Source organism: Cnephaeus nilssonii (assembly GCF_951640355.1).
Source record: "Cnephaeus nilssonii genome assembly, chromosome: 3".
Taxonomy (NCBI): Eukaryota; Metazoa; Chordata; class Mammalia; order Chiroptera; family Vespertilionidae; genus Cnephaeus; species Cnephaeus nilssonii.
Window position 1 is genome coordinate 100383055 of NC_137074.1, and position 144179 is coordinate 100527233.

General features: G+C 39.0%; 1 protein-coding gene and 1 pseudogene across 2 annotated transcripts; both read right to left on the reverse strand.

Annotated features, from left to right (window-relative positions):
- Nucleotides 1–5157: 5157 nt before the first annotated feature.
- NRIP1 (nuclear receptor interacting protein 1) lies at nucleotides 5158–120215 on the reverse strand. The gene is made up of 3 exons (XM_079766942.1): nucleotides 120015–120215; nucleotides 99151–99232; nucleotides 5158–12561 (listed from the first exon to the last, which is right to left on the reverse strand). Exon 3 carries the CDS (start codon nucleotides 12215–12217, stop codon nucleotides 8765–8767), a length of 3453 nt encoding a protein of 1150 aa, XP_079623068.1. The 5' UTR covers nucleotides 12218–12561; nucleotides 99151–99232; nucleotides 120015–120215; the 3' UTR covers nucleotides 5158–8764.
- On the reverse strand, nucleotides 33021–35314 carry LOC307094318 (large ribosomal subunit protein eL18-like; annotated as a pseudogene). Its single transcript has one exon. The product of its transcript is annotated as a large ribosomal subunit protein eL18-like (transcript).
- Nucleotides 120216–144179: the final 23964 nt, after the last annotated feature.

Consider the following 144179-nt stretch of genomic DNA (forward strand, 5'->3'; position numbering starts at 1 on the left):
ATCTATTACATGGAGAGAGGGAGAGAGGGAGGTTGGGAGGGAGGAAGGTAGCACCCTAATAGGTAGGATGCTCTGGCCTGTGTTCCCGATTAAGATTTTACTTGCTAATGATCAGAAGGAGCCTGTAAGTACTATATGTTCCTATTCACTTAGCAGCATGGATGCCACCGGTATCTTACAAGTTGCACTTTGATTAGTCAAAGACCTTAACTTCTGGAAACCTTCCTCACATCACTATCAGTTACAATTTGGAGCCAAAGAGAGTCCTGGAGTAGAATTTGAGTGTGATCCCCTCTCCCTTAATACATCAGTTCTACAATTCTACAAACTTCTTTGTAAGGATGAAGAGATGCTGAGAAAAGGCTGATTTTAAATGTCCGGACTTACACTAAGCTTTTTTTAAAATGAAAGTATGAGTATGATTATCCTTTATTAAAATAGTTAAGATTAGTAGCCTTCTTGGTTTGCTTCAGCTAGAAAGGAGCTTATAGGAAGAGAAGAGATTAGGGTCCCCTCTTTCTTAGCAAAAGTAGGGACACTGTGCTTCAAACTTCTCCATCCTTCCTCTAAATACCCTCTAATTACATATATACCCACATGAAAATCTCTCCTTTATTTGAGAAAGACTCTCTTGAAACCAGAGGTTGCCATATGTTTCTTCCCCATGGCCTTATGTTGGGCAGAAATCATGAATCGTGTTTTCAGTTCTACTTGGTTAGGGAAAAGAACTAGCCCATCATCACTGCAAATCAATCTCCTTCTGAATCTGTTCTATGTTTGGATTTTTCACTTCCTTTTGGACACATAACAAGCAGGATTTAAATCAAGACCTTAATTCTTCTCTTGGAGATTAGGAACAAGAAATGTGTTTTTTTCTAGATAAAATGCAATAGTTAAAAATGTTTATTACATTAATTTTATATCAGAGCACCAGTGTTGGGAATGGCAAGAACAGCACTAGGTGTTAGACCAGAGAGGTCAGACCAAACCTGGGTTAAGCAACCTCGGTACTTGGGTTCTGACTAGGAAAGAATTCACAGCCAAGATCCAAACTGTAAGAGAACATTTATTTGGAAAATCACAGAGGTAGAAGAAGTAATTCCTAGAAGAAATGGGCTTAGGAAACAAGTTTAGAGGTAAAGGAAGGGCTCTAGGAACTTAGAAGTGAGGAAGGTAAAGGTACTGCCTGGGAGATGAGGTGGGAGAGGAGGAAGGAAAAGACACAGGCGTGCTCTGGGGAGCTTGAGCTGGGTCCTCCTCCTAAGGGTTTTACGGGTGGAGATTTTAAGGAGGCTCCAGGGGAGATCTCAATAGAATATTCAGCAGCTCTGATGTGTCCAGGTGTGTCCTTTCGGAGTCTAGGTCTCCACTGATTGATTGGTCAGTGCCAGCTGATCCTGAGGATAACATGGCATCGCTTGTCTGGTTTTGCTGCTTTTCTGGGCCTGGAGTTGAGATATAACTGAGGCCTAGATATTATCTCTAGGGAGGAAAGGTCAGGGGGTCCAAACCGCATGATCAGCAGTATGTTAGGGGAGGAAAGGTCACCTGGGGGGAGGGGAGCAGTCGCACCCTACAGTTGTCTTTTGCTGGGCACACAGGGCTTTCTGCCCCAGTGACCTTCGGTATCTGGCCCATAGTCCTTGTGCTGCTCAGATCTGTCTAACTGCCTACCACAAAGGGATATCACATCTACCAGCCCAGTTCCACACAAATTAGAGATGAGTGTCTTTCATGGCAATTTAGCACACCTTTATTACAGACCTACTGATGGTCCCTATTCAGTAGAACATGTTTGACTTTTTTACTCTTTAAAACCTGATTTGGTCTGATGGCTAAGTAGCCGTTGTCAAAGCCCTCTAGTGACTGAATATTCAAGTTAGTGGACTAGTTAAATGTGGCACTGGTTTCTTGCATTTCCATACCCCAAGGACCCAAATTTCCTTGAGGATCTGAAATAGCCCAAAGCTAATTCCAGCTCCTACCCTGGTTTCTTATCAAGGAGTTAGTTGAACCACATTCACCAAGAGATTTTCTGCCTAAGTTTGATTCTGGATAGGCCAGGAGAGTGTAGTCCTTCGGAGCATGAACGATTTCATGATTGGCAGGAGAGGCGATGCTCTCTCATCTCAGGCCTGTCTCAGCACAGACATGTTTGAAAGTGTTGATAGCTTCCCTGCTAAAGGCAAAACTTCTAAGGTGCTCCCTGCTGTTAGTAGGAAGATATGGTACAACAGGTAATTAGTACTTAATTGAAAAACCCTTGAAGTTTCCATTCTCCTTTCAAGAACCAGCACTTCTTGTCAGGAATTTCCAGCAGATAGCATTTATACAGGTTAGCAGAGACAGAGGAAAAAGGTCTGGGTTGGGCCACATAGATCATGAACCCTAGGGCTAGGGATGACTGGGAGGCTTGGCGTTACTTCAGGGAAATAGATGTGTTCCTATTTTATAAATTACTTTGTTGGCTTCAGAGTCCAGGAAGGGAAAGGCAGTCTTTTATTTGTGTGTGTGTGTGTGTGGCCAGAGGTCTTTTATTCTCCAACTAGGCATTCATTTATTGAATAACTTCTATGTGTCAAGATTTGGATTCAGTACTAAATGTAAGATTAAGAACACACACACACTACTTGCCTTTAGAAGAAATACAAGTATGTTAACCACTCTAATGAATGCAGTAAGGGAGGTCTATATAACATTATGGGATTGCGGAGAGCTGAACAACACACTTTGACTAGAAAAATCAGACAGCGGGTTACTTTGAGATGATCTTTGTTAAAATTTTAAAGACAAACAGAAGTTTGCAAGGAATAGAGAGCAAAGGAGGGAGGTATTTTAGACAGACAATGTTACAGGACTGAAGGTACTGATGCCAAGAAGGTAGATGTGTTCAGGAAACAGTGAAGGAAAGGTTTAAACACTGAAATGATTGATGATCTGCAGTAAGGTGTTAGATGGTGGGAGAATGAGCTGAAAGTGTAAAAATGCAAGCAAGACCATAAGTCGCTAGCTGGCACATTCAGTGGGGTGCTAAAAGTCTTGTAAGGATTTGCAGTTTGCTTACGAAAATATTAGCTACAATGGCAGCCAGAGGCAATCCTTCCAGTCTTTGGAGAAAATGATAGTTTTCTAATCATAAGAAAATCATCTCACTGTTCTCTCCTTACCATTTCATATCCATTAGCTAAGGGAAAATACAATCTCAGAAAAACTTGCCTGTACTGTGGCTCCACACTGTGCTGTTGGTGTAGCTGTCAAAAGACACAGGCTGTAACACTCATACAGTACTTGGTCATGTTCTTTCCAGAGATGATCTCAGAGGTGAATGTTTATTAGCAAAAAAGGGACATTCCAAAAGGACTGAAAACTTTTCTCAAAGTTTAGAGTACCTTCCAATGAGGTCTGATAAAAGCGAAGTCTGGAAAATAGAAGCTTGTCTACGTGTTCATGTCAATAAAAAGGCTATAAAAAGACCAGAATGGCTAAAAAATCTTGATTCTACTGCAGGAGCAGAAGCACACTATTTGAAAATCTGGGTTATTGTTGGAGAGGTTTATATATTTACTTTTAGACACTTAAAAAGAGGGTATTATAAGTGCAGTAGCATTTCCTCAGAACTGTAATGGGATTTGAATTGTATTTCTAATTATTCTCTACCCAACAGACGAGAACATTCTGTTTTTTTCAGAGCAGGGGTCTTTAAGTTACCTATAAAGATGGCATCTTTAAAATGTTGTAAATATTACTGTACCAACCATTTAAAGAAACAAAACAATAAATTAATGCTAAATGATGCCAATAGAATCCTCCACCAACCAACCTTTACAAGGTGCTAGTGTTAGATCCTTCCCTGTTTTACGGACTAAATGAAAAAATGGCATGGCTAGTAACAAAGATTTAAAACCTATTTTCTGTAACCAAACAGGTCAAGTTTAGTGATATCAGTGGTAGGACAAAATTTTCAAAGTTATTTATTGAGATTTCTACACTAACTAGCTTGAAATACAACTTTGCACAGCATGGGTGATCATAATCTGATTTGATTGTTAAATACCCCCCATATTAAAGTCATGTGAGAATAAGTAAGTCATCTTTTCTGTCAAAGAACAGTTTAGACAGTTGCTATGTTGGCCACATGGTTTGCAGCTCCCCTGGGGGCCGCCATCTTGAAATGGCAAAGGCCAACCCCTCCCTTTGAATGAGCCAATCCCAAAAGACTGTGTGCCTGAGCTCCAATCAAGAGTGAGGGACAGGTCCTGAGTGTCAGGATTAAAAAGCCAAGCAGACCGTCTGCTCGGTGTGCACGTGCTTCCAGATCATGTGCGTGCACACCCTTCTAAGTAGAAGTAAAAATGTTTGCCCTGCTGCCTGGCTCCTGAGTATGTTTTGTGTTCTACCAGGACCCTTGAATTTGGGGGCTTGCCTTATTTCTTAGTCATCAGCACTACCCTATAGTCAAGAATTACTAACTGGTGGTTCTCTTAAAAAAATCCCTCTCAGATACTGTATTACTTGATGCAATTGTTATGCTTTTTAACCATATAAATCAATAAACAAAGCATGGTTGTAGAGCTCTGTCAGGGTCTACACATACAGCAGGGTCTAACTTTTCAACATTTTAATAATGTAGAAAAGCTGGATGTATTCCTATTGCTTGGATTTTTTTTTTTTTAGACAATATTTATATACTTGTTGGGAAGAGGCTGCAAATGTTCACTGTTAGATATTAATAGCCCTATTTTAGTGCCAGACACCTTTCTCCTGAACTAAATTGTCATTAATAAATATTTATAAAATAAAAATTCCCAGTTCGTTTTTCCTTTTTAAAAAATAAATTGGTCTCTATTTATTACATATGCATATTGCTCATCATTCTCAAGTACTCATTGATATACACACAGTATATATTTGCATATGTATGTGTGCACACACATTCATTTTTGAAAAATGATGAAAACCTTATTTCTTTTATTTAAAAATAACACCCACTGAAACTTGGATAAAAACCTTCTAATAAAATCTTATCTTAAAACAAGTATATATCAAATGATTTTATCCAGGACACTATACAAAACTCCCACTTTAAAACTCTACAGTGATCATTCCAGTTACATGCCAAGTAACACAATTAAAGCTAGGTAGCACAGACAATAGGCTGATTGTGTTTTTGAGCTATGCACTTCAATTGCTCTAAGAACTAACTCGCAGGCTGAATGCGTCTTTATTTTTTCTGAGAAGGGCAAACCATCCTTGAAGACTTATTGCTATTTTCACAACCACAGATTTTCTTTTCTTTATGGAAAATTAAAATTCAGAGAAAACCCACAAAATAAACAATCATTTCAAACCAGAAATAATGCATTTTTCCTCATTTATTCAAATTCACTGCAGGAAGTAAACACTAAAAGATTAAAAAACAAAACAAAACAAAATTCACACTGCAGTATGTACATCACATGAAGAAATTAAGTTTCTAATAAAAATGACAAATTATATAATGAGATCGCATCAAAATTGGTTGTGTAAACCCCAGAATTCACACCATGAATGGTAATGTGCCTGTATTCCAGTATACTGGAATACTCCTGGCATAATATTGGTTTCCAATGGGATTAAAAAATTCATGAAAGTAGTTGTGTGAACTCTATGTTGAAAAGTGGTTGACTTGATTTTAAAAAGTTTTAAGACCCTTGGATTCAAAGCACATTCTTTCACAAAGCTGAAACCACAGAATTCATGTCCAGAAATGGAATACTGCCATGTTGGGATGAACATCTGATTTGACTTAAGACATTTTGCCAAATACAGAGATGCACAGGGTCCCCCATGCACTTTTCATGCAGCAGGTAATCACAACTTAAATAAAAGGTTTATTCTATACATGTATTCAGACTTGCAACTGTATACATACATGCACAAATTTTAAACCTGTCAGATTATATTTACACTTATACATGGAATATACAGAAACCAAAGAGATTAAAAGGCTTTTCTGTTGCATTAGAACAATACAAAATATGTATTTTTCATTAAGGAAATTATTATTTACATCACCTTTAAAAACTGATTTTAACATCTTCATGTAACAAGTCTATATATATATATGTATATATATATATACATATTATATATATATATAAAATATATACTCTCACCAGTTTACTCTTCTGTAAGATGCAGCAGGGAATAAACAGGTAATACTACCTTACTGATGTCAATGAGAGCTGTAGTACCCTTTCAATTAGGAAGAAACTGTCTAGATATTTAATAGTTCTTGAATGTGTATATTTGTGTACCTTGTATCTACATTTGCATAAGCAAAGTGAATTTATGGATGTATGCCCTTTCTCACTGCTGTTCTTTAAAATTATCTTAAACTCAAATTGGGGACATTCTTTAGTAAATCAGAACAGCATTCTGTGTGGTCATGTTTATTTATGTATTACATATCCTTATTCCTTCAACTGTTAACAACAAAAACAACCAACCAACCAAAGAAACACACAAAAAATAGTTATGCTTAATGCTGGCCCTTGATGTTCTTCTCCCTGACCTAAATTTACCGCTCTTGTAAAAGCCCATTTTTTTTCCTACCATGCCTCCAAGGTTCTAGATATTTCATAATGGCAGAAAAAAAATGACTTGTTTAAAAGCTTCTTTATATAGTGTAGACAATACAATTGCCACAGAGCAAATATGGGATGGAGTAGAATATATGCACTGGCCAGTGGAATTTTCATTTCAGAAAAAGCATATGACTTCCTCTCTCCAGGATGTAGCATAATATTCACTCCTGATTATTATTTATAATATACTCAGTAACTATTTACAAATCATTCCGAGAAAAAAATAATCATTTACGGGGTTTGATCATATTAGGAAATAACGCCCATATTTAATATAAAAATCTTAGAAACAACTTCAAATAGATTTCCTTCTAATTAATAGTTGATTATATAACAATTTTTGATACATCAGTTAGCTAATCTGGTTCACAATAAAAAAAAAAATCTGGTGAGTGTATTGTGGATTGTAAAAAGTGAACTTAAAAACATGACTTGTTTCAAGATCAAAACCCCAGGTGGCTCAATAATGTATTAAGTTCTTCCGAGACAGTATCGATGTTCACTTTTAACCACTATTTTAAAATAGATCAATGGAGTGACTGTGTAGAATTCTACTCTGTCATGTATATGTGCCCTTTGTACTTTTCTGTTTAGTCGATCTGAGTTTAGGGCCTTTCTTGGTTTGAAATAAATGTTTCCATCTTTGTCAATACTGTTCTTAGGACAATGATTTTAACAGAAGTTAAGGATGTATTCAGGAGAAGTTTCTAAACCATCCTAGAATCACCTGAGTTTGGTAAGTGGCCCTGTTATTCCAACCCTAAGGCTAATTAAGTAGATGTTACTCATTAGAACACATAATCACAGATTTTCCTGAGATGTTCAGCCAGATAGGAAAGTTGTCCCCTCCACCCATTTTTTTTTTTGTCATAAAAAGTGTTCTGAACCTGATTTCCAAAGATATAACAGTAATATATGAACTACAATATTGCAAATATTTCATTGATGTGTGACTATTGGGGAAAATATAGGCATCCAGTAGTTTTGTTTTGTTTGTTTTTTACAGTCCTGTGTTCTGAGAAAGTTATTAGCAATGGTTCTCAAACTTCAATGTACAGAAGAAACACCTAGGTGGTTTCCTCTTAAATGTGTTCAGAGGCAGACAGAAGACTCCCAGGTGCACTGAGCAGAGATTCTTGTTCTGTAGATCTGAGGTGCTGCCTAGGAATATGCATTTAAAAACAAGTACTCCAGAATGGTTTTAATGCAGGTGGTCTGAGTGCAGCTTTAAGAAATCCTGGTCATAAGACTCACAGGTACCATAGTAATGGTAAGAAGTAACTTTTACTAGACATGGTGAAATCTGTCCAAAGAAAAGCCATTTTGCTTCTGTTAAAAATAACTTGTTAAATATTCAGCTATTCAGGAAACCACCTGAAGATAAATGTTAACTTTCCTAATTATGTAAAAGGAGGAATAGTAATACAGTAGTTAAAATATAAAAATGGAAACCTGCCTTTTTTTTTTTTTTTAAGGATCTATCAAACTTTCATCAACTGTAATCAATTTTTACTAATTAGTACAAGGTTTAAAGAAATATATATTGAAAAGGACTGGGGTGGGGGACACATACTGGAAACCACAAAACCCTTTCCAAGAGTTAAAAATAAATGTTGTGTTTTTTTTTAGCAAAAGTGAAAAATGTAAGCACATTTTTTTCTAATTTATTTTTGAATTGGATAATGAAAAGTGAATCAGCATTAAGTTTTTTATTCAATAATTATCCTTAAAAGAGTTATTTAACAATTTGGACTTTAAAAAAATGTTATGTAAGCTGACTTCTGAAATAAAAATAGAGTACCCTCATAAAGACAGCAAAATGCATTTATCCACCATGGATGGAAATTTACATTTTAATTTATGCCTATTATCTGTGATCATAAAGATTTCATTCATAGGCTACTCACAGTTATCTGATGCATACAGAAGTGTTAAACAACCAATAGTTCAGTTTCCTCATGAACTCTAATGTAAAGCAAAAAGCAGTGTGCATATTTAAACATTACCAGTAACCAATACTCTTCAAAATGAAGTTTCAATTATACCATGCTTTTCTCAAATCATGCTCTTATTTATACAGATCTCAAGTTCAACTAATTAGTTTTAAAAAGATCCAAAGCTGAATAGCAGGTTAAATTTTATTCTGATTCTTTTTTTATCGTTAGCACATTTCCCAGAAGTCCATAAACTTCTCCATTTGCATTGTGTGGGTAAGAAGCATTGTTTCCCATATGGCTATTATAAGGGCTTCTTAAATTGAAGAAAGAAGCTTTAGTTTCTGCAGCAGGAAGTAACTCTTCTTTGATTGTAACCTGTGAGACATTTTCAGCAGTTGAAGGCTCCCTCCAAATGTCCTTGTCCTGTGTTTCTCGACTGGTAACAGAATTGCCTCCTTTCTGGAGCATGTAATACAGTATTGGGTTAGTTTTGGTCAGTCTCGGAGAGTCTTTTTCATACTCATTCTTATCCATGTCTGTGATAACCCACTTAATGGGTCCCTTGTCACTGGTCATGGAACACCCAGATTCTGGTCTAGACCCCACACAGCCCAAGTGGTCAGGAAAAGGAGGACTCATGGGAGTTTTTACTACTCCTGGGTATGAAAATGTCCTGTTATCCATGGGACTGTTGGGCTGAGAAGAACTGTACATCAGTCCATTTAAAGAAGAAATGCTGAATTCAGGTTTGCTATTGGTCACATTATTTTTGTGTCCTTTCTTTTTACTCTCAACGACAGAGTTACTCCTGTGCTGGGACAAATCTCTCATGCAGTTTTCTGAGAGAAGCAGCTGTTTCAGAACATTGAAGCTTTTGCTCTCTCTCGCCCAACTCCTATGTTCACTTTCACTGGCTGAACCATGACTGGCAGGATATTTAAATTCAAGATCATTTCTGCTAAATTTCAGCTCTTGTTGGTTAATCAAGGACCCATACAGCACCTCTGGGGCACCGTGACTGTTGGCAGCATCGAGGATGCTATTTTTCATCTTTTTAAATGGATTTTCTAATGACTCAGTATAAAGTTTCCTTTTTTTAGGGACCATGCAAAGATTCTTTGACTCTAGAAGTGTCAGTTCACTATGTCGGTGACTGTTGTCCAGATCATCTGGCAGGTAACTCTCTTGATTTTGTCTCAGCAGTCGACTTAAGAGACCATTCTTTGAGAAAGAAAAATCCTGAGGTGAAAGGGGCTCCGATTTCAAGTCCTCGGAAGCTGGTAAGGCAGCTGCACTTCTCTGTATGGGGGGAGCCATACCTAAGAATGGGGCACACTCAGCATCATGGCTCAAGTGCATATCTGTATTGTGAATATGTAAGTCATCGCAAGGCTCAGATTTTATTTTTACCATCAGTATTTGTTCACTTAAAGCTCTATCTGTATGTTCCTGAGTACTTTCCTCTCTCAAAGGAATCTTCTCTTTCTTTTCACTCTTCCCTTTGTTGGGGTTTCCCAGGAGCAACTGGAGAACAGTGCGCCTTTCAAGCAGATTTTCTATTTCAGAACCAGAAAGTCTTGGTTCAGAACCTGTTGCCTGACTATTGAAGGCTTTACTTTCTTCAGCTGCATTTGTTTTATTTGAGAGCAGAGGGCTACTTAGTCTATCGATCATAGCTATGGGTTTATCTGTATTTACACTCAGCTGTTTACTGGGTCTCTGCTCTTCCCCTGAAGTGGAAGACTGCATTCCGCACTGCGCTAAATTCTGTAACAGTTTACTGGCACTGAAAGTCGCGGAGCTCTGTGTACCTTCATTCTGAACGGGTTTCTCTCCTTGCGACTCTTTGCTCTTTGTAAGGTCCATCAAGTGGTTAGATGCGGTGTTTGTTGGTTTTTCAGACTGAGTGCTGCAGGCGTATGGTGGGGAGTTCCATTTGATAACCAGAGAGTGCTGGGAGAGATTGATGGGAGACTCTGCTTTGGTAGATGCAAGTAACGGAGGAGTGCTCACAGGAGTAGTCCTGTGTGTGCTGGGGCTTTCTATTACAGAAGTCCTCGCATACATCTGTTTATTGAATTTTGTTACATCACTCTGCACTTCCTGAGGGCTGTTGTTTCTTTCCACATTTTCTTCATTCTTATGGCCGAGTAGCAATTGAAGAAGTGTTACTTTCTGGTGTGAATTTAGCTTAGAATTCTTTGAGGTATCCTGATCTTCTTTAATATCTACATTGGGGACTTTTGGATCCCAAGTGTTCAGCAAGGATTGTGTTAAGTTATCCAGAGAAATAGGTTGGTCGGGTTCTTGTTTTTCAACTCTGTGTTTGCAAGACAAGTCTATGGGAACACAGTTGGAATAAGAACTTTCATCACCACTGCTATCATCTGTAAAACTAGGGTTGTTATCCGAGTATTCATCGATAGTTGTAGGTGTACTACTATCCTCAAAAATGCTTCCTCTCTCACTATGATTGTGTCCATTCATAGGTGCAGTTATGGTCTGGCTTTTAAGAAGATGTAAAAGCAAACTATTACTTGCAGCTTGTTTTATGTTGTTTCTTTCCTGTGAGTTCTTATAGCCTGCATTTTTGAGGGAAGAAGGAACAATACCCATTGGATTTTGAAATGTCGTACTTTTGCTAGTCATTAGTCTGCTCGATGATGTTCTTGCTTGACCATTAAGATGGCTTGACATTCCTTTTGAGAGATGGAAACTGCTGACATCTTTCTGGCCATTTTCTTGTAATCTGGCCATAGCAGCAAGCCTTTCACTCGCCACTTGATTTGCATTTTGTGTTTTTAAAGCATGTTCCCGAGAATACTGCTGTAAATGGGCTTCACTTGAAAGGAGTAATGCTAACTGACTACAAGCAACACTAGGTTTGGGTGAAGTGGCAGGACTAGCCCTTTTTTCCACCATGCTTGCAACAGCCTGCAATCTCGCAGCACATGACAAGGGTTCACTCATGACCTTTGTTCCACTTTGTCCAATGCGATGAGGTGACTCTACAAACCTGTCTCGGATGAGGTTTTTAGTTACGTCAGGAAGATTGGTATCAGGCTTTTGATCCTTAGCTTTACTCTTTTTCAACAAAGTTTTTAAGTGACTTGATGCAACACCATAGCACCTTAAATCTTTCTCTACTTTTAAAGAATCATGACTGAGGGCATATCCTTGCTCCTTGAGGCTCTGCCTAATTTGTTGTGACAGAGCAACAGTCTGCAGCCTAGAGCTGAAGGACTGAAGCAAAGAGGCCAGTAATGTGCTATCCTGTTTGCCTTTAGGCACACTGTCAACCACGCCAGCCAGCAAAGCTTCCTTCTTTACGTTTAAATTTACGATGGAATCAGACAGCCTCTTCCGCTTCGCTGCATTCCAGTCCTCAGAAGACTGCAACAGTCTGGCTTTTTTGAGATGCAGCATGCCAGATCCCTGATATGTGTGTGTATTGAGAACTGGACCATTACTCTGACAGGTAGGAAATGCATGACCAGAAATGTTAAAGTTCTGATCTTCATTATGCCCAGCAGACTTTTTGTCAACGGCAGTACTTGATCCCTCTGCTGCCTGATGCATTAGTAATCCTTCTAGGTAAGTTAAAACAACAGAATCCTGGTGCACATCGGAGACAAGCTCTTCTCCATGAGTCATGTTCAATAGAAGTGTCACAAGGGCTAGGTTTCTGTTCACTTTAAAGAATGGTTTTCTGTGGGTGAGTGAGATATAGCTTTAATAAGTGAGTGTCAGTTTATCACCTTCCATAGCAATTAGACAGTGATGTACTGTTACATACTGAACAGGATTTCTTCTGGCAATGACAAGATAAGAGGCAAGCAAACTCCAATGCAGTCTGACACAGAGCTGATCAACTCCTAAGCAAGAAAAAGCAGAATTCCTTAATACATAGGTCTTCAGCAGCAAGCAGATATAATCCTTAGTGAATATCTTGAGTCTCCTTTTTCGTCTTTTGTTCATTAAATGCATATATCAGTGTTCTAAAAAATATAAACACAGAAAATAGTTAAGGAGGTGCAGAATTAGAATTGTACTATGATACCTATAAGCAAAAAAAAAATGTACTTGTACTTTACATAAATACTATTATACATAAATATGCATTATAGTCACTTCTTTAGTAGTTATTGCCATTCCTATTATATTAGAAATCTCTGTTGGAAATGCTATGAATTAAATTTCATAAATATGATCAAATCAATTAAATACTTTAATATTATTTAACTATTTTCCAAAGCCCACCAAGTTTTTGAATTTTCATAGGCACACTTCTGCCAAGTAATGTGAATGCTTAGTCAACTTTATAGCAATATAGCTCTATAAGGGAGCTGGAATTAGTTCCTTATATTACAGGGAGCGTAGGGAAAACAGGCAGAAGTGCAGAAGGAGGGACAGAGATGCACATGGCATGGACCCATCTGATGAGTCTCATGTGGGTGAGGCCTACAGAACAGATTCACTTCTGGCATCCTCTTCCAAACACCAGATATTCCATTAACTAATTTTTAGAATTTCTGTTTTCAAAGAAACGAAAGCACTAACAAGGATAAGATTATTTTGTAGGCCTGTGAAAAGTATTGACAGTCTTAGTCATATTCATAAACATTTAAATATTAATAACAAGCTTATTTATCCCTAACTTTTACCATGACTTTAAAAACAGCAGAGAATGGTTCTTTATGTGCTCATTCATATCTATCAATGTTTTAATGTGTCAATTTTTATTTTCGATTTAAAAAAAATTTTTTTTTCAATTACCATTTATCCCATCGACTTTCAAAATTTTTACTTATGTGCTCTATGTAGAAATTTTAATGTGAGGTCCATTCTTATCAGATGCAGAAGACAGGTTACTGGTAAATGTGTAACCCTATTTTTGTAAGACATTCCTAATATAAAATAGTCTTCTTCTCACCCATGCTATTTCTTTTTTGTGAATTTATATCAATAAGTATAACTAAATTAAAGTAAAATCTATGATTTGAAAAATCTTTTAAAAATATTTAAAAATAAAAAACCATTTAAAAAATGTGTTAGGATACTTGCACCAATTTTTAGTTTAGAAAATATGGTTGCTATAGTACATATACATATAACTATGTGTATACACTAAGCTAAGCACATCAACATGTAAAAAAGTGGAAAAGAAAGAAATTTAGAATAGATTTGAAAGATGAGTAATTGCTTCCAGAAAAGTCTATCTAAATCAAGGTGATTATTTGTCATTAATCTTTTAGAGAAGAAATTCTATAAACAGCACCAATACATACAGCAGAGAGAAGAAAAATAATTTCTCATAGAAACCTGTTTTTTAATAAGAAAATCTGCAAATCAAAGATTGTATTTCCTGACAGACTGCTTCAGGTGCCACTCAGTAGCAACACCTACCACCATTCCAGCAGATAATGAAATGCCTATGAAAGTAGGAATTCTGAGACTACTTAAGGCCTAAATTCACTCAGACCCTACAATTTAAAAACTCTAGGAAACCGAGTGAACCAAATTTCTTTAGATAACTTCCTTTTCTATCCCTTAAACAACTAAAGTGGGAGAAATCCTTCTTACATCTTATCTAAATCTTAACTTTTCATTCCTATAGTATAAACTGAGAAATTCAGGAAAAAAAGAAAAGGAGGTATAATACTTGGATACAATACAGCTCATTGAGACCTATGGATATTATAGTATTATGAATGTAAAATATTACTAATGCCTAACACATATACTTCTTAATGCTAAAATTGCTTAATTTCAAGTTAGAATTAGCTAGACTCATTTTCTTTTAGTAAAAACACAACTACACTATTTTTAACCACCAAAATAACACTTCACTTGCTTGGTTTTATAAGCATACTACTTCAGAATGTCACCAAGTGTTTAACACTATTGTGTATATTCAGTTAAAAATATTTAACTGTTAACACACATTTAAGGATTTGGCTTCTTCTATACCCAATCTATATGCATGCCCCTATTAATTACAGCATTAACAATAGTCAAGATATGGAAACAACCCAAATGCCTATCAACAGGTGAACATATTAAAAAGATGTTATATATACACTAGAGGCCTGGTGCATGAAATTTGTGCACGTGGGGTGGGGGGCATCCCTCAGCCCAGCCTGCACCCTCTCCAATCTGGGACCACTCGGGGCATGTCTGACTGCCAGTTTAGGCCCAATCCCTGCGGCAGTCGGACATCCCTCTCACAATCTGGGACTGCTGGCTCCTAACCACTTGCCTGCCTGCCTGCCTGATTGCCCCTAATCGCTTCAGCCTGCCAGCCTGATCACCCCCTAACTACTGCCCTGCCAGCCTGATTGACACCTGGGACAAAGTGGGGGCAGCCATCTTGGGATGGCACGGGGGCGGCCATCTAGGTGGCCCTCCCATCAGCGGTGGGGTCTAATGCTGGAAGATACAGCTTTCCACCAGCTGGATTTAATTATACTTTAAGGATGGCCAAAAGAAAACTCACAACAGAACTGTTTTGCATTTCACGTGCCATGAGCTGAAATTGTTTATGTGTTGTTTGCAAACATATATCAAGATAGATAATGGCACTTTAATGATTTTTGCATTCTTCCCGGGGCTCTGCGCTCAGTTTCCCAATATGATTTTCATGTCTGTATATTTAAGTTTTTCTGTTTTTCAATGTGCCTACCCTTCGCTGTTGCTCCTGGCAGCCTGGGGGTCCTCTTCGCTGCCCCTTCAAAGAGAGATTGAAAGCTCACCTAATCTGCAAGGCACTGCAATTTCACAAAATCCCCACCTAGCCTCTCTACATTCCTCAGCAAAGGGCCGCCATCCCGTTAATGCTGAGGTCACCTTTTTGGCTAACATGGAAGGTCTCTTGGGGCTGTGTGCCGTGAAGGGAGAATTCCACACCTTGGCTGCAGTATTAGCAGAGCCCTTTGGAGACTCTGGGTGGGAACAGAAGGGACTGATCATTATTTTCTTGTGCTTTCACTAAATGTACATGCACCAGGGAGCCAGGCAGTGATTTAGAGGTGTTGGGGGCCGCCTGGGGGCGGGACTGGCTGGGGTGAGGGGCCACGGTCATTCTGGTCATTCCACCGTTTAGTCATTGGGCTTTCATTATATAGGATGTCACCCCAATAAAGTTAATAAAAAAGAAGAAGCCATAGAAATCTATTGCACAGTATAATGAATATACCCAATAATATTGTATTACAATGATGTATTGTGATAAATATTGCTTCAATGGCAATCATGCCACAATATATAAATGTTTAAAAATAACAGGCTACACACTTTAAATTTACAAAATGTAACATGTCAAATTTAACACCAAATAAAATAAAAAGAATTAGGCAACTTTAGATTTGCAAGCAATATATTTTATTTTATTTTATTGATTTTCGACAGAGGAAGGGGGGAAGGTGGAGAAGGGGGAGGGAGAGGGAGAAGACATTGAAAACATTGATGGGACTGCCTTCTGAAACCACCCCAACTGGGGATTGAACTGGAAACCTGGGTATGTGCCCTGACTGGGAATTGAACCCGCCACCTTTTGGTGTATGGGATGATGCTCTAACCAAATGAGCCACACTGGCCAGGGCACAAGCAATATATTTTAAAACTAAAATACTTACAAAATAATGTGATTTACTGGCTTGTCAGTGGATTCACTGCCTTGTCCCTAACTTGAACAATAATTTTATTAGAGTTTGTGTACATGTCTATTTAAAGATTCTCAACATTCTCTTTATTATCTTAAATAGAGCCTTAAGAAACTCCATTTGTATGGCATACACTTGTTAAATGACTTCTGTGTAAAAGGAAAAGTATTATTCCAAACATTTGGTTTATGGAGGGTTAAGAGTGACTAAACAGAGTAAACTTGAGGGGGCAGAAAAAAAGAGAAAAAATAAATATGTTTCTGATTTTGCAACTCTCATGAGGTTGTAGAAGAAAAAACTTAATTTAGAAACTAAATTAGATTATATTAATATCCCATCTTTAAATATTAAGTTGGTGCATATGGCAAAAAGTAAAGGTATATTTCTTTATTGAATATTAAAAATACACTTCTTGAAAAAGGATACAGCATTAACAGGCTATGCAATAATGAAACTGATAATGATAACTTATTTCACTATTGCATCATCCTTCTGGGCACTTCCACATTTTCCTGCTGACTTATTATTTTAGTCTTTATTTGGCACAGCTGGAAATAATTGATCAATTCATTCCCAAGATAAAATGACAAAATGGCCCCGGCCACTGTAGCTCAGTTGGTTGGAGCAGCATCCCCTGCACTGAAGGGATGCAGGTTTGATTTCCAGTCAGGGAACATACCCAGGTTTCAGGGTCAATCCTTGATGGGGGTGTGCAGGAGGCAACTAATCGATTCTCTCTCTCTCTCTCTCTCTCTCATCCTTTCCCTTCCTTTCTCTCTAAAATCATTAAAAACATCCTCAGGTAATGATTAAAAAGAAAAAAAAAGCAAAATATTTACTAGTAAGATCACTAAGATTCCATAATGTATCTTTGATTTATAAAAGGTTTCTATAAATACAATGATAATAGCAAGACACAATATTTTTTCCATTAAAAAACATTAATTAAAACTTTAAAAAAGAATAAAAATCATGTAATATAGTCCTTCCTACTAGTTAAAAATATATATTTTTTAAAAAAACACCTCAAAATCTAAAACTGGGTCCAAAGGACCCAGATAGTGTATCAAGGGTTAAAGCATTTCATGATTAACCCTTTGCACTCGCTTGCTTTTTTCTCGAGCTGCTACTGATGCTAACCGTGTCGAGTCACACTCGACATCTGAGTGCAAAAGGTTAATTTGATAAAGTTTCATGACAATATGAAATTCATGTTCAAGTTCTTCACAGTGTTAAAATTAGAAACTAATCTTCCATCCTTATTAATTTAAAATTGTTTATAAGCATAAAAATACTTCTTAAATTTTAGAAAATTGAGATTTTACTGGTCCACTAGCATGCAGTGAAAAAAATTACTGTAATGGCAAGGCAGAATCTATACTAATAAAAGGGTAATATGCTAATTAGACCGGATAGACCAGATGTCCTTCTGGACAAAGCCACGGTGGTGGGGGCTGAGGCAGAGGCAGTTAGGGGCGATCAGGCAGGCAGGCAGAGACGGTTAGGGGCAATCAGGAAGGCAGGGGAGCAGTTAGGGGCGATCAGGCAGGCAGGCAGAGTGTTTAGGGGCTATCAGGCAGGCAGATGGGTGAGCAGTTAGGAGTCAGCGTTCCTGGATTGAGAGAGAGATGTCCAACTGCCAGTTTAGGCCCGATCAGGCCTAAACCGGCAGTCGGACATCCCCTGAGGGGTCCCGGATTGGAAAGGGTGCAGGGTGGGCTGAGGTCCGCCCCCCCCCCGTGCACTAATTTCGTGCACCGGGCCTCTAGTTATTATTATAGTAAAGAATATGTTTTTATTGATTTTGGAGAGAGAGGAAGGTAGAGGGGCAGAGAGAGAAACATCAATGAGAAATACTGATCAGCTGCCTCCTAAACACACCTCTACTGGGGATCAAACCCGAAACCCTGGCATGTGCCCAAACCAGCAACCTCTTGGTGCATGGGATGATGCCCAGCCAACTTTGCCACACCAGTCAGGGCTAAGGCGGAATTATTTTTAAAATGATAAAATCAAATTAAACCATAAAATAATTCCAAAGAATCTTGACTATACACTTGACAGATTTTGGGAAAAATCAAAGTTTCAACACAAATACTAGTTTAATGAAATAACTAGCAAAATGCTTGAATTCATAGTGTAGTTTTTTAAAAGCTACATTTTTCTCTTTTAAAAATACTTAAAAATATGAAATTATGTTGTAGTTGGAACTTTTTTTTAGAGCTTTAATAAAAGACAGTTGTAAATAAATTTACATCAGAACAGTTCCCAAGTGTTATAGTGATTCCTTTGCAATGTATTTTGCACTTCCTAGGAAAAGGTTTATTCAGCAAAGGGAAAGTTTGCTGAATTTTTAAACACTTTTAAAATGGTAAAGTCCAAGTAATAAGATTTTACTTGGGTAAATGAAGGATACATATAATAGGATTCTTATATGTTAGACTACTTTTGATTGAGAGATAAATAATGAGAAATGTCTTTCTCCAGCTATTTTTAAGGAAAGGATTCAGTATCTTATTCATAATCAAATTCTCCATTAAAACACTTTCTATGAAGTGACTTTGTATGCTATTTAAATTATGTCTAATGAATACCTCAAGTTTTGTGATTGCTTCCATGAAATCTACTCCAACTTCTTCTGCATTACCAAATAATACCTATGTGAGTAGTGAATTTCAAGGTATTTCTGCAGTGCTGCTTTAATGATTATTTGGAATCTTTAACGATTATTTTGATTCCTCAAAATAAGAAGTAATTGAAAGGCTACTTAATTGTGGTATTCAAGAATAATTCCTACTGTACAATATTATCTAAATTCCAGTATGGCCCAGCTGGGTGTGGCTCAGCAGTTGAGCATAGACCCAGGAACCAAGAGGTCACCAATTCGATTTCCGATCAGGGCATATGCCCTGGTTGTGGGCTCAATCCCCAGTGTGGGATGTGCAGAAGGCAGCCGATCAATGATTCTCTCTCATCATTGATGTTTCTATCTCTCTCTCCATCTCCCTTCCTCTCTGAAATCAATAAAAATATATTAAAATAAACTTCAGTGTGGATTATTTAGTGGGTATTTTTGATACAAAGGGGGAAAATTAAGATGTTTTATTAAGGATTAGAAGAACCATATCTATATATATAAAAACCTAAGTGACCGTTACAACTAGTTAACCTAATGACCAGTCGACCAGTTGCTATGTCGATACACTGACCACCAGGGGGCAGACGCTCAATGCAGGAGTTGCCCCCTGGTGGTCAGTGCGCTCCCACAGCCAACCTCCTGTGGCCAGCCCTGATCGGCCCCAATTGCTGGCCAGGCCGAGGAACCTCACCCATGCACAAATTCGTGCACCAGGCCTCTAGACTTAGTATTAGGTCCTAATTATTGATCTTTTTATTTAAGCAATACAAATCCAGAGAAATAATTAAGAGAATTCTTGGTGTTCTCTATGGTAAGACTTTGAAAATAAGTTTTAAAGTTGAATAGGAAACAAAAAACCAAGAACAATTTATCAAGAGGATATAACACTAATAATTTTATCCAAACAGATTAAGATTAGCTTTCCAAACCAAAGACCACAGAGTTAAATTACATAAATCCAATACTCAATTTCATAGAGTGAGGAAGGAAAACATTTCAGATAAGGGTTCTGGAAAAGTAAAAACTATAGTGAATTCTCTTTATAAATTAAAAGTTAGTTTTTGGGGAAAAAAACTAAGAAAAAGAATAAAAGTAACAACTGTCATTTCACAGCAGAGAATAATAAGGACACAGCAAAGAAGTAGCCTGAAATTTCATTTGTCAGAGAATATTTCTATTCTTGAAAAAAAAATATTTCTATTCAAAATATTTTATGCCTTTTGATATAATTTAAATTCCAATATAATAACTTACTTTGTAGTATTATCTTTATCAAAAGAGAGATGTATGGTTGTACAATCTGATAGGTGCCAAGAAAGTAAATTTATCTAAAAAGTTGTTCAAGTGAGGGTCTCAACATTTGCAATTAGGCTGTATGAGCGTCTTGCCCTCTCCTAGTGGTTCTCATTTTAGATGTGAATAGTCTTCAGGGATTAAAACAGCTGTCCAGATTGCTCTCCTGAGAGACTTACATATTTTTGCCCAAAGCCAAATTTGGTCCTAATTTCGAGGTCTAGCCTATCAGCTTTAACTTGCAGTTAGCTGCTTTCATAGGAGTAAAATACCGTCACTCACATTTCCTACTAAAAGAAACTCACTAGGACACACTAGTGCTTGACTGACTCAAGTGCTCAACTCAAGGACATGTGTATCTGAGGATCTCTTCAACTCTAAAATTTTATTCCAAGTAATTTGCCAAACTGTAGTTGATAAAAATGACATGCATTTTAACCAAAAAGATATGTTGTCAAAAAGTTGTAGAAATAGCTGTGACCAATATGCTTCAGAACCTTTTTATCATTTCCTTCCATACTCTTTACCCACCCATCCAATTCCCCAAAGTTCTTTATCTTTACTACTTTCTTTAATGGAATCATCAAATTTCAAACAGATGCTCATTTATAAGCTAAACTAGAGGCCCGGTGCATGAAAATTCATGCACTGGACGGGGGGTGGTCCCTCAGCCCTGCCTGCCCCCTCTCGCAGTCCGGGAGCCCTCAGGGGCAGGTGACCTGGTGATCAGGGGAAGGCGATGCCCCATCACACCTCTGCTGCTGCCACTGCCGGCAGCGCAAGCCTTGGGCAGCCCTGGGCAGCTGGGCAGCCAACATCCGAGGCTTGCCTGTGCCTCGGGCCGGCCCTGGACGGCTGCGGGGCTGAGGGGACTGGGGGACTCCGGAGGAAGGTGCGTGGAGTAGCAGCCCCATCTGGGCTGTGCCGTGCGCCTGCTGCCCCAGTGGGACTGAGGGTTCTGGGCGCCACCATCTTTGAGGGCATGGCAGTCAATTAGCATATTCCCTCTTTATTAGATAGGATATGAGCTTATATTCAAACTGAATCTTTTTCTTATCTCACAATGGCTACATAGTGAATAAAATGCAATTAGGATCCCTAATGACAGAGAACTTCATGGGAGAGGTGGAATGATTGTTCTGGCAACAGAAACAAGTATCCCCCATAATTGATACAGTGAATTGATAAGAGCTTCTTTGTTCTAATTATCATCAGAGGCTTAGCTACATGAATCATATTCAATAAAATCCACCTTCTATTTAATTCTGCCTCTAAGATTTATTAAAAAATAATTTTAAATCAAAATTACAACAAATTATTATTATTTTTTTTGTTAATCCTCACCCGAGGATATTTTTCCATTGATTTTTAGGGAGAGTAGAAGAGACAGGGAAAGACAGAGAGTGAAACATCAATGTGAGAGAAACATATCGATTGGTTGCTTCCTGCACGAACCCGGACCAGGGCCCGGGCCAGGGAGGAGCCTGCAACCAAGGTACTGTCCTTGATCAGAATTGAACCTGGGACTCTTTGGTCTGTAGGCTGATGCTCTATCCACTGAGCCAAACTGGCTAGGGCTTAACAAATTATTTTGGTAGCACATCAACTATGGTCTCCCCCCACCCCCCGCCTCCCTAAAACAGATTTGATATACAGATACAGCACAAGGTCAAGGTCACACATCAGGAAGAAAAATTACCAACAGAACTGATGTAACAGCAGGCATTTGATCAAAACTCCTGGGGTTTTAGTATACATACCAGACACTTTATATTTACTCACAGGGTACACTCTATTCTAAAAATGTTCTCCATCTTTAAAGACAAGATCTTCATGTAATTTTTGTTACAAAGCATATATTCTGCTACAAATGTTACACTGGATCACAGAATAAGAGAAGAATCTGGGAGTGTGTTTCAGAATCATGAGTTTTTATGTGTGTATCTATGTTTGCATATTCATTTATTTTATGGTTTGTTTGTTATAACTAATCACTGCCATGTGACAATTTTGAAATTAATTTAACTTGCAGGTCGCTGAATTGACCAAGCTCCCCACACCTCCAAACTTTTGTATTAGTTGAAATGGAAACTGTATATTCTTCAATATCTTGGGCCACTTCTTCCCAAATTCAACTGCTAAAAATTGACTGAACCACCAAAGTTTTATTATGTATCCATAGTCTTGTATGAGACTTTCCAAAGTATGCATATAGGAAGAAACTTTGGTCATCAACAGCAGCAATAAGAGTGATTCTTAAGGGAATATATTACTAAACCAACATAATTATCCAACAAAACTATAACTCATGCTTCAGCTACTCAAATAAGATATTAAATTTACCTTAAATTACATTTATGAAACTAAGAATTATGTAATGAATGATTGAAGCAGTTTGATAAAAAAAAATCACTAAGTATTCATAATGCTGTTGAAGTAAATTTATAATATAAAAGCTTTCCTTGTTAACTCATGTATCACCTACTATAGCTTTCTTCATATAATTTGCAAATTCTGATACATGTACACATGTAAATGTTCTGAATGATCAGTTTTTCATTTTGCAAAAATGTTTTTTCATGAATTAAATGGGTTTGAATAAAAATATCAGAACTCATATATCCTAGAAAGACTACTCATTTCTCAATAACAAAGTAAAAAGGAAAAAATATATCAAATTAAATACCACTGAAAATGGAATTTCTTTTACCAGGCAGAAATAGTGTTGGTATACAAAATACTAGTAATGGACACTAATTTATACATCAACCCTTGATCACAGGATCTATGGTTATATTTCCTTTTAAAATAAATAAAATTCTTTATAAAATATACTATTAAGGTATATTTAAGGAATCATTTATCAATTAGTAAATATGTCTTCTTTATATGCTGTCTGGAAAGTACTGCCTTGTTGTGAATGAACCATGAACTCTGACGTTACTCTTGCCCATAATGGCCCAAACACAAGCTTTCTAGATTGAAGGTTTTGGTCAGTCTGTGACTGAGAACTACCACTATAGACCCAATTCTTAGACAGATATAGTGCTATCTGTCAATATGAATTCAATAAACCAGAAAGAGGATTAATAAAGAATAAGAAAATACGCAATGTACCTGGATAATTTCCGCCTTTAAAACATTCATAGGTGACTCTAAAATACATACTCCAAATAGAAAAATAAAGTTACTGGCATACCATTAGCAGACTATTTATTTTAAACATAAAGTTTTATTTTTATTGAAGAAATTGCCACCCATATTGTCCCCAGACCTTTCTTTTGCCCCTCTGTACACATAAGCAACTGCCTGCAGTAATCATCTCAGTAACTGTAGCCAGTAACTGCCAATCTGAGACCCAGGTTTGCTGCTATCCAGGTCTCAGGGATATTTAGTTGTACAGCAGGGACCGCTTATAAGTGGCCTTTGCCAGGACACCTGACACTCAGACACAGACTCAGAATGAAAGGGGGTGGTAGTAAGGAGGCTTTAGAAGAAGTTGGTATGAGCTGCACAAGAAAAGCAGTCTAGGTGACTAGGTTAGGGATCTTCTGACTTTACTTATTAGACAGACACCTCCCCCCCAAAAACTTTAGCAATTAAAATAATTTAAAAAAACTATTATCTACTATTAGCATTATTAATAAAGTTAAACATTTTAACACTGAAACATAAAATACTTTAGCCTTTGAGAATCTCAATTTCTTATTACACACATTGTTTTTGTGTCTTTTTGTAGGTTTGAGATAGAATGATACGTAAAATGGCAAATGTATATTATACTTCTCACTTCTGTTTAGTAGTTTGTTCAGCTCTAGTATCAATTACTTAAATTTTTATATCAATATTTCCTATTGTTTATATATTGCTTTGTTGTTTTGGTTTTTACCATGCTTTTAAATTGTAGCATTTCTATACAATAAAGAATTTGTTTTATATTCCTGTCATTACACATGAGGATAAAAACATAACTGTGAGAAATAATGTGGTACAGAATAAAGAGTGACCTTTCTGCTTAGTGCCCCTCTATCCATTCACCACACAGCCCTACCCCATCACCAGTAAGTTTGAAATATATCAAACTTAAAAAATACATCATGTAATGTATTTCTGAATCATGTAACAAACCCCATCTGCCTAAAATCTAGCTAAAAGAATGAGGTATCTTTTTTTATTCTGTGAGTCTCAGGTGAGCACTCACAGCTACTTGGGTAGCCCTCCAAGAACTCCACAGGCCAAGGATAGTTGTTCATCTCTGGGACCCACAGTACTCAGCAGATCCTGCTATGACCTCATTAAAAATGTTTTATTTTGGTTTGTTTATGCCTGGCCCTTACCTAGAGTGTAAATTCTTTATGGGCAAGGATTATGTATTTGTCATCTTTACATCCCAGCACCTGGCAGAGATAGCACTCCCCATAGCACATGCAACAAGTCAACCTCCTGAAGCCACTGAGTATGTAAAATGAGAGGTGGGATGTCATAATTCCAAGGTATCTTAAGATTTAAAATGATATGATGTTATTTATAATGTTTCATTTTAAATTCAAGATATCTACCCCGTACTGAATATAAACAAAAAAAAAATCACAAAATTAAAAAATACTAAAGTATTTTATCATACACAGGAAGATCTGTGGGTTTGGAAAACATGTGTGACTAGTATTCTGTTAGAAAAGATGAATAAAGTCTATTTAACATTTTAATATTATTTTGTTAAATTATTTTTATGATGGAGAGGCATTAAGAAATGAGGTATCACATCAAAATATTTATTCCCCCAAATCAGACAAATCCAACTCATTGTAAGAAATAGTTATGAAAAAACGGGGAAAGAAAGCCTTTATGAATTAACTTTGTACTATGTCAACCACAGTGGAGAAACTGCTTCTCTATGCCCATTTTAAAAACGCAATTACTGAGGCAAATAATAATGCCATACTAAAGAACCTGTACCATTTACATTATGTGTGACAGATTAAATCAAGTTGGTCAAAGCTATTCTTCAGATGAACTTTCTCATTTAAACGTGTATTTGTTGAAAAGCTTCAAGTATGAGCTTTCACTGTGTTAGACTAAATAAAAACAATATCCTACCATAAAAAGACCCAATTAGAATATGTAAAAGTAGTAAAATTACCTTTTAAAGACTTTAAAGCTGAAAAACTAAAAACCAATTCAACAAAAAGAAACATTAGCCAAGTAACTCTTGAATACGGACGCAGGATGAGTTAACGTGTCATTGCTGTGCCCTGTCTACTTCTTATCCTGTCTGCATGTTGCTGTTAGCAGCAATATGAAAATCAAGGATGCTCACTCCTCTGATCTATGTTGAAGAGGCAAGTTTCAGATTGCCTCTTGCTTTGTGGCATGGCATTAAACCTAAATAATGTTTCTTAAGTTGGAGGAGACCAAGAAGTCATATGGGTCTAGAAGATATCTAACTTTTATGTAGATGAATAAGATTGTGAAAACCCAGTTTTCTAAAATGTATAGTAAGATACTTAATCTTATTATATACAAAAAGCTATTATTTAGGTATTTGTTTAAAGATATTACATCATTCAAATCAAATCTCTTAGTCTATCATTATTAAAAAACATTTTTTGGGGCAGATACTGTATTTACTTGGACTAATGACTTCTTTTAAAAGCTAAACTAACATCCTAGCCTCAATAATACTGGTGGGGTTTGGGGGGGGGGGGGCGATCGGGGGCTGGGCCGGCTGGGGGGAGGGGCTGCAGGAGGTTGGTGGGAGGGGCGATCAGGGCTCTAATCAGGCCGCTTGGCTTTTATATATATATATTTGTTTACTCTAGTTGTATTATTTATTTCTGGACACGTCTACTGACCATAGGCTATCATCCAAGGTGGTATCTTTTGTAATCATATGGCTATGGATTCAACTTCTGGCTCTTCCACTTATCAATTGTTTGACCTTGGGCAAGTTAACTATTCACAAAAGTTTCATTTATAAATGTGCAAAAACCAATACCTATTTCATGGAGCCATGAGGAATAAATATGACCATGTTCATATAATGCTCAGTATAGTGCCTGCACACCAAGGAGGTGCTCAACAGCTCTATCCATTACTCCAAGAACTTGTTTCATACTTGCAAAACTGCAATAGTATAAAATTCTTCCCTGTACTAGGCTAAAATCTGTCTCCTATTAGTCTGATCCCTGGTCCTTTTGGGGATACAGAAAACAAACCTAATCCTTCAGTTATTCTTCAAACCCTAGAAATAGCTGCTATATTCCACTGACTAAGTCCATCACCTTGTTAAGGTTTAGATAAGGTAGTTAAATTCCACTGTTGACAGAAGTCTAGTGAAGGCCAAATAAAGACAATGAACTTGCCTGGATGCCAATGTGAGGTGGGTGCTGCAAAGATGTAATTCTTTATAAATTCTTGACTGGTCAGAGTGGTGTAAAAAAGCTCCTGGGAGCAAGCTCTCTGCCACAGACTGCTGACTCTGATGGATTTCACTTGACATGAAAAAGCCCTGCTTTAATTTACCCCAAGTGCTTGAAGCCATGCTTCCTCCTCAAATGAAGCACCAAGGTATATTTTCTTCATTTCTCCTCAAGGGGTTGGTGAATATTATATTATCCTCATTTACATTTAACAAACAAGAATACTAATGTTCAGAGCAATGGAGTGATTGGTTCATTTGGTGAGTAAGAGGCTCATCCAAAAACCCTATTAGGGTCTTCTGAATTCTAGGCTTTCCTCTTATAGTAAACTAGAGGCCTGGTGCACGATATTCATGCACTGGGGGGGGGGGGGGGAGGAGGGTGTCCCTCAGCCCAGCCTGTACCCTCTCCAATCTGCCTCTCGAAATCTGGGACTGCTGGCTCCTAACCACTCGCCTGCCTGCCTGATCGCCCCTAACCACCTCTGCCTGCCTGATTGCTCCTAACTGCTCCCCTACTGGCCTGATCACCCCTAACCGCCTCTGCCTCGCCCCACACCCAGGACCCAGGATTCCCTCCCTCTGGCTGGCCGCAGGCACCAGGACCTGGGCTGGCCTCAGCCGCAGAGGACCATGGGCGGGCGGCTTTGCCTGGGCCGCAGCTGCAAGTGCCGGGACCGTGGGGCAGTGGCTTGTCCCTCTCCCGGGCCGCAGCCTGGCTGGTCCCCATTCCTCTCTCCCCAGTGTTGAGTGTCAGAGCTGTGACAGTGTGATGACCATTTGCATATTAGCTCTTTATTACATAGGATTATATAGGATTGCCACAGACTATGACAAAAGTGAATTTGGAAACATTTGATAAGGCAAATGTTTTTGCAGCACTTTGAGAATTTTGGATTACTTTCCCTACTTCTCTATTGTTTTAAGTCTCTTGTGTTTTTTTTTTATTAGAAAAGTCACAAAGCTCAGTGGTTAAAAGAACAAAACAGTCTTTGGATTCCTGACTCTGCAATTCATCAGTGGGTGATTTGGTCAAATTACCTATCCGCCTGAAACTCAGTTTCTTTAGCTGTAAAATAGGGATCAAATAGTATCTAGCTCACAAAGCTGTTGTAGTAAATGTAGTATGTGTATAAAACAGCATAACACCTGGCATTTTCCAAGTGTACATTTAATGTTAACTGTGCTATTACTAGTGGATAAAGTACCAGACCAAAGGATTTTAGGATTTTTTCTCAAAAAAAAGGAAAAAGGAAAAAAAATCCCTTCTCTTGCCAGTCACTTCACATGAAGTTCCTTGAGAGGTGGGACTGTCTTTTGCATTTGTATCTCCATCCCTGAGAGCTAAGAGGCATTCAAAATTATCTGTTGAATGCTTTAACCTTTTGCACTCGGATGTCGAGTGTGACTCGACACGGTTAGCATTAGAATAAAGGAATCGAGAAAAAAGCAAGCGAGTGCAAAGGGTTAATATATTCTCTATATATCCTAAACATCTAAATACTTCGGATCTGCAAAATAACTCAATAACCTAGCTATTAATTTTTTAATTTTGTAAAACATGTTTACTTAAACCAAAGAATAATTTCATGTACAAAGGACACCTATCATTTTTCTTCCTCCCTACAACTCTTTCTTAAAGAACCTGTTCCCAGTCCATAGCCACAGGGGAATGGACCAACTCTTGAGAACCGGACTACAATGGACCAAATTCATTTCCTCTCTTAGGATTTGAAATTCAAAGAAACTGAAAGTCTTCATTTTTGGGCTGCTTTAACGAGGCTACATCTCACAGATAAGTATACAGAAGAGTCAGTATGTTGAAAGAATGAAGTAGTCACATACAGAGAAGCAGAGATGGAGAAGGAAAAGGGAAGAGAGAGAAGAGACAGCAAAGATTTGCTAAATAGTTTTCCAGTTTCAAGGAAATGCAATGCACTCCTATCATTGGATTCCCAAAGAGCCTACTGTATGTCTCTAGTAAACACCCCCCTGCTTGAGCTTTGTTGAGTGGGCTTCTGTTCTGTGCAATTATAGCATCCTGTTTAATCCACAATCCTAAAGACTCTACAAATATCAATATGCCTCCTACATAATCTCTACCTCATGTATCTCCAATTTTCAAATAGGGAAAGCTAATGACACAAAGAAGTAAGAAAGATGTCCATGGTCATACTTAGAGTTTGTAGGTGCAGAGCTGATAACAGCATTTCAGGTTTCTTATTCCCAGGAGCCTAAATTAACCAATAAACCAGCTGCCTCCCTTGATGGAACTAGAGTATGCCAATTATCCAAACTGTGTAGAAAACATTGACCAAAACAGGAGTTAATTGGACATTGGTTGTTTTAATTTCATAATCAGCTCTTTCCCTGAAATACCCTGGGAGTGAATAACATATCTTTTGCAGGAATGGGAAGGAGGCCAGGACAGGCCATCTGGATGAACATATCTTTTTGTCAAGTTATCCCTGCAGCTGCGTGAAACTTACTGATGTTGAAGAACTTCACAGTTAAGTTTTATCATTTCCTTCTACTGTATTAAAAGTATTTATTTATTTACTTTTATTCTATTAAATTTAGAAGTATGTAAATTTTTATCTTCGTATTAGCCAAACAATTTAACTGATTCTGAAATTACTCACGAACTTTTATATTCTATATGTGTGCACATGGGCAGAGGAAACTGAAATTCTCTGATATTAAAAATGATTTCTCATATTAAAAAAAGAAATTAATATAGACAATAGCCACTAGAAAGGAAATAAAGGCTCATTATTCTTTTCACATAAAAAGAAAACAAAATATTGGTTTTCCTCTCAATCAAGGAAAAAAGGAACCATGAAAAAGCACAGGTGGCCTATTTTCTTGTCCACTCCTGACTTCTCTAACATTATAAATTTGCTAAGATGACAACAAATCTAGACTATTAAGTTCAAGAGCACTTCCTAAGACCTCAGTGTCAGATTCACACCCATCAAATAGGTTCAAATCATGACTCTAATCACACCACTAGCCCAAGGCAATAAATAGTCAAGAGCTGCTCTGATACTTAAGCATGCATTCCCCCTCACCATTCCTTCTCTCTTCTGCCTTGCCTCACCTTTCCTCTCTCAAATGATTTACTCTCTCCTCTTTCTCTCCACCTTTTAATTCTCAAGTCATAAATTAATTCTACTCACGAATCTGCTGGAATTCAGAACTACAAAGGCTCCTGATGCTGATATAAAGGCCGCATGTCCTATGTTGCGAATTGTGTAAAGGGTGGATTATGAATACTTAATAATGCAAGAATTAACGCTCAATTGTAGTTCAAACTAGAGTTGTCCAAGCCTTAGATTACAAGCCTTGAACAAGGTTGAAGACCGTGAAAATGAATAGATGGAACAAAGTCCAGCTTAGTAGGAATGCTTTGACCTAATACATAAGCAAGGTATTATGCCTATTAATTTGAAGAGGATGAAGGTCCATAAAGGGAACTACAGCAGGAATCAGACAAGAGGGAATGAAATTTTAAGGGAGGGCTTCCAGTCAAGACGGCAGCTTAGGTAAACACGGTACTCGCTGCCTCCCACAACCACATCAAAATTTATAACTAGAAGACAGAGCAACCATCATTCAGAACACCTGAAATCTAGCTTAACGGAAGTCCTACAATTAGGTAATTAAAAAAGAAGCTGGTAGAAGGGGCAGAGAGGTAGGGTAGAATCAAGAAACCTGCTGGTCCCACACCCACGTGCGGCAGTTTAAACTCAGGAGAAATACCTTGGCTGTGGAGGTTTCCCTGAGGAGTGAGACATCCCTGCCCCACACTAGGGGCCCCAGCCCAGGGATCCAGTGCCAGGAAGAGAAGTCCTCACAACTTCTGGATGTAAAAACCAGTAGGAATTGTGGCTATCTGCAGACTGCGTTGTAGCTCATGCTGGGTGGCACCAGGCAGGGCAAAAGCGGAAGCTGACTTTGCACCTCCTGAGAGGCCACAGAGCCAGTGTACCTGGTGGTCAGCTTTACAACCCTATCACTTTCATGAGAGGTGGACTCAGTGAACACCAAAGGCCCACTGAAGCAAGTCCTGCTGCATAGGTTGGCTCTTGCACAGCAGCTCTTCTACTGTAGTCGCAGTTTAATCTTGCAACTGATTGGCCTGGGGGGTTAATCCCTCCTAGTGATGCCAACATCAATCAAGGCTCAACTACAATAGGAGAGTGCACACAGTTCACACAGGGGTGCACCTGGAATGCCCAGTTCAGGTGACTGGGGAGGCTGAGCCACTGGGCCCTACAAGACACCTACTATACAAGGCCACTCTATCAATTCCAGGAAACATAGCAGATCTACCTAATTCATATAAACACATACAGGGAAGCAGCCAACATGCAGACACAATCAAATATGTCACAAATAAAAGAACAGGAGAAATCTCCAGAAAAAGAACTAAATGAAATGGAAGCAAGCAAACTACTAGATACAGAGTTCAAAACAATGGTTTAAAGGATGCTCAAAGAACTTAGTGAGAACTTCAAGAAACTTAATGAGAACATCAACAACATAAAAAAAGACCAGCCAGAAATGAGTGATACACTAACTGAAATAAAGAATAATTTGCAGAGGATCAACAGTAGACTAGAGGATGCCAAGAATCAAATCAAGAATTTGGAATATAAGAATGCAAAACGCACCCAATCCGAACAGCAAAAAGAAGAAGAAGAAAAAAAAAAGAATCCAAAAATATGAAGATAACTTTGTAAACAGCCTCTTTGATAACTTTAAGTGTACCAAAATTTGCATCATGGGGATGCCGGAAGTAGAAGAGAAGGAGCAAGAACTTGAAAACTTATTTGAAAAAACTAATGACAGAAAACTTCCCTTACCTGGTGAAAGAAATAGAAATACAAATCCAGAAAGCAGAGTACCAAAAAAGATTAACACAAAGAGGCCCACACCAAGACACATCATAATTAAAACGCCAAAGGGGCCCTAGCCAGTTTGGCTCAGTGAGCGTCAGCCTGCAGACTGAAGGGTCCCAGGTTCAATTCCAGTCAAGGGCACATGCCTGGGTTGTGGGATCGATCCCCAGTAGGGGGCGTGCAGGAGGTAGCTGGTCAATGATTCTCTCATCATTGATGTTTGTATCTCTCCCTTTCTCTCTGAAACCAATCCTATCTAATAAAAGAGTAATATGCAAATTGACTGTAACTGCACTACACCCACCAGCCAATCAGGAGCGAGTATGCAAATTAACCCAACCAAGATGGCTACAGCCACGGAGAGAGCAGGAGGCTTGAGTTGACCCCAGCAATGGAGGAAGCCAAGCTTTCTGCCCGCTCTGGCCTGCCTTGGCCTCCGCTCAAGGCTACAAAGTTTCAATTATAGAAGATAAATAAATCCAAAAAAAATGGCAGCAGCCACAGAGCTGGAGAGAGCAGGAGGATAGGGTTGCCCCTGGCGATGGAGGAAGCCAAGTATCCACAGCCCTGGCCTGCCTTGGCCTCCGCTTAAGGCTACAAAGTTTCAATTATAGAAGATAAATAAATCCCAGATACCAGGGCCTCCGCTTGGGTCGCCGGGGGGCATAGCCGGCCTGCAAACCACCACAGGCCCCTCGACCAGGCCATCCCACGCCCCAAGGGAACCCCCACCCTGATCCGGGACACCCTTCAGGGCAAACCAGCTGGCCCCCACCCGTACATCAGGCCTCTATCCTATCTAATAAACGAATAATATGCAAATTGACCATCACTCCAACACACAAGATGGCTGCCTCCATGTGGTCAAAGATGACTGCCCCCATGTGGACACAAGATGGCCGCCACAAGATGGCCAGCAGGGGAGGGTAGTTGGGAGGGACCAGGTATGCAAGGGAGGGCAGTTGTGGGCGATCAGGCCAGCAGGGGAGGGCAGTTGGGAGGGACCAGGCCTGCAAGGGAGGGCAGTTAGGGGTGATCAAGCCTGCAGGGGCGGGAAGTTAGGGTGATCAGGTTGGCAGAGGAGGGAAGTTGGGAGCGACCGGGCCTGCAGGGAAGGGCAGTTAGGGAGGACCCAGGCCTGCAAGGAAGAGCAGTTGGGGGGGGACCAGGCCTGCAGGGGAGGGCAGTTAGGGGTGACCAGGCCTGCAGGGGAGGGCAGTTAGGGGCAAACAGGCTGGCAGGGGAGCAGTTAGGCATCAATCAGGCTGGCAGGGGAGTGGTTAGGAGGTGATCAGGCTGGCAGGCAGAAGCGGAGGCCCTGGTATCTGGGATTTATCTTCTATAATTGAAACTTTGTAGCCTTGAGCAGAGGCTAAGGCAGGCCAGAACGGGGGGGAAAGCTTGGCTTCCTCCAGGCAGGGAGCAGTTGGGAGCCAGCAGTCCTTGATTGTGAGAGGGATGTCTGACTGCCCGTTTAGGCCCAATCCTACCTGACCGGGCCTAAACGGGCAGTCGGACATTCCTTGAGGGGTCCCAGATTGGAGAGGGTGCAGGCTGGGCTGAGGGACACCCCTTGCCCCCGTGCACGAATTTCGTGCACTGGGCCTCTAGTGTATGTGTGTGTGTGTGTGTGTGTGTGTGTGTGTGTGTGTGTGTATCTAGATAGATAGATAGATAGATAGATAGATGCTAAAGGTTAAAGACAAAGAGAGAAAAGCAGTTAGTTACCTACAAGGGAGCACCCATACAACTGTCAGATGATTTCTAAACAGAAACTTTGCAGGCCATAAAAGAGTGGCAATAAATATTCAAAGTGATGAAAAGCAAAGACCTACAACAAAGATTATCCAGAAAAGTTATCATTTAGAATTGAAGGTCAGAGAAAGAACTTCAGAAAAGGAATTCACCACCACCAAACTGGAATTACATGAAATGTTAAAGGGTTTTTTTTAAGAAGAAAAAAAAAGGTAAAAAACATATAAACAATACAACGGCAATAAATACACATCTATCAATAATTGAATCTAGAAATCAAAATAAACGAACAAGCAGAACAGAAACAGACTCATAGATACAGAGAACATTTGGATGGTTGCCTGATGGGAGGGCGGTTGGGAGGATGGGTAAAAAAGGTGAAGGGATTCAGAAGCACGAATTAGTAGTTATAGTCATTGGGGTATAAAGTACAGCATAGGGAATATAGTCAATAATATTCTAGTTACTATGCATGGGGTCAGAAGGGTATAAGATTTTTGGGGATGATAACTTAATAAGTTTCATAATGTCTAATCACTGGGGTATACATCTGAAACTAATATAATATTGTATGTCAACTGCAATTGTAAAAATAAAAAGTAATGATAAAAAAATTTCAGGGAGACACTGGTATTCAAGCTATATGTGTAAATAATTCTGAAAAATGCATTTCCTAGCACAAAGTATGGATGGGTTATACTGAAGTTGGCAAGCAAATAAAGACCAAATAGTTCTTGCTCAGAGGGCTAGATAGCAAAATATTAGATCAGAAGATTGTGATTCCACTACCTCTATCATCTCTAGCAAAATATGCCCCTAATTCCAATGGCAAATGGGCATGGCATCTAACAGTGAGCAGCATCACACTATTACACTGCTTGTAGTCAAAGTTCATTAGTGAAGCTGAGTGGGGCTACCCTGGGTCAGTTAAGGCCAGGTTATACCTAAGATCTCCAAGTGCTTCTTTTGTTTCCTTTGCTGCTGTAAACTATTTGGTTTCTATCTGTCTCCAATTCTTCTGAAATAAACTATAGCAGCTCCTGATTCTAGATTATAGCCTTGGCCCAAAATGTTTTGATAATAATTGTCCAAAGGAAGGAGTCAGGAGTAACAATTAGTCCATGGTGGAATAAGTAAGACAAAATAGGCACAAGGTTGCACTGCTACAGTTCTACAATTGCGTCTCTCTCAAATCCTTTCCAACTATCACGTAAAATGCCTCTTTCTATTAAGAGGACCTGGGTGGCATCAACAGCAGTAAGATGATTAATCTACCCATGTGGACCAACTCCTGGAACTCTTGGACTATGAGATATATTGAAGAAAGAAAAAAGTGACCATGTGTTATTATCTTTTTGTGCCTCAATTCACTCATTTAAAAGCAGAAGTTTCAACATGATCTATTGTAATTCCCCAGGCTCTAATTATTTTAGCTCCTTATTTTAAAGTTCTTTTTCTTTCTTTCTTTCTTTTCAGTATCCAAAACCTTTTTAATAACATGATAGGATTTAGGGTTAGTTTTTGTAGCCGAGGCTGGCCCGGCGGCCTCTTGCATGCTCAAACTTCCGGCCTTAGGATCGCACGTAGGGTTTGGGAGGGGGGGGGGGGGGGGGCTCCCGGGGCCTTGCCGAAATGCCTGCACACCTCTCCGCCCTTGCGAGGACCAGAAAGCACGACAGTGCCACAGCCCTTGGGGGGAGTCCAGGGCCAGCTGGTCGAAGGTGAGAATCTGGCCCCGAGCCTTGAGGATATGGCTCCAGGCACGGCTGCTCACACGAAGGGCACACACCTTCAGTTTGGGCACCTCCTGGATTCTCACGTCATCAGTTAGTCCCTATAACCAGGGCGGTTTTGGCCTCCCGGCCAGGAAGCTTCACCTTTCGGATTATCCGGGAAAGGGACAGAGGCGGCCGGTTGGTGCGACTCAGGAACAACCTCTGCAGCACCCCTTGGGTGAAAGTGGAGCTGGTCGCTCCGGCCAGAAACCTGTACAGCTGGACCAGCAGCCTTAGGTGATGTCCTGGCTCTTGGGCTCCTTGGGCCGAACCTTTCGGTCTCTGTCGTGCGGATGTCGACTCCCATGATGGGCCTTCCGCTCCACCAGGTCCGGAAAGAGAGAACCTTTAAAGTCCTTCTTGAGAATCTTAGTGCAGCTAAGCCTAATCATTGTTTTCTTTCTCTTCTTGATCTTTCAGGACTGATGCTCCTTTCTGGGGGTAAGAATGTATTCTCACTCTAGAAATAAAATGCCTGTTTTTCATCTTCCTTTTTACCTCAAAAGGGAGACTTTTATAAGTGTCACTCCAATTTCTTGCAGTTAAAAGATAATTATCATGGATATCAAAAGGAAATAAAAATATAGTTCATCTTTGAACAACATGGGTTTGAAATGCATGCATCCACTTACAGGCAGAGTTTTTTTAATAAATATTAGTGTGGAACCTCTGCATTCCTGGATTTTGCATCTGCAGATTCCAATCACTGAGGATGGAAAACAGTATTTTTGATCCCTGGAATTCACAGATGCGGAGGGCTGACTATGCCTTGATCTATGTTATTTTATAAAAGGGATGTGAGCATCTATGGATTTTGGTATATGCAGGGCTTAAGGGGGGGGGGGGTGTGTGTCCTGAAATGAATCCCTCATAGATACTGAGGGACTATAGATACATTTTTGAATAGTTAAAAGTTATACTCAGATTTTCAACAACATGGGGGTACCCCTAACCCTCACATTGTTCAAGGGTCAAATATACCTGCATAAATGATACCACATTTTTGAAAAGTGAATAGAATAAATTAATATACTCTTCTAAGAGAAAGAAGAAATCAGAGAAAACATGGTGCTCATTATTCCATTTACTTTTTCCACAACATTCTTACAGTCCACATAAGGTGACAAAGATTTGACAAACTACTCCCAATATTAAAGTGGAAGATTACTAAGAATTTTGTCTGTTTACAGTTGAGATGGTAAAAAGCCTCATCCAGGATTAAAAAAAGTCTTTTATGTAAGATTTTTTTTTCTTCTTCTCTACTTCTCTGGTCAATGTTTTCTATTCTGAATATGTTGTCACAGTACCTAAAGGAACTCAGCTATTTGAATATATATATATATATATATATATATATATATATATATATATATATATATATATATATTAGAGAGGAAAAGGAAGGGAGTGAATCACTGATTGGCTGCCTCCTATACCACCCGCCCCCCAGTGGGTACTGAGCCCACAACCTGAAATAAATCATGGCTGCTTCTGATTCTAGATTACAGCACACAACCTGGACATGTGCCCTGACTGAGAATCCAAACATGATCTCCTGGTTCATAGGTAGACGTTCAACCACTGACTTACACTGGCCAGAGAGAATTCAGCCAATTTTGGAAATAAATTACAGAGCCAAGGATATCACTTAAACAATTTAACCTACAAATTCAGCTTGAGTGAGTTTTGTGGTTTATAGATACATTTGTAGAAATAGTTGATAAGTTTCTATAATCCATTTATATAAAAATACCAAAGTTTCAAAATCAAAAACAGCATTTCCCAGAAAAAGTCTTAACTGTAAACATGGATTTACTAAAACATAAGTATCAAAGTTGATTTTCCATATGTCTGCCCCATTCCAAAAATGTTTGTACACTACAGACATAGTCTCAGAAGAGTGACACAAAGGACAAAACTTGAATATACTAAAAAATCTTAAATGCATTAAGCAAAGCCCCCAAATTTGACAACATTTTTGTTAGTAGCATAAACACTATGAAGCAGTTCTGTCTAACAATCAAATGGAAGAAAACAATTATATACTAAAACTTGCATATTGAAACAAAACTAAGTAAATATATACTTTGAGTCTCTAATTTTAAATATAATAAAGAAAAGGGTCATCAGATATTATTCAAATTTTATTAATAAAATTATGAATGAGAAGGGATAATAATGCCTGTTTTTCATCTTCCTTTCCCTTCCTACATCTGTTCAATAATCAGTTTTTAGTTATTAAAAAAAATTCCAGCAGAACAAAACACTTGTTCAACTGCAGAGGGTTATCTCTGTATTTTGCAGTGTCAACTGCTTACACATCTGTGATAGTGGTGATGTGTCTGGGACAAAAGATGATTGGTGAAGTAACCAAATAAAATAGACCAGAGAAGAAGATTAAAAATGGCAGTGGAGTAAGTGGATGCTGCACAGACATGCTCCCAGGACCAAACTGGAACAACAATTAAAATACCAAAAACAAACAAACATCCTGAATAATCAACTGAAGATGAGCTGGAAAGAACCCTGATAACCAAGGATGGAAAGTGGAAACCCCATAGAGACTGACAGGAAGGGTGGAGGTGCGAAAGGGCTGGCTGTGCTCAGACAGCAGCTGAAGTTCCGGAGAGATATCTCAGCTCTGGGGGATTGCCACAGAGAACTCTGGGGTCTAAAACCCTAAATGGGGCACCCCAGCAGAGAACACCAGAACTGACAAAGGTGACCACATAACATCTGGCTGTGAAAAGCAGCTAAAGAGCCAACACACAAAATTTTGTATGCAGCCATTCACCTTGGGCTCTGGTAGGGGTAAGACAGAGTGGACTGGAGCTGTGAGAGCAAAGGCAAGAGTTGGGGGGTCTGGGGTGGGAGTTCAGAAAGCAGACACCCCAGTTTCTGGTGCTGAGTCATTCCTTCAGGCTGCAGAGGACATCTTTATCAGGCAGACCTTTGCTATCAAGGCGGTTTTTGCCTAGGAAGAAGACGATTACCCCACCTTATTGGAAAACACAGTGCCCCACTCTGTGGAGTTTCTGAGGCCCATTAAGAGACTGAGAATGACAATTAGCCTCCAGGGAAAAGCAACTGCCCCACCCTGTTGGAAAACCTATTGCCCCACCAGTGGACAATTGCCTGAGGCTACACAAGACTGAATCTAATCAATCTGCAGGCAGAAGCAGTTTCTAGAGGCTTTGAGTCTTTACCTGATCTGATTAGTCAGAAACAGCATTTGACACTATTCTGCACTAGAAATTGTGAGCTTAGCAGGTCTACTATGCAGTCACAAACCGAAACAGGCAGCCAAAATGGGGAGCCAAAAAACAACAACCACAAATGAAAGAAAAAAGAGAAAATAAATGAAATGGAGATAAGAAATTTGCTCAGAATAATGATAGCAAAGATGCTCAACAGCATGAGAAAAGATATAACAACTATGAAGAATGACAGAGCACTAATGAAGAACACAGCTGAAGGAATACACAGCAGATTAGGGGAAGTCAAGGATCACATCAGTGAGTTAGAAGACTGGATAGAAAAAAATCATACAATCACAGTTCCAAAAAGAAAAAACAATTAAAAAACAGGAGCACAGCTTAAGTAATCTGTGGGACAACATGAAAGGTAACAATCCTACATAATAAAATGGTAATATATCAATTACCATCACTCCGCTACGCCCACGATTGGGCCAGCAGGAGGCGCAGGGGGCGGGACTCAGGGTGGCCGGGGTAGCTGATTGGGCCAGCAGGACGCTGAGCTCGGGCGCCACTGGCGCCGCGAGCTCAGCGTCTGTACCATGGCTGCCAGAGGCTTTCGGAAGGCCTGGGGCACCGGAGGACAGCCGGCCAGCTCCCCCGTGATCAAAGGCCAAAGCGGGGGACCTGGCCGGCTGTCTGCTCCGGCGCAAGGCCTTTCGAAAGCCTCCGCAGCGCCGGAGGCTTTCGGAAGGCCTGGGGCACCGGAGGACAGCCAGCCCGCTGGTGCACCAGGTGCATGATTAAATCATGCACTGGGCCTCTAGTAATCACATAATAGGAGAGCCAGAAGTAGAAGAAAGTGATCAAGGAGTAGAGAATGTGTTTGAAGAAATAATGGCAAAAATTTCCCCAAACCTGGTGAAGGAAAAAGTCACATAAGTATAGGAGGCATAGAGTCTCAAGCAAAAAGAACCCAAATAGGCCCATGCCCAGACACATCATAATTAAAATGCCAAAAATTAAGAGAAATAAAGAATCTTAAAGGTAGCAAGAGAAAAGGAACGTGTTACCTACAAAGGAACCCCAATAACTCTATAGGCCATAAGTGAATGGCATGAAGCATTCAAGGGAATGGGAAGCAAGGATCTGAAACCAAAATTACTATATCCAGTAAGGCTATCATTTAAAATAAATGGTGCAAAAGAAAAGTCTAAAGGAGTTTATCACTACCAAACCAGCAATGCAAGAAATGCTAAAGGGCCTGCTGTAATGAGAAAAAGTAGAGAAACATAGGCATACAGAATTAAAATGGCAATAAATAAGTACCTATCAATAATATCCTTAAATGTAAATGGATTAAATGTTCCATTAAAAAAAACATAGGGTAGTTGAATGAATATAAAAACATGACACAAATAAATAATGTCCACAAGAGACCCACCTCAGAACAAACGATTCACACAGGATGAGAGTGAAGGAATGCAAAAATTTTTTCCATGCAAATGGAAAAGAAAAAACAAACAAACTGGGATAGCAATACTCAAATCTGACAAAATAGACTTCAAAATAAAGGCCATCACAAGAGATAAGGAAAGTCACTACATAATACTAACGGACTTGATCCAACAAGAGGATATAACCCTGGTAAACATATATGTACCCAATACAGGAGATGGATTTAGTTGACATTTATAGAAAATTACAACTCAAAGCTTCAGAATATACATTCTTCTCATGTGCACATGGGTCATTCATAAAGATAGACCACATGTTAGGACAGAAAAAAGGCTCTACAAGTTCAAGAATATTGAAACTTTATCAAGCATCTACTCAGAACACAATGGAATAAAATTAGAAGTCAACTACAGTAAAAACACCCCAAAACATTCAAACCCATGGAGGTTAAATAGTGTGTTATTAAACAATGAATGGGATACCAATGAGAACAAGAAAGAAGTAAAAAACATCCTGGACACAAATGGAAATGAACACACACCAACCCAAAATCTGGGACACAGCAAAAGCAGTCCTGAGAGGGAAGTTCATAGCACTACAGGCCTACCTCAAAAAACAAGAAAATTAATAATAAATTATTTAGCCCTACAATTTAAGAATTAGAAAGAGTACAACAATAAAAGTCCAGAGGAAGCAGAAGAAGGATATAATAAAGATGGGAGCAGAAATAAATGATAGAGACTAAAAAAAAAAAAAAAATCAATGAAACCAAGAGTTGGTTCTTTGAAAAGATACACAAGATTGATGAACTGTTAGCCAGACTCTTGAAGAAAAAAAGAGAGGAACCAAATAAATAAAGTCAGAAACAAAAGTGGTGAAGTAACCACAGAAATACAAAGGATTGTAAGAAAATACTATGAACAACTATATGCCAACAAGCTGGACAATGTGAATGAAATGGACAAATTCAATCTCTCAAATCTGAATCAGGAAGAATTAGAAAACCTGAATAGGTCAATAACAACTGATGAAATTGAAACAGTAATAAAAAACCTCCCAGCAAACAAAAGCCCTGGTCCGAATGGCTTCACAGAGGTGTTTTACCAAACATTCAAAGAACTAACACCTAGTCTCCACAAACTAGTCCAAAAATTCCAAGAGGAAGGAACACTTCCAAGCTCTTTGTATGAGACCAGCAATATCCAAATTCCAAAAACCAGATAAAGACACTAAAAAGAAAGAAAATTATAGGCCAATATCCCTGATGAACACAGATGCTAAAATCCTTAACAAAATATTAGCAAATCGGATCCAGCAATATATTAAATAGGTTATACACCATGATCAAGTGGGATTTATTCCAGGGTTGCAAGGCTGATACAATATTCACAAATCAAATAATGCGATAAATCACATTAACAAATTGAAAGACAAAAATCACATAATCATATCAACAGAAATAGAAAAAGCATTTGACCAAATCCAACCCCCTTTTTTAGTAAGAACTCTCAGCAAAGGTGGAATAGAGGGATCATATCTCAACATAATAAAGGCCATATATGACAAACCCACAAGGATCATCATATACAATAGGCAAAAGTTAAAACCATTTCCCCTAAGAACAGGAACAAGAGAGGGATGTCTGCTTTAATCATTCTTTTTCAACATAGTACTGGATTGTACAGCAATCAGACAAGAAAGAGAAATAAAAGGAATCCAAATTAGAAAGGAGGAAGTAAAACTCTCATTCTTTGCAGATGACACAATGTACATAGAAAACCCTAAAGACGCCACCAAAAAAACCACTAGATTTAATAAATGAATTTGGCAATGTAGCAGGATACAAAATCAACACCCAAAAATTGATGGCTCTTTTGTACACCAATAATGAATTCTCAGAAAGAGAAACTAAACAAACAACCCAATTTACTATTGCAACAAAAATTAAGATACTTAGGAATAAACTTAACCAAGGAGGAAAAAGACTTGTACTCAGAAAACTACAGGATGTAAACCAGTTAACTGCCATGCATCTAAAACGGAAATGCTGCTTGTGTCTACAGATACTTATGGTGTAAAAGGGTTAAAAAGAGGTAGAGGAAGAGTTAAACAAGTGGAAAAATATTCCATGTTCATGGATTGGTAGAATTAACATAATTAAAATGTCCCTACTACCCAAAGCAATCTACAGATCCAATGCAATCCCTATAAAATACCAATGGCATATTTCACAGATCTAGAACAAATACTCCAAAAATTTATATGGAACCAAAAAAGAGCCCAAATAGCCACAGCAATCTTGAGAAAGAAGAACAAAGTTGGAGGAATAACAATACCAGATATCAAGTTATCCTACAAAGCCACTGTATTCAAAACAGCCTGGTACTGGCATAAGAACAGGCATATAGATCAATGGAACAGAACAGAGAACCCAGATATTGACCCAAGCCATCATGCTCAATTAATATTTGACAAAGAAGATAGAGCATACAATGCAGTCAAGACAATCTCTTCAATAAATGATGTTGGGAAAACTGGACAGATACCTGAAAAAAAATGATACTAGACCACAAACTTACACAACACACAATTGAATAAAGTCAAAATGGATAAAATGTAGTCATGAAACCATAAAAATCCTAGAAGAAACTAGAAGATTATAAAATCTCAGACAACTCACATAGCAGTAGGTTTACAGATACATTTCCTAGGGCAAAGGAAACTAAGGAGAAAATAAACAAATTGGACTACATCAAAATAAAAGCTTATGCACAGCAAAAGAAAACACCATCAAAATGAAAAGCTAGCCCACCCTATGGGAGAACAAATTAGTCAATGATACATCTGATAAAGGGTTAATATCCAAAATATATAAGGAATTCATACAACTTAATAAAAGGAAGACGAACAATCCAAGTAAAAAATGGGCAAAGCACCTAAACAGACACTTCTCCAAACTGAACATATACTAGTAGATGGCCAAGACACATGAAAAAATGCCCAGTGTCTCATCATTAGAGAGATGCAAATTAAAACAACAAGGAGTATCATCTCACACCTGTCAGAATGGCTACCAACAACAAATCAACAAATGTCAAGTGCTGGTGAGGACGTGGAGAAAAGGGAAACTTTGGTACACTGCTGGTGGGAATGCAGACTGGTGCAGCCATTATGGACAACAGTATGGAGTTTCCTCTAAAAATTAAATATGGAACTGCCATTTGACCTAGTGATCCCACTTCTAGGAACATATCCTAAGAATCCCAAAATACAAATCAGAAAGAATGTATGCACCTCTATGTTTATAGCAGTGCAATTTATTTTTATGAAAGGCAATTATATTTACTTCTACAGAAGGGTACGCATGCACATGGTCTGGGAACACTAGCACACTGAGCAGGCAGTCTGCTCGGGCTTTTATTCCTGATGCAGGTGATCTGTCCCTCACTTTTTTTTTTTTTTTTTTTTGTACCTCACTCTGGATTGGAAGAGCTTAGGCTCACAATCCTGGGCGATTGGCAATTTTACAGGAAAGGGTTGACCTTTGCTATTTCAAAATGGCGGCTCGCAGGGGAGCTGCAAGTTATGTGGGCCAAAATGGCAGCTGCCTAACCTCCCTTCTTTGACAGAAAATATTGTTATTTAACTCTTTTCTTCAAACTCAGCTAATATTTGTTGACTTTCACGCTCTGCAGTGTCTAGCAGAAAATTATTTTGCTGTTTGGTCAATGTAGTTTCAATTAACCTTTGGATAGACCTGTCATACCTGGGATGGTATAATATCCCATTACTTTAACTCTTAACCCAATTATCAAAGAGGTGAATGTGGATACCACCATTCCATTCCGTTCTCCGAACCACCGCTCTAGTGAATTGGTGAAAGGATCTTCAATTTCAGGATTCGCAGCTGACTCATTAGCTAGAGTTGTTAATCTCTATAGGTCCTTAGTGATGGTTCATCTGGAGCTGTGATATCAGGAATGAAGGTACAACACTGGCCCCCAACATTACATATACTCCTCCTTTTCTGCCAGAATCATATCCAAGGCCAATCAGTTCTCCCAGGTCATTCTGCTCGTTGCATCTAATTGCTCAGTTATTCCCTTGATAGCATCTTTAGTGTAACTGACAAACCTTTGCTGATTATAATAAGTAGTTTATTCAATCTACATTCTTATTAATAGTTGACCACCAGAACAGGACAGACTCAAATCCTGGTGCTATTTGATTCCCAGTATTAAACTCATTTGGCACTTCTTCTGGAACCCCAATGGGATCTGTGTAAATACAGGGATCAAAGGAACCCCCTGGATTCTCTTCTTCCTAGTCTGTCTGTCCATTGAAAAGGTTTACAATATGCAAAAGTGGAAGGGATAGCCAATTGTATCAGAGCACAAGTTCTGCTCCAACTGCTGGGTAAGGGCGCAAAGTAATGGTCCTCCAAAATATCACCAGACATCAGCACAGGGTATCGATAGTACAGTCTCTGAGGATATTCTGCCATTTATGCATCCAGATAAATTTCCCATGAACTCCGAGTACTGTTCCCCCTCTACTTTGAGAGGCAGGAGGTATAGTTTACATTGGAGGACGGGGCCGGATCGTTTTGGGGGGGGGGGGGGTCCTTGCTCTTTACCTCTGTTGAATGGGAACAGCAGGGAGAGAGTCTTACAGGAAGTGTTTTCCTAGGTGATTTCCTCCTGGTACAAGGCAAGCACACATTCCATCCCGTTACTGTCTGAGGTCCATCCGAATAGAAACGGGACCACTTGGGCCTCTAGCCTTCCTGCCAGGCAAGCGTAACAGTTGCTTTTATTTAGGGCGCGTACAGAATATTTAATCCATTCCACCCAGGCTTTGTTTCCTTATATCCATCTTCTATGTGCATGGTGGTAGCAGTGGCCTAGGGCAGTGGTCGGCAAACTCATTAGTTAATAGAGCCACATATCAAGAGTACAACGATTGAAATTTCTTTTGAGAGCCAAATTTTTTAAACTTAAACTTCTTCTAACGCCACTTCTTCAAAATAGACTCACCCAGGCCATGGTATTTTGTGGAAGAGCCACACTCAAGGGGCCAAAGAGCCGCATGTGGCTCGCGAGCCGCAGTTTGCCGACCACGGGCCTAGGGGATCTTATCCTATGACATCTACTCCTAGATTTAGTCCTAGCCAATCTTTTGGCCTAAAGGTTGATATCCAAGTCATTCAAGTTATCTATAACCAATAACTTAACTGGGTAAGCATGATCCAGATTGTAGACATTTCCCCAGCCCATACTGTAAGCTCCTGCAATTTTCCAGATCCCTAAAGCAAATAGAACCCAGTACATGATAGTTATTAAGACAGCTCACAGTTTATAGAGCCCTAAAGTTATTTTCAACAAGTCAAAACGTTTTTAAGAGACAAAAAAACAAATGTGTTAAGTGGACATTTTTTGTACCCTAATTCAAACAAACCAATAATATGAAGAAGTTCAATTGCTGGGTGGACAAAAAATTGATAAACACACAACCCAGAGGTTTCCTGCAAACATCTGGTAAGAAGAATTCAATAAGTAATCATAGGTTTATACAGCTATGGATAATTATGCAACGTGGTCACATGAATGGTCTTCAGGATCTTTCTGCATTAATTGTCTCCATTAATAAAAATAAAAAATAAAATCAAACAAACAAATAAATAAAATTGAGTCCAGTATCAACAACAAAATCAGAAATGAAGAACTGGACTTCATAAACTATTTCCCTGCACTGGCTACTCAAAGAACTTGTCACCCCTCCAATTCACCATCCGCCAATCTCAGAAATTTAAAATGAAGAAAGTCCAAGAGTCTGATTTTCCATGGTTCACTTAAAAAAAATAAACTTCTTTACACCTTCCAACTAGCTGTATAATAAAAAATTTAATCCAGTTTTCATTTCTCAAAGATACCATGAGCTTCAAAAGTAATAACAATCTGTCTGTCTCATCTATTAGCTCTGTGACTCTGGGTCAATCTGCCTGAACTCAGTTTAACACATATGATACCATCTTATCTAATGGGACAGTTATGATGATTAAACAATGCATACAGAATACCCAACAGAGCAAGTCAAGAAATGTTAATATACTTTCCCCTTTGTGTGCTGCTTATATCTCTAGTAAACACTGATGATAATTACATAATTGTTTTAATAGTTTTATATTAATTAGGCAAAATCTACTATTTCCAAAATCAAATAGTATAATGAAAACTAAAATAAGTAGTATAATGTTTTGCATACACAAATATTTTAAACAATTTTTAAAATAATACCATATACCAAGTATCTGGTATTTTTAATTCCTAACAGAAGTTGAAATCTCAAGCAGAACCATATGTTACATATTTTACAATAACCTGATATGTCAAGTTACATGATTCTGCTTAGTCGCAGCAGGCCTTTTGATTCCATTGCTCCACTGTCCCACTGTTTATACGATCATCCATTAAAAGCAAACTACTACATTTTTATGCTATACAACAAGAGCTTCCTTGAGTACTACCTGACTTTTTAAATTTTCATTTAACTAGAAGAAATAAAACAGTTAGTTTATCAAAAGGTATCAGCCTTATTAGTGATAAGACAGGAATCAACTTTAATATCACTATATAAGTATGATTTTTTTTAAAAACCCGAAAATTCAAATTTTAAAAGTATTTTCAAATGATCTTTGCTTTTTATAGTGAAAATATTGTTGACAGTATGAATGCTCCATAACAAGGTACTATGAAGAAAATAATTTAGAAGATACCTAAAAAGTGGATAATATATTGCAGCTAAGAGTTTGAGCTTTGAATCTTACTTTGGATATTAATTTTTCTGAGATTCTGAGGATATTATCTATTTAATAGGGCTCTCCAAAAGATCTAAAAAAATAAAATAAAACATGCAAAACACAAAGCATTGTGGCTGGTATCCTCTAAGTACTCATAAGTGGAAGCAGAATCTATAGCAAATAAATTGTATTTTTCCCTCCAAAGGGAAAAAAAACAACCAAAAACAATAAAAAACAAACACTAAACTACAATAAGTCCTCACTTAACTTTGTCAATGGGTTCTTGAAAATTGTGACTTCAGGCAAAAATGACATAGAATGAAGCCAATTTGACCATAGGCTAACTGATACAAACAAGAGTTAAGTTCCTACAGTATATTTCTGGTCACAAAAACATCACCAAACTTCTAAATAAAGACCTAAAACACTTCAAATATTAGACATCAAAATAAATGTGTTATACATACATTTAACAAATATGAATAAAATAACCATGAGAATTATTTATTCAGAGTGGTGGGTGGCCGAAGCAACTCAGGACAGCAGGCAGAAACCCACCCTGGACAGGATGCCATTCCATTCAAGGGTGCATTCACACCCACACCACACTCACTCAGATGGGACAATGTAGATGCTCATTCACCTCATGTAAACAGCTTTGGGGCGTGAGAGGAAACCAGTCCCCAGAGAAAACCCAGGCAGACAGGGGGAGAACATGCAAACTCCACAGAGACAATGGCCCCAAATGATAATAATCAGTTTTGTTACCCTCATTAACACTATAATAAAATGATGAACTAAATGACACTATTTAAGGACCTGCTACATGTTTTGTATTTTTTTAGTACTATGAAAAATAACCCAAAACTGTACCAACACAGAGTAGTACAAGTAACAATAAAAAGCCAAGGGTTAAGATTACTCCAATTTTATATAAATTAAACAGTAGTACTACACACATAGCTTCTTAGACAAACAAATAGCAAGTCTAAATCACATTCATGCAAACAAATCCTATATAATAAAAGCCTAATATGCTAAATGTCTGGTGGTCCATTCAACCAATCAAAGCGTAATATGCTAATGATATGCTAAGGCCGCTCAACCACCTGCTATGACATGCACTGACCACCAGGGGGCAGAAGCTCCAACAGGTTAGCTTGCTGCTGGGGTCCGGCTGATCGGGACTGAGTGAGATGGGCCAGATATGCCCTGGAGGCCTCCTGTCGTCCCTCCCCCGCTGGCCAACCTCCCATGTCCCTCTCCGGCCCTGATCATGCACCGGTGGGGTCCCTCGGCCTGGCCTGCGCTCTCTTGCAATCTGGGCTGAGAGACCCCCCCATCTCCCCAAGTGCACTAGTTTCGTGCACTGAGCCTCTAGTATACTACGTAAAAGGACCCATTAGATATGAGGAAATCACAACATACAACCCCAAATGGTAGCTGTATAGGCTGGCCTGATGTGCGATGTCAACAGCTTCCATCAAATCATCAAATAATTACTTGAACCCCAAAATATTAACAAATGTTGCAGGTTTTTAAGATTCTTAAAAATCTTTAAAGCTATAAATGATTTAAAAGTATTACTATTTCCACATGTTCCAGTGCTCTGGGAGGCTGGTAAATTTCATTTTGTAAGAATTTTAATATTCCATGAACATGGAGGAAAAAGAATTCTTATACAGGTAAACCTAAACCAATGCCTGTAATAGCTTAAGAAATTACATCAAATAAGACTTAGAAACTCAATGATTGCAGTGATGACTTTTTATATAACACTGACAACTGTTGTGATAACTGGTTTTGCTGTGTGTGTGTGTGTTTTCTACTGTACTAGTTTCCTAATTGACCCCCTCCCACTACATTCTCCACACTGCAGCCAATGCTCTTTGTAAAAGGTAAATCCCTTCAGCTGAAAACCTGTAATAGATTCCTATTTCACTTAAAATAAAGTCTGAATTACTTTCTATGAGTTGCAAGGCCCAGCATAATCTGGCTGCAGTAAATGTAAACAATCTTATTTCAAGTCATTTAGTCCCTTGCTCATTACACTACTCAGGTAGTCCAACAGAAACATAATGAGAGCTACAAATGTAATTTTAAAACTTTTAGCAGTGATATTAAAAAAAATAGATTACTTTGAATGTATTTTATTTAACCCAATATATTTCATCCAAAATATTAGAGTATCAATATAAAGTCAATACAAAATTCTTAAAATATTGTCATGCTTTTTGTCATACTAAGTCTTCTAAGTTGGTGTGTATTTTTCACTTAGAGCACATCTCAATTCAGACAAAGCACATGTGGCTCCAGGCTGCGGTGCTGGATTCCACAGCCAAGCTCTTTGCAGCCTGCCAGCCTACATAAGATGGTTCCCTCTTCCTGGAAGGCTCTTCCTTTCCTTTGGCTGCTCCTGTGCCTCCTTCCCCAACTCAGCTTAAATGTCACCTCCCAATGGCCTTTGTAAATGAGTCTTTCCGTTTCCATTTTTCCCCTCTAGCAGAGTACTACCTAAAAGATAACAGTTGTTTTAGGACTTCTTTCATTCTATTTTTTTTTTTTTTTTTTTTACTTTTTAAATATATTTTTGATTGACTTCAGAGAGAAAGGGAGTGGGAGAGATAGAAACATCAATGATGAGAATCAATGATTGGCTGCCTCCTGCACGCCCCCTACTAGGGATCAAGCCCGAAACCTGGGCATGTTCTCTTGCCTGGAATCAAACCAGGGGCCCTTCAGTCCGCAGATTGACTGACGCTTTATTCACTAAGCCAAACCAGTTGGGGCTCATTCTATAAATTTTTTGCTTTATTTTCCTTGTTGTTGTTTTTTTTAAAATATATTTTTATTGACTTCAGAGAAGAAGGGAGAGGGAGAAATAGAAACATCAATGATAAGAGAGAATCATTGATAGGCTACCTCCTGCATGCTCTACACCAGGGATCAAGCCTGCAACCCAGGCATGTGCCCAGACCAGGAACAGAACCATGACCTCCTGGTTCATAGGTCAATGCTCAACCACTGAGCCATGTGGCTGGGCCCTTGTTTTTTGTGTTTGTTTGTTTTTAAATACTTGTTTATTGCCTATCTTCCACCACTACACTGTAATTATTGCTCCATTTTTAGTTTTATTGTTTGCCACAGGCATGTTTGAGACACTGAATTTTTGCTGAGTAAATGAATGTCTATACATGTTCTTAGTTTCTCTCTGATTACTTAATTCTATACACAATATTGAAAAGCAACTGGAAACATAGGAAATATATATACAATTATTTAAATTTGCCAAGTAAAGATACTTACAGGTTATAACTTTAGGAGTTTCATCTTATTTTATAAAGATAAAAAGAAATAAGCACTTCATTTAAAATTACAAGTACTATCTAGGGAAAAAGTAAAACTTTATTTAAACTCAGGTCAAATCATAAAGCATTTATAATATTTTTTTCTGTGCCTTCCAGAGAAAACTGTTAATTGCTGTTTATCTGGCATTCACATTTGTAAACTCAGATCACCTCAGTCTTCTAAAGATCCACAGAAGCCTGTATTGCTAAGCAATTTCTGGAAACTGAATAGCACTTGAAAAATGCTAATTTTTTTTAGCTAAGATTTAAACAAATTTAACTTATCTGCTCTCACTTCTCATTTTTCAAATTATTTACTATAATTCTAAAGTGAGATCAATGATTCACAGGTATTTTACACTGTTAAGTGGAAAGGTTGTCACTGAAAATTATACACAGTTCTATAGTTGTTTTTTTTGTTAATCCTCACCAAAGGATATTTTTCCATTGACTTTTAGAGAAAGGGGAAGGGAGAGGGAGAGACAGAGAGAGAAACATCAATTTGAGAGAGACACATCAACTGGTTGCTTCCGGCATGCGCCCGACCAGGGCTGGGATTGAGCCCGAAACCAAGGTACATGCCCTTGACTGCAATCTAACCCGGGACCCTTCAGTTCGAAGGCCGACAATCTATCCACCGAGCCAAACTGGCTAGGACACACAGTTCTACAGTTCTTTTTTTTTTAATATTTTTTTTAATATATTTTATTGATTTTTTACAGAGAGGAAGGGAGAGGGACAGAAAGCTAGAAACATCAATGAGAGAGAAACATCGACCAGCTGCCTCCTGCACACTCCCTACCGGGGATGTGCCTGCAACCAATGCACATGCCCTTGACCGGAATCGAACCTGGGACCCCTCAGTCCGCAGACCGACGCTCTATCCACTGAGCCAAACCGGTTTCGGCAGTTCTACAGTTCTTGATACATATTTTAATAAAGTCAATACAAATAAAATCATATAACTGATCAAGACAAAGAGTATGAAGTTTTGAGGAGGAAGCATATTAGTAAAGTTACAGACCATTTTTTTAAGGGGTTTAATCCTTGGTTGGGGTACATACAGGAGGCAACAGATCAATGTCCCCCCCCCCCCCCCCCTCTCTCTCTCTCTTTCTCTCTGTCTCTCTATCAATAAAAACATTTCCTTGGGTGAGATTAAAAAAAAAAAAAAAGGAGGAATTAAGAGTTACATACAGCTTCACCGTGGAATGGAAAGATGATACTCATTTTGAAATTCCAAACAGCTCTACTACATTATATTACGGTTATCAGTAGTGGTGTAAAGAATACATCTGCATAGGGCGTGGCTGTCTTATATTCACACAAACTAATAGTTGTCAGATATATCTAAAGACAATATACATGTGTCTTCTCATTTAATATTTTTAATAACTTAAATAGGCAGATACTATAATTCCGGAAAAAAAAGAAAAAAAGACATAGTATAATTCCGTTTTTGAAGATGGGCAAACTGAAGCTTAGAGAGATTAAATATTTGCCTGCAAACTTTGTTCTGCCCAACTGTTGAACCAAAGAGCTAGGTGTGAAGATTCTCCCTCATCCCCACCCCTGTAGATAATCGCAGGGAAAGGCTTAAACAGTTTACTGCTCAAAATAAACTTAATTTTTAGCATGAGCTAGCCAAACCACACCTTTTCTGCCCACTAGTTTTTCCATTGCCTCCATATTTGGTCAATTTGGTTTCCAGACAACTTCTCTAGTTCTTCTTGTTCATTTCTCTGCTGGAAATAAAACCTAATGGATCTCAGCCCAGCTGGATGAAGGCAAGTCTAGTCTTCCCAGGCAATGATTTTTGGATGGGACTTCTCAGTCTTTAACTTGGATACCCACTGACATGTATGGCTGGAACCTCTCTGCAAACCACAGCTCCACCTCCTGGAGTTTAATCTTTCCACTAACAGTCTGAATTATAATATTTCTTGCATTTTGCAATTCAGTATTTAATTATGTTTGAAGAAGGCCATGCCTGACGAATATCTCTCCATGGAAGTCCCTACCCAGCAAGGGTATCAGTCGGCTATCCCCCTTTCTCTGCTCAGCTTTGTCTACACTATTAAAGAAAACACTACCATAAACTATTAGATATCAATAGATTATAGTGTATTTATTTGTGATTGTACTTTTCACAAATTACTCTTTTGTAGACACTATAATTTTATATGAAGTTTTTTTTTCTTAGCTTTTATTATCTATCTTAGTGATACCCAATATTTTATCATTCTTTCTAGTATAAAAATACACTGGACCCACATGCATAGGAAGCAATCCACAATAATATGTGTGTATAAAATGATGTAATATCAGTTTGTTTTAATTTACATCCTATTTGAGTATAAATTAAATTTTACAGTGGCTGTAAGTATACGATTTGGCTAGTATCAACGTAACAATTATTTTAGAAGATTAAAATTTGGTAAAAGAGTTGACATGTGAAAAAATGATCATTTATTATAAAGCTAGGCAATTTGTGCCCAGCGGCATGGCTCAGTGGTTGAGCGCTGCTGACCTACGAACCAGGAGGTCACGGTTCAATTCCTGGTCAGGGCACATATGCCCATGTTGCAGGCTTGATCCCCAGTAGGGGGCATGCAGGAGGCAGCTGATCAATGATTCTCTCTCATTGCTGATGTTTCTATCCCTCCCTCTCCCTTCCTCTCTGAAATCAATAAAAATATATTAAAAAAACAACAACTAGGCAATTTGTATTTTACTCCTGGTTCAGCTACTAAACAGTTTTATAACAATGGGCAAATAAGCAACCTGTCTAAAGCCCAATTTTCTCATTTGTTAAATGTACTCTTAATATTAACTAATTTCTAAGGATCCTACTGCTCAAAAACTCTGGTCCAAGCCTAGCTAATGTTAGACACCAAATAATAAAAACACCTGCCTATTCCCTGTGCTTAGAGAAGTGTAGCCTACATATTTAAAGTTGTCCTCATGGATGACTTCATTTCATGGTCATAATGACAGGTCAAACATGTTTGTTTTCTCCACAGATTTAATGTACCCAGGTCACTTTGAAGTTTAACATGCAGTTTTCTTGGATGTTCAAAATAATTTGTTAATATTGGTTAATACAATGTATCTAGATTTACAAAACGAGTCTAATAAGAAATAGATTTTATAGCTTTAAAACATTCAACATCACAGTAGGTCAGCATAAGGAAAAAAGATGGAGGGAAATTCAGGTAAAGAACTCTAAACATGTTTGTCTATACATGCTTGTCTCTGTTCAGAGAAAGAATAATTTAAGGTATAGTCACTTGAACTACTCTGACTGTAAAATAATTCTATAAACATGACTCCTGGGTTGATTCTAAAACACTGAATTCCTGCAACGTGCAGAATATTCTCAGAAGAGAAGCTGATGCCAGTATCTCACTACTATGAGCACACCACAAATTAAAATGGTAAAGTAACAGAGAGGAAAAACAAGGTATGTATGTATATATGTGAGGGGATTAGTTGAGTATTTTTTACTCACTTGACCAACAAGTATTTATTGAGCAGTTATTATGTGCCAGGTAACAGCGTTAAGCATTGTGGATACATTGATAAACAAAAAACAACCCCTACTCCACCAAGAAAGAACCAGAGGAAAAGAAGAGGAGGGACAACAACAAGAAAACAAATACAATTTCCTTATCTTCCCATTTTGAATCGGCTGAATATTAAATATATGCACACTGGGCATTTCTTTTGGAAGGGTGGAAGATTCCAAATTTTTAAAAATTTGTAAGGTAATTACAAAATTAAAAACTAAAGTTAAAACTAGAAAAAATTAGAACGTTTTATTATAGAAAATTAAATATTCTGATTCTTATTTCTAGGGTTTATTTTTTCTCCACATTCTCTTAATTTATATTTTTTTGATAAGAAAAGAGGTCCTACACAAAAGCAAATGTATGCCCTGGCCGGTGTTGCTAAGTAGTTCAAGCATCGGCCTGTGCACGGAAGGATCATGGGTTTGATTCCTGGTGCAGGGCACATACTTGGGTTGCAGGTTTGATCTCTGGAACTGGGGCGTGTGTGGGAGGCAACCAATAGATGTGTCTCTCTCACCTGGATATTTCTCATATTATCTCTCTCCCTCTCCTCTAAAATTCAATGGAAAAAATATCCTTGGGTGAGGATTAACAAAAATAAAAAATAAAAAAGTAAAAAAGTAAATGTGTAAGAATACAGTACTAATCACTTTGGTTCTTATAGTCTGGATTTTGCAATCAAGTTTGAAAGTTCTTTAAAAACACCCTCTTTCCTTGACAGATAACATGACCTCAAATAGTTAATTTTAATGAATGTTTCAAGTTAGGATTTAGTATATTTGTATTTGTTATTTAAAAAATGCTTTAAAATGTTTCTCCATTCACCCATTTTCCATAAATGTATCTGGGAGCAAGTCTATGCTAATGTTCATGGCCTCTGATTATAATGATCTTCTGTATCAGGATGTTTTTATGATATATAATTAGTATATACAGAACAATTATTCACATAATTTAAATGGAAGTGAAATGTAATCTAAAAAATGTAATGCTACATACTAATTTCAAGAACATAAAAGTAAACAACAGAAAACAACTTTAATTTCATCAGTAAGCTATTTGCTTCCTCTCTTTTCTAAATCAAGTGCTCTAATTATAATCAAAGGATCAGGGTGGGGACAGAGGAGGCAAAGGGCACCTGCAGTTTACATGGCAAGAGGCTTGGACAAGAGGAATTTCTCCTCTCCCCTCACAGTACAGATTTACACATAACCTAAAAAGCGCAGCTATGAAAACATTTCAAGAATGCCTGAAAATGGCAAGGGGTCAAATCCCAATAACTGATATTGCAATCATTTTGTGAAATATTGAAATATTTATTCAATTCATACTCATACCAAGCAACCCTAAATTTTACACTACAAGTCTCTATCTGAAAAAACATGCAAAAATAAAAAAGAGAGACTTTTCCACAGCAGAATCAAACAGTACAATGTTTACAAAATCAAAGTAGTAAAAAATAAATAATACATTTTTAAATGTCCTTAATATAGTTTAAGGTGGGATAGTAGCTACCTCTTTTTTTTTTTTTAAATGAAAATCTCTTTCCTGTTCTCTGAACCATGTTATGTAGGACCTTTAACAATATAATAATGTGCTGAAAAATAATTATAAATAATTTCCTAAACTAATTAGATCCATAACCACCTCTGTGACTTCTCCCATTCATCTTAAAATCTTACAACATTAGCTTGAATTTCATTTCTGCCTGACATGTTTCAAGTAGTGAAGCAGATTAGTGCCTCAGAATACTTTTTAGGGTTTCATTATCAATCAGGCTATGTTCCCAGTGACACTTTCAGCAAAATTATCTTATTCGCATGAACTCTCATGGATTGCAGTAAACAAAGCTGTCGCCCACATACTTTCCATTCATTTATATCCTTTTTCTTAACTTAGACTTATAGCACGTGCCATAGAAACAGCACATGTTAAATATTCCTGTAGTGTCACAATATGTAATACAATAAAACAGATTACAACCCTACCTTTCTTTCACAGCAGTGGTGCCAAACACAGGTAAACCGGAGCAATCAATTTGCTCTGCAGACAGTAAGGCTTTCATAGAATACTAATGTAAAATCTCTTTTCTTTCTCCTTTGCCTTGACTCCCCAATGCACAGGTCCCGACCAATACAAGGAGGAGGGCGGGATGTCTTCTGCTGAGATAACCACAACTACTAATCAAGTCTACGTTTACAAAGGCACATGATTAAACCTCCTCCAAGCTTGAGTCAGGGCTTGAGAGCAGCTAACACATACACAGCACGGTCTTAATTAAACACACACATACACACACCATGCATGTGCCATGAAAATACAGATGTGTCTACTTCAGTGAATTAATTCATCATACTTTACCACTGATACGTTTTTTGTTTGTTTTTTATCTCAGGAACATAAAATTACCTCCTGTTGAACTGTGGGCTTAAATCCAACAGTATTCAACAACAATTATGTTTTTCCAGAAACTAAAATCATGATCAGTATTCTGTGCATTAAACTGTTCATTTTTTTTAAAACACAGCATTTTTCTAAATTAGACTATGCAATAGAATTTACATGGACTTATACTTTCAAGCATTAACATAAGATTAATAGACTCAGCAAAGATTCTTAAGATTTTGCACTTAAAAAGGTACTGCAACTGTAATAGCTCAAGTTCATTTCTTCAAGAAAAGCTTATACATTACCAATAATGAAGAGATGTCCAAAAGATTCATTTATCTTGAAGATTTTACATTAACTATAACCCTAAGCTATTTAAAAAATATTTTTAGGTCTCAGAAATTATTTAAAAACATCTTTAATTATTTGATGTCATAAATCCAGAGTTTTGAGGTCCCTTTCAATTAAGCATTTTCATTTGGCTATTTTTTTTATTCAATATATAAAAGGTATGCCAACCACTGAGTAGAGTGATGACAGAAGTTGTTAAATATTTTTTAACAGCACACATTACCTCATTTTAATTTGCCTGTCTTAATTTTCAAATAACTCTTGAAAAGTACTGACAGTCAAGGGGCTGTAAACTAAGAAATAATTAGGAACAAAATACTCTAGGTAACTGGAGAAACTTATGAGGAGGCTTCCTAAACCAGATCTATTTTTATGTATGCAACTGCTTTAACACTGCTAAAATACATGTATCTTATTCTGTACCCTTTCTTTTAAAAAATTAGCAGAAACAATTAAGAAATACTAGGGCCTTAAATGAAGTGCTGCAATGTTTAATTGATACTGATGCTTTTGTCCTTGACACACTGACCATGTCATCAGGCTACTGTCATGTGATATCATGTCATTTCCCCACCTGGCTCATGACCTTGTCCTCTAAATGACCTAAAGCTTCCCTCAAGTAGAAGGAGGCCCCTCCCAGCTGCCTCAGCAAGGTCGTTCGGGTCAGAGTGTCCTCATCTATAATCCACCACCATTTGTCAGCAGGGAGGCTGGAGGAGGCAGGCTTGCTACAAGGGGAGAATGCCCAATTAGGCAGCTGTCACACAAAGCATAGGCTGCAAAATTATCCCCTGTCAAAAGGAAGAGCAGCTGCGGGTGCCAATTACAGCAACCTTTCAACCCTTTAGGTACTGGAAACTACACAGAAGTAAATGAAGAACAATTAGTGATAACAAATCGATGAATTAGGAAAGTAAATTGGAAATTACTGGCAGGTGAGCTTGGGTCATACAAGACATAAGAGCATAGCAGGACTCCAGGCAAGGGCAGGCAGGGATGCACAGAATCACACTAACTATTTCCCTACATACAGATTTCCCTCCAAATTATTTTTTTTTTTTGCAAAAATCCTTCAAAATACCCATAACCTAAAAGTGTGTATATATCTTTTTACTTTTCATGGATAACCCAAATAAATTGTTTCTTGATAGGAGGAAAATCCTTCAGACTAGTAAGTCTAGTTAATTCTAAATTGTTCTTATGCAATCCATTCTGTTATCCCACAAAATTTAAGGGGCTGAAAAAATTAAAAATTTCAGTTCAAATAATCACTTAAAATAGTATCTACCTTCATAAAGTATTTGCTCTGATTCTACTGTAGTCACACTTAAGGGAAACATCTTGTTAAGAAAGGAACTGGATATGAATTCTGAGAAAACTGTTAATACCATAATGTTGAAGCTAAATTTCTCTACATGTGATTCTGTGCATAAAGAAATAACTGCAATGTGTTTTTCCACACTGATATATATATATATATATATATATATGAAATATCAACTATAAAATTACTCTTAGATCATTCTGCTCTAATCCTACAGAGGTGACATGCATTGTCTCAAGCATAGAAAGCCAATTCACTTGGACTCTATCCAACTAATGTCTTTGGGAGTTAGTACCACAGGCAACAAAGGAGGATCAAAATGGGGGAAAAGTTCCACAAAGCAAAGAAGGTCCAATATGGCCATTAAGTGTTTATGGACAGGGTTTCCTTGGGTCTTCACAAAGTTATGTATGTTCAGAAACAACTTTAATAAATATTAAAGTCTATTTTAAATAAAATTTACATTTTTCCCTAAAAAAAAAAAAAAAAAGCATGTGTCTTTCTACATCACTTCTGTGAAAGTTGAGAAACCTGAAGGATATGTGGAATAATTCCTAAAGAAGCAGGGGTGATGTGCTCACTTAGAATTATAAATCACAAAAGGGTGAAAGTGAGGAACCAGAAGGTGAGGCAGTAAAGAAGCACTTTACACACCCTCCTCCAACACGTTATACATAAATCAGTTCCCAGAGGGAAAAGTTTAAAATTCTTCATTCCTACTCAAGCCACCTGATAAAATTTCTAGGAGATAAATGTCATGGGGAGAAAACAGCTCCACTAAAAGATATCTGAGAAGTTGATATATAAATAATGTTTCACCCTTTTAAAAGAATGGACATTTATAAATTTTCTTAAATTTTAGAAGGCAACCTTTTAAGTTAGACATAAGGAATTCAAAGAAATAAATAGCAAGTAGACAGAAATGAAGGAGTTAATGCCTTTAGAATTCAGCTTCCATCATACATGGGTGACTATCTCTTTAAATAATTTAAATCCTCTCCATCAACTACAAAGCTGTTTTGAAGCCATTTAGCTTTGTTCTTTACATGTGTTCTAATTAAGAAATGACCTTGTCATCACACACACCAGAAATCCGGGATTATTTCCTACAGCAAAAATTCACAGTGCCCCCAAAAAAAGAAAACAAGGAGGAAAAATACTTCATCCTTAGCTCCTCACTAAAGGAAGTTGTTGGTTGGCTGCGTACTGAAGCAGTTTCACCGCATAATTTTTGTTGTTGTTGAATGTCACAGGGCGGGTTAGTGTGACCTTGAGCTGCATCAGCAGCACAGCAAGGGTCGAGATGCCTGCAGGCGCCCTAGTACTGGATTTGCAAGACAAAAACCTTCAAACTGGCTGAAGGACATCTTAAATCTCTTCAAAGGTTTTCTGAACTAATCTGGGCTGCTCTTAGCAGGATCTGTGCCAGTGTGAGAAGCAAAATTAAAAACAAGGTCTTTGACAGGATGTTGTCTCCTCTTAACCCTTCCAAAGCAGAATATAACAAATCTCAAGCATTCTGGAGAGATGATTTACCTAGAAGCATTCTTTCATAACAAATTATGTAAGGAAGCAATCACCAAGAATGAGGCCACTAAACCCTCCCATTGCGCTTATAAAATAATTCAGGTGGAATTTTTCTTGACCATATTTTAGTGTAGTGAATGTAAAACTTAGAGCTCTATTTATCCTTTAGATTTGCAGCACAGTAATAGGTGAAGATAAAGAAATGTTTCCATCAACGTTAATTTCTAGAATTTTTTGAAGAATAGCTTTTAACTGATTAAGTCACAAACTTTATACATATTACATAGAGTTCACTAAAATTACAACAGGTAAAGAAAATTGCATTACATGCTTACTCGATGCCTTATTCCAAACATGATGGATACACTGTTAAGAGGGGTAAGAATCAGAACAGTGAGAATGAACATGAGAACAAGATAAAGCAATCTCAGTCTTGTTATAAGAAATCTGCATGACGTTTTTGTTAGCCTTGAGCAGAGCAAGGATGATGGGCCAGGTACAGAGACTCACCAGGGCAGAAAGCTCCAGATGCCTAGCAAGGAGCAAAACTGGGAAAACAAGAATTTCCCCCACAGGATAACCTATCCGCCCCCTAGCACATCTCTGGTCATGCGGTTTTGGACCCGGCATCTTTCAGAACCCCTAAACCTTTTCCTCCCTGAAGATAACATCTAGGCCTCAGTTGTATTTCAGTTCCAGGCCCAGAAAAGCAGCAAAACCAGACAAGTGATGCCAGGGATGCCTCACAACCAGCTACATTAACTAATAATCCCCTGCCCTGGCACCGACTATTCAGTGGAGACCACAACCCTGAAGGAACACACCAGGAAAGCTGATGAATATTCTATTGAGACCCTCCCCTGAGTCCTCCCCTAAGATTTCCCCCTGCAAGAGAGACAAATACACTCAGGACAAAGGACCCAGTGCAATGCATGCTCTCCCTCCAAGGAACATGCCTGCACCATTCCCCCACGGCACATGATCACCTAGCCTCTAAGGGACCCAAGGAGACTTGCAACCAGGAGAGCAATGGGCTGCGGGTAACCTCCGGATAAACCTCCTGAATCTGTCTCCAAAGTCTTCCTTTCTCTGTGTAGCCCTTCCCTTTGGATATCCCCTTTTCCTTAAATAAATTCAATTTTCTTTCATCACTATCTGAGATGGCTATTTAGCCTGTCCACATACCGCTGACTTTAACCTTTCAGTTTTATTATTGTGTTGTAGTATTTCCTTGTCGTTTGTTTGTTAATCGTCACCCAAGGATATTTTTCAATTGATTTTTAGAGAGAGGGGGAGAGACAGAGAGAGCAACATCAATATGAGAGAGACACATCAATTGGTTTGCCTCCTGCACATAGCCCCAGTCAATAAGCCAAACCGGCTAGGGCGTGTCGTAGTATTTCCAATGCAGGGGTCCAAAGAGAACATATTAATGCCAGCAGAGGGTGTGAGTATTCCCTGGCAATGCACTCTTTAAGTTTAATTTAGTAGCTACAGTTCTCAAGAAATAATCTAGGGGAACAAACAGCTGCAATAATTACAATGCAATGTTCTAAAATCAGTGTATCTCCATCAATAACATGTTAGTTTGTCATCAGCAGATATAAGGTAAATCATGAATACTGTTAAAGTATACTTAGTGTAAGATACAGAATTTATTAAAGTCCAGTACAGTAGATTGCTAATCATGCCCTTTTAAAAAAATAAGTAAATTTAAGATTATGCTGAATAACAACCACACTTTCACTTGCATTCAGATATGCTTTCCTGAATGGGACAGGAAAAGGGTCAAGTACTAGCTAGTAAGTACATACAACATGAGAGTGAATAGTACACGTGAATTTCTTCTTTAGTCATCATTCAAAAGGAGAGGAGAGTATATACTGTGTGAAATGCTATGGCTGAAATCTGTTAAAAGTGCTCTCGGAACACAGAGTGAGCAATAACCAGGGTTTCAGTTCATATGTGTTTGTGCCCTCGGCAGTAGTCAGTGATGGCTGAGAAAATGAGGAAGAAGAGAAGAGAACGGCAGCCACTTTAGGTTGCAGAGCTAGCACTCAAGGCAGGGAAGAGTGGGTGCCATACAGGAAGGGGTGGTCCCATGTGACTACAGATTAGGCTGGAAGCATAATTGGAACCAAGGACTTTGAATCAAGGCTATGTCAAGAAGCTGTTCTTTATCTGGTGGCCAGTAGAAGGTTTACAGGAAATGGTACAATTAAATGCATGTTAAAAAACAAAAAGAGAATTGCTGATGGCTTTGGAGCAAAGAATAAAATGAGACAAATTAGTGCAGCGCAGAAAACAGACAAAATAAGGCAAGGGCAGGAGAGTTGGAAAAAAAAAGACAACTGAAAAACAGTAAAGATTGGTCTGAATATTTAGAAAGCAATTTGTATCATAATAGTACTATAAAATAGGATACTTAAAATAGCAAATTCATTAAATAAAAAACAATGAAAATAATCACTATATCTCAAAATTATGTTTGTAAAACACTATGTTGACATGATGTACAAGGTTTCAAGAAAACTCAGAACTCCTATAGAGGTATTTAACAGTCAGAATCAGATTCTGTTGGAGATTTTAATTTTGTACATTTCAAATAACAATCTCCACGAAGCACCAGGGAAGGGTTTTGCTTATTAAGGCAGCAACATCTACCTTTCAGAATGGTGTGATGACATATTTCCCTTGGCTATTAAGAGAGAGAAGTCTGGCTGAAACCATAATGTGGTTGCTGGAACTAAGAGCTTCATATACAAACACTAAGGAGAATAAAAAAAAACTTAGACATTTAATGAGTGCCTACTATGTTAGTACATATTAAAAAATACAAAGTCCCCACGATTTAATCTAATTCGGGTTTTTGTTTATTACTCACAATGATAAATCCCTAAATTACAGCTCACACCGTGACACCAGCACACAGTAAAAAGACCATGAGAGAAAACACTACTGAGCTGTCAGCGGATGAGAGCCTGAACCATGGCCATCCTGGTACGCCCATGCAGCTGACAGGTACACAATGCGTTCCCAGAACTCCCATGTAATTTGAGGTGAGTCGTCAAATACTCTAGAGACTGACTGTCCTGCTAAGACCTCAGAAAGAATTTAACAGAGTATCAGCCAAGGTAAGAGGGTAGGAATGAAAAAGAACAGGAGTCATTAGGGCCAAGTAACTATGTGCCAGAGAGCAGACTGTACTCTCAGAAAAGGAGGGCCAGCATCAGGGATCAGGTTAAGCAAGTGGAGGGGAAGGTCAAACAAAGGAGAGAAAGAGCAGACTTCCAAGGAAAGACTTCTTGCTCCCCGAAGAAGTAACTTTACTCTGTAAAATCATTAAGAAAGTGAACAAAGCCCTAAACCCCCTGGAGTCCGAAGAATCATCACAGGAGAAGTATTTAGAGGTTCGCATATTATTAAAAGGGCTAGCACTTGAAAGCCAGGGTACTGACAGGGCACAACTAGGAATGACCTTACCAAGTATCCACAAATAAAATGACTTCTCCTTGAGTAAGCATCTCCGTCTCATAGCTGCCAAGCCAACACTGGTAACAAGTTCCAGCACATTTTATGTCTAGACATTAATAGAAGGGTGGGTAATATGATAAGCTTTGCAGATATTTTAAAAACCTAACAATTTACTAATCCACATATACAAGAGCCAGGTTAAAACATTATTAAAATAAAAATAACACAAAATATTCTGTTGGCAATTAGACAAGTAAATTCCTGTACAGCAACAATTCTCAAAGTGTGGTCCATGGACTCCAAACGGTCCCCATGATCCATTGAGGAGGCAAATGAGGTCAAGACTATTTTCATAATACTAAACTGTTATCTCCTTTTTTATCACTTTCTCTCATAAGTCAACAGTGGGGTTGTCCAGAGGCTACATGATATGTGTCATTGTACTGATGGCTACTGGAATACATTCCTGTGTATTCTTGTGTTTTAAAATATTTTTCTGTTAAAATTTCTAATATGGTAATTATTAGTTGATATGACTGTCATAAATAAAAGCTCTCTTGGGTCCTCAATCATTTAAGAGTATAAAGGAGTCCGGACACCAAGAAGTTTGAGAACTGCTACTAGTCTACTGAAGTAAAGCATCAGGAAGTACAATGTTGGTTTTAAGCTTCAAACAAAATTTCTAGTTTTTAATTTTCAAAAATGTACACAATAATCATGCCAGATAAATAGTCTCCTCTGTGCAAAAATCTGTCCAAGACCCATGTGGAAAAATAAAAAATGATATTTTTAAAGAGATTAGTAGACTATAGGGTATTTGAAACACCTCCCATCTTTGCATAGTTACTACCATTCTAAATTTACCTTACAAGAATTGACAAATGCACAAATATTTATAAAGAAGCTGCCTGTGTTAGGAGCTGATAAAGGAAAGGTAACTAAGTGATAAACTAGTTCTCAGTGGGCTCACAATCCTGTCAGGAAAAATATGATCAGCAACACAGTGAGGAAAAGCATGAACTATTAAGAAAAAGCATGACAGGGTGGAAAAGGTATGCAAGGCAAATTCTGGGGAAGACGACCAGTGAAAGGCAGGGAACACTTTTCTTAGCAAAGGCACTCCTCAATGGTGGCATGTGAATTGACTCTAGCAATAATCAAAGCTTTGCCAACTGGAAAAGAAGCTAAAAAAGCAGCAGTGAGAGGAACATCAGCCCCAGAAGGCAAGCACAGCAGCACGCAGTACATTGTAGAAAGTTTAAAGTTTAAGTAATCTACTAAAAATACAGAAATTGAGAGTAATTAGAAATTTTTATAGAATTTGACAAAGTAATTTGACATCTGTTGAGTTTAATGAATAAAGATTGGTACTTATAGTTTGTATTTCTTTTTCATAATTTCCAATCTGTCATAGATGAGAAGCTTTTAAAAATATAATAAAAGTAATTTATTTAAAAAATAAAACGAAAACAAACAAAAACTGGTCCTTCACCACAGATACTTTAAGAAGCTCAGAGAACCAGCAGCAAGATGGTGGGGAGGAGGAGGAACAACAACAGGAGATAAAAGCTTTAAGCTAGAAGCTTATATAGACTGTACTTTCAATAATCTTTCTATAAATATATGTAAAAATACTAAAAGAGGTTTGAAAATTACTACTATATTTCTAATCCAGAATGGAGAAATTCTAGTTATCTAAATAAAAGGCATAATAAGCTCTACGTTAGACTCACACTAACTGTTGTGCAAACCTCAGGCTGCATTTGAAGGGCAAACGTAGCAGTGTCAAGGAGAATATCAGGTTCACCAGAGTTAATTTAAGTGAAAAATACCAGGGTCTGTGTAAGAAGAGAAAGTGAATTGACACTTTGATCAACACATTGTTAAATTATTTTAATTATTTCATTTGAATCCTTTCATGGTAGAGAAAAAGCCCAATGATATGGAGGTTTGATATAGTGAGGAATGTCCCCTCCAAAATGCTGTTAGTTATATCAATTAAGGTATTAAGTAAAAGACTTAAGAAAAATCAATTATTTAAGGACCCCAAATTTAGAAAAATGGTAATTATATTGTTTACCATTGCAATAATACATTAGGGTTGTTTAAGGAAGGGCTATTATCTTTTGATGGTCATTATGTGATTGAGATTGCTGAGTTAGTTTTATTAGAGAAGTAACTCTAGCAAATAGGAGTTTTAGAAAAATCTGGTGGCTATGAGAGCCTGGGGTGAGGACATAAGTAAGGGGGTTTAGCAGCACAAATGCTATAGAGTAGAAATGAACTCTGAACCAAGATGCTAGAAAAAGAATTAAAGAGTGTTGGGAACAATGCTGGAAACTAACAATGAATTATTTGAGCCAAGCATCCAAATTTTCTTGCTCATGTTGTCCATGAAATCAGGGAAATATCAGTGAGACAGACAAGTTAGTTTATAGAAATTAATCCCAACTAAAATGACTCACCAATAGTTCTGGATTGATGGTTTCACTAGTTCTCACAGAAAACTGTGCAGTTTAAACTTTTTCAAGGTGTTATTTCTTAAACTAAAAACATTATTTTGAGGAGTGTTTTACAAAGTTTGTGGAAGGCATTCTATATAGACAATTAGCTTCACTTCACCAACCTGGTAACTCAACCTGTTAGAACCAGCTGAGTCACTGCCATTTTGTCTCTTCATACAGATACTTCTATATGTGACAAAAATGTTTTAACACTTAAGACATCTGTTGAAATAGTCATCAACAATTTAATTGAACTAGAAAAAAATGTACAATAAAGAACTCTTCCCAATGAGAAATCATCTATATATATAAAAGCCTAAGCAACCGTCCAGTAGCTATGACGTGCACTGACCACGAGGGGGCAGGCACTCAACGCAGGAGAGGAAACCACAGGCATAGAAACATGGAACAGACTGATGAATCTCAGAGGGAAAGGGGGAGGGAGGAGAGTGGGAAGAGATTAACCAAAGATCTTACATGCATACTAGAGGCCTGGTGCACGGTGGAGTCCCTTGGCCTGGCTTGTGGGGATAGGGCCGAAACCGGCTCTCCAACATCCCCTGAGAAGTCAGAGTTATTCACTATTTTTTATATTTTTTATATTTATCCAAATTAGCTAATACATGTTTACTCTGAGATAAACAGTACAGAAAGTATATGAAGTCCTATAAAATACAATAAAGGGTGACTTGATTTTGTTAGTCACATGGGATGACTGTTTCTTTCAAAAAGGAGAGCTAACAAGTAAGAAAATTCTGGCCTAAGACACTAAGAAGCTTTATAAAATACTCTGTGCTTTATATGGTTTGCAATATTCATTTTATCAAATCCTTGTCCCTTTTTCCTAATCACCCTCTTTGGCCTCTCATTCAGATGGACATTACTTAAATATATAATGTGACTATTTCCAGGGTATAACTGTATGGCAGACAAACTACAGTAAAACCTCATGAAATATATTAGTTCAGAGTCTTCAACTATATGCTACTGAATATTAGTTTCCTGAGATATATATATAAGACCCTCCTTCCGGAGGATCCTCCTTTGGAGACTGACAATCCTCTGGCTAAGGAATCATGATTCAACTTCTCCAAACTTATGTGACCATGAGCTCCTCAATCAAAGGGAAGAATTGTTTAACAAACACATTTTAGAAAACACACACTTATCTTGAAATATTTAAAAATATTTAAAAATAATATAATCACCAATAATTTATTTTTACATGCTTTCAAAATTGTCACTGTACATTCTAAATAAATACCCTGTCTCCTTTTCTATCTGGGGGAAAGATCTAAATTTGATCATATTCCAAGAATAACTTATTGGCTTTATATTTATAAGTTAGTTATCCAACTATCATAAGTGGTCACTGGCTAGCTGGTAAAACAAAGGTGTTGATAAATTAATAACAAAAATATGCATGCTTATAATTTTAATAAAATTAAAAATTGAGAATTTGGGTTCAATACCTACTGTGTTTCATCAAATTTAAGAGCTGATTTTGGTTTATCAAACTGTCATAAACACATAATTATACCTGAATGAAAGACCGCTTAATATTTACAAGTAGAAGTCTGGTTAATTTAAAGTCTCAATTTAGAGAATACAATAATATAGAATATGTGAAGAATGACTAGCAACCAAATAATTTTACAATTATAAAATTAAAGTGTTATTCTTTTTTATTTAATAAATTTGTTTTTAAAGGTTTTCTTGCTGAAATTACAAGCAAGGATAATCAGAGTGATTAAAATATAAGTAGAGGATGAAATAGCACCATTTGCAACAACATGGATGGACCTTGAGAACATTATGCTAAGTGAAATAAGTCAGTCAGAAGAAGCTAAGAACCATATGATTTTACTCATATGAGGGATATAAAACTGAAACTCGTGAACACAAACAGCAGTGTGGTAGCTGCCAGAGGGAAGGGGCTTGGGGGAGAAGGTGGTCCTAATATAAGGTGACAGGAGAAGGTTTGACTTTGAGTGGTGGGCACATGGTGCAATATACATATCTTGTAACATAAAAACCTACACCTGAAACTTACATGTTCATGTTGACTAATGTCACTCCAATAAATTTAATTGAATATATATATTTAAAATATATATGTAGAATGATTTAAATAAACACTTTATTACTAGGTTTTCTGAATATAATCAGAATAGTAAACAAAAGGAGTTATTATTACCACTGTGCTGACCATATTATGCCTAGAGTAAAAAACAAGTTTGCCATCCCTGCCCAGTCAGTGTGGCTCAGAGGTTGAGTGTCAACCTCTGCACCAGGAAGTCAGGGTTCCATTCCTGGTCAGGGCACATGCCTGGGTTGTGGGCTTGATCTTCAGTAGGGGATGTGTAAGAGGCAGCCGATCAATGATTCTCTCTCATCACTGATATTTCTATTTCTCTCTTCCTCTCCCTCTCTGAAATCAATATAAATATATTCAAAAAATAAAGAAAAAACTGCCATCTCCCTTTTAAAACATCATAGTCCATTAAAACACTGTGAGGTTTAGGATAGTCTATCTACTATATCTCTTCTGAACAGAGTTTTCAGGTAGCTAATTAAAAGTAAACTCTTCACAATTAATGATAAGTACAATAATCAATCACTGTGTCTTTTCCCAGCTTACTTGGATTGTTTCTGCCCTGGCAAAGGCAGCATAAGGTTCAAGAGTTTAATATATGACAAATTCATCATAGGTTGTAGCTATACTAGAAAACAGGGGTGCTAATCCAAGTAGAATTAACCACTCAGTCATCTCTTTCTGTTGCAGTGATCACCTATTTGTATTAATCAGATTATTGTATCATTTCTCAGAAATGCTAATATACTATTTGCCTTGTAAGAGGTAATCACTTTATATAATTCAAAAAGTAATCACTGACTTAGACTATAATAAACCCACAACAATCAAATATGATTCTATTTTTCTTCAAAACAATACTTTTAATCTGAAATCAGATTGCTATTTTAAGTTTTGCATTAACTATCCATTTTGTTTTTTTATAAAAACAAATTAAGTATCACTAACACAAATACTATTTATTTCAAGATTCCCAACCGTTCTCTCCAGAAGTAATCTACACCTTTTAATTCTCAAGAATATTTTTTATATCATTTAACCTCTTTCTACTGCTTGATTAAATTTATCTATATTTATCCTTGCCCTCTAAGTTCCTTAATTATAGAACTGTATCACACTTAGTTTAAAAAAAAAAATAGTGCCTGCCTGGCTGGCATAGCTCAGTTGTTGAGTGTCACCCTATGAACCAGAAGATCACGGTTCAATTTCTGGTCAGGGTACAGCCCGGGTTGCAGGCTCGATCCCCAGTGTGGGTCATACACAAGGTGGTCAATCAATGATACTCTCAACATTGATGTTTCTATCTCTCTCTCCCTCTCCATTCCTCTCTGAAAGCAAACAAAAAACAGTGCCTAATGAAGTAATTTGCAAAGATAAAACACAAAATACAAACCTGGTGATTATAAGCTAGTTTATAACTTAGAAAGGATTGTCTAAAATACATTAAAATCACAATAATTAAGCCTTAAGAACTCAGGAAAAATATTCTCACCATCTATCTCCTAGGTTTGAGTCTGCTTTCTGAGAAAGGAAACTGAGAAGGCTGTTGAAAAGTAACTCTGATGTCATCTGGAGTCTTCAGATTCCCTGCTCCTCCTTTAGTCTAGAGCAGTGGTCGGCAAACTGTGGCTTGTGAGCCACATGCGGCTCTTTGGCCCCTTGAGTGTGGCTCTTCCACAAAATACCACGTGCGGGCGCGCACGTACAGTGCGATTGAAACTTCGTGGCCCATGCGCAGAAGTCGGTTTTCGGCTCTCAAAAGAAATTTCAATTGTTGTACTGTTGATATTTGGCTCTGTTGCCTAATGAGTTTGCCGACCGCTGGTCTAGAGTATATGTGAAGAGGAGGAAAAAGACAGTTTGGTATCTATTCCAAACCAGATTCTGGAATATGTTTTATAAAGTTTCCCTAGTACCATTTCTTGATCAAGTTCAATGTAGTAGTCCTTTGACAGAGAAATACAGATTGTTTAAGAAACATAAATTGTTCATTAAAGGAAAGAAACAGATCTTTGCTTTCTAGACAATACACCTACATGCTTCAAGAAAACAAACTGTAAAAACGGTTTATAGTTGCTAAGATACATTTGTTAACTTCTGTTGATTTCAAATTTTCATCAAATTAATTTAATTAAATTATACCTAAAAATTCTAAATCCTCCCAAACGTATATTTTAAAAAAAGGAATAAAAAGACAATGGCAATAGTTTCTTTCATATTAAGCTTTCCGTTTCAAACTACTACTTATGTAACCTTACCAGCACAAAATTTAGGATGAATATCAAATGCCTTATGTCCATGGAAAGACATACACCACTGTCCAAAGCAGCTCTATTTTTAATAGTCAAAAATTGAATACAACTCAAATGCCTATCACTAGGTAAATGAATTATGGTATGTCCTTACAATGGACTATTTACTACTCAGAAACAAAAACGGATACACTATCTATACTAATAAAAGCCTAAGTGGTCCTTGTGCGTGATGTCGTCACAAGATGGCTGCCACAAAGATGGCCACAGTGGAGGCAGGGCCTAGAGGCTGCTCCTCATGGTGAGGCCTGGGGGTCCTGTGGCTCCGTGTGGTGTGGAGGCGGCCGGTCTTGGCATCTCAGACCAGCAGGGGAGGGCAATTGGGGGCGATCAGGCCAGCAGGGGAGGGCAGTTGGGGGAGATCGGGTCGGCAGGGGAGGGCAGTTAGGGGCGATCAGGCCAGCAGGCAGAGGCAGTTAGGGGTGATGAGGCTGGCAAGGGGGACAGTTAGGGGCAATCAGGCAGGCAGGCAGGAGAGCAGTTAGGAGCCAGCGGTCCCAGATTGTGAGAGGAATGTCTGACTGCCAGTTTAGGCCCAATCCCCGGGATCAAGCCTAAACCGGCAGTCGGACAACACCTGAGAGGTCCCGAATTGGAGAGGGTGCAGGCTGGGCTGTGTGGACCCCCCAACCCGTGCACAAATTTTGTGCACTGGGCCTCTAGTTATATAATAAAAACAGGAAAAAATATTATGTTCAGTAGAAGTGAATTTGTTTCAAAAGCATACATAAAAGTAGCAATTATTTCTGCATTTAGAGGTAATTTTAATTTTTCCTTTTCAATGATTTATATTTTCTTGTTTCTCCACAATAAACATGTATTACTTTAGTAATAAATAAATTAAAGGATGAAACTAGCAATAGTCTACAATTGTCCATTTCCTATCTTCTATATATACTAGGGGCCCAGTGCACGAATTCGTGCACCTTGAAAGGAACTGTGGGCTGGGAGGCTGTGGTGAGCACAGGGGTGGGTCTCGGCCCATCCTCTGTGACTCCGTCCGGCCCCTCCCGCTGCAGCCCTGCTCCCACCACCGCCGCTCCCACACGCTAATGGCGCTGGCCCTGCTCACACCCACTGATGGCGTGGAGTGATTGGGGCTGGCACCATCAGCGGGTGTGAGCAGCGGCTGCTGCCCTTATTGCCCCTCAGGAGCACGAGGCAGTGGAGAAGCCCTCAGGGGCTATTGGGGCCGGCAGCCGCCGCTCGCACCCACTAAAGGCGCCGAGTGATCGGGGCCGGTGCCAGGCACCGGCAGTGGGTGCAAGGGGCAGCTCCAGCGCCGGCAGCGGGTGCAAGCGGGGCCATTGCCAGCAGCAGGTGCAAGAGGTGGCTGCCAGCCCCGATCGCCCCTCAGGAGCATGGGAAGGTGGAGAAGCCCTCAGGGGCAATTGAGGCCGGCCGCCGCTGCTCGCACCCACTGATGGCACCAAGTGATCGAGGCTGGCGCCAGATGCCAGCAGCAGGTGCCAGCAGCGGCTTTGGCGCCAGCAGCAGGTGTGAGCAGGGCCGGTACTGGCAGCAGGTGCGAGCACCTGGAGAGACTGTGGTGCATGGGATCAAAGAATTTTCAGTAACCACCAGAGGCTTTCCCCGATAACAGTGACCAGCGCCCCGCCTTGGTCTGGCACCCCCACTCATCTGCTCCACCATCCTGCCGCGGCCGATGCCCACCATGTTCTGCATGTGCCCCCTGGTGGTTAGCGCACATCATAGCGACCGGTCGTTCCGCTGTTCAGTAGATGTGCATATTAGGCTTTTATTATATAGGATATATACATATATTATATATGTATATATCCCTAAGTGACCATTAGACTGATCATTATGATGCATGCTGACCACCAGGGGGCAGACGCTCAACGCCGGAGCTGCCCCCTGGTGGTCAGTGTGCTCCCACAGCAGGAGCGCCACTTAGCTGACCGATGGGCGCCAGACGCTGGGCTCACAGCTGGTGAGCGTAGCTGCAGCGGAGCAAGCCTCTCCCGTGGACACACCCCCTGTGTGCCCTTCCCCCATCCGGACCAAGACTGGGACCGGCATTGGGACTGACTGGGCACGAGCCTGTGGCCGCTTCTCGGTCATGGGCACACTGGTTTCACCCTAGGATGGGTGCGTGGAGACCACAGCAGGGCGGCTGCAAGCTTACCCAACAGCACGGCACCCAGCCTGGGTTCGGGTTCCTCCCCAGCTGCCTGCTGCTTCTTGCACTACTACATCCCTCGGAGGATTCTGGACTGCCGGTTTCGGCCCGATACCCGCAGGCCACGCCGAGGGACCCCATCGGTGTACGAATCCATGCACCGGGCCTCTAGTTACAAGTATAAAAGAAGCACTCCTAAGAGGTAGTGCACATTACAGAACTCTGGGCTGTCATGTCATCCCCACCAACAACATACCACAGAGTAGTGAGAAAAGAGCGGGTCTGACTGGATGAACTAGCATAATAATTAGTAAGCTACATTCTTTACCAGTTACAAAGTGCTTTCCTGGACATGACCTAATTTGATTTTCATAACTCAGTGCAACAGGCAGAGAACACATTACCCCATTTTCTAGAGGGCAAACAGTGAGCAGGGCTGGTTAAGTGTCATGCCCTAAAATTATAGGTCTTGGACTCAAATTGGGCCTTGACTACAAATTCTGATAGAAATTCTAAGAGGAGTAGGGAACAGTCACTTTTCCTGATTATTTATAAGGCAGTGATTTATGTATGAACTTAAAAATAACCATATTTGCAATCATATTAGTATTCCTATTAGAATGTGCCAGGGTTTGGGGGGATTGTTTAAACCCCCAGTACCTAACCTCAGACAATCTACTAAACTACTGAAATTCAGGTAGAATTTAATTGTTCAGTTTTCAACTGCATTTCTTTCCTTCTTGAAAAATAAAGGTATTACCTTTTATTTAAAAGTTGGAAAAAGGAAGTAACCTTTTGAATGCTGCAAATAGTGACCCTCAAGTTGATGTCAAAAGATCTAACTTAATGTCACTTTAAAATACTACCTTTTGGGCCAAATCTCTTTTGATATATGAGCAGATAAGGAACAGTCTCCAAATAAGGCATATTCAGTGAAGAAAATGGCCAACTCTTGACAAGAGTAAAAGTAAACATCTCCAGAGGAGCATTATTAATCACTGGTCAGTATTTGCTGATGAGGCCTTGAACCATAAGGAACCCTTATAGCTACACTCTTACCAACACTGTTCGGACTATGAGAGACTTAAAAGGAAATGCTAGCTCTCATTTACTGAGCACTTACTGTTGTGTCAGATACTGTGCTAAGGTCTTTACATACATGATCTTAAACCAACCCTATGAGATGACTATCACAGCCTCATTTTATAGATGAGGAAACTGAGTTTCAGTTACCCCAAATCACAAAACTGGTAACAGCTTAAAGTAGAATTCAAACTCTGGCACATTTTCCTTGAAACAAACCTGGGGCCTTACCAGTTCTCTAGAACATAAATTGTGACTTTTTTCTAGTACTACGTACCTATAATGGTCTCAATTCTGGTAGTGTAAAACACGTGGCAATGGCATATAAGTTTAAGTCTACATTTTTCCTGTGAAGAATTAAAAATCTCCACAGCCCATAATTTGTATCTGATTTTTGCCATTTTCTAGAATTGTTTTAATGGTTGGTCTCTATTAAAGCAGTTTTAACCCTATTGAACTAAACATATGATCACATGAAAGATAAATAAAAAGAAAATTTAAATAAAAATTAGCAAAACATTTAAAATAAACTACTCTCACAGATTAATATTTACAAATTGTCTTATATTAATAAATATATAAATCAGCCTTAAATCCGAGTCAGTGAAACTGAATGTGCCAGATATGTTTTAGATCATGAAGACAGGAAGCATGTCTAAAAATAAAAAAGTTTAAATAATTTTGTTGTAATTATAAATGCCATTTCCTCAGACAGCTTTTCCTTATTACTTTATGTAAAGTAGCTTCGTCTCTACCTTACTTTGTTTACACTCTATTTTACTCTATTTCTGTGTCCTTGAGTTTTTTTCCTGTATCTATTGAGACACTCATGTAGTTCTTGTTCTTTATCCTATTAATAAGGTATATTATATTAATTGATTGCTTCAATGTGAAAAGAACCCTTCCTTTCCAAGATACATGCCTATAACTAACACCATACTTAATGGTGAAAGACTCAATACTTTCCCCTCTAACCCTGGGAAAAAGGCAAGTATGTCTGCAATTAGCTATGTGGATTCTACTCAATGCAATCAGCAAGAAATGTAAAGACATATAGATTAAAAAAGCAGTTATGAGAGAAGATATTTGCAAACAACAGCTTCAACAAGAAGTTAATATCCAAAATATATAAAGAACTCATACAACTCAACACCAAACAAACAAAAATTCCAATTTAAAAAATGGGCAGAGAACCTGAACAGACACCTCTCCCAAGAAAACATACAAATGACCAACAGGTATATGCTAAGATGTTCAACCTCACTAGCTATTAGGAAAATGCAAATCAAAACTACGATGAGATACCACCTCACACCTGTCAGAGTGGCTAATATCAATAAAACAAGTAATAATGAAGAGTTGTGGAGAAGAGTTGTCTATATTCCCACTCATTAACTGGTGGTAATATAGACTGGTATAGACCACTATGAAAAATAGTCTGGCAGTTCCTCAAAAAATTAAGAATCAAGTTACCATATGACCCAGCAATACCTCTGCTGGGTATCTACCCGAAAAATTAAAAAACATTTATTTGCAAAGAGAAATGCACTCTTATGCTCATTACAGCATTATTTATGGTAGCCAAGACAGGGAAACAATCCAAGTGTTCTTTGACAGATAACTGTATAAACAAGATGTGGTACATATATACAATGGAATACATAAGAAAAGATAAAATACTGCCATTTGCAACAACATGAGACTATCATGCTAAATTATTTAAGTCAGAAAGAAAATGTTGACTATCATATGATTTCACTCATACCTGGGATATAAAACTGAAAGCATAAATGAACAAACAAGAAAAACAAACAAACAAAATTTCATAGACACAGACAATAGTATGGTGGTTACCAGAGGGAAGGGGGGTGGAGGGTAGTAAAGGGCAAAGGGAGTAAAAAAAAATGATGACAGAAAATGATTTGACTTTGGGTGGTGAGCACATAATATAATAGACAGATCATGCATCATAGAATTATACACCTGAAACCTATATAACCTTATTAATCAAATGTCACCCCAATGTATTTATTTGTAGACAATATTTTCTTATATGTAGGTAATTCTAAAGAATCTATGAAAAAGCTGCAAAAATTAATAAGAATGTTTACAAAAGCTGAAGGATACAAAATCCCATACAAAAATTATTTGCATTTCTATATATTACAATTAATCCAGAAATAAAATACAAAAAATTCTACTTACAATAGCAGCAAAAAGAATAAGAAACTTAACCCTTTGCACTCGCTTGCTTTTTTCTCGATTCCTTTATTCTAATGCTAACCGTGTCGAGTTAAGAGTAAATTTAACAAAGGTGTATAACCAGTACTGAAAACTACAAAATATTGTTAAAGGATATTAAAGAAAATCTTAATATAGATATAATCCATGTTCATGGACTGGAATATTCAATACTGTAAAGATAGCAATTTTCTCCAAATAGATCTACCAAAATCTCATTGTGCTTTTATTTGTAGAAATTTATCCTAAGATATATATGAAAGTATAAAGGCCTTTAATAACTCAAAATGTCTAATAGTTTGACTTGTAAGAAAGAATAAAACTACAAAACTTCTAGAAGAAGGCATAAGAAAAAATCTTGTGATCTTAGGTTAGAGAAAGATAAAGATATCTTAAATATGAACAAGTGCAATCAATTATTTAAAAAATTGGACTTCATCAGCTTCTCCAAAATATATCATTTAGATAAAAGTCAAGCCCCAGAATGAGAAAAAATAGTTGCAACTCACATACATGATAAAGAAATGGTACCCAGCGTATTGAAACCCTTAGACGTCAATTATAAAAAGAAAAAAAAAAAACAATTTTTAAAAATGAGCTAAAGATTTAAAGACATTTCACCAAAGATACCTAATTGTTCAGTAAATACATAAAAGATCACCATTACCAATAAGAGTAATGCAAATAAAACCACAATGATATTCCACTACACACCCACTAGAAAAAAACATTTTTTTAAAAGACTAAAAAATCCAAAGGTTGGGGAAGACAGGGATAAAGTGAAACCCTCATACATTTTCCACTTTGGAAAACAGTACAGCAGTTTCTTAAAATATTAAACATACACTTCAACACATGACCCAGCAATTTCACTCCAGGTTATCTAACCAAGAGAAATGAAAACAAATGATTACAGTGGCATCAATCATAATAGCCAAAAACTGTAAACAACCCAAACATCCATGAACTGATGAAGGGATAATAATAAAGTGATAACCAAAAATAAAAAGTAATGAACTAAAAATTCATGCGAAAATGAATCTCAGAAACATAATGCTTAGTGACAGAATTAGATACATATAATCTATTTGTATGATTCTATTTATATATAAAATGTATAGAAAAGACAAACTTATAGGGAAGGAAAGCAGATCATCTAGGACAGGAGAAGGGAGCAGAAATGGACTTCAATGAGCATGAAGAATTCTTTGGAGTGATGAAAATGTCCTCCTACTGTACTGTGGTGATGGCTGCACATCTGAACAAGCTGACTCAAAATATCATAATGAACATTTAGAATGGGTGAATTGTATGGTATGTAAATTATACCTCAACAAGATAGTAAAACATAAAAATAGATGCTCAACAGAGAATAAAAAAAATGCTTTGAAATAAATCTGATGTATAAGTTGTCATTTCTCATATTATTTAAAATAATCATAATTTAAGATAAACCAAGTGTATAACAATTACTCTTTGGAGAATATAAAAGATTTACGATGACTTATTCACCTCTCTTACACTGCTGGTTGAAATATAAAATGGTACAATCACAAAGAAAAACAATTTGGCAGTTCCTTAAGAAGTTAAACAGAGTTATCATTTGACTCAGAAATTCTTACTCCGGGGTTTAAGAGAAGGGAAATGAAACCTATGTCCCAGCAAAAATCCATAGCTCCATGCTCATATCAGCATTATTCATAACAGCCAAACCTGCAAAACCTAAGTGTCTATCAACTGATAAATGGATAAACAAAATGTGATGTATCCAACACAATGGAATTTTATCCTATCTAATAAAGAGGGAATGTGCAAATTGACCGTCATGCTGTCACAAATATGGCGGCACCCATAGCTACAAGATGGCAACGCCCAGTCCCCTCAGCCCCACCAGAGTCCCTCAGTCCTTTCATCCCCACCAGAGGGGTGGCAGGTGCGCGGTGTGGCCAGACCCACCCTCAGCCCCCCAGGGCCGGTCCGAGGCGCAGGCAAGCCTCGGATGGCACTTACCCAGGCGCCCAGGGACAGCCGAGGCTCAGGTAACCAGGGCAGGCCGAGGCTTCTGCTGCCGGCAGTGGCAGCAGCAGAGGTGTGATGGGGGCGTCACCTTCCCTTGATCACCAGGTGGCCTCCCGCCCCTGAGGGCTCCTGGACTGTGAGAGGGGGCAGGCTGGGCTGAGGGACCCCCCACTTCAGTGCATGAATTTTCATGCACTGGGCCTCTAGTCCGTGTGTGTGTGTGTGTGTGTGTATATATACACACATATATATATATGTATGTATGTATAATAGAGGAATACGCAAATTATCCAGGACTTCATCACATCACGACCGTTCACAAGGTGGGCAGGGGCTCCGGGTCTAGTGCGATTTCGTCCCGCCCAGGTAGACTCCCCTGTGGCCCCGCAGCCGAATCCCCACGCCGACCCGGGCTTACTAAACTTGACTGGAGCTGCTCCCCATACCCCCACCCCCTGCCCCAGGACCGTGCTGCCCACAGCAGGGCGCTCTGGCAGCCTCCTGACAGGCGGGCGGCCAGGAAGAGGCGAGTGGGGGGGGTGCTGTAGGGAGCCACGGAGGGGTGGGCGGCCGGAGCCTAGTTCCCGGGGGTCTGAGGAGAGCGCCTGACAGGAGCCCGGACTGCAAAGAAGGAAGAGGAAGCAGCCACAGGGAGCTCTTCCAATCCCCCTCACAGACAACCTACCGAAGCTCCTGCACCTCTGGGGGCCAGGGAGGCTGACTGGATGGGAAGAAGACCCAGCCTCGGCGGTAGCTGCAGCCCGCACCTCCAACTACCAATCTCTTCCCCTGCCACCCCCGCCAGGGGCGCCTACAACAATAGCACACTGGCGATGACCCGTCAGTGCCCTCAAGGCACCCGGGGCCCGCGGCCTGCCGCTGCCAGGCCCCCTCCGCTGGGGCTGGGCACACCTGTCCTCCCTACAACTTCAGACGCAGGTGGAGGCAGGCCTGAGGGGCCCCCAGGGTCAGACCCTCCCCCCCCCCCCCCCCCAGCAGCGGCGCCTTCTCCGCAGCGGAAGCACACTGAACCTGGCCAGGGACGTGGCTAAACCTGCCCCCGCTAGCCCGCCTGGCCAGGCCCCCGCCCTGCTCCAGGAGATTGGAGCCCCGTCCTGAGCACATACAGCTGCAAAACGGCCACGTACAACTTAACGAATGGCGCCAAGTGGGAGGTTTGACAGTTATCCCCCTTCAGCCTCGCCGCCCCACTAGAGCCCCCCCTTACCAGCGCCTCCAGGGATGACTAACGCTACAGGGCTGCTGGCCAGAGCCCGCCCCTCCGAGGCCTGCGGAACCCTCTGCAAAGCTTCCATAGCTACAGTCCCAGGAAACAATCATGCCCTCCTCCCCTAATCAGCACCTGCTACCTGCGAGGGTACCTGTGGGCTTAAAAATAACAACCCCTTCCTGTTTAAACATCACTTACTTGATGAGACATTTCTTGGTTTATTAGCTCAGAACCTCCTCATGACAACCCAGTGAGGTAGGCGGAGAAGAGATTACAATTCCCATGGTATATGCGTATGTATTCAGAAATGAAGCTCAGAGAGGAAAAGTGTCAAGCCCAGTGGTTCCCAAGGTGCAGCACACACCCCACAAGGAGGCAATTTGATTTTAAGTGGGGACAATTCGAGAATGAGTTAACAGTGAATTTTTTGCATTTCTTATGGTTCTAGGGGGCCTCATCTACAGTGTATCCTATATAATAAAAGGCTAATGTGCAAATGACCAGATGGTGGAATGACCGGTCACTATGATGCGCGCTGACCACCAGGGGGCAGACACTCAACGCAGGAACTGCCCCCTGGTAGTCAGTGTGCTCCCACGGGGGGGCGCCACTCAGCCAGAAGCCGGGCTCATGGCTGGGGAGCACAGCGGCAGTGGTGGAAGCTGCTCCCACCTCCATGGCAATGCTAAGGATGTCCGATTGACAGCTTAGGCCCACTAAGACGTCAGACGGACATCTCCCCAGGGCTCCCGGACTGCGAGAGGGCACAGGCCAGGCTGAGGGACATCCCCCCACCAAATGCACGAATTTCATGCACCGGGCCTCTAGTTTAACCATAAAAAGGAATGAAGTACTGACACATGTTACAACTCAGATGAACCTTAAAAATTATTATACTAAGTGAAGGAAGCCAATCACACAAAAAACCCAAAAACATATATTTTATGATTCCATTTATGTGAAATATCCAGAATAGGCAAGTTCAGAGACAGAAAATAGATTAGTAAGTAGCTGCCTAGGGCCAGGGGTGGGGGAGAATGGGAATAGGGAGTGAGTGTGAATGGGTATGAGGTTCCTTGTTAGGTCATGAAAATGTTTAAAGTTAGATGGTGGCTGCTGCATAACTGTGTGACTATAAAGAATGCTTTAACCTTTTGCACTCGGATGTCGAGTGTGACTTGACACGGTTAGCATTAGAATAAAGGAATTGAGAAAAAAGCAAGCGAGTGCAAAGGATTAAGTGTGTAAATTTTATTGTATGTTAATTATATCTCAATAAAGCTGTAAAAGCGATGACTTTTTATCTAGTATTAAAACAACAAAATAATTTCAGGTTAAAAACCTGGGCTTCTAATCTTATTTATTTGCTTTTGAACCTGTCTCACATTTATCTGAGTAGGTGTGTTTTTATTCAATTATTGTGGCTAAATATAAATCACTTAAAAATCAACTATTTTTACATAGTAACAAATAGATAATAACACTTTAAAAAATCCAACAATAAAACATACCCAAAGAATAAAAGTAACTTGTAAATATTGCAAATTCTATATGGGAAAAAAAATATATTGGAGGACATTAAATACAACCTAAACAAGTAGGATGTTCATGATACAAAGACTCAATATCATAAAATAAAAATTCTCAAACTAAACCAGTACATTTAATGCAATGCTGATCAAAATCCAAAAGGTTTATAAGTTGATTCTAAAGTAATACAGCAGCAAAAGCCATTAATAGACAAGCAATGCAACCAGAAAAAAAAGAATACAGTAGGGACCCTGTCCTATCTATTCTGAGATCCATTATAAAGCTGTAGCAATTCAGTTAGTGTTTTCCTGGAAAAGAGATAAACTGATGGCTGGAGAAGAAACAGACCTTCACATATAAAAAGTATTTGACAAAAGTTGACTGCAGATCACTGAAGAAAGGAGAAATCATTCAATAGTGCTGAAACAGCTGTTTCTTCATTTGGGGAAAGAAAAAACAAGAAATTGGATCCCTATTGTATAACATAAAATAAGTTTCACAGGGATTAAAGTTTAAGTAGAGAGGCAAGTCTTTTATATTTTCTAAACAAAATATAAGAGAATACCATTGTAAGCTCAGAGTAGGGAAAGTTTTCTTAAGATATAGGAAGCCCTACCTATAAAGCATGTGATGAATTTTAAATTCAATTATATTACAATTAAAAAAACTTCCATTCATCAACAAATACAAAAAAAAAAAAAAAAAAAAAAAAGAAAAGACTAACTAACTACAACATCACAAAGCACCACACACTGCCAAAAAAGATCTTGGCATCTAGAATGTGTGTGTGTGTGTTGTGTGTGTGTGTGTATGTGTGTGTCCGTCCTATAACATTTGCATTAAAAACTATCGGCCTGATGCACGAAGTTTCATGCAAGAATAGGCCTTCCTTCCCCTGGTTGCCGGCACCGGCTTCCCTCTGGCACCCAGGACCTGGGCTGCTTTGCTCCAGCCACCCCCAGGCATCTGGGACCGGGGCTGCTTCGCTCCAGCCGCTGCCGCCACCCACCAGGGGCGTGCTCCGAGCCACACTGCAGCCGCTCAGAGCACGCCCCACCCCGGGTGTGTGTCCGCTGGGGCTGGAGGCGGCACGCAGTCCCCTCCCGCCCATCTGCACGCGCAGCTCCTCCTGAACAGTCGTGATGCAGCCTCCTCCTGAGCTGGTCGTGATGCCTGGCTAATTTGCATATTACCTGTTTATATATATAGAAGATGGGTAAAATGGATAGAGGTTATCTCTAGTAAGGGGTGTCAGAGTCTGAGCAGAATGAGGCTGTGTCTATGGTAGAGTGGAGGGAACAGTGTGGTGTGGGAGTCAGAGCCCAAGCTCTGAAGGTGTGGTTTAGGTTGAGCAGGACTTTACCTAACAATGGTTGTCAATGCCTGAGCAAGGAGAGGAGTGTGCCAATAGAAATGTGCACTGTGTTGTACAATGTAGGAACCCAAGTAAGGTGAGGAGAGCTTTCACATGAAGGGTCTTCGAAGATCAAATAAATTTTGGGGGGGTGTAATAGATATGACAGATTGATTATATAGAGTGAGGCTAATCAAATAAGCAAAAATTTTAGGTTAATGGGTAGGCAGATTTCTTACAGTTAGAGAAGAAGATACAAAAAAGGGAGAAAATGTGATTGATCTAACTCTATAGTGTGGGAATGAAATTGGAAGTAGCAGTATGATTGATGAATGACAGGTCAAAAGAGCACAGAAGCCAACTTGAAAGGAATCTCAGTGGCTAAATCAGGGCAAGATGAGCATCAAAATAAGTAACAATAGTAATTGATTATAGTTCACTGAGTAAAATACAGAATCATGAACTCATACCAATACAAATAAATAAATTAATGAAATGAATGCTTGATCAGGAAGGGGATACTTACATAGTTTCAAAGTACACCCACATAAAATAATTATTAAATACAGAGGGAAAATGAGTAATTTCATAGTAGAAAAATGTGGCAGACACTATCTTAATCACATAATCCAAATGAACATCAACAGTAATGGGTCAAAAAGGAAACTGGTAAGATACAGAGAAGCCTTAGCTGGCTTGGCTCAATCAGCCTGTGGACTGAGGGGTCCCAGGTTCGATTCAGGTCAAGAGCACATATCTCAGTTGCAGGCTCGATCCCCAGCCCTGGCCAGAGCACATGCAGGAGACAACCAATTGGTATTTCTCTCTCGCTGTCTCTCCCCTACCCTTCCACTCTCTGAAAACCAATGGAAAAAATGTCCTCGGGTGAGGATTAACAATAACAACAACAAAAAGATACAGTGAAGGCACACTATCACAACTATAATATCCCTTCCAAATAAATATCCATAACTTTCATATAATCATTAGGAAACAGAAGATAATCCCAAAGAAAGAGACATTCCACAAACTAACTGGACTATATAGTATTGAAAAGTGCCATGGTCTTGAAAGTCAAAGACTGTAAGGGATGAAATGAAAAGTTGTTGACAAGTATATGCAAGGTGTGAGTTTGAAATGGATCATTTTGCTATAAAGGACATTATTGGGATGACTTTTGAAAACTGAAGGAGAGCTGAAGATTAGATGTTAAAAGATTAAATCAATGCTAATTTCCTGGCTTTGATTGTTTTATTGTGGTTTATAGGACAATGTCCTTGTTTGCAGGAAATATACACTCGTTTATTCAGGGGTGATGAAGCATCAAATCAAATCATTGGGGAAAATTTTTCCTCTTTATTGTGCTTGCAACTTTTCTGTGTGTTATTATTTTAAAAATAGAAAAAGTCATTTAACACAGTTTTAGGTACACAATAAGTGAAAGACATAAATAAGCATTTTGTGAAAGAAAAATCCCAATGGTGAGCAATCACATGAAAAGATGTTCAACCTCATTAACAATCAGAGAATAGCAAATGAAGACCACAATAAGATGCCATTTTATTAGGAAAACTGAAGAAGTCTGACATTTCCAAGTTTTGCCAATGATAATGGCTCAATGTGAGCTTCTAATACATTATTAGTGGAATGAAAATTCACACAATGACTTTGGAAAATAATTTGGCAGTATCTCATACTAGAGGCCCGTTGCATGATATTCGTGCAAGAATAGGCCTTCCTTCCCCTGGCTTCACTCCCGGCCGCCCGGGAGCCTGCAAGTCCTCGCTCCCGGTCACCTGGGAGCCTGGGAACCTGCAAGTCCTCGCTCCCGGCCGGCCGGAGCACCGCTCCTGTAGCTCCCTCCACCGCCCCCCATTCTCCTCATAGCAGGTGTCCCGCCCCTCCCAGCCACTCTGCCTCTGGGTTAATTTGCATACTCCCTGGGTTAATTTGCATATTCACTCCTGATTGGCTGTGGGCATAGCGGAGGTACAGTCAATTTATATGCCTATTACTAGGTAAGATAACTGAGCATTCTCTAACTACATTTCCACTCTTATGTATATATCCTAGAGTCCTGCACATGTGCACCAAAACACATATAAAAGAACACTAACATTAGCAATGCTTGTTATACACAGGGTGCCCCCAAAAATGTATATGCACTTTGGATGACTATAAAGTCACTGTTTAACATAACAGTTCATTTTCAAAATTTAAAAGAACCTATAGAAATGAATAATTTTTTGTGTCAATGCCTGTTTTCAAACTGATGACCATTCTGCTCCAGGCACTCACTTCTGATAACACAAAGCAATGGAATTGCAAACATCAAGAATCATTTTGTTAGTAGGTTTATAAGTGTGAGTACACAAAATACAGAGTTTATTCTTATATTATCATTTATTAATTTTTGTATTATTTTCATATGAACTATAAACCTACTTTTGCCCCACCCTGTATATATAATAGCTACACACACACACACACACACACACACATACACACACACACATATATCTGTACCAATACATCAATATAGACATATCAAAAAATATATATATCAAAAGCAAACAAAAACACCCAACAATAACTAGATGTCTACCAGTAGAATAAATAAATTCATACAATGGAATATTACTCAGCAGTTAAGTAAATGGACTCCAACTACATATAACAATATAAACAAATGTAAAAAAAAAAAAAGTCTCAGAAGACTACTTATAGAATACTACCAGTTTTGCAAACTTAAAAAGTAAAATTAAATGGCATATTATTTAAGGACCTACATAATAAACTCAGTATTATTAAAAAGTAAGTGATTAACACACAACTGAAGAGTAAGGGAGTCAAGGAGGGCAGCAGGGGCAAAGGCAAGGAGAAACACATGCTGTATTCGTAAAGTTCTGGTTCTATATATTGGTTGGTGGGCTCTTGGAAGATCATTTCAATATTGTGCTTCAATAATTTTTTAAAAATCCTGTTTACATAATAAATTATAAGCTGCTGCATTGTGGCAAATCAGAGTTTTACTTTCAGAATAACATTATTTAAGCCAGTGATTTCAAAACAAAACAAAACAAAACAACAACAACAAAAAAAAAACATTGTGCCACAAGAATTTTGCACTACCTGACTATTTAGTCAGGGGCACTGACCTCTTTTCTCTTAGACTGTCATATAAAAAAATGACAACAGACAACACACCAATAGCTGTTTGGTGTGAATGAATAAAAATTATACCTATTTTTTGTCAGATCGGAAAAAAATAGTTTTGCTGTGCTGCAGAATCTTAGTAATTAGTTTATGTGTGCCATGAGATGAAAAAGGTTGAAAATCACTAGTTTAGGTAGTAATTTTCACACATGAACAAATGCTAATTGCTAGGCAACATATTTTCCTAACTCTACTTTTTTAAAAATAAAAACTAAGAAGTATATAAAGGGATATACCCCAAAGAACTTGAAAGCAGACTTGTAGATAAAAACCTTACAGTTTGGTCAAAGAATGAGGTTTTAATTCATACCTACTATCAATCTGGTCTCAAATAAAACTAGCATAAATACTTGCTTAATTACTGCAAATCTGTAGAACTTTCCCTTGGGAGATTCTCATTTTGCAAAAATTAGCATGAGAAACAGGCAAACCAAAGTAATTTGATATACTCAGGTTCTGAACATATATTTCCCTCTACATATAAATGTTTTCTTTCATTGTCCATATAGGCCATCAGTCATATATTCACCCGGACTGGCCAAAAGTGTGATGAGAAAAGCATAATTCATTTTACAAAGCATAACTTCTTTGCCCTATAAATAATCCCCTATATTTATTTTATAGTACTTTTCTCTGACAAAATAATTATAACTCGCCGAAACTGGTTTGGCTCAGTGGATGGAGCGTCGGCCTGCGGACTGAAGGGTCCCAGGTTCAATTCTGGTCGGGGGCATGTACATTGGTTGCGGGCACATCCCCGGTAGGGGGTGTGCAGGAGGCAACTGGTCGATGTTTCTCTCTCATCGATGTTTCTAGCTCTCTGTCCCTCTCCCTTCCTCTCTGTAAAAAATCAATAAAATATATTTAAAAAAATAATAATAATTATAACTCAATTTTCTCAACAACTTTGCATTACAGGTAGAGCACATATTATCAAGCAACACCTACTTCATGCAGCATAATACTTTAAAAAAGTTCTAAAAGTTAGAAATGTTAATGATGTTCTAAATCAAATTTTCTGTCTAAATATTTGAGTACCTATAATATCAAAGGTATTTTCTGAGGTATTCTCAGCATTTTATGTGAAGTACACAGACTGAAAATCTTAGCTATGTGTTGCATCCTTGTTCAATGCAAACAAGTACAATAATCTGATTAAAAGGTATGTTGGATTAATTCCTCTTTAAAAGGAAAGCATAAGATTTATTGTATGATTCTTTCTCTTTGATTGGATTGCTATTGAATAATATGCTTGAGCATTAACTATAGGCTCACAATACTGAGGAAGTTGGGATGGGGGAAGATAACACAGTTGTCAACAACACAAGTCCCTTAGGAAGATCACTGCAACATGTCATAGAGGACATGGACACAAACTGAATATACACTATTGGTCTTTGTAATGTATTTCCCTTTTATATATATTTTGAACAAGGTTTGGGGCTTCAAAAGTGAGCCACTGATTCAAAGAATATATATATTTAATATGCGATTTTTGAAAGTAGAATATAGTAGGCACTAAATAAATTCTCAGTGTATAAATGCTTCTTTGAGTACTCTATTTTAAAATTATTTCTAGTGTTTCCCTAAATTTGTTCAATGGAATATAAAATATCTCTCCCCATATACAGTAACACTGTATTCTCCCCATATACTAGTAACACTTTATTTTTCCATTTCCTGGTTTCTTCTTATTGCTGGTTTTTGACTTTATATTATTTTAAAAGCCATTTCTTATTATTAATACAGAATCTCATCCTTTTCAAAAATATATATTGATCCATCTTCAAGAAAGATTTACATACTTAATTACTTATTTGACATCTCAAATTTAACAAACCAATTAACTGACATGTTAAATCCAATCCCTGTTCTTTCCAATCTCAGATATATCAACTCCATTCTAATTGTTCAAAAAACCTGCCACTATCCTAGATGCCTCTTTCCCTCTCAGAGTGCACATCTAAACCATCAGCAAATGCTGTGGGCTTATTCCCAGAATCCAACAACTTCTCACTGCTCTCATCCAAGTCCCCATCATCTGTCCTGGATTATCACAACAGCCTCCTAACTGGTTTCCTTGCTTTCATTTTTAATGCTCTTTGGGTTTATTTAACACAACAGCCAAAGCAATTCTGTGAAAATGTTCTACTGGGTCATTCCACTGCTCAAAACTTCTAATAGCTCCCTCCTCTGACCTCACTTCCTATGACTCTCCCTCATTCACCCACTCCATCCACAGAGCCTTTGACTAGAATACTCCTTTCTCTCCAGAAAGGTGTATCACTACCTCAGCCTTTACTCAAGTCATCTTCTTAGGAGACCTTCCCTGGACATAATCTAAAATTTCATGCAACCGTCCTCCCCGCTCCCCAAACCTTCCATGTTCCCTCCTCTCATTCAAATTTGATTAGCACTTGTCATAAGATACCATAAAATTGAATTGCTTTATCTTGTTTGTCTATCTCATCAATAAAATATAAGCTCCATGGGGGCAACATTTGTTTTCTCTTTTGTTCACTGCTCTATCCTCAGTAAGAGCAATGGAATTCAGGGAGCACTAAAAAAACACACAGTGAATAAATTATGACATGACTGCCTACATGTTGTGACCTCATTAAAAATGTTGCAGAAATTAACAAAACTGTGACAGGCTGTGGCAGTCCTTTCACAAACACTCCTCTCCGCTCTCATTTGCTGGCAATAACGCTCACCTTCTTCCCCTTAGGAGGGGAACCCTAATTAGGTCTAGCCACTATGACAGACAATGTTTACTCTGACAACTGGGTTTAGGCACAGGCATATGAGACAATTACAGCCAATGAAGTTTACTAGGATATGTTTTCCGTATTAAAAAATAGTAGACTGGAAAAACGCCCATGTTGCAACCATGAAGAGTGACACTGCCAAAACACTCAAGATGGCAGAGTACAAAAATGAAAAATATCCATGTGGGTTCCTAATAACATCATTGTGGCAGTCAATTAATCACCGTACTCTAAGCTTCCTATTGGATAATATAAGAATGCTAGGGGCCCAGTGCACAAATCTGTGCACCTTGAAAGGTTCTGTGGGCCCCAAGGCTGCAGTGGGCATAGGGTTGGGTCTCAGCCCATCCTCCACGCCCCCGCCTAGCCCCTGGTCCCTGTCTACCTGCAGTCCTCATCCTGCCACCGCTGCTCCCATGTACTAAAGGCGCAGGCCCCGCTCACACTCGCTGATGGCACAGAGTGATTAGGGCCGGCGCCGTCAGCGGGTGTGAGCAGCAGCTGCTGCCTAGGAGCACAGGGAGGTGGAGAAGCCCTCAGAGGCGATTGGGGCCGGCAGCCACCACTCACACCCACTGACAGCACCCAGCGATCAGGACCAGTGCCGGGCACCGGCAGCAGGTGCGAGCCGTGGCTCCAGGGCTGGCTGCAGGTGCAAGTGGGGCCAGCACTGGCAGTGGGTGCAAGTGGCAGCTCCAGTGCCAGCAGTGGGTGCGAGCGGGGCTGTCACTGGCAGCGGGTGCGAGAGGCGGCTGCCAGCCCCAATTGCCCCTCAGGAGCAGGGGGAGGTGGAGAAGCCCTGAGGGGCAATCGGAGCGGGCAGCCGCTGCTCGCACCCACTGACGGCGCTGAGTGATCGGGGTTGGCGCTGGGTGCTGGCAGCGGGTGCAAGTGGCAGCTCTGGCGCCGGCAGCAGGTGTGAGCACCGGGCAGGACCGTGGCAAGTGGGAGCAAAGAATTTTCAGTAACCACCAGAGGCTCACCCCAATGACAGCGACCGGCACCTCGCCTTGGCCTGATGCCCCCGCTCACCTGCTCCACCATCCCGCCATGGCCAACGCCCACCATATTCCACACTCTGCCACCTGCTGCCGACGTCCGCCATGTTCCACACGTGCCCCTGGTGGTCAGCGCACGTCATAGCAACCGGTTGTTCGGTTGTTCCGCCGTTCAATCTATTTTCATATTAGCCTTTTATTATATAGGCTATCCTTTAAATAGTGATAGATCCCTCATTATTTCAGCTAGTTTAGTAATGTCTTCTATAACTTATATGTCAAACTAAAATTAAGCTGGAAGTCAGGTGTTTTGTCCCCTTTTTTATACTGCATGCCTAGAGAACATGTTGTATGACAATAAAACAAGAGTCATTTTCTCATAGGTATAATTTTATAAACAGTGTTTGTTCTTAATTAAGAATTAAAAATAAATTTATGACCAAAGAAAGGCAGCCCAAATATAGAGCTTTGAAATAATTTAAGTAGTAAAATTATGCTCTAAACTACTAAGTGCCTAACCAGGTTCTGCAGAACTATTAGTGCTCATCCAAAGGAAGGAGGAAAGGGAAGAAGGGAGAGATAAAGTTGGGTAAAAAGTGAGAAGGGAGGCCTCAAGGCCAAATAAAATCAGGGCATGATGATTTGAACATAACTAATTATGCTTCCTTTGTGTGTTGGACACACTAGAAGGCAATGCGGGACACCTCATTGGTCTCCTTTATCCTTCAGGTAATCCTAGTTTGGAAGGGAAGGGGGTTATAGGTCAGTGATGGTTTGAGTCAAAGAGCTAAGAGCCATTAGGTTTTGATTTTTAACTCAAAGCCAAATCACTAGTCAGTAACAAAGCCAAAACTCTAACTATCCTAAACTAAAATTCATCAACTTCTTAGTATAATAACCAAAAAAACCACACTGCTTCCTCATAAAAATCTTATAAACTTGGAAAATGCCCATAAATTTAAAATTCCCATGCCATTAAATAATTTATTCTAGACATAATGAGCCCAAAATAGAGGATATAAAAGAATTAGCTTTATATAGGACTAGAGGCCCGGTGCATGAAATTCATGCATGGGGGAGGGGGTGTCCCTCAGCCCAGCCTGCACCCTCTCCAATCTGGGACCCCTCGAGGGATGTCCAACTGCCCGTTTAGGCCCAATCCTACCTAAAGGGGCAGTCGGACATCCCTCTCACAATCCAGGACTGCTACCTCCCAACTGCTCGCCTGCCTGCCTTCCTGATTGGCCCTAACCGCTTCTGCCTGCCAGCCTGATCACTCCCTAACCACTCCCCTGCCAGCCTGATTGATGCCTAACTGCCCTCCTCTGAAGGCCTGGGTCCCCCCCAACTGCCCTTCCCTGCAGGACCAATCGCCCCCAACTTCCCTCCTCTGCCGGCCTGGTCACCCCTAACTGCCCGCCCCTGCAGGCTTGATCGCCCCCAACTGCCCTCCCTGGCAGGCCTGGTCCCTCCCAACTGCCCTCCCCTCCTGGCCTGATCGCCCACAAGTGCCCTCCCTTGCAAACCTGGTCCCTCCCAACTGCCCTCCCCTGCTGGCCATCTTGTGGCAGCCATCTTGTGTCCACATGGGGGCACATCTTGTGTGTTGGAGTGACGGTCAATTTGCATATTACTTTTATTAGATAGGACAGAGGCCTGGTGCACGGGTGGGGGCCGGCTGGTTTGCCCTGAAGGGTGTCCCGGATCAAGGTGGGGGTTCCCTTGGGGCGTGGGATGGCCTGAGCGAGGGGCCTGTGGTGGTTTGCAGGCCGGCCACGCCCCCCAGCGACCCAAGTGGAGGCCCTGGTATCTGGGATTTATTTATCTTCTATAATTGAAACTTTGTAGCCTTGAGCTGGAGGCCAGGGCAGGCCAGAGTGTGCAGAAAGCTTGGCTTCTTCCACTGCCAGGGAAACCCAAGCCTCCTGCTCGCTCCGTGGCCGCAGCCATCTTGGTTGGGTTAATTTGCATACTCGCTCCTGATTGGCTGGTGGGCGTGGCTTGAGGGTGTCGCTGAGTTACGATTGATTTGCATATTACTCTTTTATTGGATAGGATAACCTTGACTCTATACTTAATATAATACCCGGAATATATAACTCTTTGATTGCCGGTCTTTTATTAGCTGTTACTGTATTTTAAAAAGTTACTGGATAAATTATGGCTCCGATAAAGAATTACTGAAAGCCACTGAAAAAAGTAGACATTTCCTTTAAAGTTTTCTCACCATATTCTACAACAGTAATCAAAAGCAATAAAAAGTATTCTGTTGGTAAAACTTGAAAAAGCAGTCATAAGTCAATTTAAATTTGATCATGGTAAGGCTAACTATCTACTGGCCTCAGATACAATCTTTGCCTCCCCTGCTCCCTCCTGCTTCTTCTTTGGGTCACTCTACATACAGGAAGTGAAGCAGGAAGGACTGCAGATGCATGAATTAAGACTGGATTAAAAGTGCAGAGACATAGAATGACTGCAAAATAAATGTGGTCTTTTCTATTACAGGCTGCTGTAACAGAAAACCATGCACTGGTGGCCTATAAACAGAAATTATTTCTCACAGTTTTGGAGTCTGGGAAGTCCAAGATCAAGGTATAGGCAGATACTGTGCCTGGTGAGAATCTGGCTTTTTGGCTCAAGACAACCATCTTTTTGCTATACCTCAGACAGAAGGAGAAAGGGACTCTCTCTGCAGCCTTTTTAAATAAGGGCACTAATCCCATTCATGAAGGTGGAGCTCACCTCCTAATACCATCTCCTTGGGAGTTAGAATATCACATATGAATTTTGAGGGGACACAAACATTAGACCATAGCAGATACAATGTAAAAATCTGTTTTTACAAAATATAAAGAAAGTGCTGTTTAGATAAGAGATTCCAAATGTTTTAGTATTTTATCTTAATGTAAGTCAACTAGATAATTATTATACAAATGAAAAAGTATTTAATGCCCAAATTCCAGTATTAACCACTACATTTAAAAAATCCAGAACTATGTTTCCCTCAAGTACTCAAGGCCATGTCCAAAAAGGTACCTGTGGACTAACAAGAATAACTAAAACTTACTGTGCACATGTGCCAGGAACTGCAGTAAGTGCTTTCTATGGTTTAATTCCTTTAATTCTCAAAACAACCCTAGAAAGTTATGCCTAATTTACAAATGAGAACACTGAGCCTTAGAAGGTAAAATGACTAGCCCACAGACTAAATAGCAGATTAGGATTCACAGCTGTTCAAAAACACAGTGTCTCAATCCTCGTCAAATTCAATTGGTTTACCTGTAAATACTGCTTTGACTCTAATGTGGGTTTTGTAAAGATTTTTAAGAAACTTCAAACATATTTCTATATTTTAATGACTCTCAACATGGAATGCAAATTCTTAAACAACTATCTGGAGGGTTAATTCCAAGTTATTATGATTAACTTTTATTAACTGGATAGCAAGTAAATGCCAGTTATTGACTATAGTGCTAAGTGATATGTTATTCACTTAATCACAGCCTATTAAATAGATATTATACAACTTTACAGATGAAGAAAATAAGACACAGGGCGGTAGAGTGTACTGCCCAAAGTTGTACAACAGGTAAAGGGATAGACCTGGATTTAAATTCAGGTCAGTGTGCTTCCTTAATGCATCTACAAACTGCTACCTAATAAAGCCTCCCTAGTGTCACAGGAATTGATTTGAGCAACCCGTCTTCTGATCATTTCAGGAGACTAACAGTCTGTTTTCAAATCACTGGTCAAGTTTTCTGCACCTAGAGCTCCGCTGAAGACACAAATACTCTTTAAATAAAAACACATCTCTAGGGTAGTCCAGTGTATGGCAATTTCTATTAACAAATTCACCAACTGCATTGCTTTTGTTACTAATGGCATAAGCACCCTAAATTTCCCTTACTGAAGTAAAACCTAGTCAAACGTTTTTGCAGGAAAATCTCTAAAACGTTTGTAAGTATCAAAAAGTTGCGGAAATGTTGATACTTTAAAATAAATCTTGACCCAGTAAGAACTGGCACTAGGCCTTTTATTTTCTTGCAGTCAGCAAAATTACAAACCTATAAAAATTCAAACAGTAGTTAAGGGCATGCATTTTGAAGTACCTGCATACGTGGTGAGTCACTTCAGAAACTTTATACTGAGACCATTTTTAATATGTAGGCAGACCTCACTTTAAAAACCTATAACCACTAAACAACGGAAGAAAAAGCAAGTCCACATAGCATTTTACTAATTGTTTTCTGAGAACTGTTTTCTCTAGGGGAGAAAAAAGAATATTACTGGCTCCTATGCAAACATATTTAGAAGTTGCCGTTTCTAACAGTGCATTAATCTCAATCTTTGGAAAAATCAAGTGAAGGCCACTTTAATCACTCAGCTTAAACAAGCAAGATGTAAGGAGAGAGCAGAGTTGGAGGAAGTAGAGAGAAATGGGTCAGTAGGTGGCAGATGTTAACTGATTCAAACTTGAAAGAACTTCAAAAGCATGGACCAGGCTTCGTGAAAATTATTAAAGTGAAGTACAGAAAAGAAAAAAAAAGTGCAAAACTTGTGCAAGAGTGTTCTATTGAGTAGAACAGTGGTCATCCAAAAAATCTATTGTATTTCTTTTGAAAAAATACAGAATTAACAATATTGTCAGTCATACATTACCTTTCTAAAGCATTACTAGAGACAGCAAACTTTATTTCCACATTTACTTTGCATAATAATCCTGTGATATAGGTTGTATACTCATTTATACAGAAAAGAAACTGAAACTCAGATTAAATAATTTGCTAACAATCTAAAGTGAGCTACAGCTCAAATATAAACCTTATGATTCTAAGACCAGCATTTTATATAACACTATATTAAACTACTAGTGGCCTGGTGCACAAAATTCATGCACAGGGTGGGGCGGTGTCCCTCAGTCCAGCCTACACCCTCTCCAATCTGGGACTCCTGTGGGATCAGGCCTAAATGGGCAGTCAGACATCCCTCTTGCAATCCGGGACCGCTGGCTCCTAACGGCTCACCTGCCTGCCTGCCTGATCGCCCCTAACCACTCTGCCTGCCGGCCTGATCGCCCCTCAAAGCCTCTGCCTTGGCCCCACCACCATGGCTTTGTCCGGAAGGATGTCTGGAAGGTCTCCCGGTCTAATTAGCATATTATCCTTTTATTAGTATAGATGGCCATTATGGTCTTAAATATCTACACAAGAGGTAGAGAAATATATCATTTGGGTTAAGTTTTTTTTTCATAAAACAAAGAAACAAAACAACTACTTCTATCTTCTCTATCCCTGATAAATGTTTTTTTTCTAAAATATAAGCTTACAAACCAATGACTGGTGATCATGTGATAAACCTATCAGAAACAAAAGAGACTCTGAACAGCCTCAGCAATCTTGAGAAAGTAGAACAAAGTTGGAGGGATCACAATACCAGATAGTAAACTATACTACAAGGCCATAGTAATCAAAACAACCTGGTATTGGCATAAGAACAGGCATATAGGTCAACGGAACAGAAAAGAGAGCCCAGAAATCAACCCACGTCTCTACGGTCAATTAATATTTGACAAAGGAGGCAAGAGCATACAATGGAGTAAAGACAGTCTCTTCAATAAATGGTGTGGGGAAAATTGAACAGGTACATGCAAAAAAGTGAAACTAGACTAACGATTTACACCATACACAAGAATAAACTCAAAATGGATTAAACACTTAAATGAAAGTGGTAAAATCATAAAAATCCTAGGAAAAAAAACGTAAGGAGTAAAATCTCAGACATCTCTTGTAGCAATATGTATTTTTTTTCAGTTGAAATAGTTATTATTTATTTACTTAGCTTTGTTTATAGCTTTTTAAAAATCTTTATTGTTGAGATTACAGATGTCCCTCTTTTTCACCCCACAGCTCCCTTCCACCCAGTTCCCACTCCACCCCAGGTCCTCGCCACCCTGTTGTCTGTGTCCATATGTAATGAATACATGCATATAAGATCTCTGTCTCATCTCTTCCCACACCCGCACCCCCAAATTCTCTGAGAATTGTCAGTGTTCCATTTCCATGCCCCTGATTCTATTCCATTCGCAGGTTTATTCTGTTCATCAGGTTTTTTATTCATTTGATTTTTAGATTCAATTGTTGATAGATATGTATTTACTGTCACATTCTTGTTCATAATTTTTTATCTTTACCTTTTTCTTCCTCCTCTTTTTAAAGAATACCTTTCAGCATTTCATATAATACTGGTTTGTTGGTGATGAACTCCTTTAGCTTTTCCTTGTCTGTGAAGCTCTTTACCTGACCTTCAATTCTAACAGATAGCTTTGCTGGGTAGAGTAATCTTGGTTGTAGGCTCTTGCTATTCATCACTTTGAATATTTCTTGCCACTCCCTTCTGGCCTGCACAATTTCTGTTAAGAAATCAGCTGACAGTCGTATGGGCACTCCTTTGTAGGTAACTAACTATTTTTCTCTTGCTGCTTTTAAAATTCTTTGTCTTTTACCCTTGGCATTTTAATTATGATATGTCTTGGTGTGGTGCTCTTTGGATTCCTTTTGTTTGGGGTTCTCTGTGCTTCCTGGACTTGTAAGTCTATTTCTTTCACCAGGAAGAGGAAGTTTTCAGTCATTATTTCTTCAAATAGGTTTTCAATATCTTTCTCTTTCTCTTCTTCTCGCACCCCCATAATTCAAATGTCGGTATGAAGTTATCCCAGAGGCTCCTTACAATATCTTCATATTTTTGGATTCTTTTTGCTCTTCTGGTTGGGTTTTTTGCTTCCTTGATTCTCGGGATCTTCTAGTCTACTGTTGAATCTGTATATTATTCTTTATTTCAGTCAGTGTATGCTAAATTTCTGACTGGTGCTTTTCCATTTTTTTGGCATTCTCACTAAGATCCTTGAAGGTCTCACTAAATTCCTTGGAGGTTTCCAGAAGATTTTGAGTAACCTTATAACTGTAGTTTTGAACTTTATATCCAATAGTTAATCTCCTTGAGTTGATAGACTGGCCTTGTGTAGTAGGTGTCCTATAGGGCCCAGTGGCCCAGCCTCCCTAATCACCTAAGGTGGACACTCTTGTTGCACCCCTTTGTGGGCTATGTGCACAGTTTTGTTGTAGTTGAGCCTTGATTGCTATTGGTGTCACTGGGAGGAACTGACCTCCAGGCCAATTGGCTGTGGGGACCAGCTGCGACTACAGTGGGAGAGCTGCTGTGCAAGAGACACCCTTATGGGGCAGGACTTGCTTCAGTGGGGCTCTGGTGCTTAGAGTCTGCCCTTGAGTGTGTCACTTATGGATGTGAAGAGTTGTAATCTGGTATGGTCTCACACTGACCACTGGTACACTGGCTCTTGGGTCTCTAGGGAGGTGCAAAGTCAGCCACTGCCTGGGTCCACTCAGCAGGAGCTACAGAGAGATCTGCAGATTCCTCCTCTTTGTATTGGGTTTGGAATTGTCCAGACGAGGCCCACCTGAGAAGCAAAGCAGGCTGGTGCTGGTGCAGGCCTTGGGCCTTTTATTGATATGTTTAGGGCTCCCTGACCCAGCTGCAGCTTGTTTGACAGGTTTTAGGCTGAGAAAGGAAAGACCATCCATATTCAAAAGCCCATGCACACAGCTTGGGTGGGGTTGTAAATTGGGTGAGGCAGGGTCTCAGGGAATCTCCAGGGCAGAGCAAACAGCAATGGCTGCCAGTCAGCCCCACCCCAGGGAGGTCCCAGCACAGGAACAATGATCGCTGCGAGCACCTCTGTCTGGAAGAAAGCCACCCCCAAGTTCCTGCCCCGATGCCAGACAGTCCAGTTTCTCCCCATACGTGTCTGGGTCCCCCAGAGCCTCGCCCTGCACTGGAGTTCAGGGGAGGTGGGAGCTTGTAAATTCAGTTCATGGTGCCGGCCTTTTAAGAGGAGCACCTGGGTCTCCAGCCGCCTGTGTGTCACTCAACCTCAGTCCACACTGATTTTTACAGCCCGTAGTTCTCACTGCCCGTAGGGACTTCTTTCCCCAGCTCTGGGACCCTGGGCTGGGGGTCTGGTGTGGGGCTGGGACTCCTTGCTCCTCTAGGCAGCCTCCGCAGAGGCGATCTCCCTCCTGATTAAAAAGGCGGCACACCCGGGTGCCGTACCAGTCCCTTCCACACCTCCACACCTCCTACCAGTCTCAATGTGCTTTCTTCTTCACCTCTCTAGTTGTAGTACTTCCACCCAGCCAGCTTTCCCGCGATTCTGGGTGATAGTTGTTTTGTATTTTAGTTGTAATTTTGATGTGGTTGTGGGAGGCAGCAAGTACAGGCATTTACCTATGTCTTGGTTCTCTGTTTATATTTTTTTTCTTGTAGCAATATTTTTGCTGATATATCTCTTAGGGCAAGGGAAACAAGGGGAAAAATAAACAAATGAACTACATCAAACTAAAAAGCTTCTGCACAGCAAAGGAAACAAGATGAAAAGGGAACCCATTGTATGGGAGAACATATTTGCTAATGGTACATGAGGTAAGGGATTAATTTCCAAAATATATAAATCATTCATACAACTCAACAAAAGGAATACAAACAATCCAATTAAAAAATGGACAAAGGACCTGAATAGACACTTTTCTAAAGAGGACATACAGATGGCCAATAGATATATGAAGAAAAAAAAAGCTCAATGTCACTAATCATCAGAGAGATGCAAATTAAAACTACAATGATGTATCACCTCACACCTGCCAGAATGGTTATCATGAATAAATCAACAAACAACAAGTGCTGGTGAAGATGTGGAGAAAAGGGAACTGTTAGTGGGAATGCAGACTGGTGCAGTCACTGTGGAAAACAGTATGGAGTTTCCTCTAAAAATTAAATATGGAACTGCCTTTTGACCCAGCCATTCCACTTCTGAGAATACAGCCTAAGAATCTTGAAACACCAATCAGAAAGAATGTATGCATCCCTATGTTCATAGCAGCAATTTTTACACTTATTTACTAAAAACAGCCCAAATACCCATCCTATATAATAAAACCCTAATATGCAAATTGACCAAACGGCGTAAGGACTGGCGTAATGACCGGGCGCTATGACATGCACTGACCACCAGGGGGCAGACGCTCAATGCAATGAGCTGCCCCCGACCGGCATCTGCCCCCTGAGAGGGAGGCGACTGGCGGCGGCGGTGGTGGGGCCAGCGAGTAGGAGGCGCCAGGCTGCCAGCCAAGGTGGGTGCCAGCGGGAGCCCCCGTCGCCCTGCTGGTTGCCCCACAAAGGGAGGCGACCAGCAGCTGCGGCGGGGAGCGTGGCCGGCCAGCGGGTGGCACCAGGCTGCCAGCCACAGCGGGGACCCCCGATGGCCCTGCCCACCGGTCGCCCCACAGATCGGCCCTGGTCACGGGCCAGGCCCTAGGGACCCTACCCTATATATTTGGAACAGTCTCTTAGATTTAATAATTAAAACCTGGCAAGGCTACTCTAACACTGAAAAAACAGGATGATGCAGTGATGATATGCATGGACTCTGACTTGCACATTTTGTGGTCAGCCCTGATTCTGACACTTATAACTGTGTGACAAAGCCAATTACTTAACTTTTCTCTGCTTCAGTTTTTCTACCCATAAGATGGGAAAAATGGTACTACTGCCTCAGAAGGATCATGTTATGTACTACTTTTTATAATCAGGGCAAAAAAATATAGCTGCCAATACAACAGCAAGATTCTTTTCACCTGTATGAAAAGTATGGTCACTGGTGCATGCAGCATCCCGGATTGAGAGAGGGATGTCCGACTGCCAGTTTACGCCCAACATCCCCTGAGGGGTCCCAGATTGTGAGAGGACACAGGCCTGGCTGGGGCCTCTAATAGTGAATAATCTTGAACATAGGGAGCTTCTAATTTAAAAGTTCAATATATTATGCTATGGAGACATAAAAAACTACATTCATCTAATTTTAGAAATTCATACTCCTTAACAAGTGATTCAGAAAATATATAAAACTGGTTTTTGTGTTATTTCATGTGAATATAAATCATGAATATCCAGTTAATAAAGTAAATACGTACTGGAAGAATTTGACCTATTTACAACTTTAAGAAATATATCATTTTGCCCAGCCTGTGTGCCTCAGTGGTTGAGCACTGACCCATGAACCAAGAGGTCACCAGTTTGATTCTGGTCAGGCACATGCCTGGGGTTGCAGCCTCAATTCCCAGTAGGGGGCGTGCAGGAGGCAGCCTATTGATGCTTCTTTCTCATCAATGTTTCTATCTCTCTATTTCTCTCCCTTCCTGTCTCTCTGAAAAATTAAAAATAAACATATTTCCTCTCTGAAACATATTTTCTCTCTGAAAAATTAAAAATAAATTCATTTAATTAAATGAATTTAAGTGCCCTTCTTTCATTTCTTTCTATTCCAAGCAAGACAGCTGGCAAGTTTTTTAAAAGGAAAACACAAGACTTAAGGGAGGTGGAAAGGTGGACACTAACAACGAAACCTTGGATATGGCTGAATGGGACCGTGTTTACCACTAACTAGTCAAACTAGCTGGTGTATTCACATGGGTTTGTGTGTTGCAAAGACAAAACATGAAGCAGGTAAGCTGCTCAACTGACAATCTTACTATCCCCTTCCTTCCTAGCAATATATCACATGTTCTGAGACTATGGGCCAAGAAGCAGATGAACTGCTATGCTACATCAATCTAACAGCATGTGATAATGCAAACAGGGAATTTAGTAGATAGGCATTCAGAGGCAGAGGCGGATGACCTGGTTGCATAAGTCCATGGATCCTGATGAAACACTGATAGAAAGATGGCAGCTGATCCCTAAGCTAGAAGGTAGAGTTTTCATAGGCAGGAGGACCTTAGGACTGCCTGCTTTATTTAATGTATATTTCACAATGTCTAAAACAGGAACATTTTATATCTCATTTTGAATCAAAACATTCTTATAAATAGTGCAATACTGAAAAGGTAAAATGCTTCAGATGTTTAAAACAGGCAAAACTGGTTCCATCTAAACTGGATTTCTTTCACTCACACTAAATTCAGAATTTACCAACACTGAAATGTATCCCTCTCCTCTGTTACAAATGTCAAACATCTAATTTATCAATACGAAAACTTAAAAGAAAAATAAATAGAAAAATGTGGCATAATCTTCTTTCCTATAATTGAAATGGCTTATCTACATTTTCTAAAAAATGGAGCAATGACACAAAATACAATACCTTCTGGAAGTGTTTCTCCCAAATGTTAAAATAATGGGTCCTGAGAACAGAGTTCTGAAATAGCTCACAATCCAAACATTTCCTGAAAATTAAGAGAAATAAGTGTTACTTCAAGTGCATCTTATCTTTAAAAAAATAGTTTGTTTTACAACAAAATCCTAACTACTGACTAAAATAAACTAACTCAGAAAACAAACAAGATTTATTGCAAGATAAAAATATTCTTAACTATACATGCTTTCCTTGGGCAAAGCTGTTGACCAAATATGATTTAAAAAATCTGCATTATAAAATTATTTACCAAAATAGACTACTTGTTTTTATTAAATTTTTATAGTAGTCAACAGAGAGTCTGAAACAACTTTTTTTTTTCTTGACCACTGGGAACAAAATTTGTTAAACTCAGAATTGGAACCATCCTAGATCTAGAATGGCATCCACTTTAGGGAAAGTTTATACTTTCAGGAACAAAACAGTGGGTGAAATGTTTTGGGCAAGAGGCACAGTCTCCATTTAATACTGTGGTAGCTGAGGAAGCTTCACATTGGTCAGCAGGCCAAGGACAGTGAAGCTAGTTGGAGATAAGGAAGACCTGATACAAACTCCCTGGCTCCATTACAGCAGCATTCCATTTATATCAGTCACTGTCCTTATATCTGTTTTACATTTCTAGAATTCTTAATTTCTATCCTACAGCCTATAACCTATATTCATAAATGATAGCTTAGCCCAGAAATAAGTCCATAAACCTGAACTTTAACCTCTCAAAATAAAGTAGCTATTTTACTTATTTCTTCATTTTATCAGTGGTCTTTACTCTCCCTAAAACCATACACAGGTACCAAATGTCTGAGAGATGATTCCTCAATATCCTAGGAGGGAAGGCTCTTCAACCACTGTACCTCTAAGTCACTGTCTCTATATCTTGCTTATTGTCATTCTCCCTGTGAACTTTTCATTCATCTTTGAATCCCCCAATACTAGCATGATGCAAGGTACAGAGCAGATACTCAGTAAATGTCTTGTTTAATAAACCAGTGAATCTTAGAAATGCTATCAATGACTATACCATGCTGAAATAAAAAATACCATAAAAGGAAAGAAAGTTATATGGTTCAACTACAAGAGAGAATAGTTGCCTTGCTTTTAAAAAAAAAAAATACACACACACACACACTTTTATTGATTTCAGAGAGGAAGGGGGAGAGAGAGAGAGAGAGAGAGAGAGAGAGAGAGAGAGAGAGAGAGAGAGAGAGAGAGAGAGAGAAAGAGAAACATCAATGATGAGGGAGGAATTATTCATCAGCTGCCTCCTGCACAGCCCACACTGGAAATCAAGCCATAACCCAGGCATGTGCCATGACCAGGAATTGAACTGTGACCTCCTGGTTCATAGGTCGATGCTCAACCACTGAGCCATGCTAGCTCAGCATACTTGCCTTTCTTTTAATTACTTCATTCTTTCTCTCTCTCATCCTCCCCCCCCTCCCCCCCCCCCCCCCGCCACCTCAGTTCTTCTTCAGCAAGACTCTTCAAGTATCTATGTCAATGCTCTGCCAACCACTATAGACAATTAGCCTAGCTGGGTAGCAGGTATCTTTATAGGTGAACAGGGACTACTGTCTGAGGTCCTACACCCTATTGGCATGATAAATGGACATTAACACAAATCCCCTAAGCACATATTGGTAGCTCCTAAGCTACCCTCCATCAACAGCAGGAAATGTCACTTATATGTGTAAGTCAAAATACCTAGAATCAACACTAAAGGCAGAATGTTCCCCAAACTTTAGAAGACAGAAAGTATCACCTTAAAGTAGAATTATAACTATTAGAAAAAACAAATACACAAACACCCTGAAGAGACTTCCTACTGACTAAAAAGTGTGTTTTTTTAATGTGGGTTGTTTTTTTTTTTTTTTGCCCCAAATCATTTCCTATTAGGATACTACTTTTTCAGCAGCTAAATAAAAACATTACCAAATCATTTTACATAATAAAATTTAACCTTATTCTGACCTTCCACATAAAACAAACAAACCTCTCTATCCAATAAGATCCCATCTGAACTATGTAAGGTGATAAACAATACCTTAATTGCTTTCATTTACATGACTTTGAAACTATTCTGGGCTGAAGTCACTGACTCAAGGTCACATTACAAAAAAGTAAAATGTGTGTCCAGCCAGCAAGGTTCAGTGACTGAGCATCAACCTATGTACCAGGAGGTCAAGGTTCGTTTCCCAGTCAGGGCATATGCCCGGGTTGTGGGCTCTATCCCCAGTGTGGGGTGTGCAGGAGGCAGCTGATCAATGATTCTCTCTCACCATTGATGTTTCTCTCTCTTTCCCTCCCTCTCCCTTCTTCTTAAAAAAAAAAAAAAAATTAAAAGACAAGGAAAATGATGCAATATACCCAGGAGGAATGATCTACTTAAGACAGTGTGGGAGCACCTTCTCCCTCCCTCATTAGGAGACACCAAATGCTTAGTGCAATTAACAGGTACATCTCTATTTGAAATGTATTACATACATACACATTAATTTTATAAATATAAATATGTACTAAGACTATGTATTTAAATAAGTTTATCACATATTATGGCTTCCTTATTAACACCAATCTGCCTGAATAGAGACAAATGACAATTCTATACCCCAACAACATTTAAAATCAAAACATGAAACAGGGCAACTCTTTTTTTCCAGTGTCTCATAAAAATTGCTAACAACTAAAATTCAGGTTACGAAGCTATAAAAAATTTTAGGACAGGAACTGCAAAAACAGCATCCCGAGTACAGATTTTTGATGGTTCAACTTATCATTTTTTTCGACTTTACTATGGTGCAAAAGCTAAATGCATTCAGTAGAAACCATACATCAAATTTTGAATTTTGTTATTTTCCTGGGCTGGCGATATGCTGTATGATACTCTCTCCCTGTGACAATGGACAGGGGCAGTGGGCTGCAGCTCCCACTCAGCCAGCCATCACGGGTAAACAACTGATACTTTACTGTGCTGGCAGCATTTTTTGGGATATTGTGTTTTGTTTTCACATCCCATCAGGTCTACAAAATGTCCATTTATGTCTTCTGCTTCTAGTGGGAAAAGGAGGAAGAAGGCAATGACTTTTGAGATGAAACTCAAGATAACTGCCCAACTGTAGGCTAATGGAAGTGTTTTGAGCACATTAAAGGTAGGTAAGGCTAAGCTATGGTGATTGGTAGATTAGGTATTACATGTATTTTCAACTTACGATGGGTTTTCAGGATGTAACACCATCATAAGTTGAGGAGTATCTGTATATTAAGAGTTTCTGCTTTTTTTTTAACCTTAACAAGCATTTGTCCAACCAATTTGTTTAGAGGAGCAGAAGACTTAACATGCCTCAAAGCCAATAATGCCACATTAGTAAAACTAAGGAGGCACAATAAAATGACAGAAATTAACTACCATAGATTAAAAGGAACAACAAATATTTTTCAAAAACCTCAGAATATATCAAAACACACAAAAACAAGTTAACTCTACAAAATATTTCTCTTCAGTTTAGTAAAATTCTAACACAAATGAGGTATTATTGGCACTTGAGTTTACTGGAGAAAAGGGAAGGAAACTATAAAGAATGGAATCTAGGTTACACTAAAAATGTTTGTCATAATGGTACAAATGTAGAATGCCAATTTTTTTTTAGGTTTATTATAATATCACCAGGAAATTCATTTAAAAAGTATGTGTCCATTAAATTAGATAAATTTCCATTATTTAATTTACTACACAAGTACTTTTATACTACTCAAGCCAATCTTTTGCAACTTAGAAATGATTTAATGAAAGAGAAACAATGATATTATAAAATTTATGCTTTTATACCTTCTCTCCTTTGGTAGAAGGGCAAGACCTTTATCGTGTAAACCTATAATGGATCCAAATCATTTCATTTGATGCTACTCCACAAAGAACACAGGATGAATACATATTTAAGTACCATAATCCTAAATAAACTCCAATGACATGATGTTACTTTGTCTTTTCTAAATGAGAAATAAAACACCTCTATTTCTTTTTATAAGTTAAGCCAATTTCCTTTGGAATTTCTTAGTAGTAAAATAAAAAATATTTTTAAAGATACTAGTTACTATTATGAATCACATGTAATGTTCAGTGACCATATCCTCTTTAGATATTTTAATTTTCTTTCTTTAAAAAGCAATTCAAGGTCTAATACAATATATCTAAGGTTGACCTTTGAACAACATGGGTTTGAACATTGTGGATCCCTTTATACACACATATATTTATATTCAATAAATACCTGTACTATTTTTTATCCATAGTTAGGATCTGTGGATGTGAAGGGCCAACTGTATGCCATCCTACCTAATAATAGACAAATATGCAAATTGATCGTACCTTCGCTATGCCCACGATGGGCCAGGAGGCGCGGGGGGGCGGGACTCGGGGTGGCCGGGGTGGCCAATTGGGCCAGCGGGACGCTGAGCTCGCGTTGCCAGCGGCGGTGCGAGCTCAGCGTCTGCGCCATGGCTGTGCTGCGGCACAGAAGGGGCCTCGGGGGCTGCGAGCTCACGTCCCACCGCGGACCATCAAAAGCGGGGTGCTGGGTGCCTGTTCACTCAGGCACCAGGCCTTTCAGAAGCCTCCGCCGCACCGGAGGCTTCTGAAAGGCCTGGTGCACCAGCGGACAGGCACCCAGCTCCCCCACAATCGAAAGCAAAAGCGTGGGAGCTGGGTGCCTGTCCACTCAGGTACCAGGCCTTTCAGAAGCCTTCGCCATGCCGGAGGCTTCTGAAAGGCCTGGTGCACCAGCGGACAGGCACCCAGCTCCCCCGTGATCGAAAGCGAAAGCGTGTAGGTTACCCTACACGTGCATGATTTAATCATGCACTGGGTCTCTAGTTCTATATAAGGAACTTTAACATCTGTGGATTTTGTTGTCCACAGAGGTACTGGAACCAATCCTCTAAGGATAATGAAGGACAACTTAAGTTTATGAGGAGTCAAAAGTTATACAGGGATTTTCAACCGGGGGGGGGGGGGGGGGGGAAGAGGGGAGGGCAATTAGGGAGGGAGAAGGCACACCTAACCCCAGGTGTTGTTCAAGGGTCAACTGTAATCTGCATAATTATGTAACAGGCAATTCATGGTTCACATACTTTGAGAAGTATAAAAGCAAGGGGGCCAATCAAAATCTTCTAATATTATTTCCAATGTTCTTGGTTATATTTTTATTTGAACTCAAATTTTAGGTTGGCAGTAATTTGATGATAAAGATAACTTCGTTATTTCTCAAATACTTCCTCTGTCCACCCAAATGACTGAAAGCCTTATACTCCTAAAGCTCACTGATTATGATCACAATACCTAAGTTCTAATTCATCTACATAAAATTGGGATTTTCCTTTTCATGGATGTATTAAAGCCTTTGCATATCTTTAAATGGGCTACAACCTTGAACTGAAAATAAACTATATTAATGGCATCACTCTTACAGATCTCCAAGTTAAATAAAGAGATAACTCTGAGTCTCGGTTTAGACACATTTAATTTTAACACAATGCATCAATCTCAGGTGAGCCCAGTAAATCCTCCCACAAAGCCAAGTGTGTGTGTCTTTCTATTTTTTCTTTTCCCTTTCCTCTTCCCCATGAGGTTAATGAACTAAACATTACACTTCTTAAATATATTTGATGGTACGGAGGTAAACTATCCATTGGTCTGTAAAAGAGGTACCTGAGTACTTACCAGTTCAGTATGTAAAATTAAACCCTGGACTGACAGGGCTGCTTAGGTAACACTCAGAAAAGAACAATGTGACTCCAACTATAGGGAATAAGCCATAAACACTCCATAAAATCAAGTGTATCTAGAGTAGACCATCTCTCCATTTGAAATACCTGCTATAGAATATGTTAATTCACAATTCCAATTAGGAAATATATTTCTTCCTCTTTCACCTGTTCCCTCACCCATCTTGCATTCAATTCCATAAATAGCAATTATCTCCCATTATAAAACAGTTGGCGGTTAAAACAATGAGCCAAGGAAGAAAGTACAATATTCTATAACTGACATTTACTGCATTGGCCTTGGACTTCTAATCTTTACCAGACGGGCACACAAATCAATCCATCAGCTCATAAAGGTGTGCTTTTTTAACCTCTAAAACAGATGGGATTGGCCAGAAGTGTCTGGCATGTCAAACTGCTAATCACTGCTGCCCTTTGCACAAAATAACCCACTTAAGTTGAGGCATGGTTGCACTGTAACCGACATTAGTCTGTGGGAAACCCATTTAACTGTCACACACTCCTGCCACTCCTGCTCTCCCTTAATTAAGCCTAATGCCTTATGCTTTGACCTTTTGTTCTAGTCTATTAACCCTATCTAGTACAAGTTCAATTATGCTAAACTAAAAACTTTGCTATAAAATATTAAATGCCATGCTCAAAAAATCATAAGGAACATCCTCCCAACCCTTAGCTCTATGCACCTTGTTACTCAAAGCATGCAACAGTTAAAACTTCACTTTTGGAGTGATAGTGATTCTTAGAGAGTCTACAGTGGAGAAGAACCAAATTATCAATCTAGTCCACCGCCTTTTTTACAAACTGAAGCCTGAAAACGCTAAATGACTCTCCCATTTCATGGCATCAGAGGAGCCTCATTGAAATCTATCTAATTTCTAGCTCTAATCTTTTATTATCCATGGTACCTCTGATTAATAAACTACCCAGCAGTGTATTATGGTTACTAATGTTTTCACCACAACTCATTACATTTTACCACCTTCTAGACTACACCACACACAAAGACCTAAAGCAAAATAAATGGGCCAATCAATAGAGCTTAGAAGTAATGTTTTCCTTTCCTCCCCACACCAAAAATTTCTAGCTCCTCATTACTTTCTTTTTTCTTTTTAAAAGTAGCAATGGTTGTTTAGAACTGCTAAATTATGCAACACTTAAATAGCAATATGCATGAATACAATTTTTTTTTTCCTGGTGATTCATTGAAGTCTTCAATAGGGCAAATGACTTAAGATCCAGAAAGCAATTACAAGTTGCTACTTAACCCCAATGGACAAATTCACAGCTGATTATCTTTAAAATTATTTTTACACCTGATATGTATATGGATTGCTGTTCACATTTATCAGAAGTCTAAAAAATAAAAACTTTAAAATTCACTGCAAAATGAAATGAAATGTAGTCCAAACTAACAAGCTATTATCACAGGGGGATTTTTGTTTTAGTATATAATAATGTGTCTTATTATGTCTCCTTCCACTTCATATAACTACAAAACATTTTACTACTCTATACAATTAAAGGTCAATAACATAAAATAAAATTTGGATTTCTATTTATAACTCATTAGAAAAAGCATATCAATTTTACATTTTCAAAAATTTATAGAGTCAGATTTTAATTTCATATTTTTGGCTGACTGCCCAAAGGCCCAATGCCTATTTTCAAATATTAACAAATATTGTCATTTTTGCCTTTAGCAACTTGGAACCGTACAGGTTGGTTAGCGACATTATAAAATGGAAGAGATAATAGTTTTCAAATGAAGTATCATTTAGAGTTGTGATGAAATGATGAATAATTCCAATGACAAAATTTACTACTTTTTAAGAGGTAAAAAGAGAATGTGGTACAAGAGTTTAAAACTCAAAGTGAATGTGTTCATGTTATTAGAATGCTGCCTTCAAAGGAAAATATCTCTTGGAGGAACATACACAAAGATGTATAAAATGTAAAGCATGCAGATGGATGAGTAGTCAAAACTAAAACAAACACTTGTAGCAGCAAAGCAATGATTTAGTTTCATTTGCATTTTTTTGCCGCATTGGCAAATAATGTTAATTTAAATGAGACATCATGCCTTAGTTATTAAGAGTCAGTTCATGAAAATAGAAATTAAATTTGGGTCTCTGCTGAGGAACTCAACAGTGAAAAGTTCATACTAATGTATAGAATTGATGCACTCTATAACATATTGACTGGTAAAGAAAGGAAAAGGCAGTTTGGATGCTCGCTGATGAAAGCACAAAGAAGGATATACTACACTAGGGGTCCAGTGCATGAAATTCGTGCACGGGTAGGGTCCCTAGGCAAACAGGGCCGATCTGCGGGGCGACCGGCGGGGCAATCAGGGGCCCTGGCTGGCAACTGCCTTGGCTGGCCTGGGGCCTGAGGGCTGGGGGCAGCTCCTGCGTTGAGCATCTGCCCCCTGGTGGTCAGTGTACATCATAGCGACTGGGCATTCCACTGGTCGTTCTGCGGTTAGGTCAATTTGCCTATTAGGCTTTTATTATATAGGATAGTGTGCTAAGTTTTTGCTCTTTACTGAGGACAATAGTCCATTAGTCTGTATATCTTCTTTTGCTATGATTTATAAGCATGTGACTACACAGAAAAATATATGAACCATGAGAAGAGATGGTTTTTCTGTTTACAAAAGACATCTACTTCCACGCAAGCAAAATTAGGTTTAGTAAAAAACTTTGTCTTCATATAACAAAAGAAACTGGGTTAAAGTTATTTTAAGAGCATTTGTTAAATCTCAATGCTGTAAATATATAACCCAGATAATCTATACATTTTCTTTAGCATTTGAAAATTGCTAGTCTAGAAATTTCTGAGCTCCATTTTAAAATAATTTTCTCTTCTGCCTTAGCATTATTACTCTAGTTGAACATGACAGTGTTCTAACAGAAAATTCACCTCTAGAAAAGAACAAATCTCAATTTATAAAAAATAACAAAAGAACTTCATATACTAAAGTATTATAACTTACTGGTTTGAATTGTCATTCTTGATACTCTCTAACTTTTAAGATTATTGAATGTCAAAATTTACTCTAGACATGAGATTTGAGAGGTCTCCCTCCTTTCCAACTAGTCAAATCCAATGCCATTAAATGTGTCAAACTAGTGGATTCTTATGACAACTGGAAGTGACTAAGGAACCTGCCTATAAGATTCTAGAAATATTTTGTTACATTTCCTAAAAAAAAAAATTTAAATGCTCCCCAATGATTCTGCGGACCATGTTTTCTAATATATTATAAAATGAATATTTTTAAAGAAAGAACATTACAAAATAATCCTAAGTACCTAGTAATTATAATGTCACCAAAAGTTAGGTTCAGTTTTCCCTTCATAATTAATATGCCTGAAAAAAGATAATAAATTTTAAGGAAGGAATATTATTCCTTTTAGAAGTTCTAACTTAACCTTTTGCACTCGGATGTCGAGTGTGACTCGACATGGTTAGCATCAGTAGCAGCTCGAGAAAAAAGCAAGCGAGTGCAAAGGGTTAAGTACATTAAAGAAAAAATGAAGAACAGCAGTTATTATGCAAAACTTATCCTATATAATAAAAAGCTAATATGAAATCAACCAAATGGCGGAACAACTGGTCGCTATGACGCGCACTGACCACCAGGGGGCAGACGCTCAATGCAGGAGTTGCCCCCTGGTGGTCAGTGCACTCCCGCAGGGGGAGCGCCACTCAGCCAGAAGCCCTGAACCTGACTCATGGCTGGCGAGCGTAGCTGTGGTGGCAGGAGCCTCTCCCACCCCTGCGGCAGTGGGACATCCCCCGAGGGCTCCCGGACTGTGAGAGGGCACAGGCCAGGCTGAGGTACTCCCCTGAGTGCATGAATTTCATGCACCAGGCCTCTACTACATAATAATTAGCAGCTATCTATACTAATAAAAGCCTTGAGGGTGATCAGGCCAGCAGGGGAGGGCCATTGGGGGCAATCAGACTGGCAGGGGAGCAGTTAGGTATCAATCAGGCCAGCAGGGGAGTGGTTAGGAGGCGATCAGGCTGGCAGGCAGAAGCAGTTAGGGGTGATCAGGCAGGCAGGTAGGCAGGCAGGCGAGCAGTTAGGAGCCAGCGGTCCCAGACTGTAAAAGGGATATCCGACTGCCGGTTTAGGCCCAATCCCTGTGGCCTAAAGCGGCAGTTGGACATCCCCTGAGGGGTCCGAGATTGAAGAGAGTGCAGGCTGGGTTGAGGGACACCCACCCCCCCACCAGTGTACGAATTTTGTGCACCGGGCCACTAGTTATATATAAACTAGAGGCTCGGTGCACAAAATTTGTGCACAGGGGGGGGGTGGAGGGTGTCCTTCAGCCCAGCCTGCACCCTCTCCACTCTGGGACCCCTCGGGAGATGTCCGACTGTCGGTTTAAGCCCACAAGGATCGGGCCTACACGGGCAGTCGGACATCCCTCCCACAATCCAGGACCGCTGGCTCCAACTGCTCACCTGCCTGCCTGATCGCCCCTAACCGCTTCTGCCTGCCAGCCTGATCACCCCCTAACCACTACCTTGCCAGCCTGATCAATACCTAACTGCTCCTCTGCCGGCCCGATTGCCCCCAACTGCTCTCCCCTGCTGGCCCAGTTACCCCCAACTGCCCTCCCCTGCCGGCCCAGTCGCCCCCAACTGCCCTCCCCTGCTGGCCCGGTCGCCCCCAACTTCCCTCCCCTGCAGGCCCAGTCACCCCCAACTGCCCTCCCCTGCCGACCTGGTCACCCCTAACTGCCCTTCCCTGCCGGCCTGGTCACCCCCAACTGCCCTCCCCTGCTGGCCTGATCGCCCATAACTGCCCTCCCCTGCCAGTCATTTTGTGACTACACGGGGGCAGCCATCTTGTGATTTGGGCGCAGCCATCTTCTGACCACCTGGGGGTGCCCTTCTTGTGACCACATGGGGACGGCATCTTGTGCGAGCGTGTGATGATCAATTTGCATATTACCTCATTATTATATAGGATACACAGAGGCTCCATTCCTGACCGTCCCCACTAAAAAAGCCAGATTTTCCCAAGAGCTGGCATAGGCACAGTGCAATTCAACAAATGTTTATAACAGCCTTATCTGTGCCAGGCAACTACAGCACTGACAACACACTGATGAATATACTCCTATTCATGGGGCTTTCCCTCTACTGAGGAAGACAGACATTACACTAAGCAAGTGTGACCATTACAATGCAGAGAACCATGAGAGACAAATGGGATCTTGTTAGAGGCTTGGGGACTGTCTCAGCATCTATGCTCTTTCCCACTGTCCCATAGTGGGAATATTTCTTTCTTGTTTGCTTCACCAAAGTCAGGAATGTGGTCTGTCTGTGGCCCACATAGACAGCTACCATTAGATTTCTTCTCTCTTGCTTTCTTTCTAGGGGGTAGACCTAGGGGGTTGGTTCAGGGCACATTATCAGCAAAGGTCCACACAGTGCCCTCTCATCTTGTTACCTATTCACAGGAGAATATGGGAATGGGGTCCACAATCTTCACATTATGTTCCCAATTAAACCCACAGACCCACTCACCTCCATTAATGGTTTTAGGACATTACTTTTCAGTAGTAAGTAGAACTGGCCTGTGAGTATTCTGATCATACTAGTTGACTAAAGGTACCTGGCTCTGTTAATCTACAAAAAGAAGTTCCCCTGCTGATTTTTAAAATAGAACTATGTATTTCCATACAGAAACAAAGCTGAGGAACAGATGTGCACGTGTACTGTAAAATTTCTTTTTAAATCTTCAGCCTAAAAAGTACATTCCAAGTACCAGAATATCAAATAAATCATAAGACTGTTCTGAAGGCCATGTTTTAATAGCATGTGAAGAAAACAGGCTACAAAAATAAGGATGACATAATTGGCCTTTTCTCACTCTCCTTCTTAAGAAGACCCAGTCCTTCTGGTCATCACAGATCCTTCCTATGTGTTTGCTTAGACTACGCTTTAACACCTGAAACATAAGCCCCTCATTCTGAGACTGATTTAGGAAAAACCAAAAAAGTGTGAAATAAATTAAGACTTGGTTTCTTATCCTGGGTTTACCCAACTGCTAGCTATATGAGTTTAAAATTTCTTTAAATTCTTAGGGCTCAATTTCTTCCTGTGTAAAATATAGGCAATAAATGTTAAAGAAATTTTTAATTACCAACAATAATAAAAATGTGGAATTAATCATTTACCCAACTGTATCACAAGAATACCCTTAATAAAAAAATAAAAATAAAAGGATAAGTGAGAAATTGAAAAGGAAAAATAGGGGGAAGAGGAAACAAAAATAAAGAAAAAAAGACTGCCGAAACTGGTTTGGCTCAGTGGATAGAGCGTCGGCCTGCGGACTCAAGGGTCCCAGGTTCGATTCCGGTCAAGGGCATGTACCTTGGTTGCGGGCACATCCCCAGTAGGGGGTGTGCAAGAGGCAGCTGATCGATGTTTCTCTCTCATCGATGTTTCTAACTCTCTATCCCTCTCTCTTCCTCTCTGTAAAAAAATCAATAAAATATATTTTAAAAAAAAAAAAAAGGTATATCAGTACCAAAGGGTAGCATTTATCACTATTTGGTATACAGTCCACACCAACCACCTATCCAATGTGCTTTTCATTAAGCAAGATGCCTCTATAAATTGACTTGACAATGGGGAAGTAGAACAAGGTACCTCTGAGACAGTATGTTTAAACCCAGAGCATCCATATCAAATTCTCTTCTAACCAAAAAACCTAAGGTTTCTATGAAATTACTTCAACTTGTGAAAGCCCAAGTCAAAAAAAAAAACAACACACACTATAATAATAAAAGAGTAATATGCTAATTAGACCGGACAGCCAAACGACCTTCCAGATGTAGCAGGGGCTGCGAGGGCCGAGGCAAGCCGCTGCAGCTGCAAGGGCTGAGCCCCTTGCACGAATTTAATGCATCGGGCCTCTAGTGTGTGTGTGTGTGTGTGTGTGTGTGTGTGTGTGTGTGTGTGTATACACACACACACACACACACACACATATATACAAAAGTTAAAAAAGAAGAAAGAAAATGTGACAGCGATTCAGGTCAATCATGGATTACCAAGATAGGTAAGAGTAACATTTTACTAACAAAGTGAACAATGGGGTATTCATTGCTTGAGTTTTGCCTCAATAACACTGGGTAGTGGGAAAGAACCAGATGGTGAATAAAGCAACTTCCAACTTTAATCCTTGTCTATTTTAATTAAACTTGTAAAAAGGCATGAATGGATTAAAGAAATAATATATGTATCTGAACTCCAGAAATATATATTTTCCCCCAGACTGTTCACTAAAACAATTTCTCTCTTATTTGGCTAGATACACTATATTATCTTAATAAATCGTAGTAAAACATTTCTCTGCAGCTTTTATACAAACACTTTTGTTTATCCAACATTTACTTGGCAATTCAAAAATCCAAAGCTCACTAGAAAATATTATGTATAGGAGACTTACGTCTCCAATATAGTTTCAATTTGACTATACCTTTTAGTGTAGAGGGAACCACTAAGCTTGATTCTTTTGGGTTCAAAATTCCATAAATTTTAAATGAGGCAAGTAAAAAGATTTGGAGAGATTTATAACCCCATTTCTCATTACCTCAACAATAAAAGAATATGCCCAATGTGTACTTTAAAAATACTATATGCTACACACCTCCATATCTCAAAAATCTTTCTCCTCACCATGGTCTACTCCCAAAATGAAGCTAAATACTCCTCATCTCTTTATTTCTGCTTCCCTCTGATAAACTCACAAATGCACTATCAATTTCCTCTTTTTATTGCAAAACCTGGTTTATTAGTATAGGATAGTCTTTAAAATAAAATTATTGTGGATGAAGATAGGGCAATAAAAAAAAAAATCACATAAAGAACTGTAATAGTCAGGAGGTTAACTTTTCAACCAGGAAGAGCTATGGCTCTGAATTTGCTACAACTGCTCCTTGAAGTGGGCAAACGTAATTATCCTTGGGAATACCTGAATTAAGACCATAACAAACTATTTTAATGAATTAGACCAAGAAACAGTTGCTTCCGCTGCCTCAAAGCACACTGTGGTAATTCTGTGGCACACTTCCCAGGGGTCAGCACTGACTGCCCAGTTGGCCTTGGTGAAGACATTTCCCCAGGAAGCACAGGGAGCAGGACATCAGCTCTGACAACTGACATCAACTGCTGCAGGAATCATACATTGGAAGTGATGTCCCTTCCCAGCAAGACTGGTCCGAGAATCCAGGCTAGGTAGACTATGTGCTGCATGAGTTCTGTGGCCATCCGACTGCGAGCAGGGTTTTTTGATGATTTTCTAAAAATCAAAGAGAGACTGGTTTTCTCTTCAAATGATGGCATACTCTCAGGAAAAAGCAAATTGTTATCAATGAAATTAGCTTTGTGACCTCAGGCAAGTTACTCAGGCATCTCTCAGACTACTAGTAGGTTTCTTTACCTGTAAAATAGAGAAAATGATACCTATATGTCACTGGGGAACTTTCAAGTGACCAGCACAAAATCTTCCTTTCCCTGCTCTTCATCCCAATAAAAAAGGCTAAAGACAAGTAACTAGAAAACAACTGTTTTATAGTTCAAGTTTTTACCCAATCATCTCTACTCTCCTTTTAAAACCACAGGCTTGAAATCTTTACTGTATATTGTCAACAAGAGCATATATTGATGTATAGTCAGAATTCCCGAATTTAAAAATCAAATCTTATTCCTTTATACAGATTCTACAGATGTTGCCCAGAGATATAAAATGATGCTCCTTTTATCTGTATCATATTGTTTTAGTAGCAGAATCTAAGCTAGAAAAGTATGTGTGAATAACAAAACAAAAATACTTTTAAAATGCTTTTCAAAAATCAAACTTGAGCCTACATGACCCACTGTGCAAATATTCCCTTTAGGAGTAAAAATATAACTGATTAACTTATTTTGAAGATATTTCTATATCCCATTTGGGAGTGTTTCACATGTTTTCAAATAATTTTTCTCCTCTTTTTTCTGTCCTCCTTCCATTCCTTAATTTGTCTTTTTTCCATTGTATAAATCTACCACTTTATTGTAGAACATTAAAGACTGTTTCAAAAAGCAGTTGTAATCCTTTAAGCAATTCACATCTCTTGATTTTTAGATAAGATTCCTCAAGAGAGAAGTCCCATTTTATTCTGAACTTCTGACTCCAACTTTGTGTCCTGTTACATGTCAGGCTCTATCTATATTATCATTAAATCACCAAAACAATATAATACTATTCTCATTTTAAGGTTGAATATAAATGCAATTTCCTATCTTACTATCGCAGTGCTAAATTATCATCTGATTTTTTTAAATTCAGCAACATATTAACATGTTCACGTTATGTACAGTACAGGCAAATTCAGCAATTAAAAGCACAAAATTACAAAAAACTAGCTTACCCACAAAAAGGCTTAAGTTTTCTTCTCATCTATTTTAGCTGTTAAAGAAAATAAAAGTAAAATAATCAAAGCATACTACTAACAACAAAAGCTTCTAATTCCTCAACCCATTAGCAAATTATAGATTTGAAAACAAGGAGTAGCCCTGACTATCATTTAACAGGTGACTAAAAAATGACTTTCTTAATTAGAAGTCCAAGGGTGAAAGATTCCTTTCCACCAAAGCTCTGAATAAACACCAACATCAGGTCAATGAGAGTTGTCCTAGTCCCCCTGGTATCTTAAGCTGATGACTCAAATTCCCAACAGGCTTCCAGTTTAAGATTTCTTGAGACAGTAGGCTTAGTCACACAAGTGACCTGGAATTTAAGTCAAATAAGGGTCTCTTCCTTCCATTCTTAAATATATTTTTGTTAAATGACACAAAGCTAAAGAGGAATATGGGTTTTAATTTAGAACTTTATTCAGAGGCATACAAAGTTTAAAAATGTTCTGGGGATACTGAACCACGTTAGCTTTGAATTCAAAACGTAACTATTAACCCTGTCAGAGAAGCAATTCTATTTCCAAGTTTCTTAACAAAATGTTTTTTTTATTCTAGCCCTATTTATTGAAAGAGGGAGGAAGGGAAGGAGGGAGGGAGGGAAAGTGGAGGGAAGAAGGTGGGAAGAGAGGGAGGGATGATGGTTGGTTGGATGGATAGATACCACAAGCACCTTCCTAGCTGAAGCTTCAACAAATTCTGGAGTTTTTCTTAAATTTATTTTGACCAAAAAACAAATCAGATGAGTTATCATTTCTTTAACAGGTAATTATCTATAAAATTATCTTCAAGAACAATCCATGTTAAAATCTGTTATAGCCTTTTAAAAATAATCTTAATACTACTAAGTAAACAGAGTGACTCCTTTTTACTTCATATCTCCAAAAAGTGACTTTTTTCTATATCTATGAGTTGCCAGTCTTCTAAATTCTTCAAATTTGCTTCTCACTATATTACTTCTAGAGTTCTAGACTAAATGTTATCTCCAGCATGGTTCAAAGTATTAATTTTAACAAAATCCTAATAGTCGTAAAATGTATCACATTTACAATTTCCTCATTGTTCTTCTCAATATTTTACGATCTTAAAAAACTTATCTTATGTTCCTAAAATACCACAAGTTTTGTAGTGCTTTATTTTTACTATTTGCAAAATAGTGTAGGAACCCATTTGAATTTGCAAAATGCAGAGTATGTACTATATATAAATGACAGCAATTAGTAAAAAGGTCCTACTTATCTCAATCTTTATATTTAGTTTGAAAAAAATAAAACCACCCTTTCTGTAATTATTTACATCAAATATCCTATTATCAGATATCCTATCAAAGAGTTCTCCAGTTCACCACCCAAACCTCAGCATTCTGTTTTCCATGTTCAAATAAGACCACTGGAAAATACCAGATCTTAAAAAGAATAATTTTTAAAAAAAGAATCTAATATTAATTCATTTTTCCCCCAAACTATAATTTCTGGCAACCAATGTTGATCCTCTTTTAGATATATTTAAGAGAAATTTAAAAAACAAAGTGCACAATGCACAAATGGGAAATTTGTCATTGCTCCCCCTCAAACAACCACTATTTATGTAATATTGCTGCTCTTATAAAAGGGAATCCATTACCATCAGCAATTCATGTCCCTGCTTCAGCATCAGATGCAAACAGGATACAGAAACAAGATCTCTCTCATTTACTTTTTGTTCATTGCAACCTCTGGACATAATCCTCAGTTCCATTCCATCAGCCTGCTTCATCATCTGACATGCCTGATTTTTACCTTCTCAAGTCTTACTGACTATCCTGGTGTTATATTTCTCTGATTGTTGTGTTACCTAAATACTCACAGAATGAGTTTGCTCCCCACCCCCACAGTCCCTTCAAAAAACTTCAACTTAAGGATATGCATCTTGAACAATTCAATTCATGCCTTTGAACTCATTATCCTGAAAGTGCTCCCCGCCCCCCCCCCCCCCCCCCCCGCGCAATTCTGTTGAAAATGTTCAACTTTTCAATAGTAATAAAAAGTTGCTTTTCATAAAAATATTTCTCCAGTTGGAAGACATGGGTACAAAGGACTTCATTAGAAGAGCAAATGCTTTTCCCCCCATCTTCATCCGTGTAACAGTAAATCATTATTAAAACAAAACAAAACCTACCCTGACTGTGTATCAGCCACATGGAGTGGCACACAGAAAAAGCACAAGAATAAAGAACCTTCACCCCCCACCACAGCCAAGAATAGAAGCAACAAATGAAGAAGGCTTTTCATAGACAAAAACACCCAAAGATGTAGCAGCTATTTATTTTAGAAAAGGAGACCAGAGCTAGAGCAATAAAGAGAGGCTTAGCATAGACTACAACTCCTTCTTCTCTATTAACCTACACTTTAAAAACTAATCCTGAATTTTAAAAGGCAAAACTGAACCTATCAAAATTTTAATTAAACAAATTTTCTTCATAAAAATGAGATGTTTTGAACTTATTTGGGGCAGCATTATCTTTTAACCTGATACACAAAACTAGTGTTTTTAAGTTTCTTACAATCTTAAAGTTTTAAAATTAAAAACCTAATTCCTTTAATGTCAGATATCCTTAGCCACTCTGGTTTAAAATTACTTCTATGCCAGCATCTTCTAGTACTGATTTGCAATGGAATCTGTATAATTAATACTAACATTCTTCCCTCTAATAGTTCCAGAGAGCCAAGGATGACATCTCCTTGTATCCCTATTTATTCCACTGGATTGACATGTTTTACCTCATCTGTCACCTTCCATAAAATTCTGCTTTCAGATATGACTTAATTCATTTTTAGTTGTCCTCAATATTCTAAAATAGTGATGTTTGACAGAATTAATAGTGTTCTAGTTCTCTCTGTTCGACTGGTATTTAATTAAAGATCCCGGAGGCCTTCTTTTTCTCGGGTTATACCATTTAAAGAGGAACATTACTTCCTCCATGGACAATATGAGCCACGTGGCAACAAGGCTGCCTTCCTAAGGTCTCCCATTTAACAGATTGCTTTATTACCTGTAAACTACCAACAAGGCAGATTACCACTTTATTTCACGTTGATTTTACTTTTCACATCTCTGAACCACAATTCTACTATAGCCTACATTCTCTTTTACCTTTGAATTTCCAGAATGTTTCGGAGTTTTAACATTCCCTTATATTTTTATTTTATCATTGCTTTTGTTTCAACCTGGACCTCAAGGAGTCCGAAAGGAATTTAAATTCTTGAAGATTTCTTGAATCTCTGGTAACAATGCAGCAAGTCTTTAAGCAATGAGAGCTACCTTGGGACACAAACGGAGAATGCCTGTTTTAAATTCTTCTGAATTAGTATCTTTTGGAGAACAGCCCACTCAACTTAATATGTCATAACTTTCAAGTCTAAAGGTAGCACGGATCATTTAAATTGCTCTTGCTATTTAATACACAAATATTTGTTCTCTTGGATTGCCTTTTGTAAGCTAGCACTTCTTAATCATTTTTTAGGTCTATTGGAAACCACAAGAGACATGTCAATTTAAGCAAACTTCAGGAGCAATAAACTAACAAACAGACTCTAGGTGGTGGTATAGGTTATTTTTTATCAGGATGTTTTGCTCTTAAAACTCCAGGAGTCAGAAGAGCCTTTAGCTTCTTTTACAAACACTTCTTTATTGGGAACTTACAATATTTCAGGGTGTTTAAGTTAGTAAAATCCAAGTTCTGCATAGTTCTGAGACACATGCAAGAAGTGGGTCTAAAAGCAAGTGTTCCTATAGGTGTAAAATCTGGTTTTCAACTACCTCAAAGGCACTACAGAGATTTCATTTGAGTAAAACCATCTATCTATATTTTCATTTTTATTTTTCTTCCCTCACATACCTCAGGCACTTTCAGAGGTTAAGTATGGAAAGGGGTCTTTCCCCAGGAGAATGTATGCAACAGACTAGAGTAACCATTCTGCAGCCTGCAGGGTAATAGCTGTTCTGCTGACTGACCCTTCTTTGTCTCCAGGAACTAATTCCGGGCAGAGAAAAGTTACTATTGGTCATGAAGCCACCAGCCTCTGAACCAGTTAAACCCAATCCCCATTACCTAATGGCTGGGCAAAACCAGTGCAAGTTACTTCGAAGTTGAAAAACATTTCAACATATTGCAGGCGGCAGCCCACATTAGGTGCCAGGCACTTGAAGCACCATTTGTTTAAAAAGTCCACTTATTTCGGTCTCTTCAACAAAGGTAGCAAACTGGTCATTAAACACTGAATGATCCCATCAGGAAGAGGCCACCCACTTGCTAAGCCTATGATTCACGAATAAGCAGGTTCAATGCAATTCATAACCTTAAAGAATAAACTTCCAAAGCCCTTTACTTCACAAGTGCCCCCCCCCATAATAGAAAGAGCATTTATCATATATAACCCGATAGATAACCTTTTTACTTTGAATACCTATAGACAGAAGGTCTCTCTTCCTCTAAAGACAGTTTTTCAGAACAATCTCACATTTAACCATTTCCATTACTGGAGACAAACTCCAACTGAGTGGCATCAACTTGAGTAAAAACCCTTGTAGCTGGGAACGTCTTCATTTTTTTTTCCCAAAATACAATGTCCTATTAAAACACTATTTTAAAAACTCCAAAGTACTCATCATTCCGTACTTTTACCATCTTCGAAACCCCATTTGGTCACGAAGGAGCTAGAAGGCAGAAACTCCTGAAAGGCTTCCGAGATCAACATGTGTCACAGACTCCCGGCTCGTTCACCCCTAAGACGCCGTCGATTCCTTTGTTCCTTCAGCCTGGACACCAACTGGGTCACAACTGGGAAACTACTTTGGAAAAGGTGGGCGCATCTGTAGGACCTGTCCAGGGACACCTTTCCTAAAGCGGCGCTCATAGAAGAACACCGATGCGGGAGGAGGGAAAGGCAGCCCCCCGCTCCCGGCTCTGGGTGAAGGGATGGCTGAGGCCTCGGGTCCACGGAGCCTGGCCCGCGGGAGGGCAGCGACTAGTGCCGACGGCCCGGCCAGGGGCTGCGGTGGGGCCGGAGCGCCGTCCCTCCTCCGCTCGCTTTTCCGGGCCGGGAATCCCGCGAGCACCGAGTCGGGAAGCACCGGCGAGAGGCGGCGAGCTGCGCCCGGCGCCGCCCCGGACGCCCCGGGCAGCAGGACCGGGAGGAGCGCGGCGAGAAGCGCCCGAGGGGGCAGCGGGGCGCCGCGACCCAGGCCCGGGCACCCGGCCCGCGCGGCGGCCGCCCCTCGACCCGGGACGGGCACGGACCGGCCGGCGAGCCCGGGGCCAACCGCACAACTTGCCGGCCCCGCCGGCCGGGCCCGGAGAGTTCCCGGGAGACGCGGCGCCGGCGGCAGGGGCGGGACTCCCCGGGAACGCGGCCCCCGCGCCGAGCCCACCCGCCGCCGGCGCTCGCCCCCGCCGCCCGGTCCTCGACGCCCCCCGCGGCCCGGCCGCCCACGCCGACGCCGAGGGCCGCGCTCCCGGCCGTTTCCGGCGGCGCCGCCGCTCCCAGGACCCCGGCCGCCGCCGCCGCACTCACCCGAGGCGCCGCGGTCCGCGCCCGGGCTCCGTCAGGCTCGCTCCGCGGAGGCGCCCGCGCCCGACCTCCCCCGGCGCGCGGCGAGCTCTTCCTTCGGCTGTAGTGGCGGACGCGAGGCCACGGGCGGGCGTGGGCCGTGCCGTCCCCGCCTCGCCGCCGCCGCCGCCGCCTCCCGAGCTCGGGGCTCTGCTGCAATGCCTGCGCGGCCGCCTCCGAGCGCCTCGCTCCCGCCGCCGCCGCCGCCGCCGCCGCGCTCCTCCCTCCGCCGCCCGGCGGCCGCGGCCGGCCCCTCCCCTCGCCTCGCCACGCCATTCAGCGCTTCGGCCAAGTTTCTTAACCCTTTTCTCCCCTCCCGCCCATTGTCCCCGGGGCCGCAGGAAGCCGCTCGGGGCCGCGCGGCTGCGGGAGCGGAGGACCCCTCGGCGGGCGGTTGTCCTCCCGCCCCGCCCTCCACACGGCCGGGCGGGGGCTGCGGGGCCCCGGGGCGGCGGGTGCCTCGCGCCGGGGCGGCCCCCGGGCTCCCGGCTCCGTCCCGCCGCCCCCGACCGCACGGCGCCCGGAGAGGGCCCCCCTCCCGCCCCCCGTCCCTGGGGCCCGGGGCGTCTTTCTGGTGACACAGGCCACGGCTCTCTTCGGGGGCACAGCGTGGGGCCGGGACGCCCCGCCGGAGCGCTGGCGCCTTAGGCGTCCCTCCTGCCATTTCACCCCACGACTCGCGTTCCCTGGGCTCCCTCACCCCGGCTTCCTCCTCCTGGTAACCGCGAGTCCTGCTTTAGTCTCGGGGACCGGCACTCACTCCCGGCCACTCGGACCCCACGCCCGGCACGTAGCAGGCGCCCGGGAGTGAACGCGGAGGGACTCCGGGTGGCATCGTGGGGGGGACCGCAGGGTGCCCCGGGCAGCGCCTCGGCCGCGCGGGGCCCCCGGGGGCCGGGCTGCGCTCCGGCTGCTTTGTGTCGGCGGAGTCCCCGGCGGAGTCCGTCCGCGAACCCCGCATCCCGGGGAAGAACTTGACCCCGCAGGGCAGGGCTGGAGGGACAGGGCCGCCGCCGCTCGGGCCGCTGCTGCAGCTCAGCCTCCGAAGGAGAAACAGCAGTTACATCCCGAGGCCCGGGCGGCCGCGCTGTGGAGCCTCGGAGTGGCCTGCAGCCTGACCTCGCCGAACCCGCCTCTGATTTGGGGGGCTATGGATTGGTGAAGAGAGAAAGTGGAGGCAGGAGGGTGTCCTAGGAAACCACAATTTCTCCGTCCTTATATTCGCGCTTATAAGATCTCACCCTCCACACAGCTCACTGGATTTATTAACACCCCATTCCGTACTTCCCCAGATAGCAGGTTGCTTTTTGACTCCAGCATCTGGCATTCAGTAACTCGCCGTGAGAAAGATTACCAGAGGAAATGAGTGTCGCTGCTGAAATTGCGCCTAATACAAAAACGTCAAAGTGCAGCTTAGCCTAGCCTGAGCTTTGAAATGGCATGCCTGTGTGAAATAACACACTTATTACACAAAGCAAATGAGCAATGAGGCACTCCATTCTTGTATGGAGGTTTTCATATCCTTTAGAATTCTGTTCTTTGAAAAAGAGTTGCTAGCGACTTTTAAAAAATTATCCAAATCCTAAAACAGTATTCTATGCCTGTTATATAATGGCTGTATTGTGCACTTAAAATTTCATTTAACCTTTAAAAATGTGAGAGTTTTGGAATACCTTCATAATCTTAAAAGTGGAAGCATTTAAAAAAAGATACTTAAAAAATCCAGCACAGCACAGTGCTGGGCACCTGATAGGACTATTTTGCTGAATGGTAATGGTGCATTTTAGAACAATTATTTTACATCATCCTAGTGATTTCAACTGTGCAGTCAGTTGCTATCATATATAGCTTAAACCTCAGATGATAGCTTATTATTTGCATATACCACAGTTTGAAATCTCCAGGTAACGTAACAAATCTGCTGTTCTATAATGCATCATTTTCCCAGGATTGATCCAAAGCAAATTGTTCCAGTTACAGCATAATTTGAGCTTGGCCCTTTAAGAAGTCAAACTCACTTTTTAAAAAACTGTTTTCAAATTGTTATACAAAGTTCTAAAATCTATTATAAATGTTTCTATTAAGCAGTTTACTGGACTTCATTCAGCTTTATAAAAAAAATTCAGGGTTAATTTTACTTAAAGTATTGATTGTAGTGGGTTGTAGTAGATTCAACAAATACATCAAGTTCCCATCATATATTAGGCTCCTTCCTAGGTGTTAGGGATGTTCCCAGGAGGTATGTAAGTTGCAAATCGCTGCATTGAAGGACTCTAGGACACAATGACCTAGTGATTATCTCTGTCTTGTAGTTTCTATCTCTCTCCCCCACTTGACTAAACCAACAATCCCTTGTCCTTTCTCTGTTGCCAGCCTGCCTGCCTCTAATATCCTCCTCCACTTCTGATTGGCAGCTTCTAGTCTGGTGCAGGCTGGGAATCCAGAGAGCCTCACTTTCCAGAGTTCAATCTAAAGTAAAAATCTGTTTCTGTATATAAGGGACTTGTGCTCACCAAGAAGTAAGGCCTATGAACCTTAGTGCATAGACTTTGGGACAGATATTTGGACTGCTCAAACGTTGCTTTAAAAAGCATTTTTTTCTTCTTCTTAACTGGTGTTTAGATCATTGAGATCGGTTGTATCTCCTAATAAGTGAAGTTACACTTACCTGTCTTGCCCTCCAACACTAGTGTTAAGAAGTCCACTGCCATATGTTAGATGACTTAACAAAGTTACTCACCTCTTATTATTTATCTATCTTTTCAGCCTCACAGAAATCCAATTATTGAAATCCTGAGCTTTTTTTTGATAGTACATTAATGTTAAATTAAGTGCAAACATTTTATAGAATTCATATTTACTTAATCATGCTAACTGGAGCCATTTTGTTTTGTTCTTTGTTTTTAAAAAATCAATACCTAAATTTCCTGGCTAGGAGAGTCATTGCAAGGATACTGGGGCATATGTGTAATATAAGATTGCCTATTCAGTAATTTGTATTTTTTTATTTTATATTTCAATTACAGTTGCTATCTAATATTATTTTAGTTTCAGGTGTACAACATAAAGGTTAGACATTTATATAACTTAATGAAGAGATCCCCCTGATAAGTCTAGTACCCACCTGACACCATACAGTTATTACAATATTATTGACTGTATTCCCTACGCTGTATTTTCCATCCCTTTGACTATTTTGTAACTGCCAATTTGTACTTCGCGGTTCCTTTACCTTTTTTACCCAGTCTCCCAACCCTCTCCCAGTAATTTGTATTTTGAAGATAACTTTCATTTTAACCAATTATGAAGTGGAAAAAAAATGCCCTTCAGTTTATATACTAAACATGAGTATTTTTATGAACCAAGGATTTCCTTGGGATCACATACTTATAGTGCAGGCTTAATATGTTCATCTACCACAAAGAAGTAGCCTGGGAAAGGTATGTTTATGATGTGCTCCCTGAATCTGTCCTGTTACAGCATTTTCTATATCAATTTGTGCCTGGTGTTGACTTGTCTGCATTCCACTCTAAAGGCAAGTACTACAGGCACAGGGTTCATTTCCCTATTGTTCACATTTGCATACTTCCACTACCTATCTCTGTGCTCAGCAAACCATAGGCATTCAGTAGATTTGGGGCAAGATATTGTCATATCCCAGAGGACAGAGTGTTTATTTTTACTTGGGTGTAAGATGAGGTGTGAGATGAGGGAATTCAAAGAAAATTTTACTGAGAAAATAATGCTTCAACTGATTATTAAAAGGTAAGAAGAATTTGCCAAGTAGGCAAAAGTGGGAAAGGGGTTCTCAGTAGAGGAAAATGATTGTTTAACACTAGAGTGGGGTGAAGTAAACAAAAATATACATTGGGAAGTATTTGAACCCACATTCTACACTTTGAACTAGTGACTAATAAACTATGACAACTGACAAAAATATAAATAGGTCGAACTCCAGCATAGTTACACTGATACAGTCTCTTAGCCTCTAGAGAAATAAAAATATAAAGCGAGCCACAAATGTAAGCTGCATATGCACTTTAAAATTTTCTAGTACTTACATTTATAAAATAGAAACAGGTAAAATTAATTTTAATAACATACTTTATTTAAACCAATATATAAAAAGTATTATTTCAAAGTGTACACAACATTAGCTATTTTACATTCTTTCATTTTCACTAAGTTTTCATAGTCCAGTGTGGCTTTTACACTAATGGCACATCTCCATTTGGACTAGTCACGTTCAAGTGCTCAATGGTTGAATGTGGCTGACGGCTGCAATAGTGGACACTATTACTCTAGAGAATGGATGAATTCTTTTTTGGATGAATTATTTAATAATGTAGTTAAAAAAAATTTAGAGATGAAAATTTAAACCTTGTTAAATTTAAGGTTTCATTTGTTGGTTATTGGTGTTTAGCTCTACTATGTTATAAAGACTACTTTCTTATGTCTGGGCTTTTATGAAAATTAGAGAATCAGCAAAGTTTTCATTTTATGTGCTCTCTAGCCACAATTACTCCTGTCTCTGTTAACTGTGGTGGTGGACTGAAAATGTAAACTGGCTTTATGGCAGAAATAAAGCATTATATATTTGTGGTTGAATATGCTTTTAAAAAGTCTTCTCTGGAACACAGAACTACCACTATGCTAGCTCCTATCAAACATATTCCTGGCTCTAGGAGCTCAGGGTTTTGTTCTTTAATTCTTCCATGCCCCGTTGCTGATGGGCTGTAAAATCTGCCCCAGCCTTTTGCAGTGCCCGAGGATTGAGAAAGGTTCAATAAAGGTGTTTAGACACCCTGTGCAGTTTTCCCTGATGAGATTGGAGCTTTTACTTTCTGGATATCTTGAGTGCCAAGAACTGACAATTCTATACTTAAATGAATCCTGAATATGGGATCTTAAAAAGTGTCTGAAAATAAAGTGGTCTTTATGACATAGTATAACTAAACACCAATAGCCAAAAGAAAGCAGCTGAAAGTGTACAACAAAAAGGCAGGTACTTCAATGAAATGCAAATGTGGACAATGTCTTCTCATTCCCCAAACAGGAAGTTGTCTAGTATAGTTGAGGAGTCTAAAGGCAAAAAATCCCAATGAAGGTAAAGAAAACCTGCCAGTTTTGATGATGTGTCAGTATAACATGTCTAAATGGTTGAAAGTAAACATTAAATGGAGTACTATCTCTTTATGTAGAAATGGGTTCTATAGATTTCACTTAGCAGCCCTGTCATAAATGAATACAAATTTTATTTTCAGGATTTTACAGACATCCATCCATAAATAAATCAATTGAGTAAAACATAATCCTATTAGTATTTAGAGAATTTATTCAGACAACCTTCAGCTAAAGCATATCTGTTTTCCCAATTATTCAGGGATCTGTAGGGAAAATAGCTATAAGAAAACAAAATGTATACTTTATTTACCATTTGCATAACTATTTGACCCTCAAAGGAAATAGACATAGACTCTGACATATGTTTTAGATTTTTTTAGTTTAAGTAACATAAAATTCCTATATAGACTATATTTTCATAACATTTACTAAAATTAGCACGCACGCGCACGCACACACATACATACACACACACACTCACACTCAGGTATATCCCTAAGATTCTACACAATTTAATGAGGAACAAATAGCCTTTACAATAAATGGTGCTGTGACAAGTGGATATTCACATGCAAGAGAATGAAATTTGAACCACTTTTTTTGCACTATACACAAAAATTAAAATGGATTGTAGGCCTAAATGTAAAAACTAAACTACAAACTCTTAGGAAGAAATGTAACAATAAATCTTCATGACTTTGGTTAGGCAAAGCCTTCTTTGATATGACACCAAAAGCACAAGTGACAAAAATAAATAGGTATGTTGGACTTAAATTAAAATATTTTGTGTATCAATGGACACTCAAAAAAATGAAAAGACAATCCACAAAATGAGAGAAAAAATAGCAAATCATATATCTGTTAAGAGACTTGTATCTAAATATATAAATAAATTTTACAACTCAATAACATAAAGATTGTTATTTTTTAATGAGGCAAGGACCTGAATAGACATTTCTCCAAAGAAGATATACATTAAACAAATGGGAAGAAGCTCCATATCATCAACAGGGACCTACAAATCAAAACCACAATGAAAAACCACTTCAAACTCACTAGGAATGTCTATAATAAAAAAGAAAAAGATAAGAAATAGTGTTGAAGAGAATGTAAAATAGCTGGAACCCTCATACACTGCTGGTGAAAAATTTTGAATGTTGTAGCCACCTTGGAAGAAAATCTGGCAGTTCCTCAAAAGGTTGCTCAGCAATTCTACTCCTAAGTAAATAAAGAAATGAAAAATTTATCTCCACATGAAAACATATACATTAATGTTCTACCAGTGCTCTTCATAACATTAATAAAGGGCAACAATCCAAATATCCATCTACTGATGAATGGATAAACAAATGTGGTATATCCTTACAATGACACACTACTCATCAATAAAAAGGGAATGAAAGACCACACATATGCACTACTAGTACATACTGGGACATAAACAAACTTGAAAAGATTATGTTGAATAAAAGAATCTAGTCACAAGACCACATATTGTGATTCTTTTTCTGTGAAATGTTCATAATATGCAAATCTATAGAGACAGAGTAGATTAGTGATTATCTAAAGCTGGGGAGGAGATTGGGAAGAAATGAGGATAGAATGGGTAGAGAATTTCTTTTAGGAATGATAAAAATGTTCCAAAATTGATAGTAGTAATTTCACAACCCTTGAGCCATACTAAAAACCTTGAATTGTACACTTTAAATGGGTAAGTTGTATGCTATGTGAATTATATCTAAATAAAACTATTATATATATTTTTAAAAAGGAATAAACATTAAAGAACTTTGCTATTTCTCTTTTTGAGAAAAATACTCCAAACTTTGACATGTATCAGAAAATTAAGTTGGTAAATGTTTTAAAAAATGGTACAATTCACTATTATTTTTTGTTGATATGACTTGCCAAAAATCAGCATAATAATATATATCTCTATAAAACCAGAAAACTATATGTTGAAAATTAACTTTAGCTGCTTTGTGATTCTTAAATGACAGTAAGGGTGAAAGACATTATCATCAGGACAGCCCCAGTGTTAGTAATGCAGTGTGCACCATACTAAGCGTCCTTATGTGTGGTCTTTCAGCAATGCCAACATGGAATTCCAGAGGTGACCTAGGAAAAGAATCCTGGATGAACAGTATATACCACTCCTGTCCCACAAAGCTGACTTATACTAGGTACACAACTCAGTAATTTATAACTATTCCTACAAAGTTAAATTATTACTCCTGTTAGGTAGTTCAATGTATTGTATTTCTAAAAGTCAGATTTTCAAGACATCGAATTCCACATTTCATCAGCTAATAAATACATTTGGTTGCTAATTACAGATATAAAAAAAATAATGATTCAACCAAGATAGAAGTTTGTTTTTTCTTTTTTTTAAATATTTGGGTGTGCCTAAATGTCTTGAGTGTTTTGGAGCAGTAAGTTCATTTTCTGTGAAATTCTATATATTTTTAAATTGTTGACAGTATTACAAATATCTCTATGCCTCCACCCCCCCACTACCTAGCCCCTACCCCACCCCAGACCTTCACCACACTATTGTCTGTATCCATGGGCAATGATGCCATCATCATTTCTAGATTGCTTCTATTCTGTAATCTTTAGCTCTTGACTTTTTTCCTCGAGGTTGCCTCATGATGTTAGTTGGCTAATAGAGTTCTATTTATCAGGTAGGAAGAATTTGGGTGTCCTTTCACCTTTTTAAGGAGCTTTCCTAAAAGTACCATCCAACAACTCGTGCTAACATCACATTGAATGTATCCAGAGAGAGTGTGGGGATTAGCTAGGAATAATACTCAAATAAAATCAAGATTTTTTTTGTAAATAAGAAGAGGAGACTTGATGTTGAGTGAGTGTATTATCTCATGCTGCATAACAAATCCCCACAAATTAGTAGCTTAAAATAAGAAACTATTATCTCATAGATTCTGATAGGTAAACTCTCCGGGAACAGCTTAGCTGGATTGTTTTGACACAAGGTCTCTCATGTGGTTGCAGTCAGGATATTGGCAGGGTCTGCAGTCATCTGAAGGCTTGCCTGGAGCTGGAGGATCCAATTTCAAGAAGGCTCTCACACAAGGCTGTTGGCAGGTGGCCTCAGGTCCTGGCCACATAAGCCTCTCCACAAGCTGCTTCAGTGTCCTGATGACGTGGCCACTGACTCCCGCCACCCCCCTCCGAATGAGCTATTCAAAAGAAAGTAATGAGGTAGCCGTGTCCTTTATGACCTGATCTCCTAATTCACACAAGGTACTTCCACTTTTTCTGTTAATTAGAAGTGAGCCACTAAGTTAACTCCACTCATATAGGGAAAATCATCTAGAATGGAAGGGCATAAAAAAAATGTGTGGACATACTTTAAAGCACTACAGTAAGCTATTAACATTTTCTGTCATGGTTTGCCTCTTTGATTTCCCAAACCAACATACATGCTTTTGTTTTCATACATAGAACAATCATACTGCTTCTCCAAGGGGTCAAGACCTGTGTCTCTTTCTGTTACTGCATCAAATCCACTGCCTAAAATTTCTGGGTGATACGAAGCTCTCTCCTAGAAGCCCAGATGGGGTAACTTATATGCTGGCAACCAATAAACTAAAGACATGTTTTCACCAATCAGTACATTTAAGTTTTTTAATGGTGGAGAAGGAATGGATCATTGTGATAAACCTGTCATGTGGAAAAGGGAAAATTAAAAATACACATTTGTCATAATGCATAATAATGATCAAAACTCACTTAGCTACAATAGACCCCATGCCCTAGCTCTGCAGGAAGTTCATTGGTTGGCCAAACTGTCAGTTTCTGGGTCTTTCTCTTAAATGTTTTTCTTCATGTCTTTTGCTCCTGGATCTGACCCTGGGAGGTTCTTCCTTGTCAATTTTCCTCAACAAATATATTTGAGGTGAGTAGAGAGGAGGATGTACTTCTTGGAGACCTCACAAATTTTGAAATATTGGGGCATAGAGGGGTTTTTTTAGAATTTTAAGGATCATAGACTATTACAGAACAAGTTTGGGTTTTGAGAGGATAATTTCTTCAAATATTTAGCAGACCTAGTTTTCATTCTATTCCATGTACAAACTACTACGTTAGCCAAAAGTCTTGCCTAGATATGATTTTTGAGCCTGAGAATTCTCATCTTTTATTTACTGGGCTCTGTGCTCTGCCCATCCTTCTGCCCCTAAAATGAATGGTAGCTACCTTGAGAGCATCTATTCTTATAATAGGGTAATATGCAAATTGGTCTGGGACGCCGTCATGTAATGACCAAACAGCAGGAGGGCGGGGCAGCAGGCTGATAGCTACAGGAGGGTGGGGCAGTGGGCGGAGAGCTACAGGAGGGCGGGGCATCGAGCTACGTGCAGTGGAGAGCTATGAGCGGCAGTGGGCGTTGCCGTCAGCTGAGACAAGCAGCAGCCAGCTACTCACGCATGAATTCGTGCACAGAACCACTAGTCTGAAATAAAAGGCTTAGATGGTGAACCAAAAACAAGTCATCACCTCCTGCTAGCAAGATCTAACACTGCTGCTTTATGACAAAGCAAGAGTCTTACCTCCTGCTACGACTGGAGTTTCATGAAGAAGTATGAAAAACTTCTTCAAGTTTAGGTATGTAAGCAGATGACTTTTTCAAAACTGCAAATCCCAAATCATTGGTGTCTTCATCAATGTTGTTAGCAGGTATAGGCAGAGAATGCCTCCATTAGTAAATTTCCCTTCCTTCCACCTCTGCTTCCACAAAGTTTGGTTCTAATCTGAGTTTATCTTATTCATAAGATTTTGCTAAAAATAGCAAAAATAAACCACCACCTACCAACACTATGAATTTCTTTTAGTACTTCTCTTAACGGTGTCACCTCAGTTAGCAAATAGCCTGCTTTTTAAGTTAAGCAAGTGACAATTTAAACAAATATTTGGCTACTACATTAAAATTAGACCCTCTCCACTTACTACCCAACTGCTTCTACTAAATCAGTGTTGCTTGTACTTTGCAGCATCTCATTTCTGGTACCAATTATTATATAGACCATTGTTCTTTGCTTCAGAAAACAACATTAACTCTTGCTAGTTTAAACAGAAAACACTACTACAAAGTAATAGAAAATTTACAAAATTTTTGCTAGGATCCAGGAATCAGGCTTGGATAATACATAGGAGAAATGTCCAGATGAACCATGGACAGCCAAGTGGAAACTCCACCCACCATCTGCCACTTAGAACAAAGGAAGAAACAGACTAAGTACCTCCATTATAATTCTATAGAAGAGAAAAATAGCTCAACCATTTTGCTTGCCAAAACAGTCCCATAGATTCTGCATCCCTATGTTCATATTCACCTTCCTTGTCTTATAGATGCACTTGGTTGACAGAAACCAGATCACTTGTGAAACGCTGGCTTCACCAAGTCTGAGAAATGTATGTAACATTCAGCTTCCCAGTCTCTAGGAACCAGAAAAGCATGCCAGAAAAAGCTTAGAATGGTATTTAGTATGTCATCCTGCAGTATTTGGCACAGTGATCAACAAGTTATTTCCAGTAGAGATCAAGACCCAAAGTTTCTGAAGAACATGAAGTATTTCAGATTATAAAATGAACAACAATTTACCCAAGGATCATTAAACTTGGGTAAATTTTGCATTAATCATATTTCATTGTATTCCAGCTCTTGGAAACTTGGTCAACCAGTGTTAACAAGTACACTATATCTTGATCTTGTTGGGATACAAAAAAATACACCTACTCTTGGATAGGGCATTTATGATATTAAGGAAGAGAGACCAATTAATTTGAAGAGAAAAAAAAAAGAAACTTGTAAGGTATAAAACACATGAATCTAAGAAAATGCCGTCCCACTAGCCCTCAGGAGATCAAAGCAGCCCTTCTTCCTGGTGCTCCACCGATAATGGGCCTTCATTCTTCACTTGTTCAGACTGCCTATTGGTCCAGTTCTCCAAAGAGAAGATTTGATGGACTGTTTATTTTATGGGCAAGTATCCATCCTTGGTCTAATCAGCGATAGCCATGAAGTGGAGGTGAGAGAAAATTTATTTAGTACACAAGAATTGGTATTCTCAAGATTGTGAATAGGGCTATTAAAACTGAAAGGGTAAAATTGGTGCAGTAGATCAATAAACTAATGTTTCTAGTACATTAATTATCTTTTGCATCACATAAATTAGGACTTGTAACATCATTAATCTTATTTACAAACTGTATACCTACAAATTAATGCTTGGGATTCTTATATACAAAATAAATTCAACATATTCATTCTTTGACCAATAATTTATTGATATACTAAATAAGCAAACCATGGTTACTTGCCTTGTGACACCCATAAGGTGAGATAACTAATATTAAGTTTGATAGGTTCTTTAATAAAGTTATGGCTAAGATGGGTGTTATAGAGAAAAGAAGCATTAGTTCATATTTTGGAGGTTCAAGAAAAGGCATCTTCTTGTGAGGAAGTGTTTATTGAAGTAGATAATGAGTGAAAAATTTATTAATATGCTTTTTTCTCCTATGGTCATCACTGATTATCTTTCATAAAGCTTACTATAACATCCTATTATCAAATAATATTTTGCAGGTGTTATTATCTTTCCAGGAGGCTTAATTGATTATCAATGTGTCAATATTTAGGGCTAGAATGGTATTTTATCAATTGAAAGCAGATTCAGAGTCCTCCCATGAGGTAAAATTTGTTTTTCTAATAGCCAGATGGTTTGCATGCACATTAAAACTTTTCAAGTCTCTTTGTAGTAGTGATTGTTATCATTTCCGTGATCTCTTCCTTGGTATCAAGGCCAGCTTTAAAGTTATACAATGCACCAACCTTACTTTTGGTACTAATACATACCCCTTTTCTAGCACTTATAGTGAGACTTCATTGTACATTTACACTCCAATTTTCTTTCCAATATATCATCAATTGTCTCATATATGACTAAGAAAGAATATTGCAATCAAATAATGACACAATAGTTTCTTATCACATATAATTTTAATCTCATTTATTGAAAGAACCATTTTATACTTATTTATACATAGATTTTAAAAATCTTTTATCACTCTTATGTATAAATAAAAGAGCAATGTAAGTGACATACATTCTTTAACATCTTCCTAAAATGTTTTCACATTGAGTCTCCTAAGAATAATTTTGACTCAATTATTGATGTCTATGTTGTGTTTTTTTAAAACACAGCTCAATCTTTTGTGCCATTAAGCAACGTATCTTATTTTTAAGTTATTTATTTAGCCCTAGCCATTGTTGCTCAGTGGTCAGAGTGTTGGCCTGCCTATCAAAGGGTCTCAGGTTTGATTCCTGGTCAAGGGCACGTACCCGGGTTGCAGACTTGATCCTGGGCCCCAGTTGGGTGGAATGCTGGAGGCAACCAATTGATGTGTCTTTCTCACATCAATGTTTCTCTCTCTCTCTCTTTCTCCCTCTGCCTCCTCCTCCTCTTCCCTTCCTTCCACTCCCCCTAAAAAAAGCGATGGAAAAATATCCTCAGTTGAGAATTATTTTTTAAAGTTATTTATTTATTTGTGATGTACCATTTTTAAAAAAAGAGTGTTCCACTGTTTTCTGGGACTTTTTTCCCCAAGCTGCTGACTTCCATTGGGCATGTTTTGATATAAATGCACTGACATATGACACCCTCAGACAGTGACTGTAAGACACATTCCCATTTCAAAGATGTTAAAACATCAAATGATAAATCATGACATAGAATCAAAGACATATGATATTACTTGATAACTTCCTAAGTGTTATTGCACAATCTGTGTCTACTGAGTATCATAATAATGTAAGATAAGTCAGGTAGGCATTGATTCTCATTTTGCAAATGAAATACTTATGTACCCTAAATTAAACAAGTTGCCTGGATAACACAAAGCTAATAAGAAGTAGAAATGGAACTATCTTCAGTAGAAATAGGACATTTTATTCATAATCCAATTCTCCTTCCATCAATTTGTGCTACTTTTCATCATGCTTCTTGAATAATCATAAATCTATGCTGCAATTCTTAATCTGCTACCTATCCTCAACCACTGAAAATTTTAATCCAACAGTTCACAAATGCTTTAGAAAAATACCAACATTACAAGATTTTCTGCTTTTCAAAATCTAATAATCTATAGTCACATTTCAGGGTGTTAGGAAAAGCTTTGCCACAAGTGTTTCATTTCTTGAACAAACATGAAAAAATTTGATTTCATTAATTCTTCCAGAAACCTTATTTCTTCCAGTGACACAGATATAACAATGTCTCAGATACATTAATCTCTATTAATAAATTGGCTAGTTATTGTGTTGGAGCCCTTAGAAGAGGTTTTAGAAAATTCATAAGGAGTGCATTGAAGACTGAAAATTTGAGACACTCCACAAGCCAATCGATAAAGGGGTTATATTTTTTGCCAATCAGGCATTTTCAAATTTCTTCAATTACATAATATAAACAAGTCATTCTAATTTTATCCTAGCCCTACCTGTAATCCCTCCCCCATCCCCGAGCTCATTTTGGGGTGTGGGGGTTAGCTCCATTCTGTATCAAAGAACCAAATTACAAGTTCTTCCTACCCAGGAAGGAACCGATGAACTTAATTACTCTTTCTGGGAAGCCAATCTGACTCTCACTATTCCAATGTATTGTAGGTTTAAAGCATGTGTGATTTAATCCTGTTTGAATGATGTGTGAAAGAAAATTGACATAAAATAGCAAAAAAAGCTCTGAAGTGAACTGAGCTATATAATTGGGGCATAAACATTCTTAATGTCACCTTTAAAAGAACTTGAAATGTGTTTGATGGTGGGAGAAATTTTAGTATAGCTTTAAAAACTATCAAACAGCATCTGTTGCCTTTTCCATTTTGATTAAAACATGCTCACAGGGAAAATAGTGTAGTGGTTTGTCTGTTAAGTCAAACACTAATGAAACATTTGCTAAAATAATCTCTTGAATTTGGGCAACATTTGGCAATAAAGTGCACTCATTTGCCTATATTTTGATCTTTCAGAGTTAACTGAGCACAGCTAAGTCTAATATGGTAATGGGCTCTTTGCTAAAACCTGGGCATATGCATTTCTCACGCTCTGTTGTGTTCTACTCTGGCAAAGAGAGATAAGAAATGTTATTGTGATGGCATTAAAGGCTTCTCATTGACATATCTAAATACCAGGAGCCTGAACTGTCTTATTTAGTCATTTCCTGTTTCTATATATTTTATAGATCAAAGGCACCATGTTTAGAAAGCTGAGGTACGTAAATAAGGATTAGTGATATTCAAGTCATCACAAGAAAAGTCAGTAATTAATGCTCAAATACTGTGTACATGCTTTTGAACTAGCCTATGGTAGATAGAATGAAACCACAATATTTCTGCATATTAAAAAAATCCAGTAGCTAATGTCAGTAGGACACAGAAATAGTGCATATTATCACTGAATACCATTATTTTATTGAAATTAGACTAATTATTTTAGAATCAAAGTAATTTCTGTTTCTAAGTTACTGTTTTAAATTGTATGTATGTATGTATGTATGTATGTATGTATGTATGTAAACACAAGCACATAGCACCCTTCCCTGATACCCCTGCACACATTATAATGGACTTTGTGTTAAATCTACCCCGTGCATTACATTGGGCAAAAAATTAGTGAACCAAGACAAAACACACAAACTATCCTTTCAGCTGCTTCTGGCACCATGCAAAACCAAAAACGTCATTCACACATATATACTTGGAAAAACTGACCTGAATGTGCTCTTTCGGAAGATCTAAGTAGCTGGATCATCGTGTTGAAAGCCTTTGTTGGTTTGGGGTTTTTGTACTATTAAAAGAACAGTAAAGTGATGACCTTTTTAAAAGCTTATGACATTATCGTTGCCTGAGATGGTCTTCCTTTTATTTTTTTGTCTATCAAAACACAGAGTCAACTCAAATACCAATTTCTACATAAAACTTCTCTTTCTCTATATTTTTAATACTTCTTTGAAAAAAATATACTTCTTTGAAGTACTTATTTCATCCAGGGTTTATTATAAATTTCCAAACGTCCTATAACCTACTACATTGTGAGTTCCTAGAAGACAGGGACACTATCCAATCTTGGAGTAGCTAGAGGCAATGTTAGTGGAGTCCGGGTTTGAAGTGGTGTAGTGGCGATGGCAGGGCATGTGGTAGAGGTGGCAGGGGCTGCAGCAAAGAAAAAGTTGCCAGCAGGCAGAGTAGTAGCAGAGGCTGAAGAAGCAGAGATGTCATAGAAGTGGAGTCCCAGGAGGAATCAGTGACACTGACCTCGGGCCTGGACACCAGAAACAGACTCAGATGCCGGAATGTATTCCTGTGCCTCCTCCTACATCATCGCTACCCCCTAGAATTTAGTTTTGGGTTATAGCATGTAACTAGAACACATTCTTTTTTTATCATAAAGGTGCCACTTTATACTGTTTCTCTGGCTAGATCCTTTCTCATCTGTAACTCTGGATACCAGATTCAGTTTCCCAAAGATCTTCTTAATTAAGGGTCAGGGACTGGAGCATATGGGGATATCAGACAATTAAAATGTTAGAGATGATTCCTACGTGCCAGTTTCTTGTTAAGAGACTATTTCTTTCTTCCTGGCCAAGTATTCCCAGGGATTAGCACAGTGCCTAGCCCATATTTAACCTCAATAAATATTTAAGTGAGTGACTAGTAATAAATAATATTTATTTGGGGCTTATATATGTCAGGCATGGTACAAAATACTTTTCAAATATTGTGTCATCTAATAGTAGTTACTATTACTCCTATTTTATAGATGGGCAAACTGAAACTTGAGAGATTAAGTAATTTGATCAGTGAAACAGATAATAAGTGGTGAAATTAGGACTGAACCAAAGAAACCTACACTCAATATATTATACTACCTCCCTATACGGAAAGCTTTCAAGAATTGAACATTCCACATTTTGCATAAGAAACAATCATTCTCTAGGGCAGTGATGGGCAACCTTTTGAGCTTGGTGTGTCAAACTTCGCCAAAAAACTGAGCATAACTCGGGTAGTGTGTCACTTTGAGGAAAAAACATTATTTCGCAAATGTTTCATCCTCGGCATGTGGCCGCCTCAGCGGCCGCGTGTCATCAGAAATGGCTATGTGTGTCAGTGCTGACACGCGTGTCATAGGTTCGTCATCACTGCCCTAGGGTAATGGTGCTCCAATAGTACAAAATTGCTTAATGCAAGTGTAAAGGCTTAGGGCACTGGCCATCCTCATAGTTAGTTTATGAAACAGTAACTAATTTTTTTTTTCCCTCAAAATGGATGACATGCTCTATCAAAATTTTCCAACTTTATTTTTAAACTTAACACATCTACATGATAAAAAGAAACTTAAGATGGCAACTACTTCAGCAAAGAATGATAAGTGAGAGACCAGATGCATCATATTTTCAATTGCAAAAATATCACGGGAAGCCAGCTGCATCTTCTAAAATTTCATGATGTCATCATATCGTTTCAGGATCTATTTAGTTGGTTCAAAATCTTATTAGCTTATCTCTGTTTCCAGCCACGCACTAGGTTTAATTGCATAGGTTTGTTTATAACGTTGTTAGAATTAGAGTTCTGGTCTCGTATTGCACGCAGAAGCATCTTACTGGATCGTGTACAATAACTTGCCACCCTGCCTGGTACTTAGTGACCCACTGCAAACTGATGTCACTGTCACATTTTTCTGAGGAGGTCATTGCTTCCTGGCATGGAGCTATCACACAGGTGACTCAGAGGTTTTTTGTTTTTGTTGTTGTTGTTTTTTATCTTGTTTAACTTTTCCCAAAAGTTCAAGTCTAGGATGATGATTTCAAAGTGTGATGAAAGCAAAGTATTTCAGTTCGGCATGTTTCAATGTCACAGTGAAATTTACTGTTTTATAGGCATCAGTTTACACTGCCAAGTTCAGAGAGATTTCAATTATATGAGAGATGGAAATAATTTTGCATTTCCCACACTTCTACCCTGAATTTCACTGTCTCATCTCTTTGCCTCCCAATTTTATTCACCTTTTTATTCAGTCTCAAATCTACATTCTTTTACAGGTCAATATTTTCTGTTACAATTTTTTAGATAAGCTAATGTCAGATATTTTCTCAGAGATCCTACATTGGGGTCTACCATTTTCTGACTTTTTGAAAATGAAACCGCTAGTATTTATTGCCCATAAGAGCCTGCTTCTCGTGGCCCCATCAGAGCTGGGTTGGATCTTTCTAGGGAATGAATGGCCAGTTACTTCCATAAGACAGACCTTTACCTGTATTTCCTGATTAGTCAGACAAAAATAAGACCATCTTTCCCCCCACAAACTCCCCCCTGCAGGGTCTTATATGAGTAGAACCTGTTATTTAGGACTCTGCTGTACAATGAAAACTCAGTCCAAACTATTTTAAAGTGGTAGTGGTGAGGGGACTGGAATTGATTAGCTTAGGTAACTGGGAAGTCCAGGAGTAGGGATGGGTTTAGGTGGGGCTAATTTTAGCAAGAGCTCAAGCAATGTCCAGTGGGTCTTGGTTTTTCTCAGTCCTATTGGCAGGACTCAGCTCTCCACGCTTGGTGTGTTGGCTGGATTCTCAGCTTCATTCACAAAAGCAAGATGGCAGAAGCATCTCCTGACTCTAAATTTCTCAAATTCCTAGTCCAGTAAAAGGATATATATGACTTCTCCAAAGAGCAATATAATTCTCCCAAATAAATGTTAGTGGCTTTGATTGGCCTGACTTGGGCCATGGGATCATTGAGAACCAATTACTGTTGCCAGGCAAATATGATGCTTTGATTGGCCAGTCTTGGACCACGTGCCACCCCTGGAGTCAAGGTAGCATTTTCTCATCAGGGACCATAAGAACTGAGACTGGAAGAGGACCAGCTCCCAAATAGATAAATTGGAGACAGTTATTAGAATAAGGTGAATGGATATTGGTTACCTACTATATAATGCTTCTACTATAGTGCCATTTCAGTCATCGATTCCTACCTGCTCTACTCCTTCCTAAGTATGGATATTTTCCATTTCTCTTTTTCCCCCCAGTTCTTTCAGCAAGTATATAAGACAGTCAGTCTCTGTTTTCTTAGGAACAGTTTGCTTCTGGCCATTGTATAGTATTTATTCTTGAGTCATGCCCATACCACTTTATTTGTCCATTTAATGTATTTTTAAATTTGCTCTTGTTTTCTTTCGTTACTTCTCATTTCAGCAATGTAAATTGCTTCTCCAATATATTTTGCCTAGATTTAGGGATAAATTTTGGAATGTCAAATGGACCAATAAGCATCTAAATAGGCTTTTGTGCAGATCATATTTATCTTTTTTTGGTAGCAGAAGAGAAAAACCAATCTTTAGCAGTAAGAAGTGTGCATAAATGTGAAAGAATTAAGAATAAAAAGAAAAATAAATTAAAATTATTAAAACATCTTATTTTATTCACTAACCTCAAGCTTTTCTCCTAAAGCTTTTTTACAATTGCAATTAATAATAACAAATTTATTTGAGTTTTGCCTTCCCTTTATGACCATACACACTGGAGCTGTTAATGAGCAGAAAAAATGATTAAGAAGCAGGTGGCAGAGGCGCTAAGGATGTGAATCAAAGAGTCTAGATAATGCACAGCTCAATAGTGAATGCTAAGTAATTGATATCTGTGTGTAGACAATACATAAACAGAGGACATTGATATGCAGACAAAACACTATTGTTACTAGTGATCTCAGGTTACTGGTTACCATACACCAAGACTGACTTTTTATATTCAGTTCTCTCTATGATATAATCCATGATTTTGAGCCAGCATATTCAAAATGAATTCTCTTGGAGGCCTTTGGACATATCTTTTTCATTTAGTAAAATAGCCCCTAGATAATAGTAGAATGAATGGATATTAAAGCAAATCATATATTTACTTCAACAAAACCATCATACATACCTATTGGCTTATTAGTAGAATCAATTTTTAAAACTAATAATATCTGTATAAGGAATGAAATTTGAAATCTAGACAAAGTATAAAGGGAAAGTAAATATCTCTCGGTCAGCTATCAGTTTTCTTCTCCAGAAAAAAATACTCTTACAATTTTCTTAAGTATTTGACTACAGACAAAGCCTTTGAAAACATATATACATCTACAAGCATAAATTTATTATTATATATGCATTTGTAAACAATTACTAAATTCCTTACTTATTTCTTATTAATATACGTTAAAATTTTCTAATGGTTAGATTAACAGAGATGTTAAAAGACCAAGTTTCTAATATGAATTCTACCATTTGGAAAAATAGTGTTGTAACTGCTATGAAAATAGCCATAAAATAGTTAAACCAAAACACCCCCTTGACCAATAAACACATAAAAAAAGTAAATTACATTAAAAATAAAATGAAAAATAATATTTACCTATTGAATAAGCAAATACTACTAACAATAATAAAATAGGAATAATAAAAGCTCTAACGCCTATAGCTAATTGCTGAAGCAGGAACCCTGAAAATATTTTCTGATTTCTTTCTTTGTTTCATCCATATTTTAAAAAAATATATTTTTATTGATTTCAGAGAGGAAGAGAGAGAGAGAGAATCATTGATGGGCTGCCTCCTGAATGCTCCCTACTGGGGTTGAACCCGCAACCTGGCCTTGTGCTCTGACCAGAATAGAACTGTGACCTCCTGGTTCATAGGTAGGTGCTCAACCACTGAGTCACATGGGCCGGGCTACTTCATCCACCTTTTATCTTTCACTGAGGCCTGCCTTGTCATCCTCTAAAATATATATATTAAATCTCTTCAGTGGATATAGCTAAGTTGCAACTAGATTCCTAACCCACAGAGACTGTAGGATAATAAATGTTTATTGTTTTAAATCACTATGGTTTGGGGTAATTTTTACACATCAATACATAGCCAATACACACCTAATAACACCTTGTTTTTTATAGTCATGGCACTTTTTAGACTTTGTAATTGATTATTGTAATAGTTAATTAATATTTATTTAATGTTTTTCTTCCCCCTTTATACTGCATACCCAGGAGAGCAAGATTCTTGTATGTTTGGTCCCTAAAGTATCTGTAGCATTTATCATAATTTATAAAATTCATGTGTTGAATTTAAAAATGAGCAAATGAATTGACATTTGGATGTGCTGCTGATGGGAGGTTGTAAACAGGAATAAGCTTGTGTTCTGTAGGGAAGTTAGTTGCTCTATATCAGAGGCTGTGCTATGCCAGCTCTTTGACCCAGCAATTCTATTATTAGAAATTTATTCTGGAACATAGACAATTAACTAGAACCGTGTTCCTTGTAGCTGTGTTTATTACAGAAAAATAACATAAACACCTCATGTCTAACAATAGAGGATTAAATTATGGTGCATATACTCTCTAAGTTGCTGAGTGATGTAAGCAAGTTACAAATCAGATATAAAACAATAACTCAGGTTTTCTGAGTGTTTAGTGTGTGCCAGACATTGTGATACACACCTTCCTTGTGTGATCTCATATGTGCATATATGTGCAGCAATAGTGTGTGTGTGTGTGTGTGTGTGTGTGTGTGTGTGTGTGTGTGCTGAAATAGACTTGGAAAACATCTGGAAGGCCATACCACTAAAATACTATAGTGATTACCTCTGAAAGGAAAGGTAAGATTCTTGTTTTTGCTTTTAGTTTCTTTCCATCATTTTTCTACAATGGGAAGAAAGCTAAGGCCCCAAATGCCAAAAGGACAGTTGCCAAATGATAAGGGTCACAGATACCAAAGTTAGAAAATGGTGTGAGACAGACAAGGAGCACGGCAAGAGATCAGGGTTTAGACAGGGATCCAGGACATGCCTACAATAAGGAGTTATTGTTAATTGTTCTGCTGGGATATGCTGCCACTTTTCTAAGATAGCCAGGGACGCTTTAAAGTCTGGTAAAGACTCCAGGTGGTACTTTGGTTAGACACTGACATGATCAGGCACTCATATGCTGTCCAAACGGAATTGTTTTGGTTACAGTGACATCTGGATGGGCAGAACATAGGAGCTTTCAGTGAGGTGCCTTTTCTACTTTAGAAAAAGCCCTGCTTTTTTGTGTGACCTGATATCTGTTTGGTGCTAACTGCCCAAAAGTTAAACAGTGTGCAGGTTGCAGCATTTAAATTACACAGCCATTTCACCTGTCCACTCTGGTACCTCAGCTTTTCTGGACTGCAGTGTTTAGATGCCTTGTCATCACTTGACTGGAGATCTGACTCAAACTTGGTATCAACCGCTAGAATTTCCAGTTTCATAAGCAGTGTTGATTTCAGGCAGGACCATGTTTCTAGAGATGTGGGCACTAAGATTTCTCTTGCCAGGATGCTCTTGTCGCATCCGCTGTGGCGGTCGTGGAAGGCTAGGTGGTATGAGGATAAGGGTCAGAGCTTTTAACTGTTGGAATGCTGAAGGCTCATCCATGGCCAGGTTACCCATATCAGTTCCTGAAGAGGTCTTTATTGCGATGGTCAAAGTGAAAAGGTAGGGCATGAACCACTGTTTGTATATAGAAAATCACAGGAAGTGTTGGACATCCTTGGTTTTAGCTCCCCTCCATGATTAATGGTATTTGTGTTCAAATAATTGTACTTCCAAACTTGACAATATGTTATTGGTGTTAGTGCAGAGATACCATAGTCACACTATATTTAGAACATTCTTAATCAGGAACTGGGGAAAAGGATATCAAAGGTATATATCAAGATGTCAACATTTATAATTTGGTTTGGCATAGAATCTATAGCATCAACTGTTGGGACACTTAATGGTAATTAAAGTACATTCAAAAGTCTGGAGGACCGTCTTCCATTTGCCATCCTCTCAGATCAAGGGTTCAGCTTGCAGACTCAAACTCTGTAGAGCTGATTCAAGCATACAGATCTCAAAAGGGAATCTTATTAAGGCTATAGCAAATTTGGTGTGTGTGTGTGTGTGTGTGTGTGTGTGTGTGTGTGTGTGTATTCATGTTGTGAAATCCCAGACTATTCTGTTCTTTTTCAAAAGAGATGCCATGGGATTTAATGAACTTTAAATATGTGTTTCAATCTATGTAACTTTGAATATGTGCAGAATGAATATACTTGCTGAGCAGAAACCGTTGTAATGGGCAGAAATAATTGCACAGAATAGGCTCCTGTGCCTAATTTGTGTTACCAGATTTCTCAACTTGGACCCCCATGGCACTGCCTAGTCACATGGGAACAGATTTGTTTTGGGATAATTGCTGGGTTTACTGAATTGGTGTGTGGATAAAGCAGCTATCTGATGCCTCTAAGTCTATCAAGGATAAGAATTGGATGTGGCTCCCTTCTAGTTTTAATTCCTTGGGATGAAGAACATTTGCCTCTCCTCTCATCTAGTGTTGTGATAAGGGTTTGAAAGAAGGCCTGGCCTGGTGGGCTGGTGGCTCTTGGATTGGGCACATGTGCACAAACTAGCCCATTGTCACAGTTTTGCCCCTTCTGGCCTAAGCAATGAGTGCTGCCTGCACATTCTCTGTAACCTTTATGTTTTGTCCTCTCATGCCATAGTCCATAGGTACCAGGCATAAAGTCTGGCCACAACTTCAAATGTCTTGCTTAGAGGAAGGGTAGGTCAGCAAGGTTCCCTGGGTAGTTAACAGAGTCGGTAATGATGCTCAAGACAGGATTGGTAGAGGGGTTTAAACAAATTGTCAATTTAAGTATTGCTTACATAAAAAGGGGTTGATAGTGAAGCCATTCAGTAAAAACACTTTCAACCCATTCAGGAGAAAATATTACTTAGTGTACATTGTATGTATGGACTAAAGAGCAGATCAACAGACCACTGAATTATTCATTTCAATCTGAGCATAAACTGGAAGCAAAGAGCCATATATAAATAGAAGTCTTTTTTTTTAGTAAATATGTAATTTTTTTTCATAAACACAATTGGTAGCTAGTCATTAACAGTTTATTTATAAAGCAATGAAAATTTAAAGGATTGTTCCATAGAAAATTAGTGTATCAGATTTAGACCTGGAGCTAAATTCCCAGATATCTAATATTGAGTCTTCTACCTGGCTAGCTTATTGACCACCATATAGCTTAAATTTGTCTTATTGATCTAAATAAGATGAAAAGAGATGAGATTTCCTGGAAAAGGGATGGCTATTTCTTTAATATCAATATTTTTTTTTGACATCTGTCAAGTCAAACCCACATTTGTTTTTAGTCATTTCAAGTTACTAAAAACTATTGCTTTATGCTATCATTTTGGAATGCAAAACCATTGATCTTTCTGGAAAAATTACAATAAAGCACGTTTGACCACCCTTCCTCATGACCCAGCTCTATCCATCTTGGGGAAAGAAATTCCTATTAAAAAGATCTAGGTTATTATCAAGAAAAATTATTCTTCAAAGCTCTATTGATTGCCAAAAAAACTATTACCGTGAAAAGAGAAATCTTCAACTACTCCTAAAATAATTGACTGGACATATGTTATGTGTGACCCAAGGGCACTAAAAAGAATTTCATTTAATCAACAAAAAAGATCTTTCATAAAAATTGGCTTCCTACAATGACATACAATAATCACCAATTTTATAGTAGACTTCAGTACTAAAGAAGCCCGTCTGAAAGCAATTATCTTTTAAGTGGTTTCTTTTTATACCATTAGATTCACCTGCTCTCTAAACTAAGTCGTCTTGGTCAGTTGCGGTGTGGTTTGGGTGGGCTGAGGAGCTTTCAGAAAGGCATCTGTTCGACTAAGCCCTGCTGGTTCACGTGACATGGCATTTGCTTGAGGCTGAATGCCCAGGATTAAGACAGTGTGCAACGAAAAAAAAAAAAAAAGACAGTGTGCAATGTAAACAAAGGATGACTACATGCAACTCCTTGGAAAAGAGTTCTTTTATGTAGGTATGTATGTATTCATTCATTCATTTAAAAAGAGTAGATTGGCT

What these genes read in the sequence shown, in the direction of transcription:
- NRIP1 (XM_079766942.1), bottom strand. Translation starts at nt 12,217, where the DNA reads ATGACTCATGGAGAAGAGCTTGTCTCCGATGTGCACCAGGATTCTGTT.